We start from the raw sequence: 136,575 nt of genomic DNA on the forward strand, positions 1-136,575 counted from the left end.
ATAAACAACATAAACAATAATTGCAATAAGTAACTTAAAACAAATTAAATACTATCAAATACTAAATACAAATAAAATACTGAATTTAAAAAAAAAAGGACCATGGTCTTATACTATTTATAATTATATACACTACGTACTATGGCCACAGAAAGGAGCTAACCTTCCGTAATGAACGACTTTAGGTTTAGAGTTCGATGAGTTATGTATTCGAACCACGACCTCGTTCAGCCTTTTTAGGACTCTGTGTGTCCATCCCAAGGTGATTGTAAGTTGAGTCGGATTCCATAACCAAACCTTCTCTCCTTCGTTGTCCAGCAGCTCTTGTGTCTTATCGGGTCTTCACCTTCTCAGTCGCCAAGTTGACTCGCTCTCGTGCAAAATTGTGCATCACTTCAAACCGGGCTTGGAGATCTTGAATGTATTCCTCAGGCCATGAAGGAGCATTCAGAGGGCGACCAAACAAAACATTACAAGGTAGACGAAGGTCATGACCGAAGAGCATCTGAGATGGAGAGAACATAGTAGGATTTCGGCAGCTTTCTGAGCAGGTTCCTTTCAGACAAGGCATCTGCGTTCCCAGATTAGGATCCCTTCTGATGATGGATATTTATGGCCTCTGATTCTGAAAGCAGTCTGTTGTTTTTGAAGTCCAAAGAAAAATTGTATTTCCTTAAAAAGTCCAATCCGAGTATGCAAGGATCTGTAATCTCTGCCACGTATGCTGTGCGATGGTAGGCGGCACTTCTAAACGTGATGTTTCACGCTTAACTTTTCATCTATGTCGATTTCATCACCAGATGCATTCTGGAGGGCAACACAGGATGGGGTCCAAATAACTTTATCTTTAAATTGTTGAGCTAAATCTTTCCGAATGATGGTAACATTAAATCCTGTGTCAATGATCATCTTGCAAGGTACTCCATCAAATATGTCCATTGATGGATAGTACATTACTGATGATACTCACTTCAGAAATCTTGAGCGCTTTAAAACGGGGTTTTCACTATCGTTTAAACTCCGCTCCGATATATGATCTATAATTTGTTTCCTCCGTCGTTGCTGGGAAATGGTCTTAATTACCGTGGCCTGGGGTGTTCTGCAGTTCCTTCACATGTGGCCTTCAGCTCCGCAGTTCCAGCATTTTGGTTCCTGTTCACGCCTTTCCCATATAATAGCATTTAATTGTCTGTTTATATCGTCTGTCTTATGCTCTGTGCTCTGGGGCGTTCTTCAGTTCCTTCGTATGTGGCCTTCAACATCGAAACACTTTAGGATTGGTTTCTTTTCACTCCTGTTGCGTCTCAGGGCACTGACTGGTCTTTTCAAATGGTCTGTTTTATTGTCCGTGTCCTGGGGTGTTCTGCAATTCCGTCGTAAGTGGCCTTCAGTACCACATTTCCACTACATTAGAGTCAGTTTGTTTTCGCTCCTACTCCGAATCAAAGCATTCACTTCTCTGGATTAATAATCTAAACGAGTTATCAATTGATCCACTGGCTCGTGGACTAGCACAGCTCTGACTTGATAGCGATCTCTACGAGTTGCTTGCTGGGCTGCCTCAAATTTCACGGCGTACAACAGAGCGCTATTTATGCCCTTGACATCCGCCATTCTCAGGCCTTTCTGTATTTCGGGATCCTTGATGGCCATCGATAAAGTATTGCAGCGACAGGATTTCCTTTTTTTCTGTCGGACACTCCTAGAAGGCGAGGTGGGACAGCCTTTCAACATCCGTGGCGAGTTCCTAGAGTATTTCCGTGGGCTTCTGTTGACGGAATTTTAATTAAAGTCTACTGTGGTCTTTTAAATATTTCTCGCCAAAGCGCAGCTCCAACGCGCCGGACAGAGCTTCGAAGTCTAATGTATGGGTTTTCTGGACGAGTCTGAAAAATATCCGAAACGTCTACTCTCAGAGAAGCGGCAAGATGACAGACCTTAGCTTGGGAATCCCATCCATTCGCATCCGGCATGTATTGAAAATTGTGTCTTATATATTTGCCAAGATAACTTCAGTGAGGGGCGAGCAGGCACGGGTAAAAATTTAAAACCATCCGAATTCCTTCCTGCCGTCGCAACGAATTTCTTTAAATTATCAACTTCTTTGGCAACTGAAAAAACCCTTTCATCAATTTGTTATTCCATAGCAGAAATTCTCTCTTCTATTTGTTCTTTTACAGAAGAAACTCTTTCTTCAATGTGTTAAACATTATTTTCAATCGCGTCAATTCTGCCTTCCATAGCCCCGAATTTGTTTTATATTATGCAGGTAATTTCTCTTTTCATTTCTTCTTTACCTGCTTCAATCTATTTTTGTATGTCTTTCATCTCTTCGGTAATTAATTATTGACCAGCTTCCATCTTTACTTTAAAGGAATCTTGACCCGCTCTCATCTCCTGCTGGCCCACTTTCATCTCTACCTGGCCCTCTTTCATTTCTTCTTGGCTCGCTTTCATTTCCTCTTTAAATGCAGCAAAGGTTGCTATTAGCTGTCTTAACTGCTCTTCCATTGCTCTTGTGACTGTCATTCAAATTATCCCAGTTCTGATACGAAAAAATGTTGTGTGCGTACGGGTTCGTAAAAACTTAAATGCACGAGTCCGATGAAATTGAATAAAATTTACGCTTATCACAACAAATAAAACAAAAGGCTGAAATTTTCTCATAGATATTCGTACAATATCGCAATAATTCACAGTAGTTATATTCTAAGCTACTAAAACGTTGAACAGAACTCAATTCAAAGCAAAGAGATATAATCCGATCTCAGCGCGAATTCGCTACAATCAACAACAAGAATTAAGTAAACAACTGAATTGAGATGTTTTCCTCCAGCTTTTATAATCTTTTTAATCTTGTACGAGAACTTTCTGGTATTTCTCGATAGCAAAAGAATACAATTATGAGATATCAATTTATTAAAATGTTAAATGCGCGCGCTCCTGTATTTTAATTTTCCCGGCGTAGCTTTCTCTTCAAATAAGTATCGTGCTACATTGCACGGGAGTATGAAACAATTTTAACCCTTTAACTGTCAAGTTATTTTGATGATTTGGGTACACAAATTGTCAATTTTTTTTATTGGAAAAACCAAATGTAGCCGAAATAAACATCTCCCGATATATATTCGGGTATGACAATACGATGCACTCAAAAAAAAAAAAATTACCCCGAGAAATACTCGGGCGTGACATTTTCGAACACCAGTGCTGTGCCCGAGATAATCTCGGGCATGACAGTTAAAAGGTTAATTACAAATTCTACTAAAAGTAGTTAAATAAATTTAAATTCCATAAAATAAGTACTTCAGGCCGCATTTGCACAAACGCCTGATGAAATAAATAATAAACAATGTTCAGTACGTTTTATCAGTACCATGTAAATAGTACATACAGCAAGGCAAAGAAACGTAAACATGTAGAGGCACAACGTAATTTGATTCAGTTTTGTAACACATTATTTATATAACCAAAGAATTCGCATATCTTGAGCGTTCGTAACAGCTACGCATGGATTTTTAGGTCTAAATTTACTGCTATTTACTACTACTGTTACGTTCTACGTGTTCGTGGATTTGGAGTGATTGATTACAACACTTGATGAGGAATCAAAACATAATTTATTCGCAGTATTACTCAGCACAGTACCAAAAAATGTTTACAGTCGTCGGAAAGACTACGTTAAACACGCTGAAACAATCAGCAACACAGCCTTCAAGTTACAACGGCGTAGACAGCTTCGCGGCAAAACACTAAGTACAGTTCCCTACTCGATTCGGTCGCTCTCAAAAGAATCTCTGAACTCTGTACTGAACTCAACGTATACTCTACAACTCAAGATACACTTCGCGATAAACTGCTACTCCGCGTAGAGGCTAGGTATTTACATCTTTTGACCTACCTTCGAGACCATTTTCGGGAAAACCGGTAAGAATTCGTTTTAGAATGTTCTCTGTTCGTCTATGGAATATGGTCATTTTGCTGCCAAATGTCACGAAATCGTCGACTTCGGACCTAAACCGTGCCTGTCCTTGCCACTTTTCTGGCAATCCTAACCCAGCTTTGCGGGGAAGCTATCCTTACCACAGCTGGGCATTTCCTAACAACATTATAAATGGCATTTACTGTATAAAATATGATATAAGTTAACTATATATATTAGATAGTCGTATATTTGTTATATTGATGATACTAGAAGCATAGCAGAATGCGCACAAGAAATCATAAGGGGTACGTGAAAAAGATATGAAGTTTAATTCCTCTTTACCTTAGACGTAACAAAATGGATGTTGAATATACATATACGACTATAGAATACATATATGACTATAGAATTAAGTTCATTTAAAGCCAGTTCTACCACAGTGAAACAGATGGTAATGTTAACCTTGATGTCTTTGGAGCGTAATGTCTGTACACGGTACTAGGGATCGATAAAGTTAAGATTCGACTCACTGAATTATAATGGATACAAGCTGGTGCCTCCTACCCCCAGTCAACTTATTCTGCTGCTAATATCTTCTATCACCATAACGTTGGCATTCCGCACCACGTTCGAAGTCCTGGATATTGAAATTTCCATTGCCTCTCCTATTCAGTACTACGCAGACAAAGGCCTGCGTTTCATAAGCTCTGCTGTCCCACGTATACAAGAAAAACAGATATACCTTGTATATCCCAGCTGTTGGCCAAGGAAGAAGCAGACCATTTCACAGCACAGGTCAACACAAATGATTCATACGTGCACGTGATATTGCACGAAATCGATGACTGTCTTTTATGTCTTCATATTCTTCGTACAAACAAACTGAATGGCATATTGGTGCAGCACCAAGTAAACTTCCAATGTGGTAAAGGGCACATTTATAGCTCCGCTTTGAGCTAGCGATGAACAATCATCATTGCTTTGCGTTACAGGCTGAAATTCCCAACTCTGCCATCAAAACACGTACGTTATGTCAATACACAAATTCATCATTAATTCGAAAGTATTTCAGAAAGGCACTTTCTCTTGATGGAAAATAGGATAACTTATTTTTCAAGCAAGTTTTTCTCGTGCAGTCTTCATGCTAACAGCTTCGAACTCTCTTTCGATTACCAAATCATTTAACTAATCATTCACGTCATGCTGGTCAAATCCCTTACCAAAGGAATCACCTTCAGTTTCAATATCTTAGTTGTTGGGGTCAATTCGATATTCATCAGAATTGTATTCCTGTATTTATGAAGCGTATAATTCTTGGAAAACTGAAACTGGAAGTTCAGCTGAGTGAAGCATTGGGTATATAGCTGACGGTAAACTAGGAGACTGAAATCTTGAAATCCGCTGAGTTGGATTTCGACCCAAATTATTACATAATCCATACATAAATGGTTACCAACCCAGCAGGTTAAGACCCTTGAATATATTAATAAGGCTGTGTTTCTTAGGAAGTCGAAGTTCCTCTCCATTATGCATAATGCATGCATATTTAATAATACATAATACAAATAAAACATATAAATACAAATATGTTTCTTCAATCTACTTGCTTCAAGTGCCTTCAGCGAGTGAAATTATCCTGAGAATGCTGAATTTGTGCTTATTTTGCGTGTGAATATCTGTTCTACAAGAAATGCCACAATGCTAATTGGGAACCCAGTGTTCGTGAAATAGTGTCTCTATGGTATATAGTGGTCTGTGGAATATAGTGTTCGTGAAATAGTGTCTTTGTGATTCGTGAAATAGTGTCTGTCTCCAATCACTGTGGTTTCAGCGGTGCAATATTTGGATAAACATACTAGCTTTGTGCTTCGGTGATAACGTCCTGTTGGCTTTCAGATTCTGCTTTTGTTGAAAATGCAATCAATACAGAAGCAACAACAATTCAAGCTGTTATGGTATGTTCCTTATTTTCAAAATACAAAGAAATTATTGGACTAGTACCAGTACTTAATATGAATGCTGAAGATGAATTAGATATATGTATAATATAAGTAATTAATTAATTATTAAAATTAATAATAATGCACATTCTATAGTATATTGTCTTTTGTACAGTATGCAGAAAAGGTTAATGATTTGAAACAGTGTATGGAATGTATTATGGAAAAACTAGTGTTAAGAAAACATTAGCATTTGTATGAAATATTGTAATCTATAATTATGTGATATTTAATTGTGTAATATTAGAAAACACTAAATATTTTTTATTGATTGCAAATTGTAGTTTTATTACTCTTCGTTTGGTATCTATTCTTCCAAACACTATGTAATTCTCGTTTTTTTAAATATTGCCATTATGTATGTTTATTAGATTATCTTAATAAATGAATGTTGGAAATCAGGTTTTATTTTTTATTAAATTTAAGTATATTCTATTTTTTTCGCTTACTATTTATGTGCTTGTGATAACAAAGAAACTCATAATAAATAGAAACAAAAAGTTTCATCGTGTGCTCTTTAACGAAGAGCTTACTTTAACGTACTTAGCTTACTATCGTATAGTATACAATATTATTTAAATTATTTCTGTATGTAAGAAAAGGAAAAGTTATTGATTATAAAAAGGGCACGAAATGATCATTGTAATCTACCACTCTTTCTAAAATGTAGAAACTAAAAATAAGTAAATACATTAACATATGATCGAAAGAAATGGTGTTAAGAAACATCAGCATTATTAGTAAATACTGCAATCCATAATTATTGCACTTTTAATTGCTTACTATTTAAAAAACACAAATATTTTTATATAAATTGGAAATTTTACTCCTGTTACCTTCCTTCTGCTATTTATACTTTCAAACACTACTAGTTAATATTTTTTCTTAAATAGTGCTGTCATGTATGTTGTTTGTTAGTTTATTATTTCGTTTTAGATATGAATATGGGAAGTTATTAGATTTAGGTATATTTTTGATCACATTTATTAACTACTTTATGCTGTATTTCCTTTCAATATCTTGGAGATATAGAAGTTAATGGTTATATTTTTTTACTGTGAAACGCGAATAAATTTATATTTGAGTTCAGATAAAATACTGTTTATGTTACCTTAAGATCCGCTTCCTAATTTTTCATGACAGGGGCAATTTTCAATGTCTCTGAGATTTAACAGAAATAAATGTTATAATGCTGTTATCAGAAACGCTCTTTTTTTTTAAATTTTTCATGACAGGGGCAATTTTCAATGTCTCTGAGATTTAACAGAAATAAATGTTATAATGCTGTTATCAGAAACGCTCTTTTTTTACTCACACATATATTTTTACTTTTATTTATGTCTAAATGAGTTTTATTTACTTAAAACCTACTATTCATGCTATATATTTATAATAACCACTTTCATAATTACTCTCACTTAAGGGGAAGAAATGATGAAATCTGAAATAATCGTAACTTAGAATTTAAGTTATTTAAAAAATATAGTTTAAAGTACTCAAAATAGTTAAGGTTATTATTAATTATGCATATTTAGTCTAAAGAAAAATTTAAAAACTACAGTTTAAAGGACTGAAAATAATTAAAGCTATTATTAATTATGCATATTTGGTCTAAAGAGAAAAAAATTGTATTATCTTCTGGTTTTCAGGAAACGATAAAATATTTAAACTTTATATAAATACAAGGAATACAAAATTTTAAAAAAAGAAGAAAAATATATTAATTATTAAGTTTATTTTTCTGCATAAATAAATATATAACACAAGGACATAATAACGACATTTACACAACTGTTGCAAAATGGTGGAATTTTGCGAACATTAAGGCGTCTTTAAGACGTCGCGATACGATGCTTTCACAATCAAAATATCACTTGCGAAAGACGCAATAACGACGTCTACGCGATAAAAACCTCATCTGCAAAGACGTAATAAAGACGTCTTTGCAACGGTTGCAAAAAAAAAAAAATGTTCGCGGACATCTGGGCGTCTTAAAGACGACATATTGCAACGTTTTTGCAACGACATCCACGACGAGTTTGCAACGTCGTTACGACGTTGCTGTGCTACTTGAGTACTTTGACGAATAACATGGAAATGACTACCTCACTATGTTGAGGAATCCCACAGGAAAACTATTTAAGATACGGTACAACACTGTGTCCGAAAGGATCGTCTTGCATGGAGCGGTGATTTGGAGTACGCAGGTCACATCACACGAGCCGTATGTTTAATTCTGTCCAACAACAGTAACTCTTTATCGCAGGGCATATTGCACATCTTCGATGGTGGCACTAAGTAGTAGCGGGAATGCTTCCTTAGTCCAAGAGAGAGAAGCTACGATAGTGAACGATTTCCGACTTGGAGTCACAGTTAATCTATGGTTACAAGAACATGTCACTTCAGATTATGAGCATCATACCCCAGAAGATCCTTACCATCCAACGGCTAATAACCTGGAGGAGTTTATCTCATATAAGAAATCAAATGGCTTCAATAGTGCAGATTGAATATACACAGACGGTTCTAAATCCCTACTGGGAACAGACAGTGGCCTCTGCTATATAGAATACAATAGAGTTACCAGTGAGAAAGGAAACTGGCCACTTTTAACTCAATTTTTTCAGGCAGAGTTGCTAGCGATTAGAGCAGCCATAATTTAGCTGTCTGAAGCACTTCTGAGATCTCATCACATTTATACGGACTCAGCTTCAAGTTTAGCTGCAGTAGCAGGGACTGCTTGAAACGGTCCATCGGTGAATAATATTAGACATCTGCTGCTATAAGTATTTCATTTAGACAATAGGCCTCCTCTGCACTGGATCTCTGCACACATTGGCATATATGGCAATAAAATGGCTGACTCTATTACCAAAGAAGCGGCAGCGTCTACCGATTCCCGAATTACCGGCTCCCAAACTGGTCTCTTTTCTCAAGCAACAAACAATGTCTCAACTGATTACTAAATGGCAAGACGAGTGGAATAGAAGCACCATATGACGAAGAGCATATGAGTACATGCCTAAGGTCTCCCTGGACAGGAAAATTCCTCCTTAGTATACCAGTCCCTTTTGGACGGGCCATGACCTCCTCCCCCTCTTGTTTCTATCGCTTTAACATTAGAGATAGTACATCTTGTGATTGTGGCGAAGAAGGCAGCCCAGACCACTTAGCATTTAGCTACAATGTTTTTAGACGCAGGCAGCCAAATGATAATAATAAGTCGATGTGGTTCAAGAGCCTCCAATATAATAAGTATGCAATCACCCGGTTCAAAAGTATTATTGACCGGTGTGCAGATAGATACTCTTAACATGGGCAATATAATTTCAGCATGATCAGTTCAATAAGGGAATACTGTAAATGGATATGAGGTATAGTCCATTTGTAATTATACTAAGATTATTGCAAATTAGAAAGCCCTATGTATAATGGTAGTACATTTGTACTGTTCTATGGTACAATACATTGTATAATGTATTTGTAACTGAAAGTGCCTTGTAATATAATAGGGCGTATGATGATTCTCCACCACCAGGATTTGGCAATTGGGCCCCCTAATCAATCACTTGGGCTTGAGTTAGTGTTCTTTGTGCTGACGCCAAGTCATAGGTGTACCAAATGCAAACTTAGAACTCGTTTCCTTCATCCACATCCGTAAACGTTCGATACACTACTTGTACATTTTATGAGGGGTCCATGATATATTTATATTGAACACCAAATTTCACTTTTTATTAGGCAAAATAGGCTTGCCTGACAATGATGCTTGTCTTTTGATTATGAATAGTAAAATTGCCACACATACAACACAAGAACTTGGGGCTGTTTAAGCACTTACAATTTGAACAAGTAGAGGCAGACATAAGGAAAGGTTTCAGTTCATACATAAATAAAAACTAAATTCTGCTAACCTTGTACACAAACACGAAAACTGTCGGAATTGTAACTGAAATTTACTATATCAGAGCGACGCACAACTTCTCACTACAGTGTCTGAGGCCTAACGGAACTAATCTAGAGACGTACGCACCTATTGTTGGTCTTCTACGACGCCAGCGGATGGTTTATGTCAGCCAGTAAGAGAACAATAGTACTTCCTGTGATGCACGCTCGATGCCACGGAGAGTGATCACATAAGATGCAGAGAAAAAAAACCTGACGTGGTAGAAGAAAACTAACTACAGTTTTGAAGTGACCATGCCTATTTAACATTAAAAGAGCTCAAAATCCAAACTCGAACAGAAATTGTGTTACAAATTGTTCCCCAGCTTTATTCTTGTTTATTTAAAATAAGATTTTTAATACTGTTGTTGCATATTAAGATTTGTAGACTTTCATTAATATTTTTGACTTTCAAAATAAGAAATAAGCTAAAAGTTTAGCTGTTTTGTAGAGACATTAGGTATTTTTTTGAAAGTAGAAGAGATGAAAAATAAGCCGCTCGCCGGGACTCGAACCACGGACTTCTCGAATACGCGCCGGGAGTGTTTGCCATTACACTACGAAGGAATGCTAAAAATGCGGGAGAAATACCTTATATGCTCCTCCTTTAAAGCGCGATGAGCGGAGATTAGAAGACCCAGTCGCCAAATCCTGGTGGTGGAGAATCATCTTCCACCGCCTTTTTTAAGTTCGGGCGCCACTGTAGATTTATTAGGTTTTGTTTTTGTTTTTGCTAGAACTCCCCAACCCGTCTGTTCACAAAGTGATCTTATGGTCCAAAAAGGGGGCGTCCCATTCACACCACATTCCGAGTAACTAAAAATGTTAGTATAATCAACTAAAGAAAATAATAATTATACATCCAGCAAGATTGCCATACGACTACATAATTTTATTTTATTTTTATTTATTATTTTTTTTTAAATGGCTGGATTAACGACACAACAGGAAAGAAGAAAACCAAAAATAACTAAATAAAGAAAACTGTATTAGTAAAAATGATAGCATAAAATAAGGAAGGAAAACACACATAAAACACACAACGAAAATATGACATACAGTCACACATATCATCAAAACACGACGGAAAAGACATCCTAAAATAAAATGAACGTAGTTAAAAACCCCAATCGCATGTCTGTTGCCATTAATAAAGGACATCAATTCTCTTGCATATAATTTCAAATGTTTAAAATCAAAATTCAATAAATCAAAATGTATATCGCAAAAACTTCGTCTAATAAAATCAGTCAATTGGCAGTCCACCACGAAGTGTTTGGCATCACCCAAAACATTACAATTTGGACATAGATCATTAACTTGTACATGAAATCTTTTTAAATAATGAGGAAACCTACCATGTCCGGTGATAATCTGATTCATATCAATGTCATCATAGATTAAAACTTTATCTGTAATTTCAATATTAATCAACAAATTATTTTTTCTTGTTGAACTTTTCCACAGATCTTTCCATATATTTATATAATATTTCTTCATACTCGCAATGGCAATTTGTCTAGAACCAGAAATTTCCACAATGGGTGCATTAGTTGAAATACATGCCTCCTTGGCCAGACTGTCAGCCCTCTCATTACCAAAAAACCCAACATGGGCTTTAATCCAATGAAAAGAAATCGTAGAACTGATAGATTGTAACAGAAATTTAATATCCATAATAATACAGTTAACATTATCGGGGCAAGAGATTTATTAGGTATTCTAAGCAAGAGAAGAGACAAATGAGTAATGCCTGCGCCGGAACTGGAACCATAGACCTCTATAATACGCGCCGAGTGTGCTGGCCATTACACCACGAAGGCTTGCTAAAAAGGCGTCGGAGGAATACCTTATAGCTTGTTTGCTTTTATATTTTCACAGCCTCTAATAACTTTAAAAAGAAATTCGAGCTATATACAGGTAAATATTCTGTATCTGACAGCTAATTTTAAAGATATCCTATAAATATATAAGGGTGTCTAATATTTCTGGCCCAAGCATGCGTCTCAGATTTCAAACAATTAATTTTGTCAGTACACGAAACTTAAATAAAAGGTAATGGCAGTAGATCCATATTTTTTGGAAAGACTTTATTTGTCGCCTTAATCACGGTAACGCTGGTCTAATGATCATGATGTAATGAATCTCTTACATTGTGATTCTTTTATTTAGTGATGAGGTCATAGTCACAAGAACTCATATAGGGTTGAGTAAGGAAAGCGTTCCTGTGCCTCTCACAACTACCGTCCCACAAATCCATTACTTCGTTTCCATTATGACATTACTTACTGTCATAGAGATGCGATTTGCACCAAAAATGTGTCGTCCCTTTCTCCTGAACATATAGATCAGACATGGCCAAACTGCGGCTCTCCGATTCTTAACTGCGGCTCGCTAGCTACTTGCGATCGTTTACCATCTGGAATGTGCCACGCGTCTTTATTAATCGCTAATTTATTTCCTAGTATTATGTATGTAAAAATTTGATAGATTTCAAACCGTCCACTGCTGTCTTATCGTCAGAGCAACAAATACGTAAAATTACAAATAATTTCATTTCTGGTAATTACTATTCTGGTTATGTTACTTTTTGAAGGTAATGGTAATCGGAATACACTAATACGAGGTTAATCTAAAACTCAGTGCTAATATTTTTATTGAATTATACTCTCCAATATTTTTTCACGCAAGTTAATTTCACTTCAAGCAGTACTTGTTTAAATACCTATGTGATCCTATTTTCACAACAGTTGGGATCCACCTGGAAGATTTGCTACGCGTTGTAGGGTACTACTTTTATTCAGTTCTTGAACAGCTTTAGTAAGTGCTGAAGAAACCTATTTTGCATTGCAATCCATATAGAGCTCTTTTAATTTGTGGAAGAATTTTACGAGGATTTTATGTTTGGTGGAGTGAACCTTCAGCGTCTTACTTGGTTAGGAGACTTATCTCAATTTTCTGTAGAAATATTTCAAAATTAAATTCCTATCCCTAAAGCAAATCAGGCGTTTTCATGCTACTGCTTCACATATTTCGCAATCATTCATAATATATGCTAAACGAATACTTTTTTCCCACATGAAACTCTCTCTTTCGTAATACTTTCTTCACTGTTAAAATTTGGTTCAAGGTTTCACCAAATTATAGTACTGAAAAAACTGCAACAAAAAGATGGTAAAACATTGAAACATCATTTGGCGCTTTGGCTGAACCATTATTTGGTAATTGGTTGAACCATTATTTGGTAATAGATTGAACCATTATTTGGTGCTTTGTCTGAACCATTATTTGATAATAGGTTGAACCAAAAATTAGGAATCCGTTAAAGGGACTATATTACAATATGGATTGAGAATACTTTAAACCATTAATTATAATTATGTTTATTATTAACTATAATTGTTAACTCTCTATTTTGAGCCATTAACTGTAAATTATAGTTATTTGAGAGCTCAGACATAAAATTTTATATTAGCCATTTTCTGGTATTTTTTATTCAATTACTGCTATGGTTTCCTTCTTCCGGTATTTTTTTATTCATTACTGCTGAGAAAGCAATTTCCAAATTGTTTATGCAAATCAGTATACCTAAAGCAATAATTATTGATAATTTGGCTAGCAAAGCAATCTGGTATATATGCATAAGGTTATGATTCAGTTTTGAGAGAATGAAAGTATAAAACATGTATCATTAAAATACATACCTGAAATATATTAGCATGTATATAAAAATATATTAAAAAAAATTAAATGCCTTACACACCAGCAGAAATAAGTTAAAATACAACTGCTCATTGCAAGAGATGAATTTTAATAAAAATTCATGTTTGATATACCTTCACTTGTAAATTAAATTGCATTGATTATTACTATTATTACCTTTGTTTTTTAACTCCACTAAATATATCCATTAGAAAAGCAGATTTAACATACTCATGGAACGCTTTTAAATCACTTTCTTACAAGTTTATGTATTTATTTTTTTTTACATCCTCATGTGAAAAATCTGTAAACTAGCAGCTTTCTTGTTTAATATTACCACATTAATTAACAGAATTCTAATGATTTATTACAGTTTGTCTTTGAATTACAGTACAACTACATCATAGCTTTTATCTCACACTAATTTGCTATTCGTTTGCTTCTCGTACATTCAATGAGACTTGCTTAAAGGCATCATGTGTCTTTTTTTTTACTGTGAGTCATTTTAGGATTTTGATGCCATGGTTGTTCAAAGAGTTAAGTTTCTGTAATTTTCTGATGCTTTCTTCAGTAAAAGCAGATCGCTGTGTATGTGAAAAAAAGAACCAAGAAGAGTGCATGTCATGATGAAAAAAAAAATGAAATAAAAAATAGGCAGCACAGAATGCATTTTTGAACTAGACATAAGGATATCCAAACAAACATCTCTCTCCAAAGTCAGGAATCAATTTGGGACTTTTTCGAACACTGAATTGTAGTATTCTGTTTTCTACAAAATGTATATAATGTATTTTACAGAAATACACATTATGTAATATATGCAGAAGTACTCATTATTTTATAAACATTGTTGTTATTAGGAATGTTCGGAAATCTCTTATTAGAATTCTATTCAGGTACGTTAAACCCAATAGTAATAACCAAATGGCGAAAATAGGCTTAAGCACTAACCTGATTCAAGCCAACATAATCCTTAAAAAGTTAGTACGAATGCGTTTTAACACTATTTTGCATCTTATATTTCATTAATACACAAATTTTAATGCACATACATAAAACGGAAACAAACAAAAAATATACATACCTTGTAATTATCGAACACCACATCAACTATCCGTTAACGTATGCAAACAGCCGCCATTAAACTCAAAAACATGGAATCACGGAATGACCAGGCATGCGCTGAATGCTTTGCTTTGATTGGCTGCAATGTATTCCTTAAAAGTGGTGAAACATTACACTAACTTTGGTGGTTTCGCCAAGATGTAGTGTAATTGCAAAATCAAGTGACCCATGTTTTAGTACTATCTCTTGTATTGAACCATTAAATGGTATAACATTGAACTGAATTTTTTTACAGTTTTGGTAATCATAGGCAGAGATGATAATTTATTTGACCAATAGGTGTGCATGATGAAATATTTGGAGTCATGGGAAAATCATTGGTTTGACAACGATTTAAATTTTAGTTAAAATGTTTATTTCTCATTTTTATCAAATATTGTTATTTCAGATTCTATTGGTGAAATCTCTATGGCTTGTGATATTTTTATCGTATTTTTCGATTTCTTGTTTGATGGCCTTCTTTCTTTCTACCTCGTACTAGATTAGAAGCATTTTGCTACGCTAGGTTAAAGGCACTACGTTAGAGTCGCCGGTAAATACCTCACTATTTTAGAGGCATTTTTCTGCCCGGAATATCTAAAATTTTTCAAGTACTGACGTTCTGCAACTGCACGGGTTGCTCCGGCTCCGATGCCAGCAATACACTTCTTTTAATCTGTTGATATTTTTTGTCATGCTAATTTTCTAATCATGTACGTCTGACATGTCCTTCATGAAAGCTTAGTAGCCAAGCGAAAAGTTGTACAATGATCCACTGCTTGATCACTACAAATTTCAGGTAATAATATAAATTTTTGCTCCCGTAAACATTTATTTTTAAAGTCTGATCTTTTATTTTCTAAAGTATCCTTTGACTACAGACTCCATTTTAAACTCCATTTGAGATATATTTTCTATACACAAGTTAGGTCATAAGATTTTCTTCCTCCTTCTTAGCGAGCATTTGTGGTGTAGTGGTCAGCACACTCAGCGCGTAATTGAGAGGTCCGCGGTTCGATTTCCGGCGAAGGCGTTTTTTAATTTTTCATCTTGCCTTCTTCCAAAAATACCTAAAGTCTCTCCAAGGTAACCTACAGGAAAGTTGTACTATGTAATGTTAGGCTGATAATAATTTATTTTAAACTTTCTTCTGAATTATTTTACTTAGCAATTCAAGACGAGACAGTAAATCATTTGACCGCCTTAATGGGTCCAGCAGTTAGAATATGATGGATCCGTTCACCTGATTGGCAAGAGTTTAGGAACTAAACTATTGTGCAGACGTCTGCCGTGTTACAAAAGACCTGCACATAGAAAATCTGTGTATGTCCATAGAAATATGAAGACTTAACGAAATCATGCTACATCAGCGTTTGCGAAATAAATTCATTATAGCAGTGAGTGGTATTTTTTCCTTTTGTAACATTAGTTTTGATTTGCCATGTATCTGAAAAATAGCTCAAAATTAAACAGCTAGGCTGAACAGTTCGGTTGGTAGACGGGTGGACTATGTTCTCGACGAAGCGTTTACACGAACTAATAGATTTATCAGCAATAGTTCAGAGTTATCGTAGCGATTCAAGAGGTGGTTTCGAGAATTTTCAGTAATGAATATGAATTTCATTATCTATGTTTAAAATTATCGGGACGATTCGAGAGATAGTTTCGAGAATTTTCAATGATTCGCAGTGTACTGACTACTAAAACATTCTGGCAGATTCCGTTGGATGTCACGCTGAAATACTGTACCAGTTAAGGCCGTCATGCGAGATACTGATTATCCAAATACCACTGAAACTGCAAGCATATTCACTTTTTTATGAATTCTTCTATACTGGGCATCAGCAAAAATAGTTATTCCAAAGTTTTGCGGAAAAAATGTTTAACGATTTCTTAGGTTAGGATCTAACGATTCGAATGATCTCAGTATGTTGACCTTATGTTAATTGTGTGGAGAAACGAAATTACTTTCTAAGCAAAAGCTTAAACAAGTTAATAGCTTATTTTTAAATAAATCTTTCTAGAATAACAGTTTCTCTGTAGTGCGCGTTGACGTGTATCATTTAACCTTTTCTTTCTAAAAGACTATCGATGAGTTTAAAAAAAAAAAAAAAAGTTCAATTTTCTTTTAAATAATTATATGTAATTTACTCAAATAACATTTTTATGTAATTGTAAGCCAATGAATATGCTTCCGATTCATTTTACTTCTACTAAAATAAACAATAGTAATTAAAAACGCAGAGGTATAAAGGAAATCAGAAGAAAATATTAGGTTTCTCTACCTGAAGAAAAAACGCTCTGATGCCCAGTACAAGAAATACAAGTTTTAATTTTCTTGGGACTTAAGTTTTCTGAACACAAAACAGCAGTAGATGTAAGATTTATTTATTAATATTTATATGCAAACATGTTGATCACATATTCAGTAATTTACTTCAACAGTTTCTTTATATTCAAAACTTGTCTCATTATTTTCGAAACGTTATAAATTTGGACTTGCGGCTCTTGAACGCTCATAAAACCTATCATACAGCTCTCATCGATCCCTGGTATAGATGATGTTTATACCAAGTTTTCGAAGTTTGGCCATCCCTGGTATAGATGATGTCTTAGATGACAAACCATATCATTCTCCATGACAGTGCAAGCAATCATCAATCGTTTCTCATGATTACAATAAAAGGCGCAGGAATAACCGCAGTACTCTCCTGATATGAGTACGTGGGACTATGAAATCCGCGAAAATTGAAAGATGTGTGAGATTGTGAGGGATGTTTTACAACAGCAGAGAGTAGTTCATTCGTGCTTAAAAGGGAGGCCGCTTTGGTGTATCAACAGAAGTGAAACTGCTGATGGTGTAAGATGTTTAACCAGTTCTTTTAATAACTGAATATGGCAGGACTGTCGAAAGATAGAACCATAAGTGTCACAATCTGTAAATAACCAATGTGTAATAGTACTGAATGTTTAAACTCTCACTCAACGCGCGTTTTTTATTTGCCTTTCTCAGGTATTTATGACATGAAACTTTTCATTGCCGGTAATGCCTTCTGGACTATTTCAAACTATAGCTACTTCAGTAGTTCGGCATTTGTCAAGTAAAGCAATGATACTGAATGAGTTAACTAATTCTCTGCTAATTATTGTTTATTGGATCATTTTATCCCTATTTACATTCTATAAAGGTTAGTTTCATTAGCGTTAGATGATTGAAAAATACATATTATTTTTAATATACTTAAAATATTAATTTTGAAGAGCAATGTCTTTTTAAGAAATAAATTAAGCGCTTATGTAAAAGCGGTGGCAAAAGGAATTTGGATAGCTTTTGAAATTATATTTAAATTGCTTTTGTCGTTTCCAAGCGAACGATCCGTGACGCAAGTAGACAGGAAACTTCAGATTTAATAACCAAAGTTAAATTTAACAAAATAATGATAGTTATATTTGGAGGTCAAAGTGGTACGATATCGCCTACGATTACTCATTGATTAAACTTCCCGTTTAAGGAAACGCACCCTTTATAAAAGAAACTTTCGTTTCGTAGTAAACGCAGTGAGCTATAGTGAAACTGACTAGAGTTAAAAATGTGCACTGTAATCAGTGTTTGGTTCTTTTTGCTTCTGCCTTTCCTGGCAGTTGACGCTGCCTCGATAGCAGGTAATTATGACAATTTCTAGATTATGGCTGTATTTTTAGACTTACCATATATTACCTTCAGAAATGAACTAAAATTTTTAATCTATTGTGTAAGGCGTGCTGTATTCATATTTCTTTAAAACTGTATGATATCAGCAACCCTTTTTCTCTCTTTGACGTAAGGAATTTGACTTGCTGTTGTCAAAAAATCTATTTGGCATAAAGAATGAATAATATATTAAAATTTGCTCCTCGAAATAAATATTTTTATGACTAGCTTCAGTCAAGCAGTAATTGATAAAAATGAGATAGTACAGCACATCAATAAATAACGAATAGAAGTGTTTTATGAATTTTTATGAAGATAAGGCCGAATTTACAAAGCTAAAGGCTTGAAGCAAAATATCTGGAACTTACGTGTTATCGCAGCCCTCTAATTAGAAGTCCCCAAATTATCAGAATGGGCCGAAATCTGGCAACTGGTGCGCATGGACATTCGTCAGGCAACTATACTCATAAAAATGCTTCAGTAAAGAAACGTCACCTTTTTCGTGTGCGTTCATTTTGCTATATTCTAAGTTCCACCGGTTTTTTATACAAAAATCGTGATATTTTTTGCTTTAAACTCAGTTTTAGAATATATACTTGTAGAATCTGCCAGCAATGGAAGAAATTGCGGTAAAAGTTTTGTGGGAATTCATTATTTTGCCTCAAATTCCCTCAAGGAAACAGCCCACCAGCGGCCGAGCGGTAAAGTCGCTGAACACTGGTAGTTCGGTCTGAGGTTCGAATCCCGCAAACGGGCTGGCTGCACGGGCGTTTTCGTGGTTTTCCCCATGTGTGACGTGTATACGAGCCAGTCTACCTTAGAAAGTCCTCCACGAAGGCATTCCTCCCCTTAGGCAGATAGCCCTAGTGTGCTTTGCCATAATCTCAATAAACCAAACCAAACCAAACCCTAAAGGAAACAATGATCTGATGCGTTTGATACATAAACTGTTAGCAATGCCAAAGCTGCGAGCGATGACGGGTTTGTGAAGTTCTTTGATGTTTTTAAAGAAAAAACAGATCGCTGTGTACACTGGGTAAAGAACAGAGCAAAAAATTACAGAACAATAGTGTAAAAAATATAAGTATTTTATTATTTCTTTTTGTATCATACAATCCTTATATAATAATTATAATAATTAAAATTTGTATTTTAAGTTGCTAAAGCGTGTTTTCCTTTGATATGTTGATAATGTTTGCCGACTTAGGATAAATAAGGATAATTCGAAAATCTTCTTTAAATTATCTCTAAAACAACTAACTTGCACCCGATAAATAACTTTTATCTTTTCATCTGTAAAATATCGCCAAACTGCGTAAAAGTGGTTGCTATAATAAGTACCAAAAGGTCTTACACAAGATCTCTCTTTTTTACCATTGTTTTCGATATATAGTAATCCCGGACTTATATAATACTAGACTTACATAAGTTAGAAATTAAATAAGAGTGCGAAAATGTAGCCATTCAAACTAAAACTTGCCAATATAAATAAGGTATCCATAAACCATTCCTCCTTTCATCGACCCAGACATCTCGTATCGAGATAATATTCCCTCGGTCAGATTGATAACTTGCTATCAAGATTAGTGTTAATAATTTATTTACTCTTATAATGAATTCGATGCGCAAAATCGAATGATAATTCATTTATAAAAGAATACTGTGTAAATAATATATATGCACAGTAAATAATAATAATTGCAGGTTCTTGGTAAGCTACACTTCAGAAATTTCTATATATATATAATTAGAGTTATGTAGAGATATATGAAAGCATTACTTATGTAACTCGCAGGAAAAGTTTCTGTAGTAGGTATTACGATGCGTATTATATAAATCATTTCATGAAATAACTTAATAAATTATTATTTTCTCATTTACAGTTATTTAAGCAAAACGTACAGAGGCTGATGGCCCATTTTTAGACGATTTTTATTGTATTTACAGAAATATTTTACCTAAACTTTTGTGTGTTTTAAATGCTCCATTTGATAACACGTAATCTTCACCATCTTTCTACAACGTAATCAGCAAGACAATAAAGACTTTTTAGGATTAAAAGAGGTACTTTAACCCATTCTTCTTGAACAGCTTTCCAGAGTCCAAAGAGGGTTGTAGGTCGACGTTTGGATAATTCGTTTTTTATAAGTTCAAAAGTGCAAACATCTGTGAATGAGACATCAGGAGATTTAATAGAGGTATAAGTCAAGAGTATGGCCTTGATACACATTTTGTGTTCCATCTTTTTTCAGGAAATTAACAGTAAATTTTGACGTGCGGCTGCTTGCTTTCTCTTGATGCAGTTCTACTGACTGATGGCACTGCGAGTAAAGAGAAAGTATTACATATTTGAAAATTGGGTATAAAATATGTTTCTAACTTTGATGGTAATAAATGAATTTCTTTTCGTTGCGGTCATTTAAATATATCCAAGGTTCATCTATTTAAACAGCATTTCTTCATTTTTGTTCGAATAAGTGTTTCTCATAAAGAATACTGCAGCGCGTTCTGCTTTCGGCGTTATGTTGTGGAGGAAGACGATGGACATTATGTTTTTTCGCCTTTTTAAGATTATAATAATCAGCATAAATCACTTTATTTAGAATTGATACTGAGCATTTTAATGATTTTGCAAATGTCCTTTGACTTCGATAATTTTGTTTTGGCATTAAAGTTTTTACATTTGCAACATTCGAAACATTCCGTTTTTCCTTGATTATATATTTTGAACAATTTTTCTTCTTGAAGCCAAACGTTGACGTTTTCTTTCCTTTCTTATTGACAGTATTATCTATCGTTGCTTTAGGTACCGAAAAATCATGGATTTCAATAATTAGATACGAATAATTTTTTTCGGAAAGAGCACAAACATAGCCTTCCGCCCAAAGCTTCTTTAAAAGTGTCATTTTGCATAAAAATAAAACTGTCAAGCAGTAGATGATAATTTATACTTTCAAAAATATAACTGCAGTAAAAATATTTTCCAAACAGGCGATTTTTTTATAGCAAAGCGAATTCGTTTAAAAATGTAGGAAAGTCCTCTGTACATTAGTCATTCTCTATTTCTTGCTGTATTGTTTCTGTTTATTACATGCTGTGTAAAATTGGTTTGGTTATACATTTTAAACTAAAGTCTTTTTTTCGTAGGAAAAAAACTGAGATAAATGAATAAAAAACTAAAGAACCCTTAGTGTTGTCATTACAAATCATAATTAAGTAAATTAAAACTAAAATAATGCAATTAAAGTGTTTATCAGTTTAATAATAAAATAATGGTACTCTTCTGTTATCGTGACCAGATTCAAAAATGTATGTAGGCATACATGTATGATATATTGATATGTGTATGCATATATTGATGCTACCTATATACTACATGCATACACTATACGATATATGTATGCATATGTACGTACACATGTATATCTGTGTATGCATACACATATAACATACCCACACACGTGCATACATTTTTTTTTATCCTATGGCGGGCTCTAGTCGTTTATATACACTGGCCACTACTGCGGTGGTCTGTTTACTATGGAGCCATATAATCGGTTGGGCAACAGTTACCTCCTATGAAGAAACGGACTAATTACATCCATGCTTTCTCCAGTATTCGAACCCGGTCTTTTCGGCAGTCAGTGTTACTAACCGCAATCCTGGCAAAAGTATGTATGCATGCACATGGCCGGCACACTTGCATGCAAAATATACTTTCTGAATCCGATACCGATAACAGAAGAGTACCCAAATAATGACTACGCCTACTACAATTAAAGGAGCCTGGTATTCACGTAACATGATAAGCTTCAAGTGTAACGGCAAATAATGGCATAGATCGGCTGAGCAAATTACCGTTGGTTCAAATATTAAGATCTCTCTAAATGATATTAGTTATCAATGAGACTACAAAGTACTGGTTTAAAGCCTGATTTTTTGAATAAAAACATAAAAAACTGAAATAAAAAGTTTTAAATAGTCCTCTCTTTTATTTTTATGTTTTCTAAATTCAAAATTGGAAAAAAAGGTATTTATAATTTAACGTATTTTGAATAAGATAAAAGTATCTAGATGTTTGTCTTGAAAATAGAAATCCAAAGCGTACGCCTCACTTGCTTGTACATAAATAAGGCTATGAATATAGAACATTTGAGAAACTTTTAAAACAATGTAAATATGTTGTATTATATTTGAATCATTATTTGTTGCCTTGGTAAAAGTCTGACTTTCGATTCGGTACAAAGCCCAGAAATTGGCTCTTTATAAAAGGATATTATTGCAATCTGGGTAATGTGTTTTATAAAGGAGGATTTATACGAAATGTCAAAGGTGGATTATTAAGTCTATTAAAATATAAAATACATAAAAGATTTAAATTTAAGTTTTTAAAAAATTATACTGATCTGTCATGAAATTGGGAGAAGAACATGAATTTAAATTAGGCTTACTTAATTTTCAAATGTATACTCATTTCCAGTAAAAACTTTAATCTGGATACTTTTTAATCTGCTTCAGAAGCAAATATATTTTAGGACCTATGTTTGTCAACCTTCGAAATCGATAGAGTTTTATTCAAAATCTACGCCAAAGTAAGGCTGATATTTTGCCAAATTTTAAATAATTCTTTTATTTTACTTTGTATTTCGAGAAAATCTGTATTAATAGCGTACAAGGAAGAAATTTCTTAACGTTGAAAGAATTATCAATTTAAGAGTCTTTTCTTCCTTTTCAATTAAAAAGTTTTTTAATTCCGTGTGAATACAAAATTCAATGATATTCAGACACTTGAAGCGTTTAGATCTATTTATACATCGGCATTTTTAAGCGTTTAAATGATTAAATCAAAGGCAGAAAATAGATTCTAAAGCTTCAAAAGTTGTTTAACTTTTGAAAATAAGAAAATTCATAGTTTACAAAAACGAAGAATTTTCACGGTTTAATACATTAATTTAGCTTTAATACATTTTATTCAAGACCAAATCTGCTAACAAGAATTTCTTAATACATCTCATAGAAAGTATTTAGGAAACTGATGGTAAAGTTTTATGAATTATATCTTACCGAATACCATACTGAAATATTTTAATCAATTCCTGTGTTAATAATAATAAATAACAAACAATAAATAAAAAATTTCTTTTGAAAATCCTCCAAGAAAGAATGAATTTGATGAAACATATTTCTTATATTTTTCATGCAATCGGTGAGCTTCTAGCTATCTCTGAAAGTTAGTGGTTTACTGTGTAAAGTTGCGCGCTTCCACCCTGCACGCAACAAAGTGGTGACTGCAGAAAACTGGAAGTTAGACTTGAGTCTAATGAAACTGGAGTCTTGAGAAGGGTTTAAGTCCCTTCTTATTCAACTTTAAAAAATTACAATTGCTTGCTCTTGACGCTCACAAACTACGCCAACCCGTCGGTAAAATAAAAATAAGAAACTAAAAAGATAATAACCAGTGACTAACTACGAGGCTCTCTAAACGTAACTAACCTCACCGCGTTCTAAAATACCGCTGATAATTCAGCAAACTCTGAATATTACGTTGAAAGATTAACAATTTGCCGAGGCAAGCACACAGGCCGAAACGCGTGGTTCTTCAATTTCTAACGAACCACCTCCGCGCTCGTGAAGTAAGAAAGCACACTTCGAACTCGTTTCCTTTCTATTTAACTCAGAATACTTCAGCTGACAATTTTTGAATACATTGCGCGTTCTACTAAAATTTACATACTCTGGCATTGGCAGTTCCAGGGGAAAGTAAGGCTTGACAAGAAAGATAGTTTAAATTTAAAATAAATGTTAGTTAAAATAAATATAAACCCTACATTTGCCGCTGCCAGAATTTGGAAAACTTGGAAGCAGGTCCTACAAATGACCTGTTGAAAGGTTTCTACAATTCTGAACTAAATTTTAAGAACCTCGTTTACATAAAAAAAATCTTATCTCACAAAAGGATAATAAAATTTCTGAGTATACTTAATTAAATCTCTCTTCTTACAGCAACTTTTCCTGGACTTCAGCAATCAATCTTGTTCTTTTCCTTCCAGCATCTGGAAAGAATAAGTATCAGTATCTTTCTAAATACATTATAATTTACACTTTCTTGACACTGAATAAATTTTGTTTTTAAACGATTTATTTTCCTTAGTGACTGCTTAATTCACATTCATTCAAGTATTCAAACATTAATTTAACTTTACCCTGGCTCTCCACCATGTGTGGTGTCAAACGGGAATATTCGTGTTTTATTATTGCAACACTTCCCCTAACCACCATGATTTGTTAGAATTCAACGACCAAATAGACACACCTTACTCGACATTCTACAACTCGATGAGCTACTTTAACATTCTTAAAATTCAAGTGTAGGTGGAGAACCCTACAAAACACATTCATTCTAACTTCCCCCTCATTCATCTTTAGACATGCAGGCTTTCGCTCCAAAGCATGATTTTATCTACAGTTTAATACTTAAATTTGAATTCATTGCTTTTGAGCATTTACTTTTAGCATCTAAAATTTTATGCTTCTAGACTAAATTCTACTTTTACATAACTTTCAAGTATTTACGTATATTTACAAAATTCTAATACATATGATTTTTACAATTTACCATAAAATGAATAAGAGAAAAATAAATTTTTACTTTACTCATTCTTCGCCAAGCTGGCGGCACTGAAACTAAAGTTCTTATTAGTACAAGAATACGAAGTTATTTTTTATCTTCGGCCAAATTTTGGCTTTAACATAACAGAATTAGTCTTTCGACCAACAGAAACTGCTTGTTCTTAGATTTTATACTGAAAGAAAACAATACTTTTGCCTTAGCTAAATAAAGTAAAACAAAACTAAGTCTCAACAGAAATACATTGACTTTCGTTAAAACACAGAACTTCGTATTTACGCATAACATTTTGGAACAAAAGAAAAAAAAATATAGAAGATTTTAACTTATCTTTGAGTTTCCGATGACTGGAACTCCGTCATTCTTTTCTGGCAGAACTGTTCCCACGTTATAGGTTTCATGGACGTCAACCTTCTCCTTAATGACCTCCGAGTGTCGTCCACGCTAATTTTTCTTTTTCGTCCTCTGCATGCTGGCCTCTTGGAGTAGCAGTCGTCGGGTTGCTGTCTTTTTCGTTTTTCCCCTGGACGGCTGGTCTTGGCGTCCTCCGGTCTGGAGTCATTCTTGAATTTCTTCTGTTGTTGCTGGTCTTTTCGTTCCTCCTGCTGTCTTTTTATTTTCGGGAACGGCGGCCTTGTTTGCACCTGACTCTCTGGCCCTGGGAGCGTTCTGCTTGATGTATAATTTCTACTGCGATACGTTGTAGGTGGTGTTTTCCTCTTTACCAAGGTTTCTTTACGCGGTGGCTTTGCGTTCTTGTTTTTCTTAAATGCTGGAGTCTGAAAGTTTTTGTTTTTTTCTTTTCGGTACCGTCCCCTGGGTTGTAGAAGGGCTAAGTCTCTCTTCAGTTCTCTGCTTCTTGGGTGGTGGAACGGGTGACGTTATTTCTGGACCTTCTACTTCTTTTACGCTTGAGTCCTGCAAGAAACTTTTAAGGATTTCAAAATCATTTGGCTTATAGTATTTTTTCTCCTGGTCGGGACTTGCTTTACAGATTTCCCCTCTCTCGTTCTTAAGGTACAATACGACTCCTTTGATTTCCTGAATTACATAGGGGCCTTCAAATTTGGGAGCTAACTTTGCAGTAAAATTGTCTGGGCACTTGATAAAGAAAATTTCCGCTTCAATACTTTATCCCCAACTTTAAAATTTGCTTCACGGCGTTTTCTATCGTAATATACTTTTTGCCTATTTCTTGCCGTGTCCGAGCTTTTAATCGCCTGGTCAATAAGATTTTGCACATCTTTCTGTTTAAATTCTTGCTCTCTTTGTTGAACAAAGAATAATTTATCTAAAGGCGTAATTAACTTTCGGCCTAAAAATAATCCTGCTGTAGTTTTTCCCGTAGTATCGTGATCTGCCGTTCTTAAAGCATAAGCTAACTCATTTATGTAGCCATCCCAGCGCTTGTGATGTGTGCTAACGTAACTGCGAATTATTTTTACAATATTTTTATTAACTCTTTCTGCTATGTTTGCCTGTGGTCTATACGGAACCATTTTGATATGGCGTATGCCAAGTCCAGTGCAAATGTTTTCAAATATTTGGCTAACGAATTGTTTACCGTTATCGCTAATGACTTTTATCGGTGCACCGTATTTTAAAATGTATCTGTGTAAGAATGCGTCTGCGACTGTTTTGGCTGACGTGCGTTTAAGTGGAACAATTTCTGTCCATTTTGAAAAATGATCTAAAATTACTAAAAGAAAACGATTTTTATTTAACTCACTCTGGGGTAAAGGACCAAGAAGATCTATGCCTGAAATTTCATTCGGAAATGTAGCGCGAATGCTGTTTAAGTACCCGGCCGGGCTGTAATTAATATCATTTATTAAATGACATTGATTGCAGGACCTGACATACGCAGTTACTATTTTGTATAGTTGCGGGAAATATACCGCCTCGCGTAACCTTTTTTAAGTCTTTCTGACCCCTAAATGACCCGCTGTGTTCGCGTCGTGTAATTCCTTCAAAATGCTTAATCGAAGCGAGGCTGGGGTGACTGGTTTGCACTCGAGATTTTCGTTTGTTGTTTTCGTATAAAATAATAAATTATCTATTATTTCATAGTTTTCTTCTCTATTTCTTATCGCATCGATATCTGTATGTTCAAAGCTTTCGGGGTCTTTCAAATATGCATAGATACTTCCAAATTCAGGATCAGCTTTCAGTTTAGCGATAATTGTATCTCTAGAATCTAAAATTTTCGAAGTCAACACAGCGCATTTAAGTTCATTAACTTCATCGTCCAGTTTTATACGAGAAAGTGCGTCAGCTACATTTTTTTCCTTACCCTGTTTATATCTTATTATTAGATTATATTCTTGGAGTTTTAAAGCCCATGTTATTAACCTGGGCGTTAGGTTTTTCCCCGAGTAAAGTGTACCGACAGCCGCATGATCCGAAAAGACTGTTACTGGCGCTTTGCCGAAATAAACTCGAAGTTTGTGTACAGCCATTAATACGGCTAATGTTTCTCTCTCTGTAGCTGTATAATTCCTTTGTGTATGATTCAACGTTTTACTAAAAAATGCCAAAGGATGGCTATTTTGCATAAGAACCGCACCCACCGCATATTCCGACTCATCTGCTGCAATTTCCAGGTTTTCGTCCCCCTCCGGGAATTTCAAAACAGGGGCATTGATGAGCGCTTCTTTAAATCTTTCAAATGCGGTATTTGCTTCCGCTGTCCACGTAAATTTACTTTTCTTTCTTTTAATTACTAACAGTGGTTCAACAATATTAGCGAAATCTTTTATGAATGACCGATAGTAAGAACATAACCCAAGGAAAGACGAAAGTTTCTTGGCGGTGTTGGGAGGTGGGAAATACTTGATTGCTTTTATTTTTGAATCTTGAGTTTCTATACCCTTTTGCGAAATTTTATAACCGAGATATTTAAGTTCTTTAGTTGCGAACTTGCATTTTGAGGCGTTAATTGTAAGACTGGCCTCTTTTAATAATTTAAACACTTCTTCTAGATCTTTAATATGTTTTTCCAACGTACTACTCGTTATAATTATATCATCTAGATAGATTAAAGTCGATTTTCCTAGGACAGGCTTTAGAACAATGTCCATAGCTCTCTGGAATGTTGATGGGGCCCCACACAACCCAAAGGGCATGCGTAAAAATGCATAAGTGCCCGATTTTGTTATAAACGCGGTTTTATGTATGTCTTCGGGTCTCATAGCTATTTGATAGTAGCCAGACGTTAAGTCCAAAGTAGTCATGTACCTAGTAGATTTAATCTTTCTAATAATTTCCTCTATAACCGGCAAAGGGTAAACTGGGTATTTAGTAATACTATTCAGTTTTCTGTAATCGATAGCAAACCTCCAAGCCCTTTTATCCGAAGGAGGAAACTCGTTCTTTTTTCTACATAGTACGACTGGACTCGCGTAGTCACTATTTATGGGCGTTATTATTTTGTTCTTTAACATTTCCTGAATATGTTCTTCGATGATTAGTTCTTTCTGTTTATCATAGCGATACGGTTTAGTCTTACAAGGTTTGTCGGCAGTTAACTGTATCTGATGCGTAACTATTTGACAGCTACCAGGCCTTTCTGAAAGCAAGTTTGAACAAGTACTCACCACTTGCTGGATGGCTTGCCTTTCATGGTCATTCAAATGGCTAAGGTCCACTTGCGGTTGCTCCACAGGTTCCACCACCCTCTGGTCCATCTCCAGCACAATAGAACTGTCCTGAAAATTCAATTTGGCCCTCGCGGCCCTTAAAAACTCCATACCTAAAATAAGAGGATTTTGCAAATGTTTTACTACAGAAATTAATACTTTGAGGCTTTCCCCTTTTACCTGTATGTTTAATGATAATTTCCCGATGCAGTGACAGGTTTTTCCTTGCGCCGCTATAATTTCTGTGTTTTTGTTCGTAAATAATCGTAACCTATAAAAATTCTTTTTGAAGAATATATCGCTCATAAAATTACCTTCTGCTCCTGTATCGATGAGGGCTTCTACTGGTACATCGCCAACTAGGACTTGTATAATTGGTAGGTGTGTTCTTCACGATGACCGTATTTAAGTGTCTTTTTGAGGGTTTTTTTAAAACTTCCGGGTCTGGACCCTCGCTTTCACAGGCCCCTCTACTCGTTTAAAGCTTTTCTTTCAACTTCTGCCTTCTGGGTACGCGGACGTTTGTTTTCCAATTTCCTTTTTGGGCCTTTACCTTCGAGGTTCGATGAGTTAGCTTGATAGCTCTTTCCCCCATAAGAGCGATTTGTGTTTCCGGTCTGTTGATTTGAGGATTGCCTTCGGAGACCTTGAGAATACGATGCCCCTCTAGCTTTTTCCGCTATTCTGCGATTTTGGAACTTGACCGCCAATTCGAAGAGCTCCTGCAATGTGCTTGGGTTTCTAATTTCGAAGTAATCTTGAACAGCAGGTAACAATCTTGGTAAGATTATTTCAATAATCTCCGCGTCGGGTTTCTTCCCATTCAGCATATCCGTCAGCTTAATTTTTCGCAGAATAAAGTCCGTTAACTCTTCTATATCCCGTTGATAGAAACTATATAGGTATAGGTAACGAGGGCCACGGGCACTGTCCCTTTACCATAATGGTTAATCGGTATTGCACCGTGCCCACCACTGTTTAGAGCCAATGTGTAGGAGCCACATTTGCGCCCAGCACCAAAAGCCGAGGCCCAACGCTCGGACCATCCAGAGGGCAGTCAAACTGGACGGTTGGGTGACGGTTGGGTGAGCATTGCGCCCTCCACACAACGCTCACCCAACCGTCCAGGCATTAGTACATATGATAGCAAATACTGAGATTCTCTGACGATTATAATACAATATGCAATTGGTACATAATGAAATTGCAATTATAAATATACTGCATAATACAAGTCCAATAGTACAATATCAATGTAAAAAGTAAGATATAATTACAAATGCAAATATTTCGTGAACCATAAGTGTAAAATAACAGTAAGTTAAAGGACTACTGCTTCAAATATTAGTACATATGATAACAATACTGAAATTCTCTGACAATTATAATACAATGATCAATTGGTACATAATGAGATTGTAAATATAAATAGACTGTATAATACAAGTCCAACAGTACAATATAATGCAAACACGAGTATGTAATTACAAATGTTAATATTTCATGAACCATCAGTGCAAAACAATACTAAGTTAAAGGACTATGCATATGAATGCAAAACATAAAGTGTTAAAGAGTAGTAGTATACAATGTTAGATATAGATATACTATACAAAAGAAAGTCATATTCTTACAACAGAATGGTATTGCAATTTAAATACCAACAGTATTAAAATATAATTATAATAATAAACTCAAATAAATATCCGAACATATGACCAATACAAAAGCAAAATGTTATTCTTAAAATATCTATGCAATGCATATTCAAATACAGTCAGTAGATATATACTGATATAATTATACATGCATAACAAGTTAAAGACATATCGAGAAAACAACCCAATACAATCGATAAGATCTATACAATACAAATTCAAATACTAAAATAATCCAGATACTAATAGAAAAGTAAATGCATATATCAAATGGTACATCTAACAAAGATAAATAATATATATATATATATATATATATATATATATATATAAACATTCTTATTGAACAAAATTCAACGAAGATTCAATGAGACAAATACTAATCCAAGCATGTGATAAGTTGACATATGGGAATAGTAGATTAACACTAACATGTATGCGTACAATATACTAAAATTGTAAATTATGTTACCAAGCACAAGTCAGTACCATAGGAATGAAGTATTTCCATAATTTTGATCAGTTTTTTAACTAAGTATTTTTGTTTAATTAAAAACTTACAAAATGCACGAGTGTTAGTATTTGGTATGGGAATGTGATAATCTTGTGTAATAGGACACTGAGTCACATAATGTTCAGGATTTCAAGTTCACCACATACACACATATCAGTATTTGAAATCCCATGTCGATAATAGTAAACTGGATAGGGTCCATGCCCTGTAATATAACGTACCAAATGATGATTGGTAACCTGTCTATGTATATCAACATATGAAATATGAAAATAAGTACGACGACCTGTGTCGGAGTAATCCCAGTTTGTTTGCCACGCAGAAATAGTCTTGAGTAAAATTTCCTTTTTAAAATACGAAATTGGCCATTTTACCATTAGGTTTTCAATTTCACCAATATGATCAATACTTTTTTGGGCAGCTATTTTTGCAGACAAGTCTGATTGGATATTGCCAATGTTATCTGCATGACCTTTTGTCCAGGCCATCAGTATTTTAGAATTTCCGGACATGTGCACTTCCTGCTGAATGGCAGAGATAATAGGCGAAGAATGCCTTGGATTTTTAAGTGCAAAAAGAGATGAAAGGCTATCCGTTATTATTATACCTTCCATCTCGCCGGTTTGTTTAAAATATTGAACAGCTTTAAGAATAGCCATCGCTTCTGCTTGAAAAACGCTATTTTCAGCAGTAAGATGTCCTAACCATTTAAATATTTGGTCATCATTGTGATAAGCCACAAGGGCACAACCAGTTTGTTGCTCAATTTTCGAACCATCAGTGAATATCTGTAAGTGAGGTAGTTGTGGCAAATTGTCACACTTCAAAAAGACATTGAGTCCATATCCTTGTTGAGCAGGATGATTATCCAAATGCTGTGTTTGCTTTTCATAGTTGGTTGGAAGAAATATGTCATTATGAAAATTTACAGATTGCTGCAATTGGCGAACTGTTTGATAAGCTGCCTCCTGTAGAGTGCGTAGAGGCAATGGAATAATGCCTGCAAGCACAGTCAAGGCATTAGAAGAAGTTGTACAAAAAGCGCGCGTAATCTGTAATACAAAGGGTCGTTGTAAGCTTTGCAATAGTCTGGCCTTACGACCCTGCATAGGGTCGGCCCAGACTGCAGCTGCATATATAACCATCTTCTCGATTACAGTTTGATATAATATTTTTTGTATGTACGGACTAATACCCCAATTGTGTCCATACATACGGCGAAGATTATTTGCAATGATAGTTGTTCTTCTTTTCAATTCCTGCAGATGCAAAGTCCAATTTAATTTCTCATCAAATACTATACCGAGAAATTTGAGCTGCCTTTAATACCAATTCTGGTACCATATATTGTAATTCTCGGTCGTCGATTTAAAGATTTTCTTTTCTTTGGGACAAGGATAATGGTTGACTTTGAAGAGGAAATTGTAAGTTTGATATTATTACATAATTCATAAAAAAGATTACAAGTTTCTGTGGAGTCAATTTGTTCGCCCTGTGACAACAAAAGCTGTGTCATCAGCATAAGCATATAAACGGGTATGTGCTGGCCAAGTGGAGGATAGAACATAATTAAATGTTACATTCCACAAATCAGGGCCAGCACAGGAACCCTGAGGACAGCCACGATTTTGTATCTTGGTTATTACTTCCCGGTTAGTTAAATACATTAATTTTCGTTCAGATAAATAACTTCTAAATACCAAGAATATATTCTTAGGGCAATGAGCTTTTCTTAATGATTCCAGAATTGCTGGCCACCACAGCGTATCAAAAGCATTTTGAAGATCAATACTAATGAATGCGCTGTGGTGACCACTGATTCTATTAGATTGCAGATCATTAACAATCTTTGACAATACCTGAACAGTGGATCTACCAGGTCGAAAACCAAACTGATTATCAGACAAAAAGTTTTGCACATGCAAATGATGTTTTAAGCGTAAAACAATTATTCTCTCATATACCTTACCCAATGCAGAGAGTAAGCATATGGGTCTGTATGATGCAGGATTATGTGGGTCTCGACCCTGTTTTAGGAATAAGACCACTCTGCCAATTTTAAAAGCCCTAGGAAAAAGTCCTAAATGGAAAAGTTTGTTGAAGAAGTCCTTGAAGAAATAAGGATGAGAATTAATAGTTGCTCGGATGATAATATAATCAATTCCATCTGGCCCTGGCGCCCGTTTTTTAGGAAGATTTCGTATTGTAGTTTTAATTTCGTCTAAAGTTATATCTTGATCGTCTGCAGTATCAGGAATTGTTAAGTTATTTCTAATTTCTGTCTGGAACTGAGAATCTGTGGAAGGATCATCAGATGGAAACACGGTGGTTAAAATTGATTCTATTGTGTCTTGTGTTGGGTGCTCAGTCGAAGTAGGAGATGCTATTAGATGAGTTTGCGAAGGTTGAAAAATTTTTGTACTTGCAATTTTGTAAGGAAGTCCATATGGATCATGATTTTGAGTGCAATATTGCTTCCATGCTGTTAATTTAGATTGAATAATCATACGTTTATAAATTGCTTTTTCTGTTTGATAATGTTGCAAAGTATTTGATGTGATACCATTTCGACGGTCAAATTTTAATTTTCTTCTAAGCGCTTGACATTTCTGTTGTTGAGTTCTTAATTCACCGTTCCACCAATGGAGAGCTGAAAGTTTTTTTATTTGTTTTCCTTGGAAGAAGATCTTGACAAATATCTTGGATTGTAGTTAAAACCAAGTCCGTAAATTGTTCCAAGGCAGCTGGAGTTGTTTGCAAAGATAGTTGTCTTCTCAGTTGGTTCAATTTTCCTCTAATTTTTCTCTTAAATTGACGATATTTACGACCTGGGAGATTATACCTAATGAGAATAGGAACTGAGCCATTGTTGGTTATTTCAAACGTAATGAATTTATGGTCCGATAAACTTATTTCATCATGAATAGTCCAGTTATTAACCAAATGTGCAGTATTTGCTTTAGTAAAAGTTAAGTCAGGCATAGTTCGGCTTCTAGCTTTGCTCGATCTTTCACTATGGGGAAGGCCTTTAATAACGATTTTTTGAAATTTTCAAATGTATATGTCTAGCCTCCAAATTCCCCTAATAAAAATTTGCTTATATTCTTCCATCATAGCGCGGCCTGTCCTCTTAGTGCAGATGTGGCGATGGCAACTTTTTGTCTTTCAGGCACAGGGTAGAGCTGAAAATGATTGTCGAGGCTTTCTAGAAATATCGCCACCGAATTTTTTCCGTCGAAATTGACGTTTGGCTTGATTGACGCTCTCAACGTCTGGACCAGGTATCCAAATCCTTCCAATTGGCTTGCCATTTCTTGTTGTTGTCCCGCGGCTTCCATCCGATTTTCGGCCATTTCAGTTCGACAAGTGTTCGGGCGCGAATGTAAAGTTGCGCGCTTCCAACCTGCACGCAACAAAGTGGTGACTGCAGAAAACTGGAAATTAGACAGAGTCTTGAGAACGGTTTATGTCCCTTTTTATTCAACTTTAGAAATTACAATTGCGTGCTCTTGACGCTCACAAACTACGCCGACCCGGCGGTAAAATAAAAATAAGAAACTAAAAAGATAATAACGAGTGACTAACTACGAGGCTCTCTAAACGTAACTAACCTCACCGCGTTCTAAAATACCGCTGATAATTCAGCAAACTCTGAATATTACGTTGAAAGATTAACAATTTGCCGAGGCAAGCACACAGGCCGAAACGCGTGGTTCTTCAATTTCTAACTAACCGCCTCCGCGCTCGTGAAGTAAGAAAGCACACTTCGAACTCGTTTCCTTTCTATTTAACTGAGAATACTTCCGCTGATAATTTGAATCCTTGCGCGTTCTACTAAAATTTACATACGCTGGCATTGGCAGTTCCAGGGGAAAGTAAGGCTTGACAGGAAAGATAGTTTAAACTTAAAATAAATGTTAGTTAAAATAAATATAAACCCTACAACTGAAGAAAACACAAGAAATGTGATACGTTTGGCAGAGGAAATAATTAAATGAATGTATTTCAGTCTTGTTCCATGCTTCAAAAAATATTTATTTCAGATTCTAAGCAATTCATTCTACTGTTATACAAAGCTGGGATAAAAACTAAAGAAAACACGAAGATAATTCTAAATAGATTTAATTACTCTAAGGAAAAGACACTTAAAATCCCTCAGTATACTCTCCTGACATGTGTGTCACTTTCTGGAAGGTGTCCTGCACCATGCCAGCAGTTTTTCGTTTTGATAATGAGATCATAGTCATACAAACTCACATCATGGCAGAATGACAGATGCTCCAAAAGACTGTATAGCCATTTTTGCAGGAAATCAATGACAATGCTTCCTTTAAACATCGTTCTTTGTCACTGAGGATGATACGGTATCATCACTAACTCGTGTTGTAATTGCAAGTGTTAGACATAGATGATGTTTTAGATGACGAATTATATTATCCTCTATAATAATGAGCGATGTCATAATCTCAGCACTATCACGGACTTCATGCGACGAGTCTGTCTCGACGATATCTCTCATGCTACTCATGGGATGGGTGGCACTGGAATTCCCTATATACTTGTCCAGTTTGAGTCCATCTGAATATAATCTTTTTCCAAAATGAAAAAACCTCTTTGAGAGACAGAATGTTATCCGGGTTTTAGGTCAGTCGCTGAGGAGCATCTATAGAAGCGAGCTTGCTGATGGTGAACAATGCCTTCCAGTAAATAGCAATATTTATTAGACACAGCTGGCGATTATATTGAGAGAATGCAAATTTTTGTACGTATGGCAATGAAGTCTTTTCTTCTGTGTTGCCACTACTTTGTATCTAACCACAGTATATCAGTAGTAAGATATCTAAATAGTTTGATTTATTATAGCAAATGTCAGAATGAGACTTCTTTTTTATGTTTGGAGTTTGAGAATAAAAAATACGGGTGTGAAAGGGTTAAGAGAAGCACGAGTTTGGCCACACTAAGTTAAAATAATATACAATAAAAAGGCACAAGCTCAATATGATAATGGTATCTTGATACCTACATGATGGAAAAATATTTTTAAACAACGTTATTTAAGAAAAAAAAAACTTTCCTTTCCTTTCTTTGTAATGACTATGAATCACTGTTATTTCCTACGAAAAAAATCATACTATATACTATTATTACCTATTGCATATTAGAAATTCTGTATGATACACTATTATTGCCTGCAAAAATTATTATACATTATTATTAATTACTGGAAATTTCATTTTTGACTTCTAAAAATGAGAAACAAAAATTAAGTTTATATAAAAAAATCTGTTAAGGGCAGTGCAATTAACTGATTGTTACTAAGAAACAGTTAATAAAGGCAGAAAAGGCACAATTTGTGTCGGCCGCTGTTAGCTATACTTAAAGTCGTTATTTGTCATCCAGACAGAGGATAATCTTTTCACAACGTTTTAAGCATGTAGTAGTTTTGACATCGTTAATTTACATGAAATCATTCGACCATTTTGGGTTGATATTCGCATACTCAGAAACTTTTATAACTATATTATTAATAATTTTAATGTTTAAGATGTATTTACAATATCTATAGTTTTAATTCAACTTTTTACATTTATGCAAACAGCATAAAAAGTGTCTACATGTTCCGAAACAATATACTGTTTTTTCAGGAATACCTGTCGCTTATTAAACTCGCTGGTCAGCCGCTTATTACGTTCAAATTTCCAGAAACCAAAGCATATACCTACGTACTTATCAACAGAAAAACAACCGTTTATTAAACACATCTTCGCCACTTATTAACTCAGACAGGCAGGAGAGGGATTCTCAGGTATCAGATTATCCTACTTGTAGCTATCAAAACTTTTCACAATTCATCTATTCACAATCATGCATTCTAGATCGTGGCTTTATTGTTCAGTTACATATTTCTTCAATTCAGTTAGATATACAGTGCTTCATTGAAAGGTTCAGATAGGAAGTGCTTCAATAATACGGGTTCTACCGAGGCGTTCGTCTCGAAGGCCGCGGTTTGACCAAATGCTTCCTACTCCTTGGTCTCTGTACTGTGCAGATATGGATTTTAGAGTCTTTTGTCCGCGCTGGACTTCAGAGGAGCAGAAATTCCATACCTTAATGTTAATAAAAACATTCATCTGAAACATTGTAAATGAGTAAGGGTTCCTTCTCGAATACCAGTTGATAGGAGGCGAAATTTCAACTTCCTTTGGGATAGGCACATTATGCTCATAGAGAGTTATAAAAAGGTTCATGAAATGCTTCTAAATATTCCTGTACATTAAAAGTCTGAATGGAAACGAAGTGGTAACTGTAAACTGAAGAGAAAACAAAAAAAGCATTGCTTATGCTCGTAATCATGAAGTGACAGATGGATTAAACAGAAAGAGGGCAATCTTTCTACTGGCTAGAAAAGTTTTGAAATTTGAATAAATCAGTGACAGGAGCATTTTTTTAAATTTGTCTTCTACTTAACTTGTAACATATCAAAATGCCAACCGAAAAGCCTTAAGCCAACAACTTCTAGCATTTAAGCTTTAATTTTAAGGTATTATAAAACTTTCAAATGTTATTACAGAGAAGATGTTTTGTAAATGATGAAAAGAATTGAATTTTGTGAAAACATAAAGACTGGAAAGAGATTAGTAAGTCGATATCTGTGCTAGAAATCATGCAGATTATATGCTAAATAGTGAATTTAGGAGTTAATATCTTAAATAAGTAAAACGTGCTTTCGAAAATATGGCTTTTATGTAGAAAAAACCTTAGATGAACTATAAACTGTAATTAGTAGTTCAGGTAAGTTATGAGGATTCTTTTTTAGAATATGGATCAATTAACAACAATACGAGATAATGTGTACAAAACCTGATTTCGAAAGTGTAGAGAAAGGTGATGACATATTATCATGAATTGAGAGAGGTACCGCAAATCTGGAAAAATACATTGAGAATTTGAAAATACATTCTCGAATTGAAAGCTGCTGATCAAAAACGCTATCATTAATTTTACGAAATGGAGAATAGAACTGAAAACTGTTGTTGAACACTATTAAAAACATAAAGGTAGAATAATTGTTTGTAAAATGCAAAATTTCATCAAAAACAAATAATAAAAATTCAAATATAAGTTTCAAAATTGCGTAAACAATTAAATTTTAGTATTTATTTGTAATTATTATTTTAGAATTAATTAAAAAACTAAGTGTTAATTATTTAGTAGTAATAAATTATAAATAATTTTAATTGAAATTTTAAAACTGATACTACGGTTTGGAAAACGCATATCATGTTAAGTGATTTTAATATACGGCGGGTGCTGTATACCATTATTTTAATTTCTTCGAATGAATCAGAAATCATCCCTTTTAAATACTGCAGAATTGATTATCTTTCTAAATATCATTAATAAATAATTTCATTATAATTTTCATAATCTTCGTCTTTCTAAGTCAATATTATATCTTAATTTGATGCCTGATGTCATTATTTTATATTTCGAGGTTTTTTTTTTTTAAATTTCAGAACATGCTAAATAGTATTTAACTATGAGAAGTATTTTGTCTCGTAGGTCGAATACTTGATTATTCTTAAGCATATATTTCTAAAACATTTGCATATTCCCACGTTTTTCACTGTAGCATATTTATCAGAGTAATTGTTTCAGTGCAATTGTTATTTTTCTGTTAAGGAATTACATTATTTGATTTTTTTAAATTTAAATTAGCTGTACTAAAGCACACTTGGTCTACAAAAGAAAGGCAAATCTCCTTGAAATGAACGCCGATTGTGTCAATTGTCATTTTCAAACGCTGCTTAAAGATTAGTTAAGACGTATGAAAATTGAAACACCAGCATTTTAAACAACTTCTCAAAACGTGTTTTAGGATTTTCAATAAAACTGGTTAATTTCTGTGAGATCGTGATTTCAGATAGCACCAGTGCCGATCTTAGACCGTCGGCCTCCCACGTGCAAATTAAAATTGATCGACCTTTTTACAAAATTGTAAAATATGCTTAATAATCATCTTTACGCCCTTAAATTTGGTCAGTCACGTGCTGTGCACCATCTTGCCTTCCGCTAAGGATTATCCATCAGAATAAAAATATTTATTATATAAATATCCATCAGAATAAAAATATCAGCTTTATCCATTAGAATAAAAAAAAGTTAGAGGGTTTCAGATCTAGCGATCTAGATGAAAACTCGTATACAAAAAGTGACGAATTATTACTTTCAATCAAAAGTTAAAAACAAGAATGAAGGCAGAAAGAAGTGATACTCTATTCCGTGTGACTATAGAACATTTGCTTCTCTTCCAAGTTCCGAATAATATTTCGTATTAGATCACCATAATAATGACTTTAGAATAATGCATCAAAATCACTTTCAAGATTCCAAAGTAAACTGTTAAAAATTTTATCAACTTTGTACTATTAAAATTTTTTGATCATTAAATAGATAAGTGAAAGTTCACTTACCTTCTAAATAGGGCTGTCCTGAACTGCCTTCATTCCTTCTTGTCGGTATCCGTCTCTATAATGAACTTGGATTCACTGCGGAACACAGCTATAAACTTTTTAAAGAAATTTTAATTCATATGAAAGATATCTACAAAATATTTACAAGTTATAATGAATACAAGTATTATATATACGGAGACGGTCTATCGTTTCAACATCTGTTAGACGCGTCAGCCGTTCAACTGACTACTTTTAGTCTCTTTCGCCAGAGGGCGTCCGTGGAAGCAGAGTTCTAGTAAGCAAACGCGTCACTCCCACCTTGAGGTCCAGTATCAGCAGAGGATGGACCTCAACTGACCTGTAGTTCAAGTCTTTTGAGATTTTGTCACACATCGAGTTCTGTACCTCACTTGCATATCCGACTCAGGTGTAAAGTTGAGTTCAAGAGGTATGAGGTTCTTAGTAGGTCTTATAATCTCCCCTTGTGCAGTTTTCAGTTTCACTAATCTAATGTGTCCGTTGTGGGATGGAAAAATTTCCAGGATTTTAGCTAAGGGCCAGTTTATCCTTTTTTCGTTGTTGGACACAATTACAAGATGACCAACTTTCACAGAAGATGGTTCGCGGATGAATTTTGAGCTTTGTTTTAGTTGCCCTAAATATTCTGATCGAAATCCTTTTCGTAAATCTTTTCTCAATTTGGCTCTGTAAAGGTATCTTTTATTGATGGATTTAAAATCCAAAAGATCTAATTCAGGAACTCCAGTCTCTGGAATTTCTGTTAGAAACATTGCTGGGGTGAGAGCTCTTAAATCCTTTACGTCTTCTGACAAATACGTGAGAGGACGGTTGTTCATAATGCTCTCGCAATCACAAATGATTGTCAACAACTCTTCGTAGTTCAGAGAAGATTTTCCTAGTACCTTTCGAAGAATTCTCTTTAGTACTCCAATTAATCTTTCCCACCACCCTCCCCACCATGGCGAGGAAGGGGGTATAAATTTTCATTCAATTTTCTTAATTGTTGCATTTTCTAGAATTATAGTCTATGGTCTTAAAAAATTATTTAATCTAACAAAATTGGTTCCATTATCGGAGTATACAGTGACAGGTATACTCCGACAATGGAACCCTGAACAATCGAGCAATGAATCGCCTGAACGCATGCAGGAAACTTTCGGTTGATAGAGATGAGACTGCTCTATATATTGCACAAGTAAAAATGACGATCCATGTTTTTTGGCCTCCTTTTAAAATTAAGGGACCCGTCAGATCAACACCAATAATCTCAAAAATTAAAGCATCTCTTATTCTGTCTTCAGGTAGTGGCGCTTGAGGAATCTTATATGAATCAGAGTCGAACCTTCGACATCGTACACAGTTTTGGATAACCTTGCGTACGGACTTCCTACTCTTTATGATCCAATATTTTTCACGTAAAGCGCACATAACGAACTGTACTCCAGCGTGACTTAGCCTTTCATGTTCAGATTTGATCAGTTTTAATACTAATGGATGTTCTGAGGGAAGTAAAACTGGGTAACGAAAGTCTGCATCATCGTCTGTCTGAAAGATACGTGTCTTCACTTTTATAAGGCCACTGGAGTCCATGATAGGTCCTAGAGTACGTATTCTTTTATCTTTCAATCCTTCGAAAGATTCTCGTTTGATGAGTCGGAAAACCACTGTTTCAGCTCCTTTTAGTTCCTCGACTGAAATTCTCCCATGAGTTCTTTCAGATGGTAGTGTTGTAGCATTTTTAATGAATCTAAAGATCCAAGATATGACCTTTATGATCTTTTCAAATTTTGAAATATTGTCAAAAAGCTTAAATTTATCTGTATTCGTGTTATTGCTGGCTGAAACAGTTCGTTTTCTCTCTCCATTTACTATATCGAAGTCAGGATGTTATCCATCTGCAATAGGCCACTCTTCTGGAGGTCGATAAATCCAATCTGGTCCTTTCCACCATTCGGATTTCCTCAATTCTTTTGCAGAGCAACCGCGTGATGGCAAATCCGAAGGATTAAACTTTTCGGGAATGTGATGCCAGTGATCTGGGTTACTCAATATTCGAATCTCATTTACTCGATTGGCTACAAAAGTGGACCAATTTTCTTTCTGTTTTATCCAAAAGAGAGCATTTGTGGAATCCGTCCAGTAATTTCAGCATTCTTGCAGAATCAGTTTAGGCATTAGAGTAACTGGACTAGTAAACCCAATTGAGTCAAAGATTTTACTCAATTCGGAAAGAACAGATCTTTTGCTCAATACAGGGTTTTCTTCATATTTTACGTGACAAGACAAAGTATCGTCAAACAAGTCCCATTTCAATCCCAATATTGACCCAATATCTTCAAAATCTTTATCAGAAAGGTTTAGAATTGAAGTTTCATTTTTAAGTCTATTATGTTTCCAACCTCTTAGGTCAAATTTTGCAGTAGCCATTATTTCTTTAGATCCTTTGATAAATGAGTTTAATTCTTCAATTGATTCCACGCTCGCTACGCAGTTATCCACATACATGGCTTTCTTTAGCTTTGAAGCTATTTCCCGATGTTGTTTTGGTACATTTTCTAAATGGTAGTTAATCGTGGCAGCGAGTAAAAAGGGGTTGGCGTTTACGCCGAATAAAACCCTTCGGTGCCGATATATAGTCAGTTTTTCAGGCTGTCCTTTCTCCCACCATAGGAACCGGAGAAAATCTCGATCCGCTGGGTTCACACCTATCTGAAGAAATGCTCTTTTTATATAAGAAATTACTCCATACTTCCCCTCTCGAAATTTTGTCAAAATTTTGGGGATCAATTCAAGATAATTAGGACCCTTTTCCAGGCAGTCGTTCAGAGATACCGAATTTTTCTCCTTTGCAGATGCGTCGAATTTAGGTAGTAGAATTTTCCCAAAACACTGCTCTATGTGGCAGATAATGCCCTTTGATCTTTTTTGCCTCCGAAATATCGATAGGTTCAATTATTCCCTCTTCTACCCAATCCTTTAAAACAGTTTCGTAGGCTTTTAAGGAATTCTTTGTCTGAAGGATTTTCACGCAAGACTTCAGACTCTTTTCTGCAAGGATTCTATTAGCTGGCAACTCAGGATGAATTTGAAGCCATGGAAGTGACACCTGATATCTTCCAGCGTCATCTCTTTCTAAAGTACGGATGAAATAATTTTCTGTAGCCTTTTCTATTTCTTGTTTTGTTTGCGAAAGAGCTGGTTCAGTTATTCCGATAGAATCAAGAGACCACAAGTCACAAATGTGTAGTGATAAATGAAATTCTTTCCCTTTACCCTTGTTCTCCCTAATATTGTCCAACCAAGGTGTGTATTCATCGCTACTAAACTCTCCGTTACGTGTTTTATTTCCCCTGTAAAGAGTTTTTCCGGCATAATCTGCTCCTACAAGCATGTGTATTTCGTTAGGGTGTTTTTCAAATAAACAAGAATTCTCATTAGTTACATCACTGGGAAAAATTTTGTAACCTCTTAGTTTCTTTATGCAGTCCCTATCCTCCAATTTTGGAATATGTGAGCATATGGTTGTTTGGCTCAAAACTTCCATTTCGCGTGTGTGAATCCTGTTTCTGGATTATTCAACTTAATCAGATACTTGTTGTGATTTTCCCTTTTTTTCTATCCCTCCAAAAAGCCCACGAGTCACACTTTCCTGACCTAAAAATTTTAGTTTTAATTTCTCCGCAAGAAATGTGCTGATATATGATCTGCTACTTCCGGTATCCAGAATTATTCGTATAAAATTGCTTTCACCATCTCCGTAAACATTGGCAATTAAAGTTTGCAAGATTACACTTTCATAGGATGAATTATTAAGGCCTTATTTTCAATTTGTTCTTCCTTAATTTCTCCGTTTTCGTTTTTAAAACACATTATAGTGGCATGTCGTTGTTTACATAATTCACACCTTATTCTAGAAGTGCAATTAAAGCTAAGGTGCCGTGGGTGTAAACAGAGATAACAGATTCCGTTCGTTTTGCATTTCTCCCTTTTTTTCTCAGTAGACCATAAAGATGCTTGTTTACACGTTATAGACTCGTGATCAGAAGAGTCCCAGAAAACACATGGTGTTTGTCCCCCCGCAAACTTGCGTTCGTCAACTCCGCAGCTGTGTGTTTCGCAATAGGTCTGGTTTCACTCAGTTTGTTATGCTTTTGCGGCGCCGCCTTTGGCTGGACCGTCTAGAATGTACGTTTCCGCGCAACTAACTGTTCAGAAAGAAATTCCACTAGGTGATTCAAATCGTAATTTGATTTTCGAACTGTTTTATTATATTCCAAAACCAAATCTGCGGGCAATGTTTTAAGCAAAATAGGTGTTAATAAAGCTCCATATGTGTCTGAGGTCATATTTAATGATTCAAGACATCGAATATGTTTCTGTATATAATTGAATAACTTACGGAAATTTTGAATGTCATTAGAATCTTTTAAAGGTCTTATTTTCAGTAATTTATCTATATGGGCGTTTATCAGTACATCTTTATTTCCAAATCGTTCTGTGAGTAGTTTAACTGAAGTTTCGTAATTTTCATCGGTTAAATCGAAACCGTCAATGGTGTTATAAGCAGTACCTCCCAAAAAGGATTTCAAATAATTAAATTTGCTTATAGCGTCAAGCGTATTATTTTAGTGTATGGCTGATGAAAAAGTGTTCCAAAATTTTCAGCCATTCGCAGCTCTCGCCATAAAACTTCGGAATCGTAAGTTTAGGAAGCTTCACATTATGAGTTTCGATTTTAACGTTTTCTATAATACTTTCACTTAACTGTTCAGTGCTTCTTAACACACTTCCTGGTCTATATCCTTTATGTCTATTAATTTTTATATATCGGCATCTATTTGTTTTAACTCGTTCGATTTTTCATTTAAGAGTTCTAAGGAAATTTCTAGTTGCTCCGCATTAACTTCTGTTTTTGGTAATTCAGTTTCGATTCGGCCAATTAATTTTGTAAAGGCAGCCCTTATGTGGCCGCGTTTCCTTTTCAATGTACCGATGAATTCAGTCATTATGTAATATTCAATAATTCAACAAGTATCAGCAATTCACTAATTATTTATGCTTATGTATTATCGATATCACTGACATCAATTTAGACAGTTTCAATAGTTAGGAAAAACGCAGTTACTGGCAGTTCCTGTTCGGGCGCCATGTTAAAAATTTTATCAACTTTGTACTATTAAAATTTTTTGATCATTAAATAGATAAGTGAAAGTTCACTTACCTTCTAAATAGGGCTGCCCTGAACTGCCTTCTTTCCTTCTTGTCGGTATCCTTCTCCATAATGAACTTCGATTCACTGCAAAACACAGCTATAAAATTTTTAAAGAAATTTTAATTCATATAAAAGATATCTACAAAATATTTACAAGTTATAATGAATACAAGTATTATGTATACGGAGACGGTCTATCGTTTCAACACCTGTTAGACGCATCAGCCGTTCAACTGACTACTTTTAGTCTCTTCCGCCAGAGGGCGTCCGTGGAAGCAGAGTTCTAGTAAGCAAACGCGACATAAAACTTGTGTGATGGGCAAGATTACAATTAAAATTTCTTAAATTTATTAGTAAGTTCTTAAATTTACTAGTAATTTTTGAATTTTTTGCACAAGTTGCGTTATTATGTGTTGCAATATCATTGACATAGAATTAAAAAAAATATTTCGTATAACTAATTTTTCGATTCTTAATTTTTTTAATTCATCTTTTTTATCTAAAAATAAAAAATAAATAAAAAAAAAACTAAATCGCAGAATAGGCTTGTATATTTCTTCACCTCAAAATTGGTAGCTCTTTTTTTGATTACGCTTTGTTTTGTATTTCTTCTTCCTTTGTGGATTTTCCTTTATTACTTACTTATATTTTATTTTATGACGTGCGGGTAAAAACTTTTACTCTAAGACTCCGAAACAGAAATCCGTCGTCTTCATCTTTTACAATTAAATATCAAAATATTTTTCAATCCTTAATTTCACATACATTTTTCAATTAATTTCACACATTTCCTACATTTGTTTTACAGGTTTGAATGAGCAAAAATCTGAAAGGGAGCTTAAAAAGTTCCTGTTTGCAGAATATGATAAACATGTCAGACCTGTTATGATACCTTCCAATAGGATTAACGTTTCTGCTTCATTGGCGCCAATGTTTTTACACGAAGTGGTAAGTTATATAAATATTATTGTCAAATAAGAACTTTCAGCACTTTTAATACCAAGAACTGAATTTGTACGAAGTTGAGTACGACGTATAATTTAAATCCAGTAGACATACCAAAGTATTGTAATAAAATCTTTCCATTATTGCCTGTATATGATTACTTCTTTTACCTTACCTGTTATGTTATTTCAACATAATATTTTGCATAGAAGAATATGTAATCTTTTATATAATTATGCAAAATGTAAAGGTACCTAAGTCCTTGATAATTAGAATTAATAACCTATGAAAAATTAAACTCAAAAAGTATATAAAAGTCCATAAAAGTTTTAAGAACATATAAGCATGCGATTTTCACAAATAAACTACTAAGAAAATCCTATAAAAAATATTACTTAAAATCGCTTGAATACGCTGTATTTTTTACTCCAAATGTTTTAACAAATTTAAAAAGTGGCCTATACTTGAAATAATAAATAATTTTAAAGCAATTTGCTAGCATTAATTGTTTTTAGATACCATGAGCCTATAAAAACTGTAACCAGAGTTTTCGGGTGGAACTGGCAGCTATTTTTTCTTATCGGTCTGTACCAGCGTCACTTGAGTCTTCCTCCTAGGATACGGTTGCCATTTGATAAACCGGGATCTTCGACTATTGTCAGCAAATATATTAAGAGAGAAAAATCACTCTTCATTCTAAAAAATGTAAAAAATATAAGAAAAGTATGACATAGCAATAGTTTATGAAATAACTTTTATACTTTTGTTTCACACAGCTCGGAGTTTCAATTCGCAAACAATTTGGATTAGTCTAGGCAGATCTTTTGGGGAATATTTTATGATTTTTGCAGAATATTCCTAGAATGTTCCAAGTATACTGCAATTTCAAATATTTTTCCGATCTATTGGAAAAAACCTGCTTGAAATATTCCAAGTACATATCTTGCGAATATTCTTCAACATTGTAGAATCCTTTTCGTTTATTATTAAAAAGCATACCAAGCCTTGAAAAACAGTTCATTATTTTGATGGTGTTTTGGATGGAAGCTCAGAATTTTTTTATATTGACAAAGTAACAGATTTCTTTTCTATTTATAGCCCAAATTTCTAGAGCATGGGAAAAATATACTTCGGATATTTCTGAAAGTATGTTAAATCATACAATATTTTTTAGACAGGAAAGATAAGAAAGACAGCGATGTCCTCGCTACGCACCTCCGCACTTCTTTATTGCTAGCTGGAGGTGAGGAATAAGAAAATTCCTTGCATTCTTCTCCATCTAATGGGTTACTGAGAAGCAAGGTACCACTCACCAATTATCTTCCACCACATTCTTGTTCGAATATCACTTGTAGAATTACCTAATATTTTTTGAGATAGGAGAGATAAGAAAGTCAACAATACTTTGAACGAGATTAACACAAAATTTTTAATTACAACAGAAGCATACGAAAAGGAAAAAAGAATTTTTTAGTAGTATTCTTGGTATCTGAAAGAAAGAGAACATTTGGATATTCTATGCATATTCTAGTATATGATTGGATGGTTATGAAATTTTTCTGGAATATTTTTATTCAATTTTCGGATTATATCGAAGATATTCTTAGATTATGGTGGGACACTATCACATCTAAACTTTGAAGGTATCTGCTTGAAATCAAAGCACAAATGCGCAAGGACTACCTCTATCAAATATGAAGGAAAACATCACATGCGCGTCCATTACTATCTTTCACTCACACTTACACTTTAGGGAAACAAGAGAACCAATCCAAATTCTTATTCGGAAGGAATAATCCACAAAATTCTAATAAAATTTTCAAAAAAAAAAAAAAAAAAAATGTCTTGAGAAGCGACAAACCTAGACAACTTATCGTGCAAAAGAATAGTATTATTTCCGAAGAAGGACAGATAGGTACATGGGAAGAAAAGTTTCCAGTAAATGGAAAATTTAAGGGAAAAAAACAGTTTTTCCTATTAAAAATCAAGAACGGAGAATCCAGCATGTTTGCTAGATATTCTGAAAATTTTATTTCAAAAAAGTAAATGCTTTCATTAAAAAAAAAAAAAAAAAAGAACTCGGATAGCTGGCAAATTTATATTCAGGTGATGCGATGTCTTATGATCACTCGTTGTTTTATGAAAAGTACAAAAATGTTTGAGTTGAAGATAGACTCGTGTGCAAATTAAAGAAAATGCTATGTCGAATTTCTGAAAAACGGATGGGCAGCTTTTAATGAAATTTGGTATGAATATATATTTATGAGAGGGAAAAAGATGTACTATTCAAAAGACATTTTATGTATACATGATTATCAATAAAACTCGCAGCGCAAGGATGCCTCAAATCCACTTTGCGATATCGAACTGAGTGTAATACAGGGTATGGTCTTCTTTCACAGCCAGATAGTCGCATAGCGTGACGACATATTAGACAGAATGCAGTTGAGGAGTCAATGAGGTAGTCGATACCACTCCAGCAGTAAGCATTTTCCATCTCTGCCATGGTTCGCGGAAGGGCATAGTAAAATGAAATGGGCCTCCCAAGAGTCCTAAACCTACTCTGTTAAGTTTCAGAGATCTGGCTGGCAGAGTCGTAGCTAGGGTTTTCAGCGCCCAGGGACAACTGAAGATTTCGCGCCCCCTACTGCTTGCTAAGGATGGAAAACATTTAATTCTAAAATGTCGTAAGATCAGTTTGGCGCCCCTTGGATTCTGCGTCCGGGGACATATGCCCCCCTTGCCCCCCTCTAGTTACGCCCCTACTGGCTGGCCAATCCTTGTGGCTAATATCCTCATTTTCCAGGTAATCGTCGTCCAGCTTAGTCATATGTCTACGAGCGTTTTCATTGATTACAAGAATCTACTGCTTCCTTGAGAAGTCGAACATAGGGCTCTAATATCTCCGTTCTATACCTCAGTAAAATCACCTGCGGAACATTTGTCAAACATATGCAGAGGTGAGAAGCCGCTCAACAAAAAGCCTGCCCAGATCATTACACTTCCACTATCGTAATGATCCTTCTCCCTGATGAGGCAGATATGGTATCCAATTCCACGCCGAGAATTAGTGACCAGGCTAAATCTGTAGGAAGCATGGAACTCATTGAAGTGTGGTCCAAAGCGCATGTTTTCTGCAAATGAACTCTGTTGTACACTACTGTGAGCTGGACTCAGATAGCAGGTCTTCTGGCATACAACTCTATCTTATGAAGCTTTTGGGCAACTTTAGACAGTGAAACTCAGGTTCCAGTGGCAGCATGCAGCTCACGAGAAGCTGTAGCAGTTCTCTGTAACAGCACTGAAAGTGCTAAATAACGAATCTCAGTCGTCGTTGTGGGTCTTGATTGATCTTGTCCAGGTCTTTTCGATATGTATTCTGAAACTGGTTCCACAAATTGCAGACGAGAGTGTAGCAGTTCTATATTGCCGAGCTGAAAATGCCTAATGAGTTGTAGTAATAATAAATAATAGTTGTGCATCTTGTTCGACCTTGCTCATCTCATCTCGATATGGATCTAGTGTTCTTAAACTGTTTCCAAAAACTGAAGACGACATTGGACGTTACACTGAACTCTGTAGACACCTTCACTTGTGATTGGCCTACCTCCAATCTACCGACAATTCGTCATCTCATTGCGTCATCCATACGTTTGTGGCCATTCATTTCATCTGATACCTGATAAAATTTACCCAGTTCTTATGAGAAACACGGAGAATGTCGTGAAGGGGTACGAGCACATAAAAACCGCCGAAAGCCCCTACTGCGTTTATATCCTCTCCACTATCACAGGTCTGCAGACATGCTGGTATTCGCTTATGTATTCGACTCTGAACAGTTGCATAATTCTTCGGAGGCCTAATTAGCCCTTATTTAATAATTTTCGTAAAAATAGGTATAATTTGCAAACTCTCTTAATTTTGCATACGTGTGAACGATTTTCATGCATATGAAGATTCTGTACAGCAACATAAAATTACATTAAATAAACAAGATGGGAAAGTTCATTCTTTATAGCGTTTGCTGTAGCAGAATTTGGCTGCATTACAAATCAAATTAAAAAATTATAATGGAGGTATTAAATAAATGATATGAAATTTGGATTTTCTAACGACATGATTTTTCTAGATTTTGGATTACGTCTACAGTCCGATAAAGACTTCTCAAGTTTAAGTATCTTGAACTATTCTTTTATTGAAAGCTGCAGATTTCTGAAAACTACAAATCGGTGCATAATGCCTTATTCGCTAATCCCCAAATTTGCACTGCTAGAGCTATTCTTTTATTAAATACTGTAAAGTTTAGAAAAATGCAGTCGGTGCATAATGCCTTATTCGCTAATCTAATCGGTGCATAAACACAAATCGGTGCATAATGCCTTATTCGCTAATCCACAAATTTGCACTGCTAGAGCTATTCTTTTATTAAATACTGTAAAGTTCAGAAAAATGACAAACTTTCATGTATGCCTTTTTTCGCTTATTCTTAAGTTTGTGGGTCTGCAGCTATTCTTATGTTATTGACTGCTATAGAGTTAAAAAAAGACAAACATGCAAATGTGCCTTATGCACTCAGTGATCAATTGGGGATGGACCTATATTTTCTACTTACGCTTTACTGCTTCTTTTGTGGTTATGTATGTATAGGTACCCCACCTAGGAATTATTTGAGTTGCTGGGAAAAAGCGCGATAAATTTCACTCCGGCCTCTATATAAGTATCCAAGCATTTATGTGTGACAGAGGAGATAATGCATTGTTTTACTTTTATTTGGCACTGTCAAATTTTATCTCATTTCTATATTGCATTTGACCGTATTTCATGTTACATAAAAGTATTTATTAGATTTCACTGCATTTTTAAAAACTATTTTTGTTATATGTTACTGCATGTCCTCATATGCAACATAATCATAATCTATTTTTAGTCTATTGTAGATGAAAGAAATATAAATCTTTATTTTATAAAGAACACATATCTTAATTTTTTTGACTAAATATAAGTAAAAATTTTGATCTCCTTTTTTAGGATGAAAAAAACCAATTTATAGTTATGGACATCTGGATAACGATGGTAAGCAAGCAGAACATTTTTAAGCAAATTTTCAGTTTACAAAATTTTAATAAAAGTCATAAGTAATTCAAATATTTTTATTCATTTTTTCTACATTTTTGTTACAGTATGTCAAGTAAATTATAAAAGAGGGGTTCTGAATCTTTTGCGATCCCGGGTGTGCTGCCGGGGTGCAAATGGTTGGAAATTACAGCTAGCAATTTGAAGATGCGAGCTTCGTATCTTGGAGAAGACGCACTTCATTTCTGTCTATGAACTTTTTAAGTTTTATCGCTTTCTGTCTAAGAAAAGCCAAAAATATTTCCAGTGCCATCAAATCTAAAATATGGTAGACGATGCGTTGCCAGCAGATTTGATTCAGGCCTCTTCTCAGTTGCTCTTTACATGTGGAGCTTGTAAAGAATACTCGCATTTCTGCATTTCTCTTGTAGTAAATTATTAAAAATTACAGCTAAGATTTAAAAAATCTGTGATTGGAATCCCTGCTAATGAATGGTGGATATTTGCAGTTTCTCGCTCTGAAAATAAAAATACGATTATTTGTATCGAATGGAAATGTACAGATAAATGTCGTTCTCATTGTATAAGCAAAGACTTTAATCACAAAGTATAACAGTGCGAAATAATAAAGTCTGAATGTGCGTTAAACGCATATTAAACTATGCATTCATGATTTACATATATTTATGAACAAAATATGACATAATATAACACGACGTTTAAAATTATGTCTCAGTAATTTCAGAAATTAATAACGAATAATTCTGGGTAATTAGGGAAATAGCGTTTAGCTTCTAGGTAACATATTTATTTAATTAATGTTTCAAAGTCACAGGTAAAAGAATGCCCGAGAAGAGCCGTTTCAAATGTGAAATAGTGGTACATTTTAATAACTGTTGCAGTCGCAACGATGCTGAATGAAAGCATGCAGACGCGCTTGTACAAGTGTCCTAAAGTGTCCTATGCCATTTGTGGGATTGAGTTCCATACGCTTTGCACATGGTCTTTAAAATCAGCAACCACTGGTTATGGATGATGCTGGATTTGTCTTTCAATCATGTCGCATTCTTTTTCGTAGAAATATCGGTTGATCTCGTAGGCCAAAGCAACATATTGACACTCTGTAACCCCATTGACGTACTAATTTGTTATCAAGGTGTGCGGGATAATGAGGAAAGTACTTCTTCTGTAATAGAAAACTGCTTTCCAAATCATAATTCTTGGTGTGGGATCAATGTGTCTGCGCAGCAGATAGTTGGATTCTACTACTGCCAGCACGCATGCACTGTGAATATATCCCTGCCAGATCTTTCTAAAATATAGTGAAAAGAAAATTTACCTTCTTGTAGTCCTATTACGCGGCGATTTTCAAGCTCAGTAAGCTTCTGATTCCGCCTTCTTCGTCTCCTTAAAGGAACTCTTGCTCACAAAGTTCAGACTAGAAGATAAAGTAGACAAAGTTTACTTTGCGTACTTAGAACAAACAATTTCATAGTGTTCATAAAAAATGGCAAGCATGTTCATAGTAACCCTGCTAATACTATACGTATTTGCCTAGCGCGAAATTTAAATAAAACATCATCTTTCAAATGTGCAAATACGCCTTTATCTAGCAGAATTCCTTCTTGATGTTGCGATTTCATTTTCCATTAGTGTTTATTTCCAGGCTTTACTCTGCACACCCTGAAACAACACTTAAGCGTCCTATGCCTGAGATCTATCTCTACTCATAGAAAAGAAGCGGAGAAGAAAGCTTCGTCACTGGTTGTTTCACAAACGGCATGTTGTCTTCGTGGTTTATCAACAGCTGGTTTTGTTTAGTTGTGGGCTTCTTATGTTTTCTGTTGAAAGAATTATTTTGGAATGATTCTTATATTGGAATGTTATCTTTCATTAAAAAACTGCTTTCCAAGCTATGCCTGCATCACGGAACTACGTCGAATAAATATTTAAATAACTGGACGCTGGCTGTGACTGTAAACTTTCCCTGCCAACTCGTTTCTGTTAAAACCATTTGTTTTCATATATAGTCTAGCTGTAGCATAAAAAACAATCAACAAAACTTCTACTACCCTGCCAATGCTTTTATTAGGATTCAGTGCCGGTCATTTTCTTTTTCATTAAATTGCTAGTTTGTACCATTGACTTCAAATCAAATAATATAAATATACTGCAAGTGAAAAACCGATAAGCAAATTAAAGTGACAAACTCTTCACTCCTTTAAAGCAGGGGTCTCCAAACTACGGCCCGAGGGCCACATCCGGCCCGCGGACAGATTTTATCCGGCTCGCGGAGAGCTAGCATACTTGAAAACTCCTTTTAGAGAACATATTTTTTATAGCAAATTAAATTTAGTTTACTGAAGTATTCTAATTTTATGTTGAATAATTATTAATATGACATCTACATTGATATGGTCGTGGGCTAACTACTCATAACATTGTTGTAGGCTTATTGTTATTGTTTTTGTGATAAGTTGGATAAAGAAACACAGAATTGTAATGAGTAAAGACATGTATAATATGCAGAAAATTTAACTTCAGTATATAATAACTAACAAATTATTGAAATGAATCCAACTAACATTCTATACATTTTAATAAAAACATAACTTATAACAAGCATAATGACATATGAAATACTAATAAGATTTATGTAATTGAGATTTTCCACTGACAATAGTTTGTAGTTGTGGACTAATTTTACTTGTACCAATTATTAAAAGAGATTTAAGATGCTCATCAGTTAATTTAGATCTGTAAACATTTTTTGCGTACTTCATTTTGGAGATGGTCTTCTCACACAAATAAGTAGTACCAAAAACAGAAAACAGCCCACGAGCAAATTTATGCAAATTATCAAATTGTGTCAGTGGAAGACTCTTATAAAATTCCAACAAAGATGAGTTTTGATATTTGTTCTTAATTATATCACTGCACTGTAGATCAATTATTTCCATTTGAAGTTCCGGGGCTAGGGTTTCAATGTCAGTATCAAAAGGATTCTGAAAAATCTTAATTTGATTCGAAATGGCATCAAAGTCCGAGAAACGAGTATCAAAATTTATTTTCAAAGCACTCAAAGTTTCGATTGCAAAATCGATAGGAAACTCAGTCTCAGTGGTGTGGCTGAATATTTCACATGTTTTAAAATGTGAAAAACATTTACTTCGTAGTTGTGATTGAAACAGTATCAATTTCTTCCGGAATGATTTGATATTAGTGTATAAATCAGGAAGATGCTGGTTTTCTCCTTGCAATCTCAAATTCAGTTCGTTCACATGTTTTGTCAAATCAACATAGAATTCTAACTTCCACAGCCATGCGTTGTTTTGTAATTCAGTAAGAGGGCGATGCTTTTCATTCAAAAAAATTTCGATCACTGCTCGAAGTTCAAAAAAGCGCTGAAGGACTTTCCCACAACTAAGCCAACGTACGGCAGTATGATAAGGTAAGTTATTTTCTCCAATCTCTTCAATAAATTGTCGGATTTGTCGGTGATTCAACCCAAAAGATCTGATAAAATTAACAGTTGATATGACTGGTTTCAGAACTTCAGACATATCCAAACATTTTCCGCACAAAGACTGTTGATGAATGATACAGTGTAAGACTAATGGTTTTGAACCACCGTCATTTTCTACAGCCTTTGACACAAGAGCGACCACTCCTTTATCTTTCCTACTCATGTTTTTGTCTCCATCAGTTGTAATACATTTCAAGTTTTTCCATCGAAGGTTCTTTTGATTAATGGCCATTTCAACTCCTTTAAAAATATCTGTACCAGTAGTTGTGCCATGAATACTATACATATCAAGAAGTTCTTCATGCACTTCATAGCTTTTATCTACTCCTTGAATATAAATCAACACCTGAGCAGTACCTGACACATCCGTTGACTCATACAAGGCCAAAGAAAACCACTCAACATGTCCCTTTTTGTCGAACAGTTGAGAGGATATATTTTCAGCGATGTTTTCTACCCTTCGAGCCACAGTGTTTGCTGACATACTGACAGTTTTTAATAAATTTACCTTTTCAGGGCATATTTCTTCGGCTACTGCAATTATGCATTCTTTGATCATTTCTCCATCGGTGAATGGTTTTCCACGTTTTGCAATTTCAAGAACCACACGAAAGCTGGCACGAGTTGCAGCCTCTTGTTCAGTTTTGAGTTTTGTAAATGAAGATTGCAATGCAGTTTTGAAATGAATCCGAAATGAATCCGGAATGAATCCGAGTTTTGAAATGAAATCCAATGCAGTTTTGAAATGAAGATTCAAGAACCACACGAAAGCTGGCACGAGTTGCAGCCTCTTGTTCAGTTTTGAGTTTTGTAAATGAAGATTGCTGCTATTTCAATCCGCGCTTCATAGCTTCGAATTTTTCTGTCCGCAAACTTCCTGTATATTTTGAGTAATTTTGAAAATGTTTTGTTTCATAATGACGTTTAATGTTATATTCTTTGAGAACGGCTATGCTTTCATTGCAAATCAAACATAGCGCCTTGTTACTGGACTCAATTACGAAATACTGAATGTTCCACTGATCTTTGAATTTTCTGCATTCACTATCAATTTTTCGCTTCTTTTCTATACTACTAAATCACACACAAAAGCAACAATTCAAATCAAAATATTGTTACAAAGATGTCTTAAACTTAAACACGCACAAACACGTTTTAAGGAGGTACGCACTATTTTATTTCACAACAGTGTCATAGGAACTGACTTCTGTACGTGCTATTAGGGCCATCTGTTAGCGATAGAAGGTACTACCTATTTCCGCTTGTGTCCACCAGATGTCGTGTCACGTTACTCCTCATGGCTCGTACTCTACGACTAATCTAGAAATTACAGATAATGACAGGAAAATTAATAATATGCAGTGTTGCCGTTTTGCGGACTTTAGTCCGATTTGCAGCCTTTTTTAAACGTTGCGTACCTTTTCGGACTTTTTTTTTCATCAGTGGACTATTTCACTTTTTACCACCGGCAACAATGATAATATGGTTTTGGCCCTCGGAACTTACTGGAGTAATCAGTATGGCCCTAAGGCTGGAAAGTTTGGAGACCCCTGCTTTAAAGCATCGAGGATTAGTCTTTTTCTGATTACTCATAGCTTCCGTTTTTACCACACGTATTGACGCTGGGTGAAACAGTAAGAGATCTTTCAATATTTTACATTCTTTTGAACTCTGACTTTTAAATAAATATTTACATTAAAGTAATGCACGATATTATATATCTGCTTCGTCGGCATTTCATTTTATGCGTATGAGATTTCTTTGACAACCTTGTTTCTGCAGCAGATAAATCAGCATCTCTGTATTCTCTACAAATTAGTTTGCAAACAATGGTTTCTTCTTTTATTTCCGAGGTTAAACCAGCCATCTGGGGATAAAAAAATCATCTTTCTTAATTTCCCTGGCTAATTCTTCAGCCTTCTGACGCATCAATAGACCGTTACCTGCCAGTTCGTTTTAACGAACATGTTGTGGTGTAGTGGCCGAAACCGCTATGCAAAACCTGGGTTGTGACATCAGGTTCAAAACAAAACACAGCATAAAAATTTTATTGAACGAAAAAAAAAAAAAAAAAAAAAAAGGCTACATACAATTCTGCAGAGAAAAACCTATCTAACTCAAAAATCAAATTCTATACATTTTACGTGCGAGAGCAATTCGTGGCTCTCGAGCTTGCGTTTTTAACATTGCCAACGATTTAATTATTTTAATAAAGAATATTTTAATAACTATTGAAAACGTATTTGTAAATTAAAAAAATAATAATTTTCAGCTTATGCTCACGAGACATCCTTGTCCATATAAATCTTCAGTCTCTTCTTCTTTTATGTAACCTTATCACAGCTCCTCCCCTCATAAAGAAATTTTTCTTGACTATGGAAGGAAAAATTCTAAATACATTTCACTGCTTTGGCCTGACTCTAACCGGAGTCTCATCCAACAATTTAATATCCATTTCAACCAAAAACGTACAGCCGGGGTCGGACGAAAACACCGCTCCATACTTCCTTATAACTTCTTGGAATTTTCCTATTTCCTCTGCCGAAGCTCTTTCTTCTAGCTTACTATCTCCAACTATTTTCCAAAAATCTACCTGAGTTGGATCAGCCAAGGGATAAGGAATATCCACTTCTCCCTCAATATCTTCCATGACCTCCTCTATCACAAGATTCACAAACTCGGGGCGCTGATAATAAGGTTTCATCAAATTTACGTGATAAATGGTGTCACTGCTACGCTTACCTGGAATCTCTACCGTATAATTGGTTTCGGAAATCACACTAGTTACTTTACCTAGCTCTATCCACTTCAGAGCCATTTTGTGTGGTTTAGACGTGGCTAAAACAAGCACGAGATCTCCGACCTTAAACCTTCTCCTAACAGCGTTGCGATCATACCAGAGTTTCCTTTTACTCTGACACTCTTTCATCCTCTCTACAGCCAGCTCCTGACACTTCTTTAATCTGTTTATTAAGTCTAGAACATACTCGACCACAGTGGGGTATGAACTTTCTTCCTCTAGCCAGTTTTCATACACAATCGTTTGAGGCATTCTTAAATTTTTTCCATGTACTAACTCCCAGGGACTAAAACCTGTGCTCTCATGGCTAACAGTTCTGAGGGCGAACAGAGCACATGGCAAACATTCTTCCCAGTCCTTCCCGCTTTCCAAGCACAAAGCCTTCAATACTTTTTTCAAGGTGGAATGCAACCTTTCAACAGAATTGCTTTGAGGGTGACACACAGAAGAATGATACACCTTAATTCCGAACTTGCTAAAAAATTCAGATGTAAGTTCAGTGGTAAACGATCTACCCAAATCACACTGAATTTCCTTAGGGTAACCTGATCTAGAAAAGATTTGTATCAAGGCTTGAATCACACATTTAGAGTTTAAATTCTGTACAGGAATGGCATCTGGATATTTGGAAGCAACACAAATAGACGAAATTAAGTATTTATTTTCACGCGAACTAGGGATCAGAGGACCTACTGCATCAATATTTAATCTGCTAAAAACTTCTGATATAACAGGCACAATCTTCATAGGGGCTTTCTTTTTATCCTTATTGTGACCTACACGCTGACAAATATCGCACGTCCTCACAAATTCTTCAATTTCCTGGTAGCAATTAGGCCAGAAATAGGATGTGTCAAAACTCTATCCTTGGTTTTTGTTACCCCTAAATGACCAGAGATTTCCTCGTGGCATAACTTCAAGATCCCTTTCCTAAAAACGAGAGGCACACACAGCTGACGCTTATCTTCCCCTTTTTTAGAACTTGCCACTCTGAATAGTCTTTCCTTGACTATTATAAACTCTTTTTCATTTTCACTTTCCCCTTTCTTCCACAGGGTCGCTAAACTAGCGCAAGTTTTTTGTGCTTCCAAGAATTCTGCTGGCGAAACATCCGCAAGGATAGACCTTTCTTCTAAACTGATGTCTGCAATTTTAATTGCCTCCTCCGTATTACTGGTTAAATTCCTTTCTTCCGAATGCTCATTATTGACGGCCCTTTCATTTTCTATCTCTTTCTTTTCTTCCGATCTGGAATCTAAGTCTTTTGCACTCGCTCTCTCTAAACTCCTGCGCGCATGCGCCTGACTACGAGTCTCCACAGCATTCAAAGGAACCGGTCGTTCCCTAATTTTCTCAATCAACTGTGCAGTTTTATTCCCTAACAAATAGTACTCTTTATCTAACTCTACCGGAGTAACCGCTGCCTTTGTGGTGACCACACCAAAATCACCTTCAATGGTGACTTTCGCCAAAGGTAAACATTTACATTCTGTGTCCAAAGGCTGTTTCGCCCATACAGTTTCCCCTAATAAGTCATTAGTATTAATCCAAGTACTATTACACAGATCTATACCAGCTCCAGTATCTCTCAGATATTCTCTCTCTATCCCATTAATTACCGCTTTCTTGAAATACGGCTCAAAACATTTTCCTAAACTCTCCGTTCCTAGATTAGTCACCAGATTAGCCTTATTCTTTTCCAGCGACGGACAGTTAGGTCGGATATGTCCGTCCTTTCCACATTGGTAACACCTTATTTTCCGCTGTTTCTCGAAACCTGCTTCATTGAAAACTTGCTTTTTTTAGGAGCCTCCACTTTTCTATGCTCCTCTGATTTAATTCTTTGATGACCACTACTTTTCTGATTATAACTACAATTAGAATTTACATACCGCTCTCTATCTTTCTCAAATGGTTTCTTTAACCCCACTCTCTGTTCTAACTTCCTCGTATCTCTTCGCAAAGCCTCATACTAGTCGCATTTCTCTGCTAAAATGGAAGCTGTTTTAAATTCTCCCAATTGTCTAAGTAGTGCTCTCTTATTTCTAGAGGGACTCGCCGCTTAATTTGCTCAGTGAGCATAAGTTCCTTAAGACTTTCAAAATCTTGAACTTCTACTGAATCCAACCAACTCTCTAAATACACTCTCAATTCATACACTAAATCCACCCATAACATTCCGTTTTTCTAGAATGTTCTTCAAATTTTGTTTTTAGTGCCCAAGAACTAAGCTTGAATCTCTGCATGAGTAATTTCTTAACATGCTTAATCATCCCCTTTATCCACTGGTTCTTTCACTATTAACTGGGCTACATCGTAAGGTAATAAAGGAATTAATTGCGAGACCCAATCAATCTCATTAACGTTCTCTTTTTGAGCTTGTTTCTCAAATAGCATAAAGAATAATGAAATATCTGTATTACTCGGTTCAAAACGCGGTACTAGATCTTTCAAATTAACCTTTTTTTCTCTAGATTGTTCAACTTTCGAAATCGTGGAAGCTAGGCTCTTAGTCTGAACCACATTCATCAGTTTTAACCTTTCTAATTCAAAAACTCGCTCCCGTTCCCGTTCCGCTCTCTCTTGTTCACTTTCCCGTTCTGCTCTCTCTTGTTCACGTTCCCGTTCTGCTCTCTCTTGTTCACGTTCCCGCTCTGCTCTCTCTTGCTCGGCTTTTTCTTCTGCTTTTCTCTGCTCAGCCGCAGCCCAAATTCTTGCCGCGTATTCTTTCGCAGCTTCTTCTTCATAGTCCTCGGCATTTAGAATAGCCTGCCTAATTTCTCTTACTCTATTTGCCTGAGACACATTTGTTTCAAACTCCTCCGCTAACTCCAATAGCAGAGCTTTAGTAAATTTTCTCATAAACTCACCCATTATGGAAAATTAAAGAAAAATAACCTGCCCCGAAAAACAATAATACAAAAACAACAACAGGTCTATCTTTCCAAACCTGAATAATTTCCTAACAATTCTGAACACAAATTGCCTTACAACACTTAATGATAATATCTATGCCTACAAACAAAGCGTATATAAAAAAATGCTAATTAAGAGGCAACCTTTTCCTGCTCTATATCCAAAATAAGCCTAGTCTCGAATAACTGGCATAACCTCTCCAAAATCACAAAAATAGTACTGACCAATTTTGAAGACGCCTTCGATTGACTCTCCTGGCACTACTTGGATATTCTTCCTGGAAATTTCACTATTTTGCGGCACTAGATCACGCTTCCTCCGGTGTTCCCTTCTGACACATTGTCACTTGTCACTGAAGAGGCTTCACCAAGCGAACTGTCCTTGCACGCAAAATTAGATCGCTCTTGAAGAGAAGAAAGTCTTGACTGTTTACATAAAACTCAAGTTCACAGGCGAAAAAGTCCGTTCCTAAATTTACTCTCAGGAACAATCCCTAAAAGCTGCCACAAACTTTTAATATTTACTGCTGTGGTGTAGTGGCCGAAACCGCTATGCAAAACCTGGGTTGTGACATCAGGTTCAAAACAAAACACAGCATAAAAATTTTATTGAACGAAAAAAAAAAAAAAATGGCTACATACAATTCTGCAGAGAAAAACCTATCTAACTCAAAAATCAAATTCTATACATTTTACGTGCGAGAGCAATTCGTGGCTCTCGAGCTTGCGTTTTTAACATTGCCAACGATTTAATTATTTTAATAAAAACTATTTTAATAACTATTGAAAACGTATTTGTAAGTTAAAAAAATAATAATTTTCAGCTTATGCTCACGAGACATCCTTGTCCATATAAATCTTCAGTCTCTTCTTCTTTTATGTAACCTTATCACAATGTATATAAACTATATAAATCTTCGGTGCTTTCTCAAAACCGTGATACTTCCCGTTATGTAATTTGTCTTTTATTTTCGTTTCAAGGTTTTCTGGAATCTTGATCCCTTAGATCATTAGGTCTTTTGTAAATTCCATGATAAGAAAGCTTAAAGAGAACAAAAAATCATAGACATCACACGACTTCTTTGTATGACTTATTAAATTATACACATATTTCGCTGCATTTCATTTAAACTTTATTAACCGATTCTTCAAGGCTAGTTCAAAAGGACAACAAAAAATGCACATTTTGGAATTAAACATGCCAGTCAATTACTTGCATTTTTATTTTTTCAATAACAAGACCAACGATTTCGAAATTAATAAGGGTAATACCTAACGGTTATAGGTACACATATAACCGTTGGGTTATATGTGTATATGACCTTTTCTATAGTCAAAATCAGCTAATGAACCATTCCAATACATTTTTAATCTTAACAGTTCCCCCGAAAAGCAAGGAATTTTTTATGGAAGAGGAATCGTAATTAATTTCGATGTATCCTCCTCCTGACGACGTTATGTCGGAGTTGATTGAATTCCTCTTCTTTCATGTTCTTTTTACATTATTTATTTTTGTTATTTCTTCTAATGGTTAATTTTAATTTTTATTTTAACATTTTCAGAATTCTGATTCTACATTTATAGGATTTTTTTAAATTTATTTAATTGAATTTCAATTCTTCAACTCTGGTGTCCCTCGATGCAAGGAAATATGGCAAAAATACAAAATAAAACCATTAATGAAGATTTTCCTTATTTAAAATGAACCAATTCTAAAATTGAAAACTAACCCATTATACGTAAGAAAAAAACTAGCAAATTCTAAATTTATAGGATTTTTTTAAAAATTTATTTATTTGAATTTCAATTTTTGCTCTTTGTGAAAAAGTTTTTCTAAATTTCTTACTTTATGTATTTATTGATCAATTCAGCGGCATAATGCGTGAAAATTCTTGAAATGATTTTATGTTTTCCTTTATAAATTTTTTTTTGTGTTTAGAGCAATAAATAAAAAGGAGAGGTGCACAACTAGATGTTATTAATAAGCTCAAAGCAAACAAGTGTACGTTTTGGCACTAAATGGCAAAGTCATTTAGAATTCTGCGTCGTTTTTCATAAATTCTGGTTAGATTAGTCTATCTTCCTGAACTTTATAAAATGTGTTATTTTGTAAATGGTTGTCTTAGAACAAAATCGAGTTACTAAGCCTCTTAATCCCTCACCTAACGACATTCCTTTGTCCTTTGGCAGTTTTTATATTCTAATTTTACCTTATTTGGGGATTTTGCCTTTTATCTGGCGATTTTAGTTCAGTTTAAAGAATTTATTCTATAACATGTTGATAACATTAATCAAATTGTTGATCAAAATAAGCTATGTATTTTCTATGTCTTCATATACAAATGGCGAGGACTTCGGTAATTCGGTAACAATATACAAGTATGAATGATAACACCGACGCGATCACAGTAAGCTGCGTGTACTGTAGTGATTAATCTGAATTGTTGTTTTTCAATAAACTTGGCACGATGACTATCTGGAATTTTTTATTCATTGTATTTGTTTTATTTATTGTATTTGATGCTGATTTATACTTGGTAGATATTAATCTAAATTTCTCCTTTTTATAGAATTGGAAAGATGAGTATCTGAAATGGGATCTGAGTTCCTTTGGAAATACTTCTATTCTGCGACTTCCTTCCACTGAAATATGGAGACCGGATTTGGCATTTTACACCGCGTAACTTTAATTAAATTATACACATTCTATTGATATATATTGTAATTAAACTTTTATGTAAGTATCTTTTGACTTGATCTTTATTACTGGAAAATATTTCTCGTTCGTTCAGGTTACGCTTCCGCAGTTAACACCTCCGAAAAACTTCAAAACTAGCAATAGCGAAAATCTCACCTTATAATTAAACATTCCTAAACCTTCAGGCGAAATGAACTGTACTATATTTTTTATTTGAATAATTCATAGCAGTCATAAATGCAAAGCACTTCTTTGACAATGAAGTTGGATGCAAAGCACTTCTTTGACTCTTATAATTTTAAAGTAATTAAAACCCATATCAGAGAAGAAAAAAAAACAAACATTTATCGGAGAAAACACTATTGAAATATTACTCTTCTTTATTAAATTTTTGTATTTAAATAAAAAATCAATGAAAATAAGTAACGTTCCCTAATTAAAATGCTGGTTTATTTTGAAATCTAAGAATTCCCACCATATATTATAATTATTCCCTTTTATATAAGTTTATTTTATATAAGTTTACCCCAGCTCTCCCAAGTTAAATATCCGTGAATTACCATTTTTTTAACAAAAATTAACGCTGTTATTATTATTTGTTTTTGCTGATTTCAAAACACATCCCACTTACTTCAGCTGCCAAACAGTTTCGATAGGACTTAAATTCAAAACACATGTAACAGAAAAAGAAACATTCGCGAAACATATACAGCTAAGAAAAATAACTCTAACCAGAATTTGCGTAGATCATTTCTGACGAATTGCCCTACCCAGCAGCAGCTTAACAGATGTTGTAGATTAAATAATTAGTTGCTAGTTGGCTAATGAGAGGTCATTTATGTTGTGTAATTATGCTTTGGTGAGTTACTTCAGTAATGCATTTCTTTAATCCTCGTGGTAACCAATAATATATATATATATATGTATAATTTATGAATTTAAAATAAAATAAAAGAGGCAAAGTATGTTGTAAAGTGGCGCTCAGACGGGAAATTGGTTAATGACTCTGACTGCCGTACCGAAGTGCCCGGGTTCCAATCCAGAAGATGGTATCACGGATATTTAAAAGCATCATGCCTTTAGAATTACCGATAGAGTATTGGGGTTTGCAATACATATTCTTATATTAGCATTATTATTTTTTTGAAAACTATCCGCTCGGGCGGCCGGCCACCTAAAAGAGTTAAACAAAGAAGAAAAAAATCTGATCTTCCGTGTATACATTTTTTTCTGCACTTCATTTAAACTTATTTCGTCGAACTATTCTAACTTAGCCGATCCGTAAAGGCAAGTTGAAAATGATATCAAAAATTGCAGATTTTGAAATTAAATGTTCTGTTCAGTTTTTGTTATACGGAAGTCAAAGTTCTTCTATTTTTATATTTTCATAATGAATATAAAACTTTTCCAATCATAAGTATGGAAACCGAGAGACCGCATTAAACTTTAGTTTATTAAATTTCTTAAATTTCTTTAGTGGTCCAAAATTACTTTTTTAATTTGAAAAGAAATTACCAGAATACGAATATTTTCGTCGTTTAAAATACTTGTCTATGACCTGTATGTCTATGACCAACGATTGTGAAAATAAAGGACGGTTAAAGAATTATATGTAACCAAACCAGTGTATAAACACATATACACACTTTTGGTTATTGCCGATTGCGATAAAAAAGCACGTGCATAACTAGATGTTATAGAAGTCCTATATACAAAATAATCTTTTTTGAGTTTTTCGAAACACATATGTACACTGCGAGAAAAAAAGGGGGAGACAATTCTATATCTCCCTTCTACTAGGCCAATTGACGAAATTCAAACTGCGTTTTTCATGTCTCGAAAGCGCGACTTAGGATATGTATTAGATTTATATAGTTTTGTTCTAATACAGGTATTTTGACTCAAAATCGGACTTTTCTGAAATCACATACCGATTTTTTTCATATTTCGATTCTACGAATCAAATTACGGCAAACTACCAAGTTTTATAAAAATCGCACGAGTAGTTTTTAAAAAATTAGCTCGCAAAATTTTAGCTTCTCAACGTTTATTGAATCTGATGTATATTTATTAATATCTCTTCTATTATTAAACTTGTAGGGTTTATATTTATTTTAAGCTATCTTTCCTGTCAAGCCTTTACTTTCCCTTAGAATTGCCAATGCCAGGGTATGTAAATTTTAGTAGAACGCTCAGAGTATTCAAATTTTTAGCAGAAGTAATTGAGGTTAAATAGAAGGGAAATGAGATTTGTAAGTGTGTGCTTCTTGAATCACGAGCGTGAAGGTTGCTTGGTAGAAAGTTTAAGAACCGCGCGTTTCGGCCTGCGTGCCTACTTCGGCAGTTAGTTGAATCTTTCAACTTCTTAATCAGAAAGTTTGCTGAATCTCAGATGTATCTTAGAACGCGGTTAAGATAGTCACATTTATAGAGCCTCGTAGGTAGTAACCTCGTTATTTATTCATCCTGTTATTTATTTTTAGTTGTACTTTTCTATTTTTGTTACACCGCCAGGTCGGCGTAGTTTGTGAGCGTCAAGTGAACGCAACTGTAATTTCTAAAGTGAAATAAAAAGGGATTAAACCCTTCTTACGAGTTTGTGTAATTTGCAGTTCATAGCAGTCACTACCACTGTTGCGGACAAGTTGGGGCTACGCAACATCATATTGGCGCCCGAACACTTTACGAACTGAAATGGCCGAAAACTGGATGAAAGCTCCTGTACAAATCCAACAACAAGAAATGGCGAACCAATTAGAAGGATTTGAATACCTGGTCCAGACGATGAGAGCATCGATCAAGCCAAACGTCATTCGGTGGCGATATTTTTAGAAGGCCTAGAAAATCATTTCCAGCTATACCCTGTGCCTGAAACACAAAAAGTTGCCATTGCCACGTCTGCACTAAGAGGACAGACCTCACTATGGTGGAAGAATATAGGGAAATTTTAATTAGGGGGAATTCGGAGGCCAAACATACACCTTTGAAAATTTCAAAATATCATTATTAAAGGCCTTCCCCATAGTGAAAGACCGAGCAAAGCTAGAAGCCGAACTGTACAGTTTTTATCAACGTAATATAGAAGATTTGACGGACTTCATTCTGCGAAAAGTTAAGCTGATAAACATGCTGTATGGGAAGAAACCCGACGCGGAGATTATTGAAATAATCTTACCAAGATTGCTACCTGCTGTTCAAGATTACTTCGAAATTAGAAACCCAAGCACATTGCAGGAGCTCTTCGAATTGGCGGTCAAGTTCCAAAATCGCAGAATAGCGGAAAAAGCTAGAGGGGCATCGTATTCTCAAGGTCTCCGAAGGCAATCCTCAAATCAACAGACCGGAAACACAAATCGCTCTTATGGGGGAAAGAGCTATCAAGCCAACTCATCGAAGCTCGAAGGTCAAGGCCCAAAAAGGAAATTTGAAAACAACCGTCCGCGTACCCAGAAGACAGAAGTTGAAAGGAAAGCTTTAAACGAGTAGAGGGGCCTGTAAAAGTGAGGGTCCAGACCCCGGAAGTTTCGAAAAAACCCTCAAGAAACTACCTAAATACGGTTGTGGTAAAGAACTCACAATTACCGATTATACAAGTCCTGGTTGGCGATGTACCAGTAGAAGCCCTCATCGATACAGGGGCAGAAGGTAATTTTATGAGGGATACATTTTTTAAGAAGAATTTTAAAAGGTTACGATTATTTAAAAATAAAAACACAGAAATTATAGCAGCGCAAGGGAAAATCTGTCAACGCATTGGGAAATTATCATTACAAATACAGGTAAAAGATGAAAGCCTCAAAATATTAATTTTTGTGGTCAAAATTTGCAGAGTCCAGTCAGTTTAGGCATGGAGATTTTAAAGGCCGCGAAGGCCAAACTGAATTTTCAGGAAAATTCAGTTATGCTGGAAATGGATCGGAGGGTGGTGGAGCCAGTGAAACAACCGCAAGTGGACCTTAGCCATTTGAATGACCATGAAAGCCAAGCCATCCAGCAAGTGGTGAGTACTTTTTCAAACTTGTTTTCAGAACGGCCGGATAGTTGTCAAATTGTTACCCATGATATACAATTAACTGCCGACAAACCCTGTAGGACAAAACCTTACCGGTATGATAAACAGAAAGAACAAATAATTGAAGAACACATTGAGGAAATGTTTAAGAACCAGATAATAGCGCCCATAAATAGTGAGTGCGCGAGTCCAGTCGTACTATGTAGGAAAAGGAATGAGTTCCCTCCCTCGGATAAAAGGGCTTGGAGGTTTGCTATCGATTACAGAAAGCTTAATAGTGTTACTAAGTTCACTTTGCCGGTTATAGAGGAAATTATTAGAAAGATTAAGTCTACGAGATACATGACTACGTTGGACTTAATGTCTGGCTACTATCAAATAGCTATGAGACCCGAAGACATACATAAAACCGCTTTTATCACAAAATCGGGCACTTATGCATTTTTATTCATGCCCTTCGGGTTGTGTGGGGCCTTGTCAACATTCCAGAGAGCTATGGACATTGTTCTAAAGCCTGTCCTAGGAAAATCGACTTTAATCTATCTAGATGATATAATTATAACAAGTAGTACGTTGGAACAACATATTAAAGATTTAGAAGAGGTTTTTAAATTATTAAAAGAGGCCGGTCTTACAATTAACGCATCGAAATGCAAGTTCGCGACAAAAGAACTTAAATATCTGGGTTATAAAATTTCGCAAAAGGCTGTAGAAACTCAGGATTCAAAAATAAAAGCCATCAAGAATTTCCCACCTCCCAACACCGCCAAGAAACTTTCTTCTTTCCTAGGGTTGTGTTCTTATTATCGGTCGTTCATAAAAGATTTAGCGAGTATTGTTGAACCGTTGTGAGTAATTGAAAGAAAAAAAAGTAAGTTTACGTGGACAGCAGAAGCAAATACAGCATTTGAAAAGTTAAAAGAAGCACTCATCAATGCCCCTATTTTGAAATTCCCGGAAGGGGACGAAAACCTGGAAATAGCAGCAGACGCGTCGGACTATGCCGTAGGTGCGGGTCTCATGCAGAATGGGCAGCCTTTGGCATTTTTTTAGTAAAACTTTAAATTCTACTCAAAGGAATTATACAGCTACGGAGAGAGAAACATTAGCCGTATTAATGTCTGTACAGGAATTTCGAGTTTATTTCGGCAAAGCGCCAGTAACAGTCTTTTCGGATCATGCGGCTGTTGGTATGCGGCTGTTGTTTACTCGGGGAAAAACCTAACGCCCAAGTTAATAAGATGGGCTTTAAAACTCCAAGAATATAATCTAATAATAAGATATAAACCGGGTAAGGAAAACAATGTTGCTGACGCACTATCTCGTATAATACTGGACGATGAAGGCAATGAACTCAAATGTGCTGCGTTGACTTCAAAAATTTTAGATTCTAGAGAAACAATTATTGCTGAATTGAAAGCTGATCCTGAATTTGGAAGTATCTACGCGTATTTGAAAGACCCCGAAAGCATTGAACACACAGATATCTTTGCAGTAAGAAATAGGGCAGAAAACTATGAAATAATTGATAATTTATTGTTTTATACGAAAGCAACAAACGAAAATTTTGAATATAAACCAGTCATCCCAGCCTCGCTTCGATTAAGCATTTTGAAGGAATTACACGACGCGAAAACAGCGGGTCATTTAGGGGTCAGAAAGACTTTAAAAAGGGTACGCGAGGCGGTATATTTCCCGCAACTATACAAAATAGTAACTGCGTATGTCAGGTCCTGCAATCAATGTCATTTAATAAATGATATTAATTACAGCCCGGCCGGGTACTTAAATAGTTTTCGCGCTACATTTCCGAATGAAATTTTAGGCATAGATCTTCTTGGTTGTTTTCCCCAGAGTGAGTTAAATAAAAATCGTTTTCTTTTAGTAATTTTAGATCATTTTTCAAAATGGACAGAAATTGTTCCACTTAAACGCGCGTCAGCCAAAACACTCGCAGATGCATTCTTACACAGATACATTTTAAAATACGGTGCACCGATAAAAGTCATTAGCGATAACGGTAAACAATTCGTTAGCCAAATATTTGAAAACATTTGCACTGGACTTGGCATACGCCATATCAAAATGGTTCCGTATAGACCACAGGCAATCATAGCAGAAAGAGTTAATAAAAATATTGTAAAATTAATTCGAAGTTATTTTAGCACACATCACAAGCGCTGGGATGGCTACATAAATGAGTTAGCTTATGCTTTAAGAACAGCAAATCATGATACTACGGGAAAAACTCCAGCAGAATTATTTTTAGGACGGAAGTTAATTACGCCGCTAGATAAATTATTCTTTGTGCAACAAAGAGAGCAAGAATTCAAACAAAAAGATATACAGAAACTCATTGATCAGGCGGTTAAAAGTTCGGATACGGCAAGAAATAGACAGAAACTGTACTATGATCGAAAACGCCGTGAAGCAGATTTTAAAGTTGGGGATAAAGTGTTAAAGCGGAAATTTTCTTTATCAAGTGCCCCAGTCAATTTCACTGCAAAGTTAGCTCCAAAATTTGAAGGCCCCTATGTAATTCAGGAAATCAAGGGAGTCGTATTGTACTTTAAGAACGAGAGAGGGGAAATCTGTAAAGCAAGTCCCGATCAGATGAAAAAATATTATAATCAAAATGATTTTGAAATCCTTAAAAGTTTCTTGCGCAAAAGAAGTGGAAGGTCCAGAAGTAACGCCACCCGCTCCACCACCCAAGAAGCAGAGAACAGAAGAGGAACCTAGCCCTTCTACAAGTCATTATAGGGTCCCGAAAAGAAGGAAGGAAAATGGTCAGACTCCAGCATTCAAGAAATGCAAGAAATCAACGCCGCCGCGTAAAGAATCTTTGGTAAATAGGAAAAGATCAGTTACAATGTCCCGCAGTAGGAAATCTGAGTCGAGGAAACCACTTCCAGGGCCAGATAGTCAGGAGCAAACAAGGCCGCCGTTCACGACAACAAAAAGACAGAAGGAGGAACGAAAAGATTGCCACCAACAGAAGAAATTCAAGCAAGATTCCAGACCGGAGGCCGCCAAGACCAGCCGTCCAGGGGCAAAACGGAAAAGACAGGAACCCGAAGACTACCACTCCAAGAGGCCGGCCTACAGAGGGCGAAAAAGAAAAGTCACCATCATGGAGGTAGGAAGTAAGATGGAGTCGCCCTAAACAAGTTTCTCCCGTAACCTGCTCTGAAGCACCTGCGATCCCTACGTGTTGACCAAAACATTGGGTCATTTACCATTGAGTTCAGTGGGATTTGACGCGTTCGGATGTAAATATTTTGTAATTACGTCGTAAATATACATATAAATGTATATATTTTCTTTTTCTACAACACTTCAGAGTCCTAAGTATATGAAAACAACATATTTTTAAACAACATTTCATTCTGAACGGAATTAAATGCTATACTTTTCACAGGACAGTTTTCTCAGAATGTTGTAATTCGAATGAAATATTTTCACAAGTTTTCGTTAATTACATTAGAAAAAAAAATTAAAGGTGATTCGATTTGATTCGGTTAAGGTACAAAAATTAAGATCAAAGTTTATTGTATTATTAATATTAAAATTATGCATTATTTCTTTTCTATTTATAGAGCTTCTTCCTAAAATACTTTCTTAAATATGACATGATTTTTTGGCTTCTGAGGCATCTTTTAAATCGAAAAATGTAAGTCAATTTATAATTAATGCTCTATTCGGTTCATTTTAAATTAGAGAATTATTAGGAATTAGCGAAATACTTTAAATAGTACTTGACTTTCTCTGAAGATTTCTGAAAGTTAATAAAATAAGTTTTTTTTAAAGTATTATTTAAAACTTGTAACTGAGTTATTATAAAATGTAAGGGGAATAATTCTTTTAATTATACTTATCAGATTTTTTTTACCCTTCATTTCAACAATACATATTCCAAAACTCTTTATTACGTTCTTAAGTGCGCATCTCATAGCATTTGCTTTACAATGCCTTTTAACAGATTGCTTTCCAATACGAACAATTCTTGTTTAAATAGTTTTATAACGTATTTGTCAACAGGATTTCAATTTTTGTTTACAATTCAATATTAAGGTTATTATATATTTAGATAACATTTATAATCATTATAAATTAGATACATTTAATAATTAGATTTCTTCACAGTACTTTCACAGTTGTTTATAAGGGAATAAATTCTTCATTTCAAATACATTTATAAATAATTTAACCTGCGTACGTTAAGAAGCCAGCATAAAACTCGAATTTCCGAGAAAAAAAGACTTGCGTGGGAAACATTTAACAATCTGGAATCAATAAGAGGACCATTCATGATCGGACCTCCTTTCGCAGGATATACAAATGTTTTCACCTCCGTCGATTACCCTATTTTCAAATTCTGAATAAGCTGTCTTGATGATGTAGCACGTTCGCATGGTCACATCATCTTGACCGCACATGGTACTTCCGCTAAATTCGCAAATGCATCTCTCTTCTGTTCCACACATTTGTGTAAAACTGTACATAATTTTACCCAAATGTATGGTTCCAAATCAAGGGAAAGCTAACTTATTGGCATATCTGTGTGTATATTTATTAATTTTGACGAGGATTGCAGCATTTGATGGTAATTTTATTTTTAATTAACCCAAATAAGTAAAACGTGTAAGCGCAAAGTGATTATTTTTCAGATATATTAAATTAAAAGGATGAGTTGAAAATGGGCAGCAAGCAGTAAAGCCTCTCCTCTAAAAAATTTTAAAAGGTGCATGTTAAATAATATATGGATGTGAAAAAAATTTGTTTTATTTAAAACATTTTGGTGTTTGGAAAATAAAATAAATGTAGCGAATACTCTATAAAGTGTATCGAAAGACGTATATAATTTTAAATGTACCGTAAGGTGTTTTTCATTCTTTAAGCATAACATTTTTCTTAAAATCTATATTTTTGTAGTTCAAAAGCTTAGAATTTTATAAAACAAATTCATAATCAAAATCGCTGTTGTTAGTTATCGAAAAATAACCAAGATGTGATTTTTGCGTAAATGTCACTAAACTATACAAATTGCTATTATCCATCACACTATGAATGTTTCTTTCATGCGAAAGTGTCCCTTTTTCGATTTTTATGGAACTGTCGTGTTTCGAAATACTATCAGAACCTTGTCAAGCGAGCTTCTGAGTGTAAACAAAGAACACCCCATCTGGTGACCCAAGCTTCAAAGCAGTGCTTCACTTCTAGCCCCAGTTGGCTCCTCCTTCCTTTCCTAACTCCATGGTCACCATAGACGAAACTCGAAGAACCCAAAGGCGAAGATTGACTTCTATGAATTCCATAACTTGGGATCAATTCTGCCAGAAGAGGATGTCGGAGTTCCAAGCATCGAAAACTCAAAGATAAGTTAAAAATCTTCTATAAATTTTTTCTTTTGTTCCGAAATGTTATGCGTAAATACGAAGTTCTATGTTTTGACGGAAGTCAATTTGTCTCGGTTGAGACTTAGTTTTGTTTTACTTTATTTAGCTAAGGCAAAAGTATTATTTTCTTTAAGTATAAAATCTAAGAGCAAGCAGTTCCTGTTGGTCGAAAGACTAATTCTGTTATGTTAAAGCCAAAATTTGGCCGAAAGTAAAATAACTTCGTATTCTTGTATTAATGAAAAATTTAGTTTCAGTGCCACCAGCTTGGCGAAGAAAGCGTGAAGTAAAATTTTATTTTTATCTTATTCATTTTATGGTAAATTGTAAAAATCATATGTATTATAATTTTGTAAATATAGGTAAATACTTGACAGTTATGTAAAAGTAGAATTTAGTCTAGAAGCATAAAATTTTAGATGCTAAAAGTAAATACTCGAAAGAAATGAATTCAAATTTAAGTATTAAACTGTAGATAAAATCGTGCTTTAGAGCCAAAGCCTGCATGTCTAAAGATGAATGAGGGGGAATTAGAATGAATGTGTTTTGTAGGGTTCTCCACCTACACTTGAATTTTAAGAATGTTAAACATAGCTCATCGAGTTTCAATATGTCGATTAAGGTGTGTCTATTTGGTTGTTGGAATTCTAACAAATCATTGTGGTTAGGGGAAGTGTTGTAATACTAAAACACGAATATTCCCGTTTGACACCACACATGGTGGAGAACCAGGGTAAAGTTAAATTCATGTTTGAATACTTGAATGAATGTGAATTAAGCAGTTAATTAAGGAAAATAAAAGGATCGAAAACGAAAACTTTATCCAGTGTTAAGAAAGTGTAAATCATAATGTATTTAGAAGATACTGATACTTATTCCTTCCAGATGCTGGAAGGAAGAGAAAAGATTGATTGCTGAAGACCAGAAAGGATCCTCTAAGAAGAGATGGTAATTTTATTCAGCTCCAGAAATGATTGTAATCTTATACGAAACAGTTTGTTTTATGTAAACGGGGCTCTTTAGTTTTAGGTCAGAATGTGGAAACTTTTTCAACAGGTCGTTTCTAGGACCTGCTTCCAAGTTTACCAAATTCTGGCAGCGGCAAATGTAGGGTTTATATTTATTTTAATTAACATTTATTTTAAGCTATCTTTCCTGTCAAGGCTTTACTTTCCCCTAGAACTCCCAATGCCAGAGTATGTAAATTTTAGGAGAACGCGCAGAGTATTCAAATATTTAGCAGAAGTAATTGAGGTTAAATAGAAGGGAAACGAGATTTGTAAGTGTGTGCTTCTTGAATCACGAGCGTGAAGGTTGCTTGGTAGAAAGTTTAAGAACCGCGCGTTTCGGCCTGCGTGCCTACTTCGGCAGTTAGTTGAATCTTTCAACTTCTTAATCAGAAAGTTTGCTGAATCTCAGCTGTATCTTAGAACGCGGTTAAGATAGTCACATTTATAGAGCCTCGTAGGTAGTAACCTCGTTATTTATTCATCCTGTTATTTATTTTTAGTTGTACTTTGCGTCAAGTGAACGCAACTGTAATTTCTAAAGTGAAATAAAAAGGGATTAAACCCTTCTTACGAGTTTGTGTAATTTCCAGTTCATAGCAGTCACTACTACTGTTGCGGACAAGTTGGGGCCACGCAACATCGTAAACGTACTTGATTCATTCTTCCAGAATTCGTAATTTAGGCTTGATCCAAATATAATTCGCACATTTTTAATTATTTATTATTAAAATTTGTATTTTTAAATATTTTTACAAATTTTTCGAAAAAATTTTCGAAAAATTTTTAACATCATCTTAAAGTAGATGTATTTCTAGGCACTACTGTAAAAAATTAGAGTTTTTTATTCCAAATTTTATAGATATACATGAATTTACATATTGGAGCGATTTGAAATTTTGCATCGTTTTTGAGCGATAATAACGCCAAACGATAATACGCACTTTGTTAAAATTACTCGAAGATATGAAGGATGTGTTTTTTTCCTCTTGTTTAAAATGAAAAAAAGAAAAGGAAAATGGGTTGCTATAAATTAAGAAGTTCGCCCGCCAAATAAATTATTCTTGGCGAAACTGAAAAAAATACGCTAAATTAAATTTTTGAATTTCTCCGTAAATGTCGCGCTAAATTGTACAAAATTTCATATTTAGGCATAATTTGACTAGTAGAATCGAAATATAGAAAAAAATTGGCATTTCATTTCTGAAAAAGTCCGATTTTGTGTCAAAATACCTATGTTAAGAGTGATGCTATATATAAATCTAATATATATCCTAAGTCGCGCTTTCGAGACATAAAAAACGCAATTTGAATTTCGTCAATCGGCCCAGTAGGACGAGAAATATAAAACTGCTCCCCCCTTTTTTTTGCGCAGTTTACGTATGACGTCAAGAAAAAATCCATTTTGAATCTATTTTACAATTCGTTTTCGAATAAGGAATGCTTTATCCTGTCATTACGTACAAACGTCATACAAAAAATAGTCAAAATGGATAATTTTATCGTAATCTGAAGCCTGAAATTTTTTCACGATTACAATACCTCCTTTATTGCGTACAAGGAATTAAATAGTCGACAATGATTTTAATGAGAACAGTTAGTGTCATTTTGTAAAAATATTTCTAATTAGACATCTCATGATTTTAATGCATTTATATTAAATCAAAAGTATAAAAATATTAAGAAATCTGTTTCTTTTAAATTGCTTAGTTTGTTACCCAGTAACCTACCAGATTAAATCCCAAAGTTAAATATTTTAGGCTTTACTGAATATGGCAGTGCGCTGGGTCTTGGAAAATAAAAATATTTTATTTCCGTTGGTGGCAACACATTGCTTTCAAATAGCCGAATTTTTTTATTAAAACTGAAAGATGACTTACTTTTTGCCGAATGACAAGAGTCTGGTACACTGTAAATAAAAATGTTTCATTTTCAAGTCTAACTTTTAAACTGATAAGTTTGTTAATCAAAGTTTATTAAATTTCTAAAAAGTATGAAATACGTAAAAGAACAAATTCGAAATTAAAAATTTGGGCTTCGAGATGAACATGTTCACGGTGAGGACTAAGTGCATTAAAATTTTGGTGGCTCTAGCTGCTATCGTATTTCCCTAATACGCGGAATATGCATACAGATTCTACTGGATTAAACGTTTTTATAAATAATAGTGGCTATAATATTTGGTAGAAACAGTTTGAAAAGTGATTCGGTGATAAAGTTTGAAAAGTTTTTCTTCTTTAAATATGTGAAAAATATACTGACACAAGGCATTTACGCATTGACATTACGCATTTATTTTGCACAAATGACTGATTCACAACTTCCAGCAATCATTAAACAAACCGGTGGTATTGGAAAACGTGAAGATGATCAGCGGTAAGATTGTGCTTGCCAGTTGTAAAGTAGAATTGAATCAAATCTACTGAAAAATATCGCGCAAATTTGCGATTAACAGCGAATTTCGCCACTTCATATGTGGTTGCATTGTTTTTTACTGATGTTCTGAAACTTGAACCAAGACGATTCATGATACATATTCAATGATGTGGCGCTTTCCATCCTGATCTTGAGATAAAACTGCACCTAATCCAAAATAAGATGCGTCTAAAAATTGGTAGTCCTTGTTTAAAATACCAAAAATGGAAGCTGCAGTAATTACAGATTTTAAGATCTCGAATGTCTGTTAAAATAATGACAGCATTGCTAGTCTCCCATTCCAATCCTTTCAAAATGTGAGTGATTTAGCAGTAACAGAATAAATACTAACGTGCGTTCTAAATTGATTGGCAAATCCAAGGAAACTACGAATTTCTTGAAATGATCTAAGAGTCAAGTAGTGTTCAACTGATACTGTGCGATCGGGATCAGAACCTTTACCATCTTCAGAAAGAATTCGACCAAAAAGAGTGATTTCTGATACTGCAAATCACTGTTTTTCATGTGTAAACTTGAATCCAGTATTATTAGTTTCTGAAGGATTTCGTAAAACACTTTTAAATGGTAACCTAAGACATCATGTGAATTTGAAATATCGGCAATGTATGTGTTTACATTGCGGAGTACTAGATAATTTTAAGCTAATTTAATTGCTTTAAACTAATGTAATTGCTTTAAGCTAATTTAATTATTAAATTTGTCATTGTAGACCCATTGTGGGACATTAGTGACACCAAAGTGCATTTAGAGAAATGAATAATGTCTCTCAAGGGTGGCAAAATCAGTTTTGTATGTGTCAGACTGTCTTATGCGAAAGGTATGAAATGCAAATTTTACATCCGATTTAGAAGAGTGACGCTTGCCTCTGCCACGCGTTTAATGACATCTTCCATTTGGACATCATTAATAACATCACCTATTTCTTTTTTGGGTAATCACGATACAAAACACAAACGTGAGCCTTACACTTCCAGGTAAGCAGTATAATTTAGAGGAAAATTTGCAGTAAAGGCTGTTTAGTGTGTACGGGTTCCGATGAAAGGTGATTAAAATTTATTATATCACAACAAATAAAACAAAATGCTTAAATTTCCTCAGATATTTGTACAATTGAAATATCTCGCAGTAGTTATCTTTTAAACTATTAAATCATTCAACAGAACTTAATTCAAAACAGAGAAAGCTAATCCGATTTCACCGCGAATTCGCTACAATCATTAACAGCAATAACTACACAACTACAGTTTTCTAAACAATTCCATAAATCAACTGAACTGAGATGTTTTCCTCCGGCTTTTTATAAGCGTTTTAAATATGAACGAGAAACGTCTCGTATTTTCTGGATTTTTCTGGATATTAAACGAGTACAATTACGAGATATATATTATTAAAATGTTAGTTGCGCGTGCTCCTGTATTTTAATTTTTCCATTGTAGCTTTCTCTTCAAATAAGTCTCGTGCTGCATCGCAAGGAGATATAAAACAATTTTAATAATAATTCTACTAAAAATAGCTAACTAAATAAAAAGAAAAACCGTAACAATGCTAAGAAGAAATTTTATAAAAATGAGGGCTATTGCGATTATCTGAGAAAAACAAGGGAAGCATTTATTTTAATAACAATTTTAATAACAATTCTACTAAAAATAGCTAACTAAATAAAAAGAAAAACCGTAACAATGCTAAGAAGAAATTTTATAAAAATGAGGGCTATTGCGATTATCTGGGAAAAACAAGGGAAGCACGTTATATTGATCCGATATTGAAATTTCTTACAAACTGTTTCCTTTAACCGCTAGCATTTGTCACAGTAGTGTTTGGGTTCGAGATCTGCTTTTGACTAATTGCCTTTGATAAACTGTCACAAACTACTACCAGGCCATTGATCATTGTGTTTTAATGATTTGCATATTTCATCTTAGGGAACGTATACACTGTTATTTATCAAATCAAACAAGATTATTACTTATTATTCAAGTCTTTATTTAATTTTTTTAAATGGTTATGTATAGAATCAGTTTTGAAAATGTGGTATCAAATTTCAGAACTCCAGCTCAAGACATTTTCCTTGAGCCTTTGTCCCAAGTCCTGATCTACCCCGACGGAAATGTCATGTGGGTTCCACCTACCACGATTAAAAGTCGTTGCCCGCTCCGCAATCGAGCTACGAAAAACGTAATTAACTGCAACATTATTTTGGGTTCCTGGACATACAGTGAGAATGAAGTGGATGTGCATCTTACGCGTACTGAAGTAAGTTCCATATAAAATTATTTTAGACTTTTGTAAATAACTTATTTATAACTTTGCATTTCGGATTACACTTTTTAAGGCCGGATTTTTACACACGATCTCAGCCAAGCTGCAAAAAGGCAACAGATATAACAAAACTAACATATCCTATCTTAAATATTTTTAAAATATTCTCTGCTTACCGCAAGAAGTGTAGATGGAATTATTCTTTCGATTTCATGAAACCAGTACCTGATGTTATTTGTTCAATAATTGAACAATAAAAACAATATTCGCATAAAGCAATTACTATCAAGCATAGTATTGAACAAAACAAATGTAATTTTACTCAATCTTCCATCTTAATGTCCAAAATTTGTTTCTGATTGGTATTTCTTGTTCTCTAAAGTAAAATCTCAGTTTAAATGTCATCATTTTTAGAGCATTTCGTAATTCAGAACAAAGAAAAGGTAACAAGTGTATTCTAGCATTTGATTTCTACAAATGTATCCAGTATCAAAATATGTATCCTTGCCAAACATGGCTAAATACTGCCCGTTGCAAACTGGTGGCGGATGTCGTTGCAAAAACGTTGCAATATGTCGTTTTAAGACGCCCAGATGTCCGCGAAACTCCACTGCTTTGCAACCGTTACAAAGACGTCTTTATAGATGAGGTTTATGTTAAATAGACGCCGTTATTGCGCCTTTCTCGCGTTATATTTTGGTTGTGAAAGCATCGTATCACGACGTCTTAACGACGCCTAAATGTTCGCAAATTTAATCTTTTTGCCACAGTTGTGAAAAAGTCGTTATGACGTCCTTGTGTTACATAATGATTTATGCAGAAAAATAAGTTTAATAATTAATGTATTTTTATTCTTTTTCTAAAATTTTGCTTTAAACTAATGTAATTGCTTTAACGTATTCCTTGTATTTTTCTAAAGTTTTAATATTTTATCATTTCCTCAAAAACAGAAGATAATACAATTTTTTTCCTTTAGGCTAAATATGCATAATAAATAATAGCCTTAATTATTTTCAGTACTTTAAACTATATTTTTTAAATTTCTCTTTAGACTAAATATACATAATTAATAATAGCTTTACTTATTTTCAGTACTGTAAGCTATATTTTTTAAATAACTTAAATTCTAAGTTACGATTATTTAATATTCATCATTTTTTCCGTAATCCTTTAGTACGTAAATGACAGTAATAATGAAAGTGGTTATTATAAATATATAATAATAATAGTTGACATAATAAAAGTAAAGCTATATATGTGTGTAAAAAAGAGTATCTCTGATTATAACAGCATTATCACATTTATTTCTGTTAAATCTCAAAGACAATGAAAATCGCCCCTGTCATGATAAATTAGGAAGCGTGAGGTAACATAATCAGTATTTTACCTGAACTAAAGCATAAATTTATTCGCGCTTCCTAGTAAAAATATAACCATTAACTTTTATATCTCCAAGATATGCAAATGAAAGACTGTATAAAGTAGTTAATAAATGTAATCAAAAAAGTAAAAAGTAGTTAATAAATGTAATCAACAAAAATATACCTAAAGCTAATATTAAAAAAACACTTCCCATATTCATATCTAGAATGAAATAATAACCTAACAAACAACATTAGCACTATTTAAGAAAAAACATGCACTAGCAGGGTTTAAAAGTATAAATAGCAGAAAGAAGGTAACAGAACTAAAATTTCCAATTAATAAAAAATTATTTATGTTTTTTAAATAGTAAGCAGTTAAAACTGCAATAATTATGGATCGCAGTACTTGCTAGTAATGCTGATGATTCTTAACACCATTTCTTTCGATCATATGTAAATGTATTTACTTATTTTTAGTTTCTACATTTTAGAAATAGTGGTAGATTATAATGATAATTTCATGCCCTTCTTATAATCAATAACTTTCCTTTTAATACTGTACAGAAATAATAAAATAATATAGTATACGATAGTAAGCTAAGTACGTTAAAGTAAGCTCCTCGTTAAGTAGCACACAATGAAATTTTTTGTTTATATTTATTATGAATTTCTTTGTTATCACAGACACATAAGAAGTAAGCGAAGAAAATAGACTATACTTAAATTTAATAAAGAATAAAACCTAATTTCCAACATTCATTTATTGAGATAATCTAATATACATACATTAACGGCAATATTTAAAAAAACGCGAATTACACCGTGTTTAGAAGAATAGATACCAAACGAAAGTAATAAAACTGCAATTTGCAATCAATAAAAAAAATATTTAGTGCTTTTTAATATTATACAATTAAATACCACATAATTATAGATTACAATACTTTATAGTAATGCTAATGCTTCCTTAACACTATTTTTCGATCATATATCCGTGTATCCAAATATTGCACCGCTGGAGCCACTGAATATTGAATTATGTAATTTTAATCACCGGAAAAGTAAAACACTAAAAGAGAACACTATTTTACTCTATGGACGATTGTAGTACTTTGCATGTGATATTTTTTACACGATGTATCCAAAATTCAACATTTGGGTGTCGTCTTGTAGAGCAGATATTCACAAACAAAATAAGCACAAATTCGGCATTCCTAAGATGATTTCCCCTCAATTCAAATAAACTGCCATCATTAGATGCCTATACATCGTCCTCTTTCTGTATTAAAGCTCTCCAATATTTAATTCCGACGGTGAATTAGAAAACCGTGAAGCAAAAATTCACGAAAATAAAATGGAGTTTAACAAAATTGCGCAGTTAACGAAGTTGGTTGTTCGAATTTGGCAGCCGAAGCGCCAAAGCGCGCAAAACTGACCTCGAGATTTTCGTTTATATAAGCACCCAGTAAATAACACCGGCCGAACAGCAATGCAGTGTACCTTTCAGGCGATTGCATTAAACCTTTCGACGGTTCTTCTGATAATTTAATAGACTCATTTTTAAATAGCCTAGAAGAATTATTTCGACTGAATAGAATTACAAACAAGATTATATTTACAAAAATTATTTATCGGGCTCGCTGAAACATTTGTAATGTCAATGTCGCCAAATCCCGAGTGTACCGTATACTAGGATTAAACCAAGCATTTTTGAATGCATTTGAAATTTGTAGAGATGGACAAAAACGTTAAAACATAATAAACTGTTCATTAGAATTTTTATAGGTAATGAATTTCGTATTTTTGTTCACTGTTTCTCTAATTTTAATGTCAACATTTCTTAGTAATTTATCAAAGCCATTAATTTTGTCTTTTTCCATGAAAAGTGTTAATATTTCTTTCTCCTTTTCCATTAATTTTTCCGTTCTGCTTCTCCTGATTGTCGGTGAGTTTTCCGTCATATATATTGAACAGCCGTTAAATACTCATGGATATGCATCCTCTTTTAACATTGGACGTTTTCTCGGAATTCTTTAAAACGCCCCATATTTATCCGTGAATACATCTTCACGCACAATCATATCTTCGCGAAAATTGTACTTTTTGCACTGTATGCGGTAAAATATTTTATATTATGTCAGCATATTAATTCAAATAAATTCGTCCTTACTTCAAAGATAATAAATAAAGTCATATTTCAGCATTGAAATAATTGCTAACATGTGATTTGCATTGATTTCGGAAATATAATTTTTTAAAATATATAAAATGCATAACTTAATAACTTACTTTATAGATTAGTTTCATTTTTAAATATTTTGCTATAATATTTATAAAAATATTTGAAGTATTAATTATTTTAACAAAATTTTAAACATTAATTTAGCACGTATTTTAGTACTAATTAAACTTAATAAATCAAAAGTATTTATATTAAATTTATATATCATTAGATGAATCTATCTTAGATTAATATATTTAGATGAAATAAAGTAATGAAACATTACAAAGTAAATCTTATGCGGACTTTAGGTTTTTGAAAGAGCAGATTTAGTCTATTCATTCTAAAAGTAAGGCTGATGAACTATGAAACAAATGCTAAAATGATCACGTCTAAAAGCGGTCATATCGTGACGTTACAGCGACGTCGACAAATTTCCAAGATACAACGGCAAATATTTTGCGTCTTCGCAACGTTGTAAAGACGTCGTAAAAGATCACTTTGCAACTCTTGGACCTGTTTGCAACGTCTTTGTAACGTCGTGTGCTACTTGGGCGGATAACGTGTCTTTCTTCCAACCTTGATTTTTATGAATAATTGTTGAAACATTGTAGACGCACAGGTACGTTCATTTTAGATTGATCGGTAACGTTCTAACGTTTTAAGTAAGCTTGAAAACTTCTTTCGTTTCTTAGTATGAGCGAAAACGAAGTACAGTGCAAGAAATGTCAAATACGTAGGATCTTTAAAAGATAGTATTCACAATAGCTTGCCAGAAACGAAGATGCAAGTTATTTGTGAGAAGACTCTATGAATGGGTGTAAATACAACTCATTAACTATAACTGATACGTATGAAATTTAGCACGCACTAAAATGAGTTATTCTGGTTGTTACGTTCTTTCGTCTTGTCATTTTCAATTTGGGCAATTTCTTTGAATGTTAAGTGATATTTTCTGAACTTACAGCTATTATTTAATAGTGAAGTACAGAAAAATTCAAAGTAGTCATATCATAATGAAATTGTTTTGTTGCAATAAGGTTTTTATTAACTTTTAACTTTTCATCTGAAAGATGTAACCTAGCGGCTGATTGGCAAAGTCACTGAAATCTTTTAGTTTAATTCAGGTTCAAATCCTGGCTAACGGGCTAGCTGCATAGCATTTTCTAAATTTTCCCCATGGGCAACATGGATATGAGTCATTTTTCTTTAGAAAGTCCCTTTAGGACAAATACCTCTTGTGTGCTTTGCCATAGCATATAAGCCAAAACCTGGAAGATGCAACTTCTGTTAATTTGCTGGTAAATCTTTCTAAATTCTCAAAACCACTAAGTCGTGTTAACAAAAAGTTTCTTCGTTATCTAAGTTGTACTTTACTTCTTTTATTAGCTAATAAAGGATAATTCGCAGGCGTGCTGTATATAGCACCCTTGATACAAAAGCCATGATAGAAAGAGGATACTATAACGTATACGGCATAACATATGCTTCACAATATTAAGGTATGGTTTAACTTAATTTACTCTATACTTTTTTGCCTTGTTTAGATCATTTTGCGAGTTTGAGCAAATTCTTTGAATAGTTAGTGGTATTTTCTGAATTAATAGTTAATATTTGATAACTCAGTTTAGACGGTAGTCACTAAGTAATTTCTTTGAATATTAAAGTGGTATTTTCTGAATTTATAGTTGTTACCTGATAGCTAAGTGTAGACGGTAGTCATTCCCATCACACATACTGCGTGACATATACGTCGTGGGATATAAGGTGTAACATATAACCAGTGCAGGATTTACGTATATGCTACACAAGCTATAGCTTAGAGCCCCCACTTTCTTGGGGACCCCAAAAATTTAAACTATAGTATAAATATAGTATAACACACTTATAAAGGCCTCGTATTTAAATAGCTTAGGGTCTCATCAAGTCTAAATCAGGCCCTGCATATAACTGGCGATATAAGATTTGGTTTAAATTAGCTTCTTTCATACTGCTGTGCCTTATTTAGACGAATCTTTATGTGAAGTAGAATATAAATCAATTTTAATCAGAAAATCATCCATAAGATTATTTCTTTCTTTAGGCAAATAGCTATACTATACTTTGCCATAATCAAAGAAGTCCATCCAGATGAATTTTAATCCTCACAAATTAACTAAGATGCAGCTGGCTATTAAAATTGCTTTCCTGTAATGGAAAGCAGATAGCAGAATCACATTTATTTTGCAATAAAATTATACCTAAAAGATTAAATAATAAAAATTTCTACTAATTTCCGGGAACAGAATATGCCATGGGGCTTTTCTGCAATACTAGAATTTGCTTGTTATACTCGCTGGATGGTATTGCCGCGCAGTCTCTCTGTAACCACTAATCAGACGTTTACGATTAATGACAATTCTGAAGCTAGTCAACGCAGGAGCCAGATACCTTGTACAGCGTGTTTCAAAAAGAATATACGTATTTTGAATGCATATATTTATTAAACTGTATGACATACGAATATGAAACTTTACACACATATGTACGAAGCTTTTAAGTTCAGATTACAGATGTTCAATATATCCTCCGTCAGCAACACGAACAATATTACATCGATACTCCAATTCCTCCCATACTTGGGTAAGCATGCCGGTACTCACTGATGTTATGACAGTACGGATCCGGTTCTTCATCTCTTCCAGGTTTTGGTGGAGTGGAGGTACATAAACGTTGGCTTTAATGAAACCCCACAGGCAGAAGTGTCAAATCCGGTGACCGTAGAGGGCAGCTGAGATATACTAAGTTGCCAGCTCCTTGACCACCAATCCAACGGTTCGGCAGAGTTTCATTCAGATAATCACGCACTTGGTGACACCAGTGAGGGGGTGCTCCGTCTTGTTAAAAAATGAAGTTGTCTTCGTGCAGCCTCGGAAACAACCAGTTTGGTAACATAGCAAGATTCTGCTGACCGTTAACAGTGTTTCCATCAAAGAAGAATGGGCCGTAAACAGATAATCGGGATATCGCACAAAACACATTGATTTTGGGCGAAGTGCATGTTCAATGCCTGCATGTGGGTTCTGTAGGCCCCAAATTCAAACATTGTGTTTGTTTACATGACCACTAACATGAAAAGTCACTTCATCACTGAACACGATGCGTTGTGCGAAAGTGTTATCATTGTTAATAGCATTAATAATCTCGTTACAAAATGCCACACGTTTGCGTTTGTCATCAGGAAGCAGGCCCTGTAACAAATGTAACTTGTATGGCTTCATAACCAACCGACGTCTTACAATACGCCAAACTGTTGTTGTAGGCAGTTGTAACTCCCGACTGGCACGACGAGGTAATTTTGAACGACTACATTGGAAAGCAGTTTGAATTCGTACAACATTTTCGTCGCAAGCACGAGGGAGGCCAGGTCTCTTTCCTTTACATACACATCCTATATTTATGAACTGTCAAGACCATCTGCGAATGTTCCACCCATTCGGAGGATCACTTTGGGACGTCAACTTGAAAGGTCTTTGCACTGTAATCACGAAATTGCATTTCGCAAACTCGAAAACACAAAATGATTTCTACTGCAAAGTAGCCATTTTAAACATGTGACGGTTACCACGCAAAACAGAAGACAACTGACATCTAACGTCTATTAATATAAAGTAGACTATGTATTCATTTCGCCAATAGCCGAGCCGGGGAGCAGTGATCGATAGTTTGGACAACATAACACTTTGTAATACGTATATTCTTTCTGAAACACGGTGTACACTGAAGAAGCGTAGCACAATGAACTCATATGTGCCAAGAGCAGTGGTGTCAACACCGGGATGCTCGAAGTCAAAATAGATTAATTTTTCTGAATTTTTTAAATGGTGTAAATGATTTTAATGTCGGCCTCATGCGAACTCGAAATGTCCTGATGAAAAACAAGACAACGGAAATACTGAAAATAAGGCATACTCATGGATTTTAAAGCTTCAGCTGTATCTGATAAAAGTACCGAATATGGGGATTAGAAGATAACGGGATGTGTACCCAATGGCACCCCATACCATTTATCCAGATGCTGAGCCGATATGGTGATGAAGAATACAAGCTCCCAACATTTGCTTTTCCCCCCGTGCTTTAGCACTGGGATATAGCTCCCATAATGTAAGCAAAAGCGGGATATGTCAGAAAAGACATCGTGTAATAGATGTGTCCATATATATTACTGAATACGCCATTGTCAGGCGCTGGTTACTGTGCTGTAGCGTCATGGGTAGCCAAAGCTGTGGTTGTATTGTTAACAATCCATATTGTTGTATCTGTCGTCGTCTGTACGTTCGGGATGCTTGATCCTCTGCAACGTACTCAACTTTCTATCTCAGAATATGTGGTTTCTAAAGTCTCTAACAGTGATGTGAATAATATGTATGTCGTTTGGTATATTGGTGGGAGAAAGCAGTTCAAATCCCGTAAATAGTTTTTCATGGCACTCCAGGACTCACTGACTAAAAATTCTCATAAGAGTTACTGGATTTCGACCCACGTAAGAAGCAGTTGCATGATAGGATAAATCGTAGTCTCTGTAGGCTGCGATTCATGTCTCAGGAATTTGATCTCGAAATTCTGAGACATGTTGATAAGAGTTCATATTACATGAAATACTTTCATATATTTTCATATAAATTTCATATATATTCATACTTTCGTAATGCTTTCATATTACATGAATTATAACACGACCACCAATAGAAAAAAACATACCGAACAAATGCGGATTCAATAGAGTGTAATAGGCAAATAATAAGGCAAAGCAAATAATTCACAGCCTCTTACAAAGCAAATACGAATGATGCATGGCTTGAGGAGGTTGCTGAATTGTTGGTCAAAAGCGATCTTCCGTTGCTAGTGAATTATACAAATACTCTTGCTCTTGTTGTTTATGCCTATGTTCTCAACCGGTGGTACACGTACCACTGGTGGTACGCAAGAGAAAAATAGGTGGTACGGAAAGAAGCAAAGTATTTTTAACTATTAAATTCAAAATATAAAAAAATCAACATCCTGATCGAGTTTTTTCTCTAACACTCGTAAATTTATGCGATCTGAGCTTTGTTCAAGAGAGGTGGTGGTAGTAGTACTTCGTAGTGGTGGTACTAAAGGTTTTCAATTTTTGCTTAGATGGTACGCATTAGTCAAAAGGTTGAGAACTGCTGGCCTAACCTAATTTACATTTTGCTGAAGTCTATAAAAGGCCAAAAAGTATTTAATAAAATATCTAGTTAATGAATTAAACATCATAACATAACAGCTTGTTCGGTAAGTAGTGTAGAAAATTTTGTGTCAGTTGATGAAAAATCAACACAGCCTTGAACGTTCGAAAGGAAAATAACAAGCATAAATGTAGAATTAACTCTCAGAGATTTTCTTATGCCTGATATAGCATTTTTCTAGCACGAAATGCTGGTTCAAGTAACATAAACAAAGCTACGTAACTGAACGAACAAAGGGATAAATGGCTAAGTGAGCTATAGGAAAAAAATTGGCTTTTTAAATAGCATTTCCGATAAGTTACAGAGTACCAGAAATATGTTTTCGTCTCAAAAAATATCTTAATCGTTTAGTACTTGTACTCTGAAATCTCTCCTAAGTGACAACATTAGTTTTGCCTTTTAGTCGCTACTTATATGATGCAGAAGGTGGATTTAAAAAAGGTTTTGGAGGGAAGAGGGGTTAGCTTAGAAGGAGTTTTACATTGCGTTATTCTTCAAAATTTATTACAAAAATTTTCTGCTTTCGAGATTATATAGACATGTATACAACATTACCTTAGGAATTTTTCTCCCATTCATTTATTATTTCTACAAACTATTTCAAATTTTTTCGTAATAGTCAAGGAGAAACTAGAGATTTTTATCTTTGCAGGTGGATATTTCAGATTTCGTAGACACTAATGCGGAGTGGAAACTATTGCAATCTCATTCTAGACGAGAAAATAAACATTATACTTGTTGTAAGGAAGGGTACCCATTCTTGTACTTCAACTTTACCTTCAAGAAACGAAACTCATTTGAAGAAAACGAATTACTCATCTCTGAAGCACCTAATGTAGAAAGAGTACACTTTGGGAACTTAAATGAAGAATAATTGGTTCAGAAATGAGGTACGTAACTCACTTCCTCCACCATTAAAAATGCTTCAAACTATAACAGTGCGCTGCACTTGTGATTTACAAACCTAAGTGGAGTGTCATTTATTGTACATTCTATATTGTAATCCGATTATTATTAATACGAAATCGACTTCAAGTCGTTTCATTATTTATATGAAGTCTGACCTCATACAAATTTTGCATATATAGTCCTCCTTCCTACGGGTAATTCATACATTCGAAAATCTATTCGAGTTCTATGAACCCGCGGACAATATTGAATGATGTATTATAATGCGATGTAAACATACCGTACGAAAATAATTTAAAATTTTAACTGATGTGCTAAGATGAGTAAAATATTAGGAACATTAAATTAAAAATACAATATATTTATCCACAACATATATTGTATTTCCATTAAAATTACTATGCAGTCTTTGTTTTCGTTTCGTTGGTTGCATACATATACTTCCAATTTCAAAAATATTTTAAATGGCTCAAATGTTTATGTTTTGGCTTTTTCAAATAAAAATAAAAACAAATAATAACAAAAAACACCAAAAGTTAGGAAATCTGGTTTTTATATCTTCCTAGACTCTTAGAGTTACATTTAGTAAAAGTTTAATCTCATTATAAAAATTAAAATACAACACGTTTCTTTCCCGTATGAAAAAATTGACTAAAATATTTAATTTCAAAATTTGATATAATTGCTATGTTTTTCTGTTTACCTCGATGAATTAGTTAAAAATCAAATGGGAATAACTCGATGTTATTATTCTTTTATTTAATTTCCTTCAGTGATATTGTTAAGGAATTTATTCTTAAAGGTTTATTCTTAAGGAATAAAGTATGTAGCATTGTTTAATTTATACTTTTATTACTCATGAAGAAATTTCACTCAAGAAATTGATAAGTTTTCAAATCCTAAAAACATATTATTAATAATCTCACGTATTTTATTACTTTAGAATCGTAATCTAATAACCATGCAAAAATTAACTAAACATTTTTCAGGATATAACTATATAAACATCAGGATATAATTATATATCCTGAATAATTTCAGGATTTCAGAATATAATTATATAAACATTTTTCAGGATGAATTTATGCAAAAAATGTTATGATCTAGCTATGCACCATTGTTTTCTACCACACTAATTCTACCATATTCTATAAATAAAATCTCCTTTTTTCAAAAACATTATACTGATCAATTCTTTTCAAAAGACTCTGCATAGCAGTGCTCTTCACTTAATTTATTAATATTAAACAGTTCCTTTCAAATAGGTATTTTATGTTTAGGTACAACATAAAATAATTCATTTTGTGCACTACTCTTAAGCATGATCTCAGACTTTAAAATTAAAAGCTCATATCACGGACAGTTTGTACTTCTACGGAAGTCAAACATATCGTGTTTCGTTTTTCAGAGTGAGACTTTTACGAAATGTTAATTATTAGGACTCGAAAGCCATGTAAAAGTTAGATGTCTTTATTTTTGCAAAATCTATTTTTTTCATATTTAAGCATATTATAACATGGATACGTTCCTTACTTAAACATTTTATATCTAGAAGCGTATATCTACGACATATGGTTGAGAAAATAATGGCTTCTTATCACATAGAGTACTATATACATTCTTTGTCTATGGACACGGTATATATATATATATACGGTATATATATATATATATATACGGTATATATATATATATATATATATATATATATACATATACTATGGAACAACAATTATCCGAGCTAATGTAAAACGGTGCTAACTCGGATAACAGAGATTGATACAAAGAAAATTTTAATACTAAAGTCATATTGTACATACTATAGGAAATTTATTAACATACAGGATTGACGCATGTAGGCGATATAAAGCAGATATACGTTGAAATGCATAGATAGATACATGTGATATATACTATAAACTTGAAAACACGTAGCTGTAACACGAATGCATTTTTTATAAACATTAGTAAAATACCTTTTGTTTCATTGTGCTGCATCATTTTCTTACTGCCAATTGCGTAGACTTCGGAGCATCATAATGTCGGCTGGTGACGTGTCGTCTTGCTATTTAGGACAAAGCAATGCTTTTTCGATCACGTTCAAGTCATCTGTTCGATCGACTGTTAGTTTGACTATTCCCATGTCTTCGTCATCAGAACTTTCATTGTGCGTGACTAAATTTACAACAGCCTCATCAGAAAGTTCAGCTTGTTCATAATATTGCATCTAATTCATCTTCATTCGATTCTGCCTCTACAGCTTGTAGCTGATTTAAGAAAGCTAGTAACTCTTCATCAGTTCATTCTTGAGTTCGTGTTGTTCTTGTGTCATCGTTATTCAGGAAAATATTTTTCAGCAGCTCGGTAGACCGTTTCACGAAGTTTTGCGACTCTCCCAGCCAGTAATTTTTTTATTTGTTGCATTGCGCTCGAATAACACGGAAGTTTGGTTAATCAGAACTCAGATAATCGGGGCTATGTTGCATATTTATTTAAAAAGAAACTTTATGAACTGCAAGTTTACAGACAAGAATTAACAAGTTGTTAATTAAAACAAAGAGCAGCAATAAAAAATGATAACAAATGCATGTTATGATTATTTATAATTAAAACGTATAACAAGAATTAAGAGATAGAAGGCGCAAACTGAATTGTATCATAATAGCTAATTGTGCAACCTGATTTTGGTCAGATTTGTGGATTTTAAAGCACCTTTTCTAGATATCCAACAATCATTCTGTCTGACATTATGATAGAAAAGAGAAATATCCTAAATAAAAAAATATGTAATTTAGATATTGATGACAGAGGTATCAGTGGTTCCTACAGGCCCTCAGGCATCCTTATTAGAAGGTGCCTGTGGTAAATTAAAGTTAATTCGAGGGTGCCTGAACAACGGTGGAGGTTTTAATATAAAATAAAATAATTGTGACCCACTTTCATTATTTTAAATGTTGAGATAAATAGAAACAAATAAACTGAAAAATTGTCCTGTGTAAATTAAAGCAAATCGTGTCTTTTTTTACAGATAACACTATGAGTCAGCCGAAGAAAAATGTACACAGTGTAGTGTTGAACATTTAAACTATGGCTTTATTCCATTAGCAAGGTATAGTACATTACCTATGTGCCTTCTATGCAATAAAACTTTGTCAAACGAACCATTGGAACTTAAGCAATATTTGTCGAAAGTTCATAAAGACAAGAAATATAAAGATTTAACATTTTTTTTAAACAGTCAAAGAAAAGTATTTGAAAACCCCAACATTGTGACAACATCTGAAAGATATGACGATGGACAACTGCGTGTTTCTTACAGCATTTTACTCATTGCAAAGTCACAAAGCCACACACCATTGGTAAAGAAGTTATTATACCAGCTACAAATGAAATAATATGTATTGTGCTGCTTAAAGTAGCTTTCGATATTATAAAAAGAATTTCACTAAATAATTATACAATACAAAAAACGGATTATAAAAATGATTTAGTGAGTAGAAAATTCTTCCCGCGAGTACTTAAAATCATGTGCATTCTCTATGCAGTTTGATGAGTCAACTTTGCAAGGAAACGAAGCTTAGCTTTTAGCTTAAGTGAGATTTGTTTGTAAAAGAGGAAAGGATTTCTCAAGAATTGTTATTTAGGAAATGTTCAGAAACTGATAAGAGACATGAAGTAATATTGAATGAATTAAAAATATTTTTCGATGTAAAAACTATCCTTTGAGTAATATCCACTCCAGTGCCTATTGCTATGGAATGATAGGACAATACCCAGGCTTTCTGCCATATTCAAAACAAGCTAAACCGAATATATTAACTGTACACCGTGTTATTCACGACAATATTCAGTCACCAAGAATCTTACTGAACTCTTGCATGGTTCACTAGATTATGCCATTACCGCAGTTAATAAAATCAAAAGGAATGCTTTATATGAGAGATTATTTCTTTAATTTTCGTTTCGAAAATGATGACGATTATAATTGTTTACTACCTTGACACGTAATTCATTGATTATCTAAAAGTGCATGTTTGGAACAATTTTATGAACTCTTTGATTCAGTGCTGGAATTCCTAGAAATTAAAGATATAGATTTGCAGCTCAATTTAATTAATTCAAACAGTTATATAATTATATGACTGAATGATTTACCATATTCAGCAAAATCGATTCGAAACTGCAAGGTGATAAATTAAATTTAATCAACAGAAGTATCATATTTGCAAATTATTTCTTGGGGAGAAGAAAATGCTTTGAGTTTCCAAGTCATTCAAAATTTCAAAACCGAGATAAAGATTTCCTTGCTAATTCTTAACGTTTAATGGTTCTTCATTTTGACCTCATCCACATATTTGAAGATATTCTTCATTTAGTTATTTGTGACTGGGTGTTGGACACTTTTGCAAGAAGACCCACAAACTCAGATAAATTCATACTAATACGGAAATAAATTATTGAAGTATATAAAATGAGGAGCTGAAACGAATGTTTGAACAAGAATATCACTAATTGTTGTTACAAAAACAAACACCAATTTTATATCTTACAATACGGGTTCACTGTAGAGAAGCTGTTAATTCTTTTCTTGTGACTCTTATTTAGCAGAACGTGGATTTAGTTTAAGTATGAAGCTCATTATGAAAAACTAGGGATCGATGGTACTTCGTATTCATATAGATTTACGACTGTTACTCATAAACACGTAGCCAGACATAAATGATCACATACCATTCCATCATATTCGCTCATCTCATTTAAAAAAAGGATATGCTTTCGTGTTTTAAAACCAAGTTATAATTTAAATAAATACTATTTTAAATACAGATATGTTTTCTTTATATTTTACTTTTGCATCACCATTTACCTTTCAAGGCATTAATGTTATGTATGTAATTTTTCTATAACGCACTTATGTAGCGTTTCTTCACTTGGGGTTTAGTCAAGTTTTTGTTATAAGAATGGGGTGCATGGGCACAGTAAGTTTGGGAACCACTGACATAGAAGGCTAAAGATATAGCATCTATCATGGCCGAATGAATACATTCACTTTCTTGACAAAATAATTTCTTCACACAAACACAAATGGTTAAGCCGGTACAAAGCATGCGCGTGCTCTTCATAGTTACAATTGTGTTTTTTACAACTTACTTTACAACTTTTACTTTTTATAACTTTACAACTTTTACTTTTTACTTTACAACTTTTACTTTTTACAACTCGTATATTCGAAGGAAAAAAGGGAAATAGCAAAAAATAGGCTGGCAGGACAACGGAATGGAGAAGAAATGCGCAAATCACAGTAGAAAGCTTGTTTAGAAGTGATTCAGTTTTGGTTCGATTTTATTTTGATTGCTTGCTAAAGCTTCATTCACACAATGTATTCAAAATCTTAGAGGTCTATGCAGATTTTCGCTGCTAAGCAACCAGACTCTCCTACGTCCCCAAAACCTGATTTAAGGACTTTGCCTAAAAGTTTCAAATTTTCGGGTTTATGTCGAATTGGAATAATAGCCGAGCAATCACAACGAAGCAAACATCGGTCAAAAATTTGGCTGAGTCAGCTGCCTACTTACACATGCGCAGCTCTGCCTGCCCTCATTGACTACGGTTTAAACCTATTAATCAGGTGTAAATGTATTTAATGATTTTAATGCATTAAAACCACATATCTTATGACGAAAACCACATATCTTTAAACCACATAGCTTATGACGAAAAAAAACCTTCGTCTGAACGAACTTTTTTTATGAGGACTTCGCCGGGCGTCATGGGGAGTCTACAGTAAAAATAAAACACATATTAAATAAAAATAAATATATTATATAGTGTTCGCCAGTGAAGGGAGAAATTTTAAAAGTATCCAGTTTTTTTTAATGAAACATTTATTATCAGAATCTTTTACAGATCTCAACTCAGCAAAGTATAACATCTTACTTTTTTAAAATAAGGCCGTTCAGGTAGAGTCATTTTTGTTTAAACGTTCTTCTAATCTTGGCTGAAATTTGTCCATCACTCGACGAAGCAGATCCAGTTGAATCCATACAATATCATATCTGATATTCGTTTTTAATTCCGATATGGTTTGCGGTCAGCCTGTTCTTCAGCAGTCCCCAAAGAAAATAGAAAAAATTGCATTCCCACAAATCAGGGAATCTTGCAGTGTTTGGATATGAGTCTGTGCGGAAAGAGTTCCCTTAAAGCAGTCATGGACGTGCCAGCAGTATGGCTTGTAGCACCATTTTACTAGAAAACATTAATTTCCAGAAACTTAGGGAGCTGTTGCATCAAAAGTATTCCGACCATGTGAACAGCGGTCGGCATTAACAGTCTACCATCCGGAAAAAAATATGGGCCCGGTAATGTCACACAGTCATTCTCGCTTCACTGGCAGACCCTGCATATAATTATATCAAAACTGAGTTAATTTATGTGGATTGTAAAAGTTGTAATGTTCTCAAGATTTGTTTTGTTATTGTGAAAACGTATATGAAAAAAATGTTACTATAGCAAATTGTTCATAAATATTGCTAGTTAAGCACGAAAACTACAAATTGCTGTTGTTGTGCAATTTAAGTTGTTGACACACAACTATGAAACTATGATCTAAAATTAAATTATTTTCTTAGTACCAACTATTGCAAAAACAATGTTGTCTGTATATTTTCGTTATTTTTTATTTTGATGAGCTTTTCTTGGTATAGTTTTGCCAACAGAAAAATAGACACACACACACACACACACACACACAAAAAAAAAAAAAAAAAAAAAAAAAAAAGAAAAGAAAAGAAAAAAAAAAAAAAAAGATTTCTAAGATCTGCTAGTTAAAAAAATGTTTCCTTAAAATATTTTTGTTAACTGAATTTAACAATGATTACGTTCCATGAAATGATAAGAGACCTAAATATTGCGAGATAATTTTAAACAAAGAGCAACGAAATTTCACAGTATAGTAATTTTTACCAACAGTAAATTAACGATACCAGAAAATCAAAATGTAATTCGGTATCTAGAAAGCAAATTGATTAGGATACAAAGCCATATTTCTTTTAGAAATTACGATTTGAATTCTGCACAATAAATATGATACTCTTGACAGGTCGCCGCTTATAACATAGTAAATATCCAATGATATAAATGTATCACAAACTGATAACCCAAACAAAATGAATTTAACCTTACGGTAACTTTCGTTATACTTCCTGGGTAGCCAAGAAGTGCGAAGAGAGTTACCATAACATTAACCAGCACAGTCTTGTATACCAGTTTTGCACGAAAAATTGCGGCAAAAAGAAAATGAGCACAACGGCGCTTTCTAATTGGTTGAATTAGCCCACCAGCGGCCGAGTGGTAAAAGCCGCTGAATACTGGTAACTTGGTACGGCTAAGGGGCTGGCTCCATACGCGTTTTTATGGTTTTCCCCATGTGTAACGTGGATACGAAGTAGTTACCCTTAAAAAGTCTTCCATGAGCAACCTTCCCCTTCCACATAGTGCCTAATGGCGGAGCAGATAATAAAAATAAAATAAAACATAGGATTTCTTCGGTTTCTGACGGGATTTAGCCACTCATGCTGATTTCAGTTAGCTTTACTTTCGCTCCTTTCTATTGAATTCCAGTCGGCAGTCATATAACTCGAATTCTAAAATTTATGATTAGGAATTGACGCCGTTATACGCTTGGCGTCCTGCGACCTGGCACAGTCTGCACACTCCTGGAACCGACCCTGATGCTTACTTTTGTGCCAAATTATATCTCACAGATGAATAATTTGATTTTTTCACATGGGAAATCAAAATATCCATCAAAAAGATAGAACTTACAACAGCATGTTTTAACATATTTTCATTTCTTTCACTTTTTATGAAAGTTTTCTCACTTATTGTTGCGAAGATATCTAAACATTATCAGCCGCAAATAAATAAATAAATAAATAATTCAATTTAATAAATACTTTTAAGTTATTCACAAAAAAATGCAAACAGACTAATATTCCTACTTCCTGTATTGAATATGTGTGTTGATGGAGCAATCGAAATCGCTGAAGCAAAAATCGAAATCAATGACCTTGTTGACAACAAAATCTAAATATTGCTTGCCCTGCAAGGATCTATGTTTTTTAGTTACAAAATGATCTTATAATTTCTCCTAATCTTATTTTCACCTCATAAAATAACGAAGTGGACGCTTGAAAGAACTCTCTGACTAAGGCTTCAGACAGTCTTAATAGGTCCCTATTAGACAGATGATGTTCTAAATGTTGTTATTTATATGAAACAATAATTAATGTCTATGAACTAATGTAAGATTTTATTTCAAAATATGAAAGGTGAAAGTTATAAATAAAGAATAAAAGATAAATGGGTAAATTTGAAAGGAGGATTGGACTAAAATAGCTTCACTAAATTCAAGCTTTTAAGGCATTCCTTTTTTCAGTGGGCTGTTCGTTTTTTAAATTTAGTAATAAAAGGTGCGACAAAAGTGAGTAGAAACACTATCATTCTTTGTTTTACTAAATCTTTAATTAATTACCTTGAAACTTGCATCCTGTTAAACACCGCAGAAGACATCAGAAACTATATAAGAAAATGAGCTGTAAGCAGTTTTACGCTTTCGATATCAACTAAAAAGACTTCATGACTCATTATGGGTTACAACAATTTTAATTAAAAAGTCTGAAAGCATTCAGATTTATATTACGCCCAAAGGAGCGTTTTATTTTCATTTATACATACATACACGTTTCGAAAGCATTTGGGCTAACGCCCTTCGGGCTAAAAATGTTGAAAAACAGCATATCTTTAGAATCTCCGACAGACAATCTCATCCGCTAAAGATAAAACTATTTTATTCCTACAGTGTGTTATCACTGCTCGATTTAAAATCGTTTAAGTAATAAATAATTCATTAAAATAAGTTTAAACATATAAAATAGATTATAAAGCAAAATCGAAATTCAAGAATCAGGCTTCCAGGTGCCCTTATTCGGGCGGATGACTACGTTATTCAAAATTTGATGGTTCTAGGTATCGTTGTTTTTTCAAAATGCGAGAAACACATATACATTCATGCAGATTCTTCATTATTTAATTCCTTTAAAATGCAATGCAGGTCAATACTATTTAGTGGCAATAAGTTGAAAAGTGATACAGCCATTTATATGATTTGACGCAAAATGCCGTTTCGAGACTAATAATTCCTGTGGGATAACGCCCCTTTGGGCTAAAAATTAGCCGCTTGCGCTATCAGGTTCAGTGTTCCTCCTTACTTGCTTTGGGAACATTAAATGACCTGACTCGGAACAGGGAGCTTACTAAAGCTATGTTCAATAAATGTGGGAAGTAGACAAGATACACAGGAAGGGTATACGAAACCCTTTATTATTCTCTCTTTACAATGATTTCCGGACTTCGGAATACAGAGACAAACCACTTGTGGTCTGAACGTAAGAATATAAAAATATTAACTAAATTCTAACTAAACTAACTTTGGATTAATAAACAAGTGTCTACTTGAAGATTGGCCGTATATTAACAGAAAGGCCGTATGTAGTACAGAGAACTGTTAACACTACGATACGTTTAAAATTATCAAGAGGATTAAACCTCTGGCCTTGAAGGCAACCAGCAACCGAGTAAAACTGCTATGGCAAGCGGTCTGCTCCTAATCACTCATTCCTCTCTCTTGCTTGGCAAAAAGCCACAACTTAAGTACTTGGCGTTCGCAAGACAAATTTGCATAAATAAGTTAAAGCTTTTAATTCTGGCCGGAAGTAGAAAATAAGAAGTGATAGTAAAGATTTAAAATAAAATAAACGTTAGTACAACTTAAGATCCTTACATACTTCCCGCCAGAGTTAATTAGTTTGAAACTGAGGTCTAAAACGACCTTGTTGAAAACTTTTAGCTCTAGAATCTAACGCGAGGCCAATCTTTTACAAACATCTCACTAGAAACTAGAAATTAAATAAAAATCGATTTTTACATTATCAACTCCATGGACAATTACTTTTCATCTGTACTGCATCTAAACAGGAGCTTTTAGTTGAAATCTGGTTCCTTCTAGACATCCGGAAGGAAAACTAGTTTAATGAAATGTTACACAATTAAATGGCAAGTAACATGAATATTTATATTTCTCTTAACATTCTTATTTCATTCATGACGTTATTTAATTCTCTGCCCGTGCTCTCTGACATGTGTTGTAAAAGAAAACACCAAACACGAACGTGTTCATGTACAAGTGTTCAACACTACCGCCAGCAATCAAAACACTAACGTGTTAAAATTCAACATAACAAGACCTCATAACACACCTTATATTCATCTCTAAACCCTGAGGTACTATTCTGAAAGTGGCTAAATCTGAAGTGTAGCGTCAGAGAGCCTAAGTACATTCATTCAACCTTTAACACATATTCAGAATAATTTTCTCTTTTTACAGTCACACGAATAAAAAATATTTTGACATTACTTTCACTTTTAACATATCACAGTATTTCTTAACGTTTAAAATAACAGTTCATATTGTATATAAGAACATATTAACATGCCGTTAATTTTACGCATTTTAAAACATACATTAGTAGTACATTGTTAACTTCTATTCTTTTCCAAGCAAGTGCCAATTCTTCTACATTGAAATACTACATTTCAAAAGTCTTTCATACTAAAACTTCTTTCTTGCCAGAATCTTTTAAATAAAATTTTATACAATAACTTTTACAATATTCAAGTTTTTACACATTCCTATTATATATTAATTTTAGTTTTACTCGCGAGTAATTGAAAAACATAATACCAAAATAGGTAACAACTCATTTCTCGCCTTTTTGGCGATAAAGGTAGACCTCACATGAGGGAAAACGTCTTGAATTCTGCCACTTGCAGTAAGAATGAAAGATTAACTTAAGGTTGCAAAGTAACATAAAGTTTTACTTATCTTTGTGATATTCGGACATTCTTTTTTCTGCCCAGTCCTGGAAGGTAGCAAAGACTAGCGTTTGGTTTATCTTCCTTCTTGTGCGGGTTCGCCCTTCAGTTTCTTCCTCTATGAGCTTTCATTTCCTTCCAGTTCGGTCACCCTTGAAGACCTTCTTTTTCGCCTCTGCCTGTGGTCTAGACCGTTTGATGGCAGCTGGTCTTGGCGGAACCGGAACACTTCTCTCTCGTTCCTGCTTGGATCTCGTTGCTGGCCGTTCAAATTTTCCTTGTTTCTTTGCCTCCGCAGCTGGTGTTCCTTCCGCAATTCGTCGACATTTGCTGCGTAGACTCTTGTCCGATGGGTAGATCTACCGTTTGGGAGCCGGGTTATAGTTGCCGTTATTTCTCCTGGCTCTCTTTGCATTCGTCGTACTTCTCCCTTCTTCATTCTGGGGGTGGTCGTGCGCTCTCTTTTCTGGTCGGTGGAACGGCTTCTTTTTCTTGTTACCTTCAATTTTCCAACGGGGAAACTTTCTTTTCAAGTGCTCCTGCCTCCTAATGGCTTGCCCTTGTGATTGTCGTTGTTCCACCTCTGGAGCTTGTGCCTGCAGTGCCTGCCGTGACTGCCGTGCCGGATCCTGCAAAAGATCTTTAAATATTTGCCTTTTATTACGGTCATAGAATGGTTTTATCTGGTCAATGTTTGCGGAGCATGTTTCACCATTCCTGGCTTTTAACACCACTACAGCCTGAGTTATTTTTTCTATGACATATGGTCCTTCAAATCGTGGAAAAAATTTGGCGTTTTTATCTTCTGGTGCTGAAGAAAGTGAATGCTTAATTTTTAATACTTCATCTCCTACTTTATAAGTTACTCCCCGTCGTTTCAAATCGTAATAAAGTTTCTGTTTTCTCTGTGCTACCTCAGTGTTCTTTTTTGCTTCTTTAATTAATTTTTCTATATCACCCATTTTAAATTCTGGGGCTCTTTGTTGAACATGAAATAATTTATCTAACGGCGTTATAATCTTTCTGCCTAAAAATAACTCAGCAGGAGTTTTGCCCGTTGTATCATGTTTTGCGGTCCTAAGGGCGAAAGCTAATTCATTGACATAGTTATCCCAGCTTTCATGAAAAGTTTTTAACATAACTACGGATAATTTTTACTATATTTCTATTGACCCGTTCCGCTATATTTGATTGCGGCCGATACGGGACCATTTTTAAATGACGTATGCCCAGTTTTTGGCACATGTCTTCAAATATATTACTTACAAATTGAGGACCATTATCCGATATAACTTTTAGGGGCGCCTCGTATTTTAAAATATATTTATTTAAAATAGAATCAGTAACTAATTTCGCGGAGGATCGTTTTAAGGGAACAATTTCGGTCCACTTACTAAAATGATCAACCATAACAAGGAGATACCGACTTTTATTTAACTGACTTTTTGGGAAAGGGCCCAATAAATCGATGCCAATTATTTCATTTGGAAATTCGGATTTAATGCTATTTAGAAACCAGACCGGGCGGAAATTAATATAATTAACTGCTTGACATGTTGGGAAGGACTGGACATACGCCCTTGTTAACTTTTGCAGTTCAGGAAAATAGACTGCCTCGCGTACGCGTTGGATAGTTTTTCGAATACCAGCATGAGAAGCTAAATGGCAGTCGTGTAACTCCTGCAGGATATTTAATCTAAGACTAGCTGGGATAACAGGTCGAAATTCGTTGTTGGAATTTGTAGTTTTTGTATAAAATAATAGACCATCTATTAGTTCGTAATGGGCCGCCCTATTTCTTATCGCCACAATATCTTGGTGGCTAAAATTCTCAGGATCCTTTAAATACTCATAAATGTTTCTAAATTCAGGATCCTTACCCAGTTCGGTTATTACAGTTTCTCTCGAATTTATTGTACATGCTGTGAGCATTGCCACCTTTACAGTATTACCTTCTTCATCTATTTTTATTCTGGATAGGGCATCTGCTACGATATTTTCCTTTCCGGGGGTGTGCTTGATTACCAGATTTTACTCTTGTAACTTGAGTGCCTATCTTATTAACCTTGGGGATAAGTTTTTCCCTGAGTATAATCTAGTTACCGCCGCATGATCAGAATACACTGTTATTGGCGCCCTTCCAAAATAGACTCGGAACTTTTGCACTGCTAACAGAACTGCAAGTGCCTCTCTCTCGGTCGCGGAATAATTTCTTTGTGTTTGATTTAAAGTTCGGCTAAAAAATGCCACGGGCTGCTGATTTTGCGAAAGTATCGCTCCTACCGCCTAATCCGAGGCATCCGCTGAAATTTCTAAATTCTCATCCTTTTCAGGAAATTTCAAAGCAGGGGCTTGCGTTAATGCTTGCTTTAATTTTTCGAAAGCACTATTGGCTTCGGCCGTCCACGAGAATCTTGCCTTTTTCCTTTTTAATTTTAACAATGGTTCAGGAATAGCTGCAAAATCTTTTATAAAGGACCTATAATATGAACAAAGTCCTAGAAAAGAAGAGAGCTTCTTCGCCGTATTTGGCGGCGGATACTTTTGCACAGCGATTATTTTTGATTCGTCTGTCTCGATTCCTTTCTGAGATATTTTGTAACCTAAGTATTTTAATTCAGGGGCTGCAATTTTGCACTTTTCGACATTGACTTTTAGACCGGCCTCATTTAATAATGAAAACACCTGTCTTAAATCCTGTACATGTTGGTCGAGATTATCACTAGTAATAATGATATCGTCTAAATAGATAAATGTGGACTTTCCAAGAACAGGCCTTAGCACAATGTCCATACATCGCTGAAATGTTGCAGGTGGCCCTGAAAGGCCAAACGGCATACGCAGGAATGCATAAGTGCCAGACTTGGTTATAAAAGCAGTCTTAGGCACATCTTCCGGTCTAACCCCTATTTGAAAATAAGCAGTCGTTAAGTCTAAAGTCGTCATGTATATTTGGTAGAAGTTATGTTCCTTAGAATTTCTTCAATAATAGGTAACGGATATACCGGATATTTAGTCATGGAGTTTAATGTACGATAGTCAATCGCAAAACGTCACCTTTTTGGATGTGTTACTGGATAGTCATTGTTTTTCTTACATAAAACAACCGGGCTAGAATAACTACTTGAGATGGGCGTTATGATCTTTTTACGTAACATATCTCTAATGTGCCACTCTATAATTTTTTCTTTATTCTTATCATACCGATATGGTTTGTGGCGAACTGGCAGTGAATCTCCGGTGTCTATACTATGGTTAGTAACTTGAGTAAATCCTGGAATATCACTAAATAACGAAGCAAATTCACTTACCACTTGTCGGATTTTTTGTTGCTCTTCCTTAGGCAGGTGGTCAAGGTTTAACATTGGTGGTTCTGTTTTTTCTTCTCGAACTGGTTTCATCGTCAGCTTAAGGGACGCTTCGTTAAAATCCAGCGTTGCTTCTGCCTCTGAAAGAAAATCTATCCCTAAGATGATATGTTCCTGCAAATTCTTTACTATAAAAAACATAATCTTTACTTGTTCGTCCTTGATACGAACGTATAGCGGTAATTTACCTATGCACTTACATCTTTCTCCTTGCGCAGCTTACACTGTCGTATTATCCGAATTATATATGCGGTATTTCCGAAAATACTTCCTAAAAAAATCTTCTGTCACACAGGAACACTGCGCGCCTGTATCCAGGAGTGCGGTGGCTGGGATGTTATTCACCAACACTTCAATCTTTGGAAGAGTCAAATTTTTCACCATCACTATATTTAACTTGAAGGAAGAGGGGTTTTCTTGGCCTTCGGATTTCCACACCCTCCCGTCAGCAGAAATCCGTTTTAGTTTAAATCTTGTTTTTTCCTTTCCGTGCTTTCCTTCTTTTTCCACTGGACTTCAGACTTTTTTCCTGGATTACTATTGAACTGTCGACGTTCGCCGGGTGTTTTTGGATACTCGTTTTTTCTTCCCCACTGATTCGCTTTGCTTCCGTAGCCGTGTTCTTGACTTTGCTGTGGTCTTGGCGCACCAAATTGGTTTCGTTGCTCATAGTGGCGTCTTCTTTCAATGTCTGCCGTTCTTCTACTTTCAAACTGGATTTCTAGCTCAAATAACTTTTCCAGTGTAGTCGGATTCCTTAATTCAATAAAGTCTTGTACTTGGGGAAGTAACCTCGGCAAAATCACTTGAATTATCTCAGGATCCGGACTGTTTCCATACAAGAGTTTGAAGACGTGAATGTTTCTTAAAATAAAGCTTGAGAGATTTTCAATTCGTTTCTGGTATATGCTGAAAAGTTCTGTTTCTAATTTTGCACGATCCCTTATGACAGGGAAGGCTTTTACTAGGGCAGTCTTGAAATTTTCGTAAGTATAGGTGGGACTTCCCGCTTGACCCAAGAGACTTCTGCTTATACATTTGAACCAATTAAGCGCTTGGCCCCTCAAAGCGCTGGTAGCTAAGGTGACTTTCTGGAACTCATGCACGGGATACATCATGAAGTGTGTCATGTATCTGGCAGCGGTGAGCCAATCAGCTGCCTGGCAGAGCCCAGCAAGTGAGAGAGAGGACAGTTGCATGTTAGCCTCAGAGGAGGCAGGTTGTAGGTTAATTATGTTGTAGGAGCGAGATAGTGCTCCGAGTTTGCCTTTATTCCTTAAATGTTAATTTTTTTTTCATTATTCTTTGAAAGTTAATTTTTAATAAATGTTGGTGTCGTTTTCCTCATGGTGCCTTATTAATATGCAAGGTCATTACAGCACGCTCTCTTACGAGAACCAGAGCTAACGAAGACGACCGGATTTTGGAGAAAAGGTGAGAAATTTTTGTTGTAACTTTAAGGAAAATTTCTTCTAAATCTGTTTAAAGGAGTAGTTAAAAGTGATTTGATTTCGGTGTTGAAGGAACTTGGTGAAGAAGCCGATTCTAGTTTAAAAGTTGTAGAATTAAAAGATAAGCTTTTAGGTTCTAAAGAATATTTGAAAGATAAAGATTTTGTTATTGAATTTCTTAATACTACGGTTGAAGAAAGGAAAAAGTCAGAAGAAATTGTGAAATTGCGTTTAATACAAATCGAAAGTAGCAAAGAATCTAGTAATAACGTAGAAAATACACTTTCATTAGATAAGCTTTTGAAAGCTGTACAGGCATTATCGATTTCTGTACCTAAAAAGGGTGAAGCATGGAACTTATTTTTTGATTCCATAGAAAGGGCTTTTAAGCATAAGAATGTACCAAATGAGTTTAAGTCTGAAATTTTACTTAAACTGATAGGTGATAAATCTTCTAATATTCTAGTATATATTAAAGATGATGATTTGAAAGATTATGAAAAAATTAAATCTTTAATTCTTAAGGAATATGAACCATCGCCAATTATATGTTTAGAAAATTTTCGCCAAGCTCAAAGGTTGACGGGGGAAACTCATTTGCAGTTCGCCTCTCGTTTAAGATCATGTTGGATCCATTATTGTAAAAGTAGAAACGTCAATGATTTTGAGTCTTTAATTAACTTAATAATTTCTGACAAACTTTTTCAAACATTGGATAGTGATTTAGCGTGCCATGTTGCAGTTCGACAAGGTGAAAGTTGGCTACGTCCAGAAGAACTAGCGAAGGAATGCGACACTTACTTCATCGCGAAAGGTAAATCTTTTGATGACATAAGAGGTGAAAAACGCGCTAATTTTCGTGATTCATACAACAAAAACTCTAAATATATTCCACCAGCGCTAAGAAAAGATTTAGTGGTAAATGAACAGAAACATTCGTTTAAACCGCGAGAATGTTATGTGTGTAGTAGCAGTTTACATTTGGCTAAGGATTGCCCGAACAGGCGAAATAAATTTGAGAGGTCCAATAAACAGAACGTCAATTTCCCGGTCAAACCGAAAGTTAACACTTCAAGTAAGTCGAAGGACAATGCGGTTGTTACATTTGTAAATTCTGAACATTTACAAAAACCCGAGTGTTCCGACGGAAAACTTAATTTTTATTCCTTGGAAAAGATTACTATTTACATTGCAGGGAAGCAAGTAGAAGCTATAAAAGATTCAGGTACAGAAATATCAATTTTGAACACTACATTAATTTCTGATTTAAAAATAGAAAGTAAGGGTAAAATCATTTTAAGTTCCGCATTTGGCGACGTCATAGAGGCAACGTTAGCAACTATTCCCATTTATTACAAAAAACCAAACAGTTGTCTATATTCGCGCGTAGAAGCTCTTTTCGCGTTGACAGATAAGCTAAATGTCCAATGTTTAATTACACCAGATGTATGGGATCGCATATTTGAAGACGAGAATGAATCAACAGTCTTCCCCGAGACGAAACCGGAAACTCATAAACAAAAACAACTTGAGGTTGGCGCCGTTGAACTGTCAAATGTAAATCTTTTTTATAGCTCAGTGGCGAATCAGAATGATGAAAGACTAAACAGTTATTCGGAATCGAATAAATTTAAGGTCGATCAGAGAAACTGCCAAACGTTAATAAATTCTTTTAAGGACGCAGAAGTAGGAAAGAATAATTTCTTTTTACAGGACGAATTATTATTTCATAAAGAAAAAATTTGTGGGGAAAACATACAACAGTTAGTTTTGCCCGAGAATTATCGAAATAAAGTCCTTCAATTAGCTCATGATTCCATATTCGGAAATCATTTAGGTATGAGGAAAACTAAAGAAAGAATTAAGCTTTTATTTTATTGGCCGAACATATCCAAAGATGTAGAAAATTATTGTAGAACATGCGAAAGATGTCAATTAAAAAGTCCGGAAAGACAATCGGATAAAATTCCGATTACTCCTATTGTTCGCGCGCCATATCCCTTTCATACAGTAAATATAGATATTATTGGTGAAATTTCACCTCCTTCAGGAAGGAAACATAAATATTGTTTGTGTTTGATAGATAATCATTCAAAATGGCCAGAAGTCATACCTTTAAAAAGTCTTTCTGCTAAAGCTACTTGTGAGGCTCTTTTAGATATTTTTATGAGAACCGGTATTCCAGAAATAATTTGTAGCGATCAAGGCACTAATTTTACCTCACAATTAACTCAAGAATTCGAAAAAAGGTTAGGAACTCATCCTCGTTTTTCGACACCTGGTTACCCAGCATCAAACGGCTCAGTGGAAAAATGGAATCGGGTATTTAAACAAATGTTACATCATGTAATTCGCACAGATCCTGTTAATTGGGACAAGCACATACCTTATTTACTTTTTGCGTATCGTGAAGTTCCAAATTGCACTACCGGTGTATCTCCATTTATGCTTATGTACGGTCGTGAAGCTAGAGGTCCCTTAGCTGTGTTAAAATCATCATGGTCCGGTGAAATACCATTACCTCTTAATCTGAGTAATTCAGCAGTTGATTATCTACAAGAATTAAAGATAAATTTAGAGAAAGCATCTGAGCTCGCTTCTTTATCTGCCGCGGAAAAACAAGAAGCTTATGCATATTATTTTAACCGTCGCAAAAGTTTGAAAGAATTTAAAAATGGTGATCTAGTATATTTACTTATACCAGACTCTAGCAACAAGCTATATGCTAGGTGGACAGGTCCAGGTGAAATTGTTGAAAGAGTAAATCCTCATTCTTACAAAGTTAAATTACCCGATGGGAGTGTGAGGCATGTTCATGTGAACAGAATAAGAAAATTTTATGTTCGAGCACAAACTGTGGGAGTGATATTTGAAGATGATTCTGAGTTTGGGGAAATTCATACCACTCCAAATAAAAGAGATTGCGCAGTAACTAGAAGGAACATCGAGGTGGATATTAGTCATTTAGAAGATAGCAAACAAAAGGAATTACACGAGCTCTTACTCAAGCACATCGCGTTATTTTCTGGGGAGATCCAAATAGCCAGCGTTGGTGAACATAGAATTCGGTTGTTACCTGGAGCTGAAAGAAAAAAGCCATATATCTATAAGATCCCAGAATCTTTGAAACCTGAAGTAGATAAACAGATCGAGGAATTGGAGAGCTTGGGTCTAATTGAGCCAAGTGAAGCTGAAATAGCATACCCAGTCGTATGTGTTGCCAAGAAAGACGGAAGTATGCGTTTATGTATTGATTTCAGGTTGTTGAATCAAGTAACCAAACCTGTTGATTTTCCAATGGAGAATGTGACTGATCTAATCAATAAAATTGGACACGCGAATGTTATCACCTGTTTAGATGTTTTGAAAGGTTACTGGGAAATACCTTTAGAAGAAGAAAGTCGTGATTTAACATCATTCAAGACACATCGTTCCCAATATCGTTGGAAAGTGATGCCTTTTGGATTAAAAAATGCAGCTTCTACTTTTCAGCGAGTGATGAATGATGCCTTAAGAAAACATAGTGATTTTTGCAAAGCATATATTGATGATCTTGCTATCTTTTCACCAGATTGGAATTCGCATCTCGAACATTTAGATGCTGTGCTAACTACATTAAGTGATCTCAGGTTTACGGTGAACGTGAAGAAATGTGTTTTTGCACGTTCGGAGATAAAGTATTTAGGACATATAATAGGAGCTGGAAGACATCAACCTGATCCTGAAAAATTACAAGCCATTGAAAGTATAAAAAGTCCTAAAACAAAGACTGCTCTAAAGAGTGCATTAGGCTTATTCAACTATTATCGTGATTACATAAAGAATTATGCAGAAATAGCTCGCCCATTGACGGAGCTTACAAAAAAGAAAATTCCTGAGAGAATTCCATTGACTGATGTTGAGGAATCAGCATTTAAAGAACTGAAACGTCGACTGTGTGGAGCACCAAAACTGTACACTCCAGAACCAGAAAAACCTTACACCATATAGTGTGATGCTAGTTCATATGGTGTTGGTGCTTGCTTGTCACAACGAGACAGCAAAGGCAGTTTGCATCCTATCAGCTTTGCCAGTCAAAAACTTTCAAAAACTCAGCAGAACTGGTCAACTATTGAACGCGAGGCTTATGCCGTTGTGTGGTCATTAAAAAAGTTCGAGTGTTGGGTGTTTGGATCGAATATCGAGCTGATCACAGACCATAATCCATTATTATATTTGTATAAGTCGGCACCGCATTCAGCCAAATTACAGAGGTGGGCAATGGCACTTCAGCGCTATAATATTCATATTTCTCATTGCCCTGGTGCACAATTAAAAAATGCAGATGGCCTTTCAAGACTAGTGGGTGAATGAAATAGGTGTGAACTAAGTATGAACTAATATGTTTTAAAACTTTGCATTAGTTACTTTCTTTTGTTCCGGAATTGTACGAGAGCTACTTTCCATCTGTTTTGAAAATCAAATTACTGGTTTTCATTTAATATTGCATTATAATAGTGTGTTTTGAAATAGTATTGCATATATGTTTTATTACAGAACTCCGGTATTGTATCAAGCCATCTGTTCATCTGTTGTGAGATGAATGTTTATTGCATTTATTTCAAAGTATGTTATTATGTCATGTATACATGTTCCTATATTTTGAATTAATTTGGTATGTGGAGTATACAATTTAAGCTGGTTCAGTTTTCAGATTCTGCTTCGCTTTGGCGTAGCACAATCTTACCGGGGGGGGTGTCATGTATCTGGCAGCGGTGAGCCAATCAGCTGCCTGGCAGAGCCCAGCAAGTGAGAGAGAGGACAGTTGCATGTTAGCCTCAGAGGAGGCAGGTTGTAGGTTAATTATGTTGTAGGAGCGAGGTAGTGCTCCGAGTTTGCCTTTATTCCTTAAATGTTAATTTTTTTTTTCATTATTCTTTGAAAGTTAATTTTTAATAAATGTTGGTGTCGTTTTCCTCATGGTACCTTATTAATATGCAAGGTCATTACAAAGTGGTTCTCCAATTTTTCCAAAAAACTGGTTACCGGTGAGTTTCCATTAAATGTTGCTTCTGGTTTCATCGATGCGCGCATGGTCTGGACGATGTAACCAAATCCTCCCAGGGCGGCAGCTGGTATTTCTGGATTCTGAGCCGCTTCTGCAGGCAGCACAGGTTCTTCTTGAAACTCGGCCATGGTTATTCTTCTTCGTCGGGCGCCACTATCAGGTTCAGTGTTCCTCCTTACTTGCTTTGGGAACATTAAATGACCTAACTCGGAAAAGGGAGCTTACTAAAGCTATGTTCAATAAATGTGGGAAGTAGACAAGATACACAGGAAGGGTATACGAAACCCTTTATTTTTCTCTCTTTACAATGATTTTCGGACTTCGGAATACAGAGACCAACCACTTGTGGTCTGAACGTAAGAATATAAAAATATTAACTAAATTCTAACTAAACTAACTTTGGATTAATAAACAAATGTCTACTTGAAGATTGGTCGTATATTAACAGAAAGGCCGTATGTAGTACAGAGAACTGTTAACACTACGATACGTTTAAAATTATCAAGAGGATTAAACCTCTGGCCTTGAAGGCAACCAGCAACCGAGTAAAACTGCTATGGCAAGCGGCCTGCTCTTAATCACTCCTTCCTCTCTCTTGCTTGGCAAAAAGCCACAAATTAAGTACTTGGCGTTCGCAAGACAAATTTGCATAAATAAGTTAAAGCTTTTAATTCTGGCCGGAAGTAGAAAATAAGAAGTGATAGTAAAGATTTAAAGTAAAATAAACGTTAGTAAAACTTAAGATCCTTACAGCGCGACCTAAAATAGTTATTATAAAAAAGAAACAATTAATGAATTCAGGTATTGTAATTTCACGAATTTAGTTACTACTTAATAATAGGCCAATATTCTTTCTTAATTGTTCTGTAGCAGTATCCTGAACTAATGTGTTTAGTAGAAGTATATTCGAATAAGAATATTTTTATGTTTGTTTTATTTCCAGGTTTTGATGCATTAAGGACTAGAAGAAAGAGTATCTCTGGATTTCTAGCTTCATGAGATACTATTCGTCCCTATTTTACTAGAGATTAAAATTTTTTTATTTGATTAAGAATTAATGCACATGTGCTCCAAATAAACTAAGGATAATAAAAAATTTCTTTCACGCAGTATTAGTTGTTTATTTGGTTTGAAAATAATATTGTGCGTCACAGACTTGTAGAGGTCTGGTTAATAACTACACTAGACGGAAAAAAGGAAATGACACCTTATTGAAATAAATTGCAACTTATGCAGTAATTTAACAGCTGTAAATAGCTATTAAGATAAGGTATATTCTTAACATGCAAAGAACACTGTAGATGATTACAGTATTTCCACCATTTCTGGAAGCTCCGGGTAAAATCGCTTCTAAGGCTTCCAAAATGCGTTTATTTCGCTCTTGATCTCAGCCTTCATTTCCTCCCGTCTGGCTTTCCTTCCTTTTTGTCCAGTTTCATCTTCTTTCGTCCGGCTTTCATCTCATCTTGTCCGAATTTTACAGCTGCTAACAAATCCATCAAAGCCTTCCTTTCTTCGGCCATGGCTTTTACCTATAGGGAGTCACTGGCATTCACTCGCAAAACCCGTTTCTGATATCAGTTGTTGCCTTCTACGGGTTCGTATATTTGGAATGATTGATGACAACACTTGACGAAGAAACAAAACACAACTTATTCGTCAGCATTACATAGGAGAGTTTCAAAAACACGTTTACAGCAGTCTCGAAACTACGATAAACACGCTGAAACAATCAGCAACACAGCCTTTCAAACTATAACGGTGAAGACAGCTTCACAGCAAAGCACTAAAGTACAGCTCCCGACTCAGTCAATCGCTCTCAAGCTAATCTCTGAACTCAAAGTGCTACTACTGAATTCAACACACTCAAGATACTCTTCACGATAAACTGCTACTTCGCGTGCAGGAAGGTATTTATAGCTTTTGATCTGCCTTCGAAAATCTTCTCGAGAAGACCTGTGAAAATTCGTTCTAGAATATTCTGACTCCGTCTATAGCATATCTCCAATTTTGTCGCCAAATGGACGGTTTTGCTCCAAATCTGGCACCCCTGCCTTTCCATGCCATTATGTGGAAACGCTAAAACCGATTTTCGGGGAAGCTATCTTACCGCAGCTGGGCATTTCGCAGCAATATACCCTGCTGGCCAATAAAATTGTAACAGCATGAAGGAAAGAAAATATAAAAAAAATATTTATTGCACGTAAACAGTATAGTATGAAGAAAAAAAATTATTAAATTTGTAAGCATTTTGGAGGTTTACAGGGGTGCGAAATCAGTAGAAACAGCTGCCACCCCTGGCAGCTAAAGCGGCCCTTACTCCATCAGGCATGAAGTCGAACTGGACTTGGATGACAGAAATGGGCAACTCATTCCATAGTGCTTCAAGTCTATGTCGCACTTCATCAACCATATTAGCTGGAGAGAGGTGGAGGGGCAATCTCTTGATGTTTTCAATGGGTAACAGATCTAGAGACCGTTCAGGCAAGGGCAGTAATCGAATACCCTGAGTATCGAGGAAGGGACGAGCAACATGTGCTCTTGCATCTTGTTGGAACATGGCGTTTGGTGGTCTCGAAGATAGGGCACAGCCAGTGGACGTAATATGTCAGAAATGTACCCATCTGCTTTCAAATTGTGCTAGATGAACTAGAGATGTGCGTGTCTTGTACCCAGTAGCTGCTCCAACCATCACACCAGGTGCAGGGCGCTTATGTCGATATCGAATGCAAGCAGGCGACGTGCGGTCTCCTCGGACACTCTAGACACGTATACGGAATATTGCACGTAGAACCGAGACTCGTTTGAAAAGGCGACATTGTGCCACTCCTGTGCCCAGCTTTGTCTTTTGGCGCACCAGAGTCGCCGTCTCCCTCTATGCTGCATTGTCAAGGGAAGCCGAAGTAATAGTCACCCTGCTGATAGTCCCTCTGCTGCAAACGTCGACACACCTTACGAGCTGATACTGGGTGTGCTGCAAACATGCCCATTTCCTGACTAATAGTCCTTGATATGGTTGTACGGTTTTGCAAGGCTGACCTCACAATATGTCTGTCCTCTCTGACGTTAACCATGGGAGGGCGTTGAGATCCTGCAATCCATTCAGTATGACCCTCAGCAATCCATTGTTTCCATATTCGCATTACAGTGGTTGGATGTCGACCAATGTGACCGGTGATATCACGAAACGATAATCTACACTTTCGATAGGCAACAATCCCGCCTCGAATTTGCAAAGTTGCTGTTAACCATTTCCTTATCTTATTCGAGGCATAACATGATATTCTGAGCAAACTTCAACCTTACGAAGCACTTTCCGAATGAGAATTTCTTAACTTTTTTAATTCTCATGCTTAATGATGTACAAACTCTGTGTGCCAAATTTCGAGTGATCCTATAAGGAAATTTAGAGTTGTCATGGTTGCTGTGAACATAAATCATTAAAAAAGATATCAAAAATCGTATTTAAAGTTTTCAGATTAACATTACATGACATATATGCACAACTATTGAAACTGCGAAACGAAAATAAGAGAATACATAATAAAAATACTTTGCCAGATTCTCCTGACTAACTGAAATGCATAAAATTATTTAATTAACAAATAACATAAGAATGAGAGAAAAATGGCGTTTTTGATTTCCTTTAAACTTTCGTTTCCTCTGTGGCAAATAATTTCCGGTTTGTTGTTTCTCAGAAAAACTAGTATATTTCAACTTTTAATAAATATATATATAAAAAAAAAAGAAGAAAAGTTGTTTTTGATTAGCTAAGAAGGTGGCCTTTAAAAATCTGAAATTAAAAAAAATTGAGATTTCTAACTAAAATCGGCTTTTTGAACGAGGTCGGTTAAGGATGCAAATGCTCATAAGTTGGCAGTTTTACATGTAGAAAATTCAGGTTTGTAAAAATTTCAAAATCTAACTTAGTATCTCGATTCTTATGCTTATATTAAGTAACATTTTATATTCATCATGAAACACAAAATACAAAATGAGTGACTCCTGTGCGACCAAAGTTGAGTGAAATATTTCATTTTAAAGTTGAAAATCATATTCATGGTGAGACACAAAAAGGAAAGCAAAATATTAGCATTTATACGTAATTAAAATTTAAATGTCAGTATAATAAAAGTTTTCGGATATTAATAGATTGAGTGACAAACATTTCTATGCAGATTAGAGAGAAAAGTATTATATTAATATATATTTTATTTTCAAAATGAAGATCTGATTCACAGAATCTTATAGAATTTGTATTTTAGAAAAGACGGGCAGGTTTCATTTTTAGCTCTTAGCGAACTCGTAACATGATTTGTATAAATTAAAAATTAAAGATACTTCTTCCACCTAGTTTGATTTTTTTTTTTTTTTTTTTTTTTGTATAAATATTAGTTTCTAAAGTAGTAAAATTTCATGAGAATACTGATAACTTTTTTTAGCGTTCGAAACGTTATGAATTACTTGCGTAACAATCCTTTCAAAAAACCATTTGCAATAAAATTATATATTAAAGGAGGTTATGTACCAGTAAATAATAAAAGACTATCATTAGATTCCATTTTAAGGGGAATATTCAACCTCGATTTATTCTAACTATTTATTATCCGATTCCTCAAGGCAAATTGAAAATGACATCTAATATGCAGAAATTTGAAATTAAATATCTTAGTCAATTTTTGTCACATGGGAGTCATGTCACTGAGCTTACGATAAAAATTAAGAAATAACAGGTGACAGGTGAGAGTAAGTCCGGCAGCTTGCATAGACTAGCGTGGTATAAAGAGGAATGTACAAAATACGGGTAACAGATCTGAAAGCATAATATATACCATACTGCTTTTAATTGAATACTATTATTCAGTCAAATGTAGTATGGAAAAGCTCACTGTTGCAGAAATTTTGCTATACTTTCTGAAAACGAACCAAAAATAATTTGTAATTATACATTCTCCTGGTTACATCGCATGTTAGCATACAACAATATGTTAACATGTTGCTATATATACTCGTTACACTTCACATTTTATATTATGCATTGCCTTGATCATTGGACTGTAATTAAGGCACATTTACAAAACTCATTGCTAGTCAATTCAGTTCCAGCTGTGATCAGCAGTCTAAGACTGCACAGGCAGTAAACTAAGCTGTAGGCGGGTTCAACTGTATTTACCGGCGGTTAAGTTTAAAGAAATATTCTAGCGAAAAGTACCAAAGCCGGAATAATTATTCTTATATAGAGTTGGCAAAATTCTGACAGCGCTGCGCAAGTGCCAGAGGCTCTGTGTCTCAAAGATTTAACCCTCAGCATATATATCTTTACAGTTAATTTGCAATCTAGTGAGAATATGGAAGAAAGAAATCATAGAAAAGATCAAAATCATAATAATTGGTTACTCATAGTATGTTACAATGGGTATAGCATTTTTCTACGTGTAGGAACTCGGTTATCGTATAAAAATATGACTTTTCTTAAATCCAAAAAGGAAACACACGAGGAAACACTTGAGGGGGGTTGAAGCCAAAAATCTTCAAAAAATAGTGATTTGAGATTTTTGTATATTAAAATTCTCTACACTGTCAACTTTCTAAAAATATCATGCTTTAATTTCTATGAAAATTAGAACTGTAAAAAATCCAGTTTTAATTTATCATCCAATGCTTTTATAAATGAGGATTTTTACATAAAAATGCCAGTTTCTCCAAATGCGATTTTTTTTTCGTACTCGATGTACCTTTTCTCAGAAACTACTGCTCACAAGTGTGTCAATTTTTTGTGGCTTATTTATTATGTTGTTTAATATTTACTGATATGAGCTTTTTGTGATAAACTAAGAAAAAAAAATTCACAATAATGTTTTTGTGGTAAAAGTTCTATATTTTACTATGCCTAATGCAATATTCTATAAGTTACTGTAAAACTCAAAATGTTTCAAAAGCTCATTTTAGTATAATCAGATAGGTATACATTAATTACACGAAATGTTCCTGATGCAAACTCTTCTCTCTTTAATGATGCTAGTCTCATATTACAGACTATATCACGAAGTGTCTCAGATACACACTGGATAGAAATGTTAAATCACATCTTACTGACATATTTCAAGTAGGCAGAATCCAAGAAAAATCACATATCTGTTAACATAATACTGTACATATTCGTTGTTTCTGCGGATCAGTGTTAAGTCTTGAAAAATAGCGTAAGAAATATATTTACATTTGGAAACAACTCAGTTTCCACAACAAGTAAAAAGAAACTTTACACTAGCCAAATTAGAAAAATGATATTTTTAATTTAAAGAAATTTCGTTTACTTCTTTTATTCCTTGAAGTTAATATCATCATAAAAAATTGTAGCCTTTTTTATAAAGATTTAAAAGTTTTTTTATAACTCCTTATCTGACAAATTTCTTGAAACTGTAATAAAGTTTAAATAATAAATAAAAACTTTAAAAAAATAGGGAATGGAAAGAAGACAGAGTTTCATGTAGCTTAAAAAACCATGTTTAATAATATTATTTAAACCTAACTTTGAATGCAAAGAATTTCATTGCTTTTATCACAGAGAAATGATTCAGCTGTTCAAGGCATCATGAAGCGAAACGGATAACATACAACTGGATCAGAAAAATTTCGAAATAAAATATTAACAATATCGGTCTGATAGCAATTATATGCCATAAAAATTTTCATTTTTGGGGAAAGTGGAAGACTTAAAATATTCTTCTCATTTATCATGAATTCTGAAAATATAGATAAATTTAGTGTTCATCCAAAATGTCATTTAATTATGTTAAATACATTCTTTAGATATTCAGCTATGATTTTATTCCACCTCTCAGCACTTAGTCAGATTAGGGCAGAGAGGAAAAATCAATAAAAATATATTAAATAATCTCTATGAAATCTAAAATAAAAGGAAATATAATAGTAAATAGGAAAAAAGAAAGAAGAAAATAAAAATGCGGCTTTGCAACTTTTGTTCTCATAAAGAGAACGGAATTAAGAGAAATATCCAGGTAACTCAGAAATGTAAGTTGTTGAGAGAACGAGAGGGGATGCTGAAGGAAATGGGGGAAAAGAGTGCGAAATCGAAGAATTTTGCATTAATAATAGTATATACATGAAGAAACGGATAACACGGTGTCTACATACTAGTAAATATAAGGAGAAAGTGATACCAAGAAATCTATTCATGTTAATTGCCTAAACTAAAATATAAAATATTAAATAATATTCAAAAACATAATAAAATTGAAATATTTGTTCTGATGAATATTAGTAAAAGATTTTAACAAAACGTGATTTAATCAACATCAAAATAGTCAGACTTACCGATAATTAACTGAAACATTCACCTTTCAAGATTTTCTGTGGTTAAAGAAAATATTACGCTTCTTTAAATAGGAATATTTATTTATATATCAAATGAAAGGGGATTCAATGCAAAATTCAGCGTAAAAGTAAATTTCACATGTCCCAAGTGGAAAATATTGATGTTTATTTAAAACAGTAATTTACGAAACAGCTTAAACATAACTGCAATTGTTATTCAAACTTGTGACAGTCTTCTTCTGTGAGGGGGGACTCAAATAATACTCACTTCGCAATATTGTAGTTTAAGATACGAACAGTCAGTCTTGTTATTTGGTCTTCGGAAGAAGATGCTGTAAATCAAGCTCAAATAAAGATTGTTAGTATATTTTAGTAATCTAGCTAGCATCAAACTGTACAGGATGTACAGAGCAGTAGACCCAAACTAAAAAGTGCTAAATTTTACTATGCTTAATGCATTATTCTATAAGTTACTGTAAAACTCAAAATGTTTCAAAAGCTCATTTCAGTATAATCAGATAGGTGTACATTAATTACATGAAAAGTTCCTTCTCTCTTTGCTCTGATGTTGTTCTATAGCCTCATATTACAGACTGTATCTGACTGCAGTGCTATATTTTTATATCTCTGAAAACAAAGAAGGTACACTGCTCAAAAAAAAAAAAAAAAAAAAAAAAGATAGTGCTATATCTTCCGTTCTACTGGGCCGATTGACAAAATTCAAACTGCGTTTTTCATGTCTCGAAAGCGCGACTTAGGATATGTATTAGATTTATATATAGCACTATTCTAACATAGGTATTTTGACACGAAATCGGACTTTTTCTGAAATAACATACCAATTTTTTTTCCATATTTCGATTCTACGACTCAAATTATGCCCGAATGCCAAGTTTTGTAAAAATCGTACGAGAAGTTTTTAAAATATTATCTCTCAAAATTTTAACTCCTCAATGTTAATTGAATTTGGCAAATATTTATTAATATCTCTTTTTTTATTAAACTTTTTTTTGAATTTTTCTCTCACATTTCGAAATTTATGTTAATTCCAAATAAAATTTACCCATTTTTTGTGTTTTATTTTCTAAATTTCTATTTTTAAATAATTTTTATAAATTTTTCGAAAACAATTCGAATTATAACCTATAAAAGTTTTACCATCATCTTAAAGTAGGTGTATTTTTAAGTATATCTGCAAAAAATTAGACTTTTTTATTCAAAATTTTCTCAGATATACACGAATTTACATATTTTCGCGTTTTGAAATTTGACATTTTTTTTTTTGAGCGATAATAACGCCAAATGTAGTTTATGGATTTTTGTTACAGTGAATTGCCACAGTTATTTTTAACCTTAAATTTCAAGTAAAATTTTACAGAGAATTAATTATATGACATTTTTTCTTTCAATGATGCGTAATAAATATTTATTAATACTATATGAAAAGCTATTTTTTAAGAAATTACAGATGATATTATTCAAATTTTTAAATATTTTTTTTTAAATTTCTCTTTATCTTTTTTTAGTCCAAAGGGATTTGAATCCCGAAGGACTATTAGTTTCGTTTTGGCATTTTGCGTCGGACGGATAAATGTCGGTTCACTTTTCAAACTGTTGCCATAAAATGTTAGAGTCCTGCATTATATTTGAAGAAATTAAATAATGAAAATCTGCGTAAATGTATGTATATTTCTCACATTGTCATAAAATAACGGTACATAGAGTCATCGAATTTTGAATAACGTAAACCTCCAACGAATATGAGCATGTGGAAGACCAAATTTGAAATTTGAAATTTGTTTTATGATCGATTTCCTATTTTTTAAAACTTTGACGAATTTTTGATTAACAAACTCAAGGATTTCAAAGCGAGCAATGGCAACGTTGTGCAGAAAAAACATTTTTGTCTCCAGCGCGTGAGTCTCTGTATCGGAAATTTTAAAGATATGCTCGTTTTAAAACTATTTTGCGATATTGCTGTTGCACTGGATCTTATGGTTTAAGGGCGAGGAACATGATATTTAATAAAGAAAGGTAACACACAAAACGTCCCTTTGGACGTAATTTAAAATCTGAAACATTTCAGATTTTTTTTTTTTTAAATAAGAGTAAAGTTTTGTAAGGGTAAATTTTTATCTTCGTTTTATCGTCTGCTAATTTACTTCATTTAAATCCAACTGTCTAAAACTGAGAATTTTCGTTTGATGTTTATTTGAATTTTATGACATTAACTGCATAATTTATTTCTAAACAAACTGTTGCTTTTGAACTGACTGAAAGAGCGCCTGATACTATTATCCATATTTTTAAAGCACAGTATATATTTATAGAAACATAAGATTTACAATAGAATAATCATTTTTATAAAAGTCAAATTATGATATAAACATACAACCCTCTAGAGACTGAATTAATGGAAGTTCAATGGTTATGTAAAATTATCTGCAGCTACTTAATGGCTGGATAAGTCAGCAGATTCTGTGGACAAATAAGAATAATTATATAAACGACACCCAACATTCTGGATTCAATTAACAACGAGGATATGGTGTTTATTAAATGAATTTAAGAAGTTTTAAAACATTAAAAATCATTTTTTATTCTAAAATGTATTTTTGTGCGTAGCGTATTTTCATTATATCCTTAAAATTCTAATTTAGAATGTAATTGTCAAGAACTGAATCCTAATCATCAGTAATATAGTAAGTAATTATTACGGTTATTAATAAATCCTTCTTATGAAGTAATTGCAAATATTTCAAAAAAACTTTCTGTCTGAATGCAAATATTTTTCTATGCAAAATTTTTTATTTTATATTAATCAAGATTGCACACAATATTATTTATTTGCACTTCAATTATTACCGCCAATTCTAGTAGAAGTTACAAATCCATTATATTTAATTAAGGATTGGATTGGATTGGATTATTTAATTATGGCAAAGCACTCGAACGCTATCTGCCTAAAGGGAGGGATGCGTTCGTGGATGACTTTCTAAAGGACACTGGCTCGTATACACGTTACACATGGGGAAAACCACGAAAACACCCATGCGGCCAGCCCGTTCGCGGGATCCGAAACTCGGACCGAACTACCAGTGTTCAGCGTCTTTACCGCTCGGCCTCTGGTGGGTTATTTAATTAATGAATGACCATCTAAGTTTATAAACAGCGTACCGTAACAGCAATTCAATTATTGGCGCCGTATCTTTCATGTTACTCCCGATTGGCAAGCTACATGATTTTTAATGAGTATTCGGGTTTTGCTAGTAACTTCACTTGGAAATCGCGCTTAAACTAGGTTAGTTGGTTATTTGAACATAGAAAGAACATGGGAGCTATTTGATTAAGATGCTTTCATAGAGAACCTTTGTAAAGAGAACCTAGAAAACAACGAATACCAACCATGCAGCCTGGGTTACACTTCGCAACAAACAATTAGTATTTAACAATCTTTAAATGCTAGGCAACTGGTGAGGCTCCAATTAAATCTCCAATTTAATATTTTATTTGTAAATATTTAAAATATTGTTGTATTCTTAGACACAAAAAGCAGAATTTAAGTTTTGTTAACTCGTTAGTAAACTACCAAGCCGTAGTGGAAATGAATATTCAATTTCTTTTGCAATAATTGTATTCACTTAATATTCTTGGAATATGAGCTAAAGAAGGAACGTTCTCGGAAGATTAAAGAAGTGTTTAAATCTAGTGATATTAGGTTTGTCTTACAAGCTCAGGATCAAAATGATTCTGCAATTGCCCGAGTAGTTGACTTGTAAATGGCTGTGAGAAGTAGTTGACTTGTAAATGGCTGTGACTTAAGCAGATGACTTAATCTTACGTTTTCAGTCAGAAAACGTATTCCAAATGTTTTGTATTGCATGACAAGGCACCTTTTCATTATTCAATAATCAGTTAGAGAACCGCTTGTGTTCCGAAAAAAAGTATGTGTACTCAATCGTCCTGCATGTTCTTCAAATTTGTCTTCTTGTGATTTTTTTTCTTTCCCAAAAACTAAAGTTGCCTCTCAAAGGAAAGTTTTTTTGACACTGAAGAGACAAAAGGACTATGAGATCTTTTAGAGGCATGTCAAAAACAGATCTGTACAAGCCTTCTCTTCCCTTACATGTTGTGCAGTCAGACAAAAATTTGCACCAGCGTAAATTCTATAATCTATTTTTATTACACTCTGATTACTTTATTAACATACAGTGAATATATACTAAATCTTTTACTTCAGCTTAAGTAATTCGGAATTTTTGACGGAATCGTTGTCGGAACTAGGACTTAGAAGATAAGTCAAATTAAATATATCCATAACCCAATAAATTCAAGGTCGAAGTTTCAATATTTTATTTTCGGAGGGAGGGGAAATTTTTTCAGTTTTGGTTCATTATAGTCACTATATTTGCTTCGATTCTTTATCGAAAAATTTATGCAAGGTATACATATAACGCATAGCTTCAAATTAAAATTTAGTAATATACAGAGTGGTTATAATTAAAGTTCCACATTGAAACGGTCATAAAAGGAAAACAGCTGGATCAAATGTTATCAGACTTGGTAATCGTGTAAAGGAGGTCATGGGAATTTATTTTCCACGAAGAAAAGGAAGTTCGAAACCTCACCACCAGGGGGAATATGGCGCTGTATGCAATATTGTTAAACGAAATATGGGTCGGAATCTAATTTAACCTTTTGTTACACGGGTTTAATATGTTGTATACCCTTAAGAAACTTTGAAGTAGGCAAATTACCATTTAAAAGCGTTAAATTCGATAAAAGTCAAGTGTGCGCCATCCGTGTAAGTGAGAAATTCGTCCGTGAAAACCACGAATTAGCAATTAGAAAATGTGAGATCGCAAATCACTCGCACAAGTGAGTACAATCTGGAAATCGTTTTCTTACAGATCGCTAATTTGTAATTTTTGAAGTCTGAATTCAACACTAAACATGAAGATACTGATTATTCAAAACACTTTTAATCGATTTGGGCCAAAGAAATCCCTCATGTTATCTATCTAGTTCCATTGCATTCTCCTACTGCATTCGATTGCATAGCAGTCATTCCACACCGTTTAGTGTTGAATGACAGCTAGTTTTATACCTGAAACATTTTTCTCTGAAGAGAGTCGACAGCTGGACCACTGTGATTGCAGCTCACTTAGAGTCAATGTTAAAATGTTTCGTGATACATGAACTGCAGTAACGTGGCATTTTAGATACTACGATTTTTATACAGGGTTGGGCCCCAACTCATGCGTGTCGCACAGTTACTTAGGCAACATTTCACGAATGAACGTCTTATAGGCCAACACTTTCCCTCTTCCCACCAGACCTCAACCTCTGTGACTTTTGGCTATGGGGTTATCTCAAAAGCACTGTTTATGGTGATAATCTAAACAATTTGGCAGAAATTAAAAATGTGATACATTGACATGTCCGTAACATTCCTCCTGATATGCTAAGAGCTGCTATTGAGAATGCAGTAACAGGATCTAATTTGCTTTCGGAAAATACTGGACGCTACATTGAACATGCTTTGTAACACGTTTCGGAAAATGCTGAACGCTACATTGAACATGCTTTGTAACACGTTTCGGAAGATATTAAACACATTTTAAACAGATATTTTCGTGTCTTCATTTAACAATATTGTATACAGCGCCATTTTCCTGGTGGTAAGTTTCTGAACTCTTTTTTTTTCGCGGAAAATAAATTCCCAAAACCTCCTTTACACGATTCCCAAGTTTGATAACATTTGCTCCGGTAGTTTTCCTTTTATGACCATTTCAAATTGAAACTTTAATTATAACCACCATGTAAATTAAACTTTAAAAGTTTGACAGTTTGGTTCAAGTCCCAGCTTAAAAAATATATGTATAAATATAATCTTTTATATTATTCCTCTTAGAAAGAATGTTTTAAGAAGCTAATTTTTCTCTCGCGTTATAGATTGTATAAAAAACATGATTTTTAATATGATTTAGACTGTTTCAGCCGATTTAAGAATCGGGTTACTCGGTGGTACAGAATAAACCCTGCTGGACTGTTTTATTTCTTTGTCATTTAGCAAAAATCTTTTAATTAAAATATTTATCCTTTGGACTTCGCTTTAAACTTTATTTATAGTTAAAATGACTAGAAAATGAAAAGCTGTCTTCAGCTGAAAGCAATTCATGTAATTGATATTTTAAAAAATTGACAAGAATGCAAAATTTAAGGATTTCTAGCAATCGAAAAATCTAAATTTTCTTGTGTGCGCACTGAAAATAACTGTAGAAGGAAAGAAGAAAATTAGGGAGAAAAGTAAGCAAACATTTGCAGGGAAATGTGGCTGTCAGACATACCAAGATGTTTCAAAAAGTTGGACGCTCTTGAATATACTTTCAGGATACTTCAAATAATTTAGGCGTTCAAAGAGAAAACACTTGGACGTGTACACCAGCAAATACCATCAATTGAGCTTGTGTTAACAGAAAAGTTAAAAATGATATCATTGTAGATTAATGTGAAGAGCGACTGGTTTTAGACTATATGGTAGTATAAATTTAAATTACGTTATAGAACATCATATCGTATCATAAATGGAGAATCCCATGATTTCTCAGTCGAATTATTTGAAGATCCAGGAGTTTATGCAGTATTGTATGTGGCTGTCACCTAAAGGCGTTTTCTTCCCTCCTGATGAAACAGCGGCCGAGCGGTAAAGTCGCTGAACACTGGTAGTTCGGACCGACGTTCGAATTCCTCGAACGGGCTGGTTGCATGGGCGTTTTCGTGGTTTTCCCCATGTGTAACGTGTATGCGAGCCAGTTTCTCTTAGAAAGTCCTCCACGAAGGCATCCCTCCCCTTAGGCAGATAGCCCTAGTGTGCTCTTTCATAATTAAATAAACCAATACCTCTTGATGAAACCAGTCTTTCCTTTCATCTCATACCTTCAAAATGTTTAGCCTCTAAAGACTGATAAAGGCTCTGACGAAATACTTCGTGAAGAACTTTCTAAGGGAAACCAGCTGTCATACATGGTACACATGAGAAAATCCACGAAAACGCCCATGCAACCAGCCCGTTTATCGGGATTCGAACCCCGGAGTGAACTACCAGTGTTCAGCGACATTACTGCTCGGCCGTTTGTGGGCCTTTATGAAATGGAAGGCGATAACTTTATTTAAAATGATTGTCAGAAATACCAAGATTATTTCGAAAAGTTGGATGCTTTTTAATATACTTGCAGAATGCCTAAAGAAAAAGAGCAAGAATAAAGTAGAATGCCTGAAGAAAAAGAAAAGAAAAAATAAATTTTTGCGTAAAATTTAGTATTAATATTTTTTTTTTAATTTAAAACTTTTAAATCTTATAATATTTGATTCTTACGATTTCAAAAATAAAATATCTGACTAAAATATGAATAACATTTTAAGAAACCAAATGTAAGATAAAATTGTGTAAAGCAATGGGCACAATGATAAAACGGTTTAAAGCAGTGTATGCAAGCCATCCTAAGTTAAAATGTCGGTTATACATCTCTCTTATTTATATATATATTTTCTGAACGAAACATTGAAAGGCGTGTTAACTGTGCTTTACTGTATTTTCTCTTTTAATATATGCAGTTTTCAAACGCATCGTAGTCTGGGTTACAAAGTATTCTTCCGAAAGAAACGCAATTCAAATAAATAAAATCAAATTCGGGAAAATTTATATTAATAAATATATTTAAAATGCTCAGTTCGAAGGAATAAATAGAAAATTTTAAAACAATTATCTGAAGAGACAATGCAACACAAACAATTAAAATAAAAGTATAAAAATTTAAAAGTTACCTAAAATAATAACTATGACAAAAAATATAAATAAAGAAAACTATTTGAAAAAAAATAAACGCTGCACCTTTATTTACGCAGTTCGAATAGGTAAATAGAAATTTTTAAAACAGTTATTCGAAAAAAAAAAATGCATGGAACTTAAACAATTAAAATGAATTGTTTGACTTCTGAATTAGAATTAAAATGAAATTCGAAAAAGAAAAAATTACTTAAAATAATAAGTTATAATTAAAAATATAATATAAAGAATATTGTTTGGAAAAAAGGAACGATGGTGACTTTTTTCCCTCTTACGGGAAAGGAAACTAGGTTATCATATATTAAGAAGTTCGCCAAGTGAACTATTCTTGGCGCAAACTGAAAAGAAAGTGCCAACATAAATTTGTGAATTTCTTCTTAAATTTCGTTCCAAATTTTACAAAATTTCATATTTAGGCGTAATTTGAGTTGTAGAATCGAAATATGTAAAAAAATTGGTATGTTATTTCAGAAAAAGTCCGATTTTGTGTCAAAATACTTATGTTAGAATAGTGCTATATATAAATCTAATATATATCCTAAGTCGCGCTTTCGAGACATAAAAAACGCAATTTGAATTTCGTCAATCAGACCAGTAGAACAGGAGATATAGAAGAACTGTCCTTTTTTTTTTTTTTTTTTTTTTTTTTTTTTTTTTTTTTTTTTTGAGCAGTGTACTTGTAGTGTTTGAATATTTCGTTTGCTTGAAGTGCGGAAGACTAATAGGCGGAATTATGGCTAAATCATATGTAATTAGGTCAAGTTCATGTTATAAAGTTAGCAAAAGTAAAGCAAGAAATGGTAGTAAAATGCATACAAAAATATCTTGACCATAGAAATAAATGGACTCTATGTCTTAATAAAAAAGAATCCTGTTACCTTTATCGTGCACTGTGTGCGCGTTTTTTCTGTATGCTGTAATAAACTTTCAGTGACATTCTAAAAAATATGCTCCTAACAATTAGGGCATTTTCTTATCCAAACGAAATAGGGCATGTGAACTAATGTTTCTCAGAAAGTTCTCGAAGACACCGCTTCCCTTACACAGAGAGCCTTGTTGGAGTTTTTCCTATTCCATCAACCCATAACCAATTTTATGTTGAAAATCAGCTAATATTTTAAATTAAGGTTCAGTAAAAGTTAAACGCATGTGCAAAATTTATGCTTCATTTTCTCTTTTTGTTTTATTCAAATAAAGCAGACTTAGATTAGCGACTTTTTGTTATATCTTCTGCTTTAATGCTATAAAGATAACGTTATCAATAACCGTTAAACCACGTCTACTGCCACATGTCACAAACAGTGAAATGAAATTGTTTGTAGTTATGGAATTTAGCAGCTACTTACAGCTATTTATAAAAAATTTAATTTAATAAAGTAAAGTCACCAGTCAAATGTAAATAAGTAAACTTTATGTGAAATACTAAAAAAAAAATAAGTAGTTCGATTAAAGCAAAGGCTTAGATAAAATTCCCGAATTGCATTATGAATGAAATTTACAATCCTGACAGTTCAAAGAAAACGTACTGAAACTGAGAGATAGCATGATAATTTGCTCTTGCAGAGCCATATTTGATTTTAATGTTCCTCAACGATGAGCAAGAGGAAGATACATTTTATCAGTCACAAGCTACTGATAAGATTCTTTGATTCACTAAAGTATTTTGCTCCTAAAGAACAATTACTATGCTTTAAAATAACCAGAAATGTATCTAAAAATAACAGAATAACCGTTAAAAAATACTTGAATTCTTCAACAAAAAGAAACGGGAATCTAACGGAAAGAAATTGCACATTACGAAATGTTCAGAAAGATCATAAATCGATTCATTTCTTTATACTTTGAATCCAAAATTTTCCAGTAGCGAAGTTTATTAAGAAAAGATGACAAAATTTCACTTGAACTAAAACTTGTTTCAAACTTTGATGATACTTGTTTCAAAACAATGAAAGATAAGGAGTTTCGTAAAGTTTCGTATTTATTAAAATGTTCCTATTTTTCTCTTATTACCATACATTGTACTTATTTCCATTGTGCAATTACAATTTATAATGCTGGTTCTATACGAAATTCATAAAATGGTCTAAAACCTCATACAGATTAGAAATACTCAAAACACAATGAACAAAAATAAAATTAATTCACCTGCATGGTATAAGGAAGAGGAAGAAAAAGTATTTTTAATTACATGGGATTATCGCATTTTCCTTTCGTGATGTTAAAATGTTAATAACGCTTCCTAGCACTTGATAGAAATGTGCTAGGAATTCTGACGCGAATATTCTTTTATATTTTCTGCTTCGAAAATGCTTAGTACTCTTTATAATGGCACCTGATCTGGGCATTATTTCTCGTTAAATTTGTATTTAGTTAGCTGACTGCCAAACTTCACTGCAATAGTTTCTTAAATGAAGGAGAATATAAGGAAATACCAAATCCCTCGTGTGCGCTTTCGGGGTGTAAATGCTTAGAAGGTCCAGGTAGCAAAGGTCCGTGATTCGAATCACGATGAAGGTGCTCAGGTGCTCTTGACTTTTGATGTTTTCTACTCTACTGAGGCGTGGTGCCCGTCTTTCCCCGTAATTAAATAAATAAATAAATGTTTCCTACTGCAAAAAATCGGTAAGTCTCTATAAAAAATTCTAAATATTGATTCGTAACTATTGTAATAGGAATAAAAAAAAGTATTCACAGAAAATTAAAAAAAATTCTATTAGGAGCTTGTAATGGAACTATTTATCAATCTGAGGTAGATACAAAAGTAAGTAATTTATGTAGTCAGCATTTTTATGACTGTATGTTATTTCCACAAGTTGACTATAAACCGTTACATCTCAGGAGGTCTTGAAAAATAATTCATTTATTTTTTTCAAATACCTATTATAATAAATCTTGTACTTCAGTATGTGATTACGACAAAACCTCGAGGGCTACATGCCTAAGGAGAGGAATGCCTTCATGTAGGACCTTTCTAAGAGAAACTGGCTCGTATACTTGTTACACAAGAGGAAAACCACAAAAACTGCAGCCAGTCTGTTCGCGGGATTCGAACCGAATTACCAGTGTTCAGAGACCGCTTGGCCGCTGGTGGACCGTGAGTTAAAAGGAAAATAAAAAAGTTTGCAATTTAGTTAAAAGATCCTTAAAAATTTTAACAAAATCTTTATGTTTTTATAAGCCCGTAATATAAAATTAAATACGAAATTCATCAAAATAACTCAAATGTGACATTCATATATGACATATTGTGGTACTTCTTTGTTCTAGCGGCCTCCAACCATATTTGGCGATTTTAGATTTGAGCCAAGATCTCAACTATAATTTCGACAAGTTCGTCAAGCGCGACTGAAAAAGTAAACAACACTATACATAATAATAACAATAAATATCACATGTTTGTTTCCTAATAATTATTTTTACGAATCCTTTTGCTATCCCTATTATTATTATTACTATTTTACGCATGTAATTTTTCCAGTGAACTGCAGCACTTTTACTCATATTAAACTGTTTGTTACTACGCCCAAGAATACATAAATCTAATAGCAGTGACGAACGATATTCCGTAACCGCTTGGAACCGATTTCCAACACGGAGGCCCTTCTCATTTTTGCAATTTTTGATACTACACCTACTAACGGTTCCTTCGTTAACACAAAGTTTCATGTTGCGGCCATTTTTGCATAGTCATTTGTCATGTAAAAGACCTTTTTCTTGAAAAAAATTATGTCATCCATCGCCGTTTTTATATATCATGTATGTATTTCTGAGGTTACGGCCCTCTTTTTTAGCATCGTCTCTCCCGCTCTCGAGCGACCTCTTAAAAGGTACGGCCTCCTCGGCCAAGGGGATACCAGACCTTAGGTCGACGGGGTTTTACGTCCGATTCTACCAAGTAAATAGGAGGAAGCTCCTTCGGCAAGTCACAGGAGGAATCTCGGCCTATTTTAATCTATTCCGTCTACAGAATAAAAACAAACGCTTAATATGTCATAAATTTGGGGACGCCAGGCACTTCATCGATGAATGTACACTTACCCAGAGTGAAGAGAGAAATATAGAAAGAATTTTAGGGGAGATTTTAAAAGGAACTATTCAAATTTGAAAGATTTTGCAGAGACAATAATGAAAATTATAAATGCGAATAAAGATAGAATTGGAATTCAGCTCTGAGACTCAGATTTTGAAGTTTGTATGCTTTTTCTTACAATTTTTTTTTCTGGCCAGTCCAATCTTTTGATCACACGGTCGGCTTGTGCCGGCTAAGAGGATCGAGACTGTGCCCTTATTATGATAATGATTATGGCATCCACTGCATTTCTTAGTAGATTAAAGATTATTAACGTCATAGTCACAAAAAAGCAATGAGTATATTTTTCAATAAATAATGCGAAATCAAAAACCTGATAAAAATTAATAATATTCGTATAAGAAACGCGGCGACAAGGAAACTGCAACACGGTGCTAATATACGATCGCGTGGTGAGGTGTAAGAATACGGTGTTAATATACGATCACGTGCGGGGGGGGGTAAGGTATACGAACACGCAGCCAAATTTTGGCAAGATATCTCGGTCAGTTAGCGATTCATTGCTTGAGGCTGCTATAACAAAGAGGTAATGATATTGTAAATAGTATTCATATTTTTGAAATTAATAACTATCGAGCTATAAGCTGTGTATGATATAGAAGAGACGAATGATTGGTTAGTTACCAGAATTCACTGAATATATTCAGAAAAACTTCTCTAATACGCCTGGAAGTAATGAATAGAAATGGCAAAGCCTCTCAAGTCTTTTATTCGCTCTTCTTCTACTGGTTTATATTTTTATTCTAGCATTTTTCATGGTTTCACATATTCACTTCAGTTACTTACAAACAATAAAATAATTGCAGCTATTCAAATTAAAAACAAAAGTGGGGCTGAGGAAGATGTTGAAGATGGAAAATATTCTGCGAAATATATTACCATGTTAAAATTATCTGCTTGTTTTCAAATATGACTTCCTATATGACGGATTGTTACTTCAGATACATTCAGCAACTAGCCTTTCGTTAGGTAAATTCCAGAATTGAATATCACTAAATTCATTTGGAAAAGCTACTTATGATGATTCGATATTTTAGTTTGTTATAATTACTTTCTCAGACAGCTACGCCACTTTAATTTCTCATGAGACCCTCTCGTTTCTACTTAAATATACGCAATGTGTTCCTAAATGTTTTATTTTTTTAGTTTACTTTTTACACGTTTCCTTGTATTCAAAATAATTATGACCAATGAATTAAACCAATGAAGCATGGTTAAAAGGGGGCTCATACACCTTAAACCCCTTATGATCATTTTCGAGAGCTTCAACGAGTCAGCAATGAATTTGAAAATGAATTCTGTTTTACATAAAAAGCGTTATCAGAAATTCCTCAATTTAGAATAACCAATCCCTTCGAGCAGTTTTACAACGGAAGGACATGCGTCATTTCCCCCTCCCTTCCACACAAAGATTCTATTCATCTTTCAACCAATCAGTTCATAACATAAAAATTTTTCTATGGTTATTGCGGAGTACATTTTGCCTTTACATAAATAATCCTAGTGGTCTGCGGTATCTATCTATGTTACATCACGTAACAAAGCGCAAAACAAAACTTTACAGTTGAATTATTTTGACCAAATATTTTCATGTATTATTATTTAAGACGAAACTATGAATCATCGAATTTAGGGATTATTTATTAAATCAAAGCGATTTTTGTTCTGCAGTTTTTTTTTTTTCTTTTTTTCCTTTGAGAACATACAGACTCCCCGTGCACCACATATGTACAACACGGGGCTTACAGAAGTAAGTTAACTAGAACATTAAAGGTTACATGTATAAATAAACATTAAAAATTACATGCATAAATAAAGCGAACAAAAGCAGAGAACAGCAGTCTGGACTTCACGAAAACAGATAAGTTCACTGGCCAAGTCACTCCGAACATTTTCAAATCGTTCTGTAAGCATAATCTAGGGCCATCAAATGTAGGGCACGAGAAAATCAAATGTTCCACATCCTGAGGAACTCTATTTGAACATTCACATAAATTGTTTGATCGTAGATTAAAACGAAACAGATAACTTGCAAATTTACCGTGACCAGATAAAAACTGAGACACTTTAAAATTTAACGAGAGGAAAGACTCGGAATTCAGTCTATGGTAAATAGAAGGAAGGAACTTTTTGGTGACTTCCGCATTACAAGATGAAATGTATTCCTCATTCCACATAGCTAAAAGCTTTTTATAATGAAAGGACTTCCAATAACTCTTTGGAATGCTAATGTTGATATCAATGGGTAAATTTAAGGCATCTTTAGCTAAGAAATCAGCTCTTTCATTTCCGTAGAAACCATGATGAGCACGCACATAAGTAAAGCAGATATCAATACCTCTAATTCTAAGTGAACTAACAGTTACTAGGGTTTCGATAACTAATTTATCGCAGCTGGTAATACTGTTCAAAAGTTGAAGAGAAGAAAGAGAATCAGAACAAATAAGGTACTTTGAGGATGCTGTCCCATGATCCTGGATCCACTTGATGGCAAGATAAATGCACAGAAGTTCTGCTTGAAAAACTGTACATTCATTCCGTATACGGTGTCTAAGAAAACAAATCTCGGAATTGCCTTCAAAAAGAACAAATGCAAGGCCAACCTTGTTGTTCATCTTGCTGCCATCTGTAAAGAAAACCATATGAAAATTTATTTCAGCAGTCTCTTTATAATCGCAGAAATTAATGGGTTCTAAAGAAGCGGGATGAGGAAGATCAGTGAAGGGGACAATTCCATTAATACAGTCTTCCGAAGCATGAGTTGCCAATGACTCAAAAATATTATTCTTATATGCAATTTCAAAATCAATAGGCGGAACTCCTGCAAGAACAAAAGTAGCCTCATAGCTTAAGGTTCTATAACCACTAATAATACGAAGAAGAATTCTCAGTTGAATCTTTCTTAAATTTCTTTTGTTAACCTTCTTGGCAAGAACATGTCCCCAAGCACGACAGCAGTACGAAATGAAAGGTACAATACACTGCTTATACATGAGTTTCTTAACATCGTAGCTTACTCCAAAAGTATTTTTGGCAATTCGGTGAAAGCCATTAATAATTTTTTCACATTTAGCAGAAAGGAATTCAATGTGCTTTTTCCATGTTAGTTTTTGGTCAAGAATGACACCAAGATATTTAACATTTTCTACAAATTCCAACGGAGAATTATCGAGCATCAAAGAAGCAATATTTTGTTCATCAAACGTACTGGGAACAAGCATAACTTTACTTTTTGAAGGATTGAAAGTGAGTTTATGAGAAATCGCCCAACTGGAGACAAAATCTAGAACTTCTTGTGCTCTCAAAAGAATGTTATTCAAAATCCTTCCTTGGAAAATTAATAGTAAGTCGTCTGCAAACGCAATTTTTAAACAACCGTCGAGATGACTTAAAAGATCATTTATGATTATGTTCCAAAGAGTAGGTCCGGATACAGAGCCTTGAGGACAGCCTTTTTCTAGAGAATAAACCTTAGCTTCGTTCCCAAGTTGAAGCTCAGCAGTCCTCTCGTTCAAGAAGCTTTTAAGAAGGTTATAGATGTGGCGTTCCGACAGATACTTCAACTTCTATTCATGAGATGGCGCCACGTGTAAAATCCAGTTCTTAATCGGAGCAGCAAAGCGACATCTTTACTCACTCAGACTTCTCGTCGGACAAGGTACGCGACGCTAGCACGAACTGTGTTCCGAGCTCTGTGTTGATCTCTGCAATGTAATTTAAATTGTAATTTAGTATTTAATATATTCTTTTGTTATAGGAGATTGTCTACTCTTATTTCCTTTAGTTATATCATGCATTAAGCACACACGACCACCAAAAGTGGTGACCTTTTGACTGAGCACGCTACTGACAATGGATTTTCAACAACCCTAAGCCACGTGCATCCAAGGCATTCTGAAGAACTGACTAAAAATAACAACGAATATGGACATTAAACGTATGCTACAACGTACCCCTTCAATTATTTCTAGAAGTATTGATATATATTGCTTGTGTTTTTTTCAAAGTCGTGCATATCATCGCAAGGAGCTTCAGCAAATCATCAATGTGATCTGTTCCGTTCCGCTGACTTCGCCAGTCGTGCAATAATTCTTCGATCATTCAACTTTTGTGACAAATGTGATACAATAGTGATTTTCGCTAAATGTGCTACATCAGTAATTTTTCTGCAAAGTGCTACGGCAAAATTCTTCCCCCAGTGTTCGAAAGTAGTGAATTTTTTTCCCATGTGCTACAGGAGTGATTTCCTTTTTCCTTCGAAAGTGCCTTAACAGTGTGAAGTGGTGATATTGTGTGTGCGCAATACAAAATGAACGCATCATTTTTTTTCTCAAATAGGGATTTCTTTTCAAATGCATTTCGGTAAAATATTATTTGTGTGTGTAATTGCTGACCCTGTATTATTTGTGTGTGTATCATTACGTAAATTTTTTATGCATTTTTAAAATATTTATTGTTATGGCAAAATATCAATAGTGTATCATCTTGCTACAATATTTGTGTTGATAAGTGTTTATTAATTAAAGTGAAAATTATCTATCAGTATGCCCGACGATATTCCACCAGAGCCACAAATCACACGCGTTGCGGTGAAGCCACCGCCTTTCTGGAAAAATAACCCTTCATTGTGGTTCGCTCAGATCGAAGCACAATTTTCTATCGCTCGCATTAGTGAGGATTCTACAAAATTCAACCACGTAGTTGCAGCAATTGAGTCTGATATTCTGAATTCAGTGCATGACTTAATTCTCAAACCACCTGATTGTGATAAATACTCCAAACTGAAACAGCGGCTCATTGAAATCTATTCAGAAAGTGAATCTTCAAAAATACGTACTTTACTACAAGGACTTGAACTTGGAGATCAGCGACCTTCATACTTGCTGTCACGAATGCGTGATCTGGCAGGAAGCCATTTTAGTGACGACTTGTTGAAGTCACTATGGCTTTCGCGTCTCCCTAATAACATACAAATAATTCTCGCTGCTTCCAATGAAGATCTAACCCGTTTAGCAGCAATGGCTGACAAAATTAATGAATTTGTTACTCCAGCTTATGTCAGTGCTGCTAATGCTGCACCTTCCAGTTCATCCCTCGAACAAAAAGTGGCTGAATTGACCAAAAGAGTATCTGAACTCTCTACAAGTCTTCATGCTTCACGGAGATACAATCGATCAAATCAGGGCCCACGTAATAAATTTCGTGCCCGAAGCAGGAGTCAATCTCGTCATAATACTCGAACGCAGTACAAAGAACCCACAAGTGGCAAATGCTTTTATCATATGAATTTCGGCTCGCAAGTGTGCCCCTCCATGCACTTTTGTACAAGAGGGAAACTAAATGGGCGGTCTTCTGCTGGCCAACAGAATGTCCGCCACATCGACCGAATAGTACTGGCTGATCGTTCAACTCAGTTATGTTTTCTAGTAGATACTGGAGCTGACATATCAGTGCTCCCGAGAACTAAAACAAATGCTCACCAACTTAATAAACTTGTACTGTATGCAGCCAATGGTACCCAAATTGCAACCTACGGCACCAAACTATTGACACTTGATTTAAACTTGCGCCGGACTTTCAACTGGCCTTTTATTATTGCGGATGTAACTCAAGCAATTATTGGTGTCGACTTCTTGACACATTTCCACCTTCTAGTGGATGTCAAGAATAATTGCTTAATTGATGCTACAACTCAGCTGACATCACAGGGCCAAGCTTCTCACGTATCAAACGTACCTACCAACATAAGTGTTTTATCGGGCAGCACACGGTTTCATCGGTTATTAGCAGAATTCCCTGACATTTTAAACCCATCTAAATCAGGGCAGCATACTCATCAGCCAGAAGTGTATCATCACATTGAAACACATGGCCCACCTGTATTTTCCAAGCCTCGTCGTCTTTCTCCAGAGATGCTAAAAGCTGCTTGCAAAGAATTTGAATTCATGCTAGCACAGGGAACCATTCGCCCATCTAAAAGTCCATGGGCCAGTCCACTTCACATGGTTAAAAAGTCTAATGGTGACTGGCGGCCGTGTGGAGATTATCGTCGACTTAATGCCGTCACAGTCCCTGACAGATATCCAGTCCCACATATCCAAGACTGTACCCATCTTTTTCATGGAACAAACATATTTTCTACCCTCGATCTTGCCAGAGCATATCATCAGATCCCAGTGCATGCTGAAGATGTGCCTAAGACCGCAGTGACTACACCATTTGGTCTCTTTGAGTACTTATATATGCCATTTGGCCTTCGCAATGCTGGCCAAACATTTCAGCGTTTCATACACCAAGTACTGTCTGGTATCGATTTCTGCATCCCATATTTTGATGATATCCTGGTTGCATCTACAGATGCGGAAGAACATTTTCAACATCTGCGTCAGATTTTCAATCGCCTTAAAGATCATGGATTAAAACTAAATCCATCCAAATGTGTACTTGGTCAACCCTCAGTTTCCTTTCTTGGATGTCTTATCACCCAGAACGGAGTTAAACCTTTACCGGAAAGAGTCAAAGCAATTAACGACCTACCCCAGCCCAAAACCATCTCTGAACTGAAGCGTTTTCTAGCAATGTTAAATTTCTACCGACGCTTTCTGCCAAATGCCGCAAAAACACAAGCCTGCCTACATGAGTTCCTGAAGAATAGCAAAAAAAATGATCAACGAATAATCAACGAGCTGTCCCTTGGACTGAATCTTGATCTGCAGCATTCGTGCAATGCAAACACGATCTGGCAAATGCAGCCACACTTTCTTATCACTCACCTAGTGATCAGCTCTCTATAATGGTAGATGCATCTGACACGGCCATAGGAGCAGTGCTTCAAGCCCATACCACTAAAGGACTTTCCCCAATGGCATTCTTCTCCAGAAAACTTACTACTGCAGAAAGGAAATACAGCACATATGACAGAGAGCTACTTGCTGTGTACTGTGCTGTTAAATACTTCCGGCACAACTTGGAAGGACACGACTTCATCATTTTCACCGATCATCGACCATTAACCTTCGCTTTTAGAAAAAACTCTGACTCATGTTCTCCTCGTCAGCTTCGACATCTGGATTTCATCGCCCAGTTTAGTACAGATATCAGATATGTCTCTGGTACTGATAATTGTGTCGCTGATGCCTTGTCTCGGGTAAACAATATCAACCTCACTACCCCAGATTTCTCTCAAATTGCAAAAGCTCAATTGCATGATGAGGAACTCAAGAACCTAATCTCAAATCCACAAACCTCCCTTCAGTTACAACCGCTGCACATTGATCCAACGCTTAAAATTTACTGTGACATAGAGAACAATAGAATACGTCCCTATATTCCTGTCAATTTTAGACGTGAAGTGTTTAATGCCTTGCACAATTTGGCACATCCTGGAATCCGTGCCACCAAAAAGCTGATCGCAGACAGATTTGTCTGGCCAGCGATGAATCAAGACATCACAGAATGGACTCGTTCATGTATTAGATGTCAACGGTGTAAAGTATCCCGTCACACTCACAGCCCCATTCAACAATTTAACCTTCCAGCAAGACGCTTTGATCATGTGCACTTAGACTTGGTTGGCCCATTGCCTCCTTCAAATGGTTACACTTACCTCCTCACTTGTATTGATCGGTACACAAGATGGCCTGAAGCCATTCCTATTGAAAATATATCCGCTGAAACTGTAGCTCGAGCATTCATCTCCCAGTGGCTTTCAAGATTTGGCATGCCTACCACCATCACTACTGACCAAGGCCGACAATTTCAATGTCACTTGTTCGCATCACTCAACTCTCTTTTTGGCATTCGCCATATTCGCACAACACCATACCATCCATCTGGAAATGGGATGGTGGAACGCTTTCACCGATCTCTCAAACAAGGTCTGAAGTGCCACAGTAGCACACACTGGACAGAAGCCTTACCCCTAGTCTTGCTTGGTCTTCGCGCAGCATTCAAAGAAGACATTGGTAGCACTTGTGCTGAAATGTTATATGGTGCAACCCTCCGTCTGCCAGGTGAATTCTTTCACCCGGAATCTCCTCCAGTAATCGACCCTCCAACATTCCTTCAACGTTTACGTGAGACCATGAGCAAGATCTCGCCAACCCCAGCATCTTCGCATAACCAGCCAAGCTATTTTGTACATCCTGCGCTTGAGACATCTTCGCACGTATTCGTGCGCAACGATGCAATTAAGCCAACTTTAACACCTTCATATGATGGTCCATTCAAAGTTGTCAAACGAACACCGAAACATTTCACCATCATCTGCAATGGCAAACAATCAGTGATTGGAATCGATCGTCTCAAACCAGGATTGCAAGATCCAACAACTTCCCCATCAACATCACTCCCGGAAGAAAGCTTACATCCCGTTAAAGAGCAACCTAAAACTACCAGATCTGGAAGAAAGGTTAAATTTAACCCAAAGTACTTATAACGTACCGATGGTACTTGGGGGGGGAGTACTGTGGCGTTCCGACAGATACTTCAACTTCTATTCATGAGATGGCACCACGTGTAAAATCCAGTTCTTAATCGGAGCAGCAAAGCGACATCTTTACTCACTCAGACTTCTCGTCGGACAAGGTACGCGACGCTAGCACGAACTGTGTTCCGAGCTCTGTGTTGATCTCTGCAATGTAATTTAAATTGTAATTTAGTATTTAATATATTCTTTTGTTATAGGAGATTGTCTACTCTTATTTCCTTTAGTTATATCATGCATTACGCACACACGACCACCAAAAGTGGTGACCTTTTGACTGAGCACGCTACTGACAATGGATTTTCAACGACCCTAAGCCACGTGCATCCAAGGCATTCTGAAGAACTGACTAAAAATAACAACGAATATGGACATTAAACGTATGCTACAACGTACCCCTTCAATTATTTCTAGAAGTATTGATATATATTGCTTGTGTTTTTTTCAAAGTCGTGCATATCATCGCAAGGAGCTTCAGCAAATCATCAATGTGATCTGTTCCGTTCCGCTGACTTCGCCAGTCGTGCAATAATTCTTCGATCATTCAACTTTTGTGACAAATGTGATACAATAGTGATTTTCGCTAAATGTGCTACATCAGTAATTTTTCTGCAAAGTGCTACGGCAAAATTCTTCCCCCAGTGTTCGAAAGTAGTGAATTTTTTTCCCATGTGCTACAGGAGTGATTTCCTTTTTCCTTCGAAAGTGCCT

General features: G+C 34.6%; 1 protein-coding gene across 4 annotated transcripts; it reads left to right on the forward strand.

The window, feature by feature from the left end:
- The first annotated feature begins 18,192 nt into the window (after positions 1-18,192).
- LOC118190674 (neuronal acetylcholine receptor subunit alpha-6-like) lies at positions 18,193-109,214 on the forward strand. 4 transcript variants are annotated; one of them, XR_015041676.1, is made up of 9 exons: positions 18,250-18,339; positions 24,371-24,433; positions 45,303-45,442; positions 50,468-50,512; positions 62,324-62,433; positions 77,351-77,558; positions 87,051-87,288; positions 102,987-103,041; positions 109,049-109,214. XR_015041676.1 is itself a non-coding variant. In XM_085818658.1 (8 exons), the coding sequence occupies exons 1-7, from the start codon at positions 18,267-18,269 to the stop codon at positions 87,270-87,272; spliced, it is 861 nt and encodes a 286-aa protein (XP_085674784.1). In that variant the 5' UTR covers positions 18,250-18,266; the 3' UTR covers positions 87,273-87,288; positions 90,336-97,931. The 4 variants fall into 4 exon arrangements, 3 of the variants coding, with proteins under 3 accessions (XP_085674785.1, XP_085674784.1, XP_085674783.1); XM_085818658.1 differs by lacking the exons at positions 102,987-103,041; positions 109,049-109,214 and adding an exon at positions 90,336-97,931; XM_085818657.1 differs by lacking the exon at positions 102,987-103,041 and having other exon boundaries at positions 18,252-18,339.
- Positions 109,215-136,575: the final 27,361 nt, after the last annotated feature.

This window comes from Stegodyphus dumicola, chromosome 6, assembly GCF_044657685.1.
Source record: "Stegodyphus dumicola isolate Sdum_Otavi_A_Nest chromosome 6, ASM4465768v1".
NCBI classification, from domain to species: Eukaryota; Metazoa; Arthropoda; class Arachnida; order Araneae; family Eresidae; genus Stegodyphus; species Stegodyphus dumicola.

Coding starts and splice junctions, on each gene's coding strand:
- LOC118190674 (XM_085818658.1), top strand. CDS start 18,267: ATGTGCACTGTAATCAGTGTTTGGTTCTTTTTGCTTCTGCCTTTCCTG. Junction 24,434..45,302: donor CCAGCATCTGGAAAGAATAA/GTATCAGTATCT, acceptor TTTGTTTTACAG/GTTTGAATGAGCAAAAATCT. Junction 77,559..87,050: donor TGCATCTTACGCGTACTGAA/GTAAGTTCCATA, acceptor TTATCTTTGCAG/GTGGATATTTCAGATTTCGT.